General features: G+C 38.1%; 5 protein-coding genes and 1 long non-coding RNA gene across 9 annotated transcripts; 2 read left to right on the forward strand and 4 right to left on the reverse strand.

The window, feature by feature from the left end:
• The first annotated feature begins 3970 nt into the window (after nucleotides 1-3970).
• On the forward strand, nucleotides 3971-4750 carry LOC149084280 (uncharacterized). The gene has a single exon (XM_089235292.1). The coding sequence runs from the start codon at nucleotides 3971-3973 to the stop codon at nucleotides 4748-4750; it is 780 nt and encodes a 259-aa protein (XP_089091418.1).
• Nucleotides 4751-19361: 14611 nt separating this feature from the next.
• On the reverse strand, nucleotides 19362-109011 carry LOC149084281 (dolichyl-diphosphooligosaccharide--protein glycosyltransferase subunit 4). Its single transcript, XM_089234655.1, has 3 exons — nucleotides 109004-109011; nucleotides 57745-57880; nucleotides 19362-19480 (listed from the first exon to the last, which is right to left on the reverse strand). Exon 2 carries the CDS (start codon nucleotides 57867-57869, stop codon nucleotides 57756-57758), a length of 114 nt encoding a protein of 37 aa, XP_089090781.1. The 5' UTR covers nucleotides 57870-57880; nucleotides 109004-109011; the 3' UTR covers nucleotides 19362-19480; nucleotides 57745-57755.
• On the reverse strand, nucleotides 22491-27313 carry LOC149084282 (uncharacterized). The gene is made up of 10 exons (XM_089235293.1): nucleotides 27249-27313; nucleotides 26938-27147; nucleotides 25168-25501; nucleotides 24740-25074; nucleotides 24321-24639; nucleotides 24113-24236; nucleotides 23582-24021; nucleotides 23377-23479; nucleotides 22917-23013; nucleotides 22491-22768 (listed from the first exon to the last, which is right to left on the reverse strand). Exons 8-10 carry the CDS (start codon nucleotides 23398-23400, stop codon nucleotides 22491-22493), a joined length of 399 nt encoding a protein of 132 aa, XP_089091419.1. The 5' UTR covers nucleotides 23401-23479; nucleotides 23582-24021; nucleotides 24113-24236; nucleotides 24321-24639; nucleotides 24740-25074; nucleotides 25168-25501; nucleotides 26938-27147; nucleotides 27249-27313.
• On the reverse strand, nucleotides 25517-26516 carry LOC149084283 (uncharacterized). The gene is made up of 2 exons (XM_089234654.1): nucleotides 26352-26516; nucleotides 25517-26251 (listed from the first exon to the last, which is right to left on the reverse strand). The coding sequence occupies exons 1-2, from the start codon at nucleotides 26475-26477 to the stop codon at nucleotides 25955-25957; spliced, it is 423 nt and encodes a 140-aa protein (XP_089090780.1). The 5' UTR covers nucleotides 26478-26516; the 3' UTR covers nucleotides 25517-25954.
• On the forward strand, nucleotides 30330-33136 carry LOC149084284 (uncharacterized). 4 transcript variants are annotated; one of them, XM_089234653.1, is made up of 7 exons: nucleotides 30330-30756; nucleotides 30857-31175; nucleotides 31260-31383; nucleotides 31475-31914; nucleotides 32016-32383; nucleotides 32482-32578; nucleotides 32729-33136. In XM_089234653.1, the coding sequence occupies exons 2-4, from the start codon at nucleotides 31006-31008 to the stop codon at nucleotides 31511-31513; spliced, it is 333 nt and encodes a 110-aa protein (XP_089090779.1). In that variant the 5' UTR covers nucleotides 30330-30756; nucleotides 30857-31005; the 3' UTR covers nucleotides 31514-31914; nucleotides 32016-32383; nucleotides 32482-32578; nucleotides 32729-33136. The 4 variants fall into 4 exon arrangements, with proteins under 4 accessions (XP_089090779.1, XP_089090778.1, XP_089090777.1 ...); XM_089234652.1 differs by having other exon boundaries at nucleotides 32016-32352; XM_089234651.1 differs by having other exon boundaries at nucleotides 32016-32118.
• Nucleotides 109012-127377: 18366 nt separating the features above from the next.
• On the reverse strand, nucleotides 127378-130201 carry LOC149084285 (uncharacterized). The gene is made up of 3 exons (XR_016193031.1): nucleotides 129563-130201; nucleotides 127595-127714; nucleotides 127378-127495 (listed from the first exon to the last, which is right to left on the reverse strand). It is a non-coding gene; the product is annotated as an uncharacterized LOC149084285 (long non-coding RNA).
• Between the last annotated feature and the right edge of the window lie 13978 nt (nucleotides 130202-144179).

Raw genomic sequence — 144179 nt, forward strand, 5'->3', positions numbered from 1 at the left:
AAGTGGTTCATAAACCAGGGAAGGATAATGTGGTCGCGGATTGTCTTAGCCAACAGATAAGCTCAATAGATATAGAAACCAATGATCTTGAAGAATCCATGAGAGAATTTCAAAGGAAAGATCCACAGTTACAGCCTATAATTGATCTATTAACTCTAGATCAACCAGAACCAACTAGGAAGGTAGCAGATGCGTATTTTATGAAAAATGAGTTATTATGCCACTACGCTTCCAAGGGATCCTCTAGGGATGATTACATTGAACAAGTGGTAGTACCATCAGTATTAAGAGGGAAAATTTTGGAATTAGTCTTTCGACGGAGCTCGAGAATTACATCGTATCCCGGCGTAACCATCTGTAAGCTGACGGTTCCGGGTGTGTCTTGAGTTGGGGTACATCGAAAGGACTCTTTAGAAGAACTTTGAAGCAAGCGTCTACGGCGTCGAGATGAAAATTTATCTTGACTTTCACCGCGCCGAGTGAATTGAGGATCGGTCGGCCATTGTCTACAGCGTTAGCCCTCCCGTTGGACTTCAAATTCATCAAATGTTGGCTGATTGGATAATTTTTTGTGTACTTTATGTGTGCCATAAATGTTCGGTTCAAATTTATCATCGATAATCGTTTTTAATTAAAGTTTGATCGATTTCAAAGTAAATTCAATGAAACCCGCCATCTTAATACAAGCCCATAGATTTGTCATTATTGTAGAGCCTGTATTATTCTTCTATGGCTCCATAACATGTGTGTAACAAGGCCAATCTTATTATTTGTTACATAAAGGAGTTCTTATTTTTGAATTCTATGTTCGACTGGCCTCGAGAGCAGATTACTTTAAGATGCACTACTGTTCCTTCAAACGCCGAGCATAATTATTATAAGCAAAGTTGCCTAGTATGAGGTATAATAAATAAAATTACCTCATTGATTATAAATCCTCTTGTGATTATAAATAATCACAAACAACAGCAAAGATTCAACAACAAAGTCACATTACTGAACAAAAATCTTTGATCAACATGAAATTTGAAAAATTGCGACACCACTTGGCCATGAATAACACCACGTCATCGGAGGACCATATTGATGTCACCAGTGTCCACAGCTCGCAACTTTTGAATGCTTTGGACTTCATACGCAACATGACGCTGCCAATGTTCAATGAAGGCTGCTACTACTGTTCCTTCAAACGCCGAGCATAATTATTATAAGCAAAGTTGTCACAAAAATCAGAAACTTTGCCTGCTTTTAATTTATACAAAAAATGCCACGTTTTCAAGACAAATAAATTCAATTGGTCGAATGGTTGACGCGTTTCGGCTCTTCAATGGAGAGCCGTCATCAGGACCTGGAGGCCAGAATTCACACGAATGAGTCGTGGAGGGGTGATGTTTACGTCTGGTCGTCCGAAGAGGTCGCCTTTATATTTGCTGCGTCCGAGTGGTCTTTGGATGCGAATTGGGGAGCCATCTGTTGCAAAGTGTTGAAAGTTTTGTCGCGACTGAGATTAATAAAGCCTCGAGAAAATTCAATTCAGAATTGTGTTTCTTTTTTATAAACAAATTCTTTATCAAAATCAAAATAATGTGCACGTTGCCAACAGTGTTTTGCAATAGCCGAATTATCCGTCCGTCCCTTCTCAACATGCTTTCGGTGTTCGAGAACAAGACCCAAAAAACATTGAGCCAACTTCTGTGGTAAAAGTGATCTTAGGTGACCAAATACTGGTGCTCCTATGCGTATGATGCTGCGTGGAACATCTGGACACTTTTAACTGATCCCCGAAGAGATTCGTTGGGCAGATCCCATCACCGCCTGCATGTCAATGATCATTGAAGTCTACAGTGCCTGCTAAAAGGCACCATAGATGCAATTAAATCGACTTGGAATCTTGTTCGAGACACCCGAAAACTCTCCTCGGGAAAGGTGCGGCGCAAGGTGTCATTGAATGATCAAAACACTGTTCGCCGTCTATTAGTCGACCTGGTCATGGAGATAGTTGGGCAGTCAGAAACTCAACCCTCGCCTACGAAGAATTCTAATGTCAAAAGTAGATCAAACAAAGTGACCACCCCTGGATTACGGAGCAAAAAGTCGGCGATCGTGTAACGGGCCAAACTAGCACACACGACGTTCTCCGGTTGTATCATATACGAACGGTCTTCGATCGGATTCTGTTCTAACGGTCGCTTCGTGTTACGAAAGTAAGTAGTCAGTAGTCAAGAGAGTGAATCTCAGCGAGAACATAACATATTTATTAGTAGAGACACTCAAACTGATAATCTGTCAGTGTGTCGGAGTGAAACTGGTCCACTTATTGGCAAAGAAACTCAGACGATCGTGTATCATGCTCCGGACGTGGACTCACCAGATCGGGAAGATTGTCTCACCGACGAGCGGCAACAGAACTTTCAATTTGTAGTAGTTTCCCAAAGTGATACAGAATATAATGGTACGGGACCAGACGTCCTACGAGAGAGGAACGCCTGTGTTAGCCCAACGACGGCAGTATCCTCTCAACTCCCAACCTCGATATTTTACGTTGAGGATAGCTGGAACAACGAAACCACTTTATCTTGGGAACCTCCCAAACCTCAGAGACAACATAAATTAAAATTGACAGGTCTAGGCAGACGAACAGTCCTTCGATGCTATTTGAAAAGGTGGACAAATGGTCACACCTGCATTCGAATGAGCAACTGAAGAATGGCACTGCGTTTCCGGCTGAGAAAGTGTTGTCACCTTCCTCCCTTGGATCAAAGAGAACGTGGGCAGAAGTTGCAAAAATGGGGGACAGTGGCCAAAAGTGGTCTAAATATCAAATATTATCGGGCAGGTGGCTTGCATCTGAAAGAACTAAGGAAGTGGACATCTCCTCGCTGCACTTTTCAAACCCAGTGGAATCAGATGTACAAGCTGAGGTTATTTCATCGCATGACGTGAACGAAAGAAGACAATTCAACCCACTGTCCTGGGCTGAACGATGTGAAGACTATGACCGGACTATGAAAGGGACTGATACTGTAACAACAACACATGGCCATAAGCAACTGAGAGAAGAACTTCAGGGCTGTAAAAATAGTCGGCATGGCAAAAACACTAACGCAACAGAGACCCCCCCCCCCAGGCTCGTCACCAGCGGATGAGCTACCTATCCAACGCTAGCAGCGGTGCGGCGAAATTAGACTCTTTCAAGGTATATACACGTAGTCAGGTACAGAAGAACAGTTGGCTCAGCCGTAGGGTAGGAAGGCCACAAACCCTCCCAATTTTTATGCTCAAAGAAATGTCAGGAGGTCGGATTATGATCCTCATGGGCGTGACTGTTATCCACCATACCGATGAAAACACATTATGTCTGACCATTATACTTCCGACTATAGGAAAAGTACACTGGGTACAGCGAGGGAACACTTTCGATAAGACCAACGAAGAAGAAAATACCATCTCTCACAAGGAGTAGTACGTGAGGAAAGGCGGGTATATGTCGACACACGTAAACTCGGACGCCATCGCCATCGGAACTGGCAAAATATACGAGGCGTATCGACGAGACGAATGCGACGAGACGACCGGGTATAGTCAACCGGTCAACACTCATATGGACAGAACGGGCAGATGTGTTGACTGTGGGCTCATGAACATGGCGCAAGACCTCCGCTTTAGCACGGACCACAGGTCAAGGAGCAGAGAATGTCCCAGTTTTCTCCTCACAATAGGTCTGCGGTCGACTCACCAGTTATTGAATCAGCGACGCAGAAATTGGTAATGCGTGACGCTCGAAGAGAAAGGTGTAACAGTAAGTTACTAACTATCGGCCTCAATTTGGGCAATAAATGAACACGAAACTGATGACGTCACATTCGGCAAAAAACAGCCAAGTAAGGCACGGACTTCGTCTCCCCCAATTAAACGCAGACAAAGCTAAGATCTGTATCGAACATATGGAGGCTTTCGTAAGAGTCCGTAGATGTGGTTCTACTTCAAGAAGCATGGCAAAATAGAGGTCTTTTACGTGGTATTGCAGTCGTGGACGGCGCAACTATGCAAAAGTGCTATATTAGTCCCATCGACTCATATTAGACCGGCTACGTACAAGATCGGCCGCCACCTGGTAGCTGTTCAGATAAGTCTGCAGGGACGTGAACTTATTATTGCAAGTGTCTACATTTTTTCGTACGAAGAAGTAGACGAAGCCATAGAGGAGATGGATGATCTTTGCGAGTCAGCACCAGGTATCGACATTATCTTCTGTGCGGACGCAAATTGTCATTCTTCGTGGTGCGGCTATCGAGAGACGGATCCAAGAGGGCGCGCGATGCAGGAATTTCTCACCAGCAGGAACTTGTTCCTGTTTAATTCTGGACGGACAAGACCTACCTACGAATTTTATGACGCAAAAGGATGCCCAGATCTTACTTTTACTACGTCAGAAAATATTTACAGGCGTTCCGATTGGTCAGTAGGTACGGAAGATTCGTATAGTGCGCACAAGTATATCCATCTACAACTGAATATTACGCCTAGATATCAAAAACCCACGCAGTATAGAACTACCGCAAGACGATTAGCAAAGATCAGGCCTGCTACAGAGCAGATCTTCATGGACCTCCGAGAACAACTTCACATGGTTTTGGACGAGGATCAGGTTAATGCATGCTTTGATGCCTCAATGCAGCGGCTGAAAGAACGATGTATCCAGGTGTTGGGCTATGCACAACCGCGTATTGATACTTCTTTGAAATGGTAGACTGATGAGTTAGCAGCTTCACGCAGGCAACTTCGCAAACTAGAGCGGCGTTCTATTAAGAGCAAGGGTGATGATAGAGTACAGGCGAGGAAGGAGTTAAGAAAATTCAGAACAGGACATATTAAGGCCGTAAACAAGGCAAAAACGACTAGTTGGATTGCCTTCTGCACAGAGGAAAGCCACCCATTTGGACAAGCATACAAGGATCTATGTTCAAAACGAAGCCTCTACCACCCACACAGGTAATGATGTCCAACGGTCCACATACTAGTGCGAAGATGCTGGAAGCGGCCCAAGCACAATTGGAGGAGATTTTTCCGAACCTCCCGGATAATATAAATTTGACTCCATACACGCCATCTATAATTATGACGGATCCACCATTCACCTATACGGAGATCAATCAAATAGTCAGAAGACTGAACAATAAACGAGCTCAGGGTATTGATAACACATAAATATTCCTCTTTTGAAAACCCTAGTCGCAGCCCATGGTCATGTTATCACAGATATCTTCAATAGTTTAGTCAAGTTGTCGGTGTTCCCAACGTGTTTCAAACGTGGTCTTGCTTTTCCTGAAGAAAGATAGGGATCCAGGGGTGCTGCAGTCGTATCGCCCCATCTGTTTACTCTCTACAATGGGTAAAGTCCTAGAAAAATTGGTGGTGCAATAGATCACCTACTATCTAGAGAAGGCAGACTGGCTTAGCCCAAGGCAGTTCGGATTTCGTACAGGTGGCTCGGCAGAAAAAGCAGTAGCATCACTGATGTAGGAGATCACGACTAGACATCGACGAGGTCAAGTAACGGTCATAGTTTCCATAGACATTCGCGGTGCTTTTGATTCGGTCCGCCACGAGATAATAATATACTATACGAAAATTACCGATTCCTCACAATCTCATTTGTATAGTGGAGAACATGCTAAAAGATCGAACGGCTGTGATGCCAACTGATGGAGGAAACGCGGAAAAGCATCACGCCATGGGCTGTCCTCAAGGCTCATGCAGCGGTCCACTACTATGGTCTATCGTGCTCGACTCACTGTTGAAAAAAGAATTGGGGGCCGGATGTTTATGTCCAAGCTTTCGCCGATGATCTGGTCTTTGTGATCTCGGCGAGAACCCCCAACGACATTGGCAGCACTGCGGATGCCGCGTTTGACGAACTGTCGAAATGTATAGAAGATCATCGTCTCAGCATGGAGGTGAGTAAACTAAATTACTAAGGCTACACCCCAAGAAAAAGCGTCTCTGCATAAGAATCAATGGTGTTCGACTGCAAATATCTAAATGCATGAAATATCTTGGAGTGCATCAGTTCAAATTCACGACGCATGTGGCGAAACAAACTGATAAGGTTCAAGACACCATGCAAAAATTGAGACGCATTGCAGGTCCAAAGTGGGGTATACGCCAAAAATTTAGGAACGTTATGTACAGATCGGTTGTACAACGGCAAATTTCATACGCAAGAGCCATCTGGTATAAAAACCCAACACAGAGACTCCGTAAATTACTAGATGTTGCCCAACGTCCGTTCTTATTGTATATATAACTGGTGCATACAGAACTACGGCCAATGATGTTCTCTATACTGCTACGGGAAACCCTCCGCTCAGCCTATGTGTTGAATGTGACGCTCGTCGATCTACGATCCTGCATTTGGGTAAGGAGGTTTGGATGGACGGAATTCTTATAACACCTGATGCCTACGAAGGGAACAATAGGAGTTGGCTTCATCATCCCGGCGTAGACTTGTTCCAGAATCAAGTTCCGCTGCCTGGTGCTGAACAATGCTCATCGGATGAAGTGGATAATATATTCACGGAGAGCTCAAAAACAGAGACATCCACGGCCTATGCATACGTAGTTATGAATGCGGAAGGATCTGTCGAAGAGGCTTGGAGTCGACGGTTACGTCAATGGAACAGCATCTTTCAGGCGGAGGTTCTGGCCATATTAGCTGCAGTAGAATGGGCGATTAAGCAAAATCAGCAGACGACGATATATACTGACAGCGCGTCTACTATAAATGCGATTCGTGAACACCGCACTCCACATGAAAATACTCGGCGAATACGCAAGCATTTATACAACCATCCGTCTATCAGTATCAAATGGGTCAAAGGCCATGCAGGAATAGCGGGGAATGACATTGCGGACAGATTGGCCAAAGATGCTCTTAATCTCTCGACGGAAGAACAACTTTTGCTACCACGCAGTCACATCAAACAAGTGCTAAAAAGTGACCTGTTACAAAAGTGGCAACTGCTGTGGGACAAGAATGCACATGGAGATGCCAAATGTAATGATAACAAATTTTACTATCGTACTCCGATATATTGATACAATACATGTATGAATTATTATGTATATCATATGGTATGTTTTATCATGTTTTATAGCATGGTTATTATGCATAATAGCCAATAAAAGCTACAATTTTTTATTAGTTATTAAATTAACCAATGATGCTTGGGTACTATGCATAGGGTCATATACTGAAGCTAATAAACCAAATCTTTTCTGATTACATTTCTTGTTAAGCTGAAATGTTTCACAATGTTTTACAAAATTGTGAACGTCAATAATGATGTTAGGCCAGTAGTAGATGGGGCTGATTAAATTTAACATTTTCTGAACGTCTGGATGGCCGAATCATTCATGCGCATTTTCGAGAAGTGTTTTTCTTAATGAAAAGGGGACTATATACAATTTTATTGAAAACCTTCCTCTTATAAATTATCACATCATTGATGTTATGATATTTTTTATTATCGATATTATCCAGCTTCTGTGGGTCTTGATGACTTCCAAATCCAGAAGGTGAGTGGCCTCTTTTACGACATGACAAATTGCATTACGAGATAACATGTCAGCTTCGATGTTGGTGGTGGTGCCTGGTTTATATTTAATGGTACAATCATACAAGGGCGTTGTGGGGGGGGGGGGGGACTTGGGGTCTGGTCCCCCCCCCCGAAATGTGAGAAAATGACCGAAAAAAGGGAAAAAGATGGCCAAATCCATTGTTCTGTCACTTTGGTCCCCCCCCCCCCGAAATGAAAGTGGTCCCCCCTCGAACGAAATTTCTGGCTACGCCCCTGCAATCATACATACTGCCGCTGTGGTGGTCGAGTGGTCATAGTGACGGACTCGCATCGCGGGGACCCGGGTTCGAGCCCCACCGTCGCCACAGTGGTGGTCGGCTGAAGTTGGTTTTCTGTGGTTCCCAACTTCGAGGCGCAAATGCGAGCCGATCTCCCCGTTCAAAAGTCTCGCCACAGAGAGCAACAGTCCTACAAACAGTACAAATATTCAGTCACTACGCATCACTCACTTCACTTCTGAGATATAGATGGCAGCACTGAAAAAACATACACAACACTTGATACGCACTCAGACTGTTAGGTACACACAATTACACTTCCGGCACAACTCACTAGGTAGAAAATTGCCTATGGCGATAGACCTGAGTTGTGCTCGGTTAAAAAAAAAAAAAAAAATCATACATACTTAATTTCAAGGCAGCATGATCAGTATGTGTTGTGAAATTTTTGCCATGTAAATAGTGATGGAATTTATCTAAAGCGTCAACAATAGCCAAACATTCCAATTCCATGATGGCATAGTTTCTTTCATTGTCTAGAATGTTCTAGAATGAAATGCAATTGGATGCAGATTGCCATCAGGTGTTTCTTGCTTTAGTAGCGCACCAACAGCATCTTGAGAAGCGTCAACAATTAAATGGCATGAATATACAGTAGTATCCTAAAAAGTCAATATTGGCCTGTGCAAAAATACATTTTGATTTTTTTAATTTTAATTGTTCCTCCTCACAAATTTTGAACAGAATTTTAAGGTGGCTGAAATGTTCTTCTACTGAGGAAGAAAATATGATTATGTCATCAAAGTAATTTATGGCAAAATTAATTTTATGTTTAGCCAAAATTCTTCGAATGGTGCGTTGGAAAATGCTTGGTGCATTCTTCCATCCAAAAGGTAATCTACACCACTCATATAGACCTGAATTTGTAGTGAATGCCAATTTTTCAGTATCATCAGGTTGTATTGGAATGTGCCAGTAACCCGATGCTAAATCAAAAGTGAAGAATATCTTTGCACAGCTCAATTTGTCAAGCAAGGAATAAATTCGAGGCAAAGGTTCAGCATCTGATTTTCTTATTGCGTTTAACTTTCTGAAGTCGACACAAAAACGCGTTTTACCTTCCCCACGTTTGTGTGCTAATGTGACAGGTGCAGAATATGGACTACAGCTTCCTTTTATAATATTGTGTTTAAGAAGTTCACTTATCTCAGAACTGATCTCTTGCTCATCTATTATAGACACTTTATATGGTCGTAGTGAGACTGGAATGCCAGAGGTCAAGAACACTCGCTGGGGTTTCATTCTCACTCACCGAATGCATTTTCGTGGACTGTATGTTTGTTTTCAATAGCTAACTAGTTCTCACCAGAGACAGAGGATCGAGTCATATAAGTTCGCACCACTATGGAGTAACAGTAATACCTATTTAATTCCTTAAAAACAGCTTAGAAACAATCAATAAGATGGGCGAACGTAGGCCCCGTAAAGTACGTGCGTGTCTCTCAAGGAGAGAACCCAAACTTGACTTGTTGAGGAGCGAGCTGTAGAGAAAGTGGAAAAGACCGACCCCCCCCCCCCCGCTGGAGAGGTCGATCCCCCCTACTCTCTCCCAAAGCGCCTCCCTGCGGCGAATCACAAATGCATGGATGCTTATACGCACGGGCTTTAACATCTCGCCCGGCCTTGAAAAATTCCATTATTTCAACATATTAATCAAATTACGTATCACATTGCTCTTGCTAATGCTAAGTGGTGACGGTAGCGCATCTAACTCCGTATGAATGAGACGTAGTTGTAGATACGATATCTTTAATTATGATGCTATATAGAAGATATTATTTACATAGTACATATATTAAGAGAGATAAAGACGACGTTGGTGCATCTCGTGTGAGAGCTGGAGCTGAACTGATGTTCACACACACATGGCCCTTCGGACCCTCCGAAGGGGCATCCGGTCACGTGATCATCTCGTGTTTCAGTACAGAATGTTCTGAGATTCTTTCACGTGACCAGAGCGTGCTTGTTAAGAGAGAGCCAATGTACAAAGTAAAGTAATAATAATAATACATATAAGAATATATGTTGAGGCTCTACACCCTAAATAGCGTTCGAACGGCAACTGTAGCATGAAAATCACCGGCGGTAGATAGGCTAAAAGTGAGGACAATCAATAAGGACAGAGAAGCAGCATAAAATAAAGCATTTTATTGTGTTTCACAAATTTTCCACATGACCTTGTGGAGGACTAATCAGGCTGGGATCTCAGCCGAAGAAACGGTGTGACGAATGAAACGAACATTAATGCTCTGGTGCACGGCAAGGTCCTTTTTACTTTTTTCTTGCCTAGCTCCGGGGATTTTCGTGCTACAGGTGCCATTTCAACGCTATTTAGTGTTTTTCAGTATGGAGATCGCATTCCAATACAAAAAACTTGATGTTGCCATTTGATATTTTCGAAATTTTCTCACTGTAAACGTAACTGTTAGAGTGACACTGTTGTTTTCCATATCATTCTTGAGCGCATACCTCAAAATACCTTATGCCAAAATTTCATTCAGTTTCTGTGAATGGTATGATAGTTAGGGGCCCATATGTCGGGATAGTTTTTTTATAATTACCCCGTACATACATTGAGTTCATGTTCTTTGCCTTTCTCTCTCCACTGGAAAACGTTGAAATCACGTTCCCGGAAAAATCGCTACAAGTTTGTTGAAATTCTAAGAACATGTTTAGAGTATTGAGTAGGAAATTAGTGTCGACCAGCAATTCTCAACCTTTTCTGATTCATGGAGAACTTTTTAGTATATAATTTCTACAACGGAGTCCCGTACGCTGTTTTTTTTTTTTCATTTGGTCAAAAAATTTACTGATTCACTTTACTTTAATCGAGTGAACGTGGAGCTCCCTCACCCAGTGCACCTGGAGCACTGGTTGAGAACCGCTGGTATAGACAGTACATAGATGAAGTTTTTTTTCTAAAAGATTTTTGATGTGTTTGTGGGGAAGACAGGATTTTTCTGCCCCAGCGACTGCATAATGATTTATAGTAGTATATAACTTATGATTTTATAGTGGTTTTCCAGTTTCCGACAGAAATTTGTTACCCTTTACATTTTGCAGTCCAGGGCAAAGGCGTGGGCATGAAAAAACATTGAGAGAGCTGAAAGTTGCCAGTCGTCCCTCGACGACTCGAACCCGTATGCAGAAGGATGCAGTGCCCCGCATTATTTATTAATTCTTGTCATGGCTAGACACGTTTTTTTGGAGCTACGTAGGCCTACTTCGCGGGTAAATGTTGTGCGCTTATTTCCTTCTGATGTTCATCACACGTATGTGCAGTGTAATGAGCGTTTATTATTTCATTTGAAGCTGATTGTTTTCGGCAGGGATGCACTTGGGATGGATATGGTTGGATATAACAAATTGTTAACTTACGAACTGCTGGTCACGGAACATCTGACTCGTTGTGTTTCAGGGATGAATTCACGTAAAGGCCCCAATATATGCCAGGGGCAGGTGATAATGCTGAGTGCAAGAAACGCGTCACACTCGTGGATATTTAAACTATTGCTACTCTTAGCAGGTGTTGAGTCGAACCCAGGTCCTCGTCCGCATACGGCGCAACAAACTAAAAAAGGCAAGAACGAAACAGAAAATGGAGATGAAGCAACGCTGGCCAATATTTTCAAGCCTCGCAAAAACTTGGTCAGATCACCGTCCGAATCTGATATGCAGAGTAAGCGACTAAAGGCGATTTCTCTAACCCGGCCGAGTTCTGAGGGTGCAAGTTACCGATTTGATGATGCAGCTAAAACATCAGAACTGCTGCTTGAAGTAAAATCACTTATTATGCAAAACGGATCCGCAATTCATGAGCTCAGCTGCAAGGTTGATAAATTCGAATCCCGGTTAATAGAATTGGATGAAAAAATGACTGTCGCTACGCAAGACAGAAAAACTCTGAAAGCGGAAAACGCCGCCTTGAAATCACAGATCAACTCTCTTAGTAGCCGCCTTGATGTTGCCGAAAACTATTCTCGCAAAAACAATCTAATTGTAGACGGGCTGAAAATATACTCAAATAGCCCCACTGATGCATGCATCTCGGTTTTTAGGGAATACATCGATAAAAGCCTAAACATAAACAACGCCGATTCCATTCCAATTGACACTGCCCACCCACTTCAAAGAAGCAACCAAAACAGTGGGCCACTGATCGTAAAGCTGGTATGTCGTGAGGATAGAAACCGTATCTTACGAGCTTTTCGCGATCTAAGAAAAAATGAAGCATCGGCAGGTAGAGATGACAACAAACAAAAAATATCAATCACAGAGGACTATTGCTTCAACACAAGAATAATCCGTCGGCAGCTCATCCAAGCCATGAGGACGGCGATCCAGGAGGGCAAGCAGGTGCAACTGAAGACGAATACGCTCCGAATCGAAAACACTTGGTTCACGTACATGATCTCGTGTCGTCTTGTGGAACTCAAAAGTGTAACTAATCAAACCCGGAACGCAGAGCGAAGAACAGTGGGTCCGAACTCGATTCCGTCATCTTGTGACAGTGTTACACCGGAATCACCTCATCGTCCGCCACACGAACTCACACCTGGACTTCTCGATACAAATTATAAAAATTTTTTGTTTTGGAATATATGTGGTCTTGACTCTAAACTATCTAACATGGAATTTGTCAACCGTCTTACCAGGTACAATTTTTTTGCATTATGTGAAACATGGGTGTATAGAGAATTCTCCCCCCCCCCCGGATTATGGACAAAATTCAATTTAATCACTGTTAAAGCTAAAAAGTCGAAACACGGCCGCCTCTACGGAGGTCTACTGATGGCTCTTAATAAGAGTCTGGGGTCCCCAGAGATTTTATTCAAAAATGATTTTTCAATTTTTGTTAAATTAAGTAACAATAATCTTCTACATAAAACTTTAATAATTGGTTTAGTATATATTTCACCGTATAGCAATAATGACAACCACTTTTCAGATATACTGGTTTTTTGTGAGGATATATCTTTATCAGAAGCTGATCTTTTGGTGGGGGGGAGACCTAAATGCAAGATGCGGATCTCAGATATCTTGGTCTACTACCGTGAGACAACCAGGTATCAGGAGGTGCCAAGATGAAAAAATTAATAAGCGAGGTAGAATACTAATTAATAGTTGCTTACGAAACAACTGGATACTGTGTAACGGAAATTTTCATGGGGATAGGGAAGGAAGTGTGACATATTCGTCTGGGAACGGATATAGCGTTATCGACTTCGTATTCGCACGTGAAGAATTTGCCCGTAACGAAATTGCCGACTTCGAAGTACTAGACTGGATAGAATCGGATCACTTTCCTCTACAGCTCAGTATGCTAAAAGGCGATAGTATAAAGACGACATGTAACACAAATGGAGTTAAGAAATTCCGTTGGATCCCGACGAAGGCCCTACAATTCAAATTGAAACTAAATAATGACAATTATACTACTAATACGACTCCGTCGACATTCTAAACGAAAACATAACACAAACATTTGGTTGTTGTGCCGCGGAATGTGGCCTGATAGTTAGGAAAAAACCTCGCTCGTAGTTACGGGCTAAATTGTTCGATATCGATTGCATTATGGCTAGACGAGCCCTCCATAGAGAAATCCGCCATTTTAGAAAAAACCACAATTATACAGCGCTACAAGAGACCAACAATCAATTTAAAAATATTTGTAGATCCAAAAAAATAGCCTTCTATCGAAATCTACGAGAAAAATTATCCTTCACCAAAGGCAAAGAATTCTGGACGTTGATCAATAGTTTCCGAAAATTTAAAAATATAAGAGCGAATATAACCACGGATCAATGGTACAATCATTTCAAGGCAATTTTCTCGCGTGAAAAAGTTGAAACTATTTCACATACACTAACCGTTTACCAATATGACCCTTCCCTAGACGCGAATATATCTAACATAGAACTGAAGAATGCTATCCGTAACTTAAAACCAAATAAATCACCGGGCAGTGATGGGTTACTGAATGAATTTCTGATCAATTCCTCTGATATAATCTTGGAAAAAATTCTGCTGCTCTTTAACAATGTGATCTCATCTGGTGCGTGTCCAGCCGTATGAAGCGAAGTGATCGTCGCACCTATTTTCAAGATAGGGGATAGGGACCTCCCTGCTAATTACAGACCTGTATCACTTTTAAATCTAATGGAACGGATCTTTTCTTCAGTTTTTGCCAAGAGATTGGAACAATGGGCTGACCGGAGAGAAATATTACCAGAAAACCAAAATGCTTTCAGGAAAGGAAGGAGATGTCTCGATCACATCTTCACCTTAAACGCTCTTATACAATTACACAATCGCCGCAAAAAAGGAAAACTATATACATGTTTTATTGATCTGTCCCAGGCATTCGATTCTGTAGACCGCTCTCTGCTATGGAGCAAACTCCATGAACTGGGATTAAGTACCAAAATTCTGACAATTTTCCGCAATCTCTTTGGCAATGCCAAAGCCAGGATAAGAACAACAGAAGGACTAACAAATCACATTAGTATAACTAACGGAGTGTTACAGGGAGATCCATGTTCCCCATTTATTTTCGCCTTATTCCTAGCAGACCTCTGGATGACACCTTCAACTCTGAATTTACTGGTGTTTCCATTGATCACACAAATCAATTGCATAGCCTCATTTACGAGGATGATATAGTACTTTTTTCAGAACATTCAATATCTCTTCAGAAAAAAATCGATAGACTCGCGACATATTTCGATAAACATAAGCTACTTGTAAATCTCAATAAAACAAAAATTCAGATCTTTAGAAAGGGCGGAAAAATAGCTAATGGCGATCGCTTCACATGGAAGGGACAGAATATAGAAATTGTAAACGAATACAACTATCTGGGTACAATTTTTTCCACCACCGGAACATTTCGGAAAAACAGTAATCGCACTATAGCTAAGGCCAAAACTGGTACCGGAAAAGTTATCCAAATCTTGAGCAAATCCGGTAATGCATCTATACCCACAGCCTTCAAACTCTTTGATTCCATAGTGAGCTCCGTCATGACTTACGCCTTTCCAATCTGGGCCCTAGATTACTTTCTAGATATTGAACAGGCGCAGAATAATTTTTTGCGCAAAAAAAAAATTTTGCGCAACTTCCAGATATTGCCCCGGATACATATTAAAACTAGAATCGGCCAGACGCCCGATATCGATAGCAATCCTTAAACACACCCTGTTTTTTTGACATAAGTTACTACTCATGCCCAATAATCGTCTTCCTAAAATCTGTTATAACGCTCTAATTCGACGCCCCCCTATAAACAATAGCCGCAATTGGGCCTACAGAATTCTAAAATTTCTTCAAACACTCGGACTTTCATATATTTGGGACCTCCAAATTGCACCAGACTCACTTAAGAAACATTTCTCACTGGTTGTCTCGAGATATGTAGACATTACTATCCAAGACGATCTATTTTCAGTTTATCGTTCAACAAATTATTCGTACTACAATCAACTCTTCCGGAATCTGACGATGGAAAACTATCTTTGCTGTAATGCTCTATTTTCATGGAAACGATTGATTTTCCAACTGCGGTCTGGGGGAAAATTCCTGCGCACCTCTAACGGATATGTGATACTTGATCCGGAAAAAAAACTTCCCTAATTGTAGCAATGCGTCAAATCAAATTTTAGATTTATTCCATATGCTTATGGAATGTCCGTTATTCAGTTTACAACGTGCTGCATATTTAAATTCCTGTTTTAAACCCAACACTAACCGACAAAATCTTCTATCCTCTATAACAAAGTTCTCCGAGCTTCAAATCCGAAATCTGTACTTTTTTTGCAATGACACGATAAAATTACTAAACCTTTTAAATTGAACTGTTCTGTATTGCTGATACGATGTTGACCTATGTTTTGTATTCGTGCCAACCATTCGCACGGGTTTGGCCCCATAAGCGAAATTAAATGATTGATTATTAATTAATTAGGGAAGGGGGTTCTCAGCCCCCCAACACAAAATTTATTCGGGGAGGGGGGGGGGTGTTGAAATAGCCCCCCGCCATGTTCTGGTGCCTATATCCCATGGCACCCATGGCAGTACGTTTCTTATTAAAAGCTATTCAGGGACAATTAAAAAGATGAAATTTAAAGGGTGAAATTTGTGCCCCTTCTGATACTACGCCCGGGAAACCGGACCCCCGCTCCCCTCCTAGTTGCAGCACTGTTCGTTCGTCAGAAAGAAGTTCTCTTGCACATAGTGTAGTTTTCCATGCAAAAAGCGCAATGGGATGGGCGGAAATTTGCCAAATATCTCGTAGTCCCAGTAAAATTTTGAAAAATTAAAAAATGACGGGGGAATTAATCCGTAAAATGCTACCACAACAATCGTCAAACTTTTAAATTAGGATAGACTGGGTTAAGCACAATGGGAATCGAAAAGAAGAGAAAACGCCAAAAGTGGAAAAAAAATCCTAAGCACTCCCTCCAAACCAAATGAGTGATGATAATGAACCCTCAGAAGTTTTTTTTCCCGAAGAGAGCGAGGAGGAAAAAAAATTAACCAATCTCTCCCCAAATAGCGTTTGATTTTACCTCGCGGTAAAAACAAACCGGATTGAAAGAGTCGCGTACCTCGTGGAGTTGCCTCTTTCTCCTCGTTGTCTCGCTGCCCCCATTAGCTGCAGAACACAGTACATTTGTTTTCGACGCTCGCTCGTTCCTCTTCGCTCACATCCCCAGTATGCGTGCGGCCCGAGTGGCGCAGTGGTAAAGATGCTCGTCTTCCACTATGAAGGTTACCATCAAGGTCCATGGGTTCGAATCCGGACATAGAACATCAGACGCAAGTTCTACCTATCGAGACTAGGGCGACCACCGATTAATAGAGCTTTCATTTCCCACCCAATTCCACTGGTTGCAAATTGCCATATGGCGATATATGACCGGAGTTGGTGTGCGGTGAAGTAGTAGTATGTGTTCGGCCGTAGAATTGAGTTAAGTTTAGAAAGTAGCTCAACTTTTGCTGCTTTACTCCTTTTTATTGCTCTTAACCCATTAGCTGCCACGATCCCCATTTGGGGATTTACGTTTGCAACTTTTTGTGCATATATATATTTTATCCGGCCAAAATTTGAAAAAAAAAATAAAAATTGGCAGTTAATGGGTTAATATCGTCAATAAGCTAAGCAATCTTCGTTGTCTATGGTCTCTTCCCTAATTTCCTCAGGGTTTGTCTGTGACGCTGTCTCAGACATTGCACCTCCAAATAGCCTTTTCAATCACTATAAATACAATATGGAAGGCGCTTTTGTTTACTAGTGTCCTGTTATCCCCCTCTCCGTATTTTATATGGTCAAAGCAATGTCCCGCACGTTTTTGTCACGTTCTGGTCAGCGGTACTTTTCAAACTTATTGGCCTATTTCTGATCGACCAAACACTTGTCCCGCAAAATGCATCAAAAATAAGGTAAATACCTTCAAGTTGGTTGCACATAATCAGTTCAACAAATGGCCTACCCCTTTCTCTTTCTTTACTGTTTAAATTACCATCAACGTCACTAAACGCCCAGCAACCACTTCTCTCCAGTGGCAATCCGCCACCTACAACAGCAGCGAAATATAGTTCCACCACCCAGACGAGAAAAATGACGATTTCTCAAAATTTTACACTCACATACCCGATTTCTGTTGACAGACATTCAATTCAATACTTTACACGTAAAGAAATCACAGAATTAGCACTAATAACCTACAAAATTTCAAAAAAGTAAATTTTTTACGAGCTACGAAAAAACGTGGCTGTAAACATAGTGATCCGCGGATAGATGACTCCGCTAAAAAACTTAGGCCAACCACCACTATACCAACAGGGTTCAAACCTGGGGCTGTACTATCTCTTCATGCTTATCAGGAATCCGATCCGTATCCCCGCCGATTATGACAATATAAGCATGAAAGGGAAATTTCCGTACTAGCGGCATTCTCCCTCCGAAAACAAGCATCGTATTTCTCCGAATATTCGGATGACGATAAGGATAAGGGAGACCCACTTCTTAAGCATCGGATGATCGTATTCTCTACTCGCCATCGCAAGTGGAAAATACGAAAAATGAAAAATTTATTTCTTGGATTCGGAAATTTATTACGATGACTTAAGTGGTGTTTTTCCTTGAAAGAAAATTGCAATTTCATCGGATTTTTACAATTGATTGGACGGATTCAATTGGAAATCCAAGTGTAGTATACAGTGAAACCTCGCTACAACGATACTCGATATAACGATAATTCCCTCTAAAGCTATATTTTTTCGAGATATTTTTTCACGGTATATTTCTCGATGATATAATTATATTATTCTAAAATTATATATATATATATAAAATAAATGAAGCAAAGTAATAATCACCCACGTCCATCAAAATAGGCAATGGAGGACAATACATTATTATTCCAATGCGATTTTGGTAGTTCCTTATGAAGTACGGCTTAAAAAGAACTTCAGTAAATTAATAAGAATGCTGAAATATCCTTCTGAATAATATTTACACGCTGAAAAATATATTTTAATTATAGAAATAACTCTTCATATACTCTTATTTCCCATCCTCCCCATTAAAAAAAATAAAAAAAAGTATCTAGCCGATACCCCGCTAACACCTTCCATTTTTGACATTAAAGATTGTGGAAAGAAAACAACAAAAGGTTCTGCACGTGCATTAAAAATGAATTGCGTTGCCACCGTCGCTGAACAAAAAATTCAGTAAATGTATAGTAGTAGTTGTATACCCCAAGCTTAATTTTGATTGGTCAGTGGTCGATCGGCCAAAGGAAAAAATCGTTTTTCCCTGTGTAGAAAGCGATTTCTTTGATTTTCCCTCTTTCATGTCACGTGACGTTAAGGAGTGACCCTACGAATAATTTCTTGGTATCGTTTTTCGGATTATTCTTAACGTCATGCTTATGAACGGATGCTTATAATTCGGATCGGATGAGAATAAGCATGAGCAGGTAGTACAGTTCCTGGATTCTCATGATGAGAGTCCAGCACAGTGGCACTTTGAACTCACGGTCAGACATCCCGACTGAATTTAAGAGAATATGTACAAATATTCATGACGAGGGGTTTTCAAACTTTTTGCTGGCTAATTGAGCTTCCAAAATTTCCATGTGCCTCCTTATGGCACATTTTTTTATCAACTTAGTGCTCAAAGAATGAGTCTCATTATTGGGTAACATTAGAAATTATGAAGAAATTCTCACTTCCCCCCATTCCAAATAAAAAAATTCATGTAAAACGCAAACAATCGAAAAACATTTATCTTTCCAATTATTGGAAAGAAATTTTTAATCCTATTTTTTTTATGAATTCCAATTAATAATTTCTTTTAATGTACATAACCTTTATTTGGAAAAATGAAGATTTTATTGTGGAAGTGATGGAAAAAAAATTAATTCAAGAGATCACCAAGTCACATTCAAAGCAACATTGCCTATTTATTATGAGTAAATGCAATGAATCATGAAGATAAATCCCAAGTATCAATATAATTTACATAGCAAATCCTTCCTTTGATGGAAATCTCACTCCCTAGAAAAGAAATAAACATACATGAGTTCTCACAGAATAGAAAAAAAAATTAAACACATACTTGCACACCAATCAAATAACTGATAAACAAGGCATGAATAAAACCTTGGGGAACTGAATTATTTTTCCATACATGCAGTGTCAAAGTTCTATGCTTATTAGAATGGCATTGGATAAAGTAATTAAGGCATTGATTACTAATTTCTATTTTATATGTCTTTAACAGTAGAAAGATGAACACGAGGGAAAAAATTCAACTTTGTGTGACCAATTACAAACTTTCGATACAATAAAAAATAGAAAAAACAAATTAAGATTGCAAAAGAGAGTGAAACTTCTCAAATTTAAATACCAAAAATTAAGAAAAATGGTGAAATAAATGAAATCTTGGACGGAGAAAATGGAAACCTATATAATTAATGTGCTTTTTCATTATTTTTGTCAGTAGTTGGGTAATAACAGTGTAACATGATGATTTATGTGTTATTGAATATTATCAATATGTATAACCGAATATTATCAATATGTATAACTAAATATTATCAATATGTATAACTGAATATTATAAATATGTATAACTGAATATTATCAATATGTATAACTGAATATTATCAATATGTATAACTGAATATTATCAATATGTATAACTGAATATTATTTGCTCGATTTGTTGAAAGCTGTTTAACCATTAGTTTAATCCGTTAGTAAGTTTAGGCCGAACTATGAACAAAGTCACTTTTTTTGAGAGAGAGAGAGAGTAAAGGTTCATTTGTATGAATAAACTACATAACAAAAAACAACACAACACATGAACTACACACAAACTGTATACAAGGGTGTGATCTCCCAAGCAGTGCCGTCTTAACGCATGGGCCCACCCGGGCACGGCCCGGGGGCCTCACAAAAATGAGATTCGGTTGAAATTTTCTAGAATTTAAAAGGTAGGGCCTCAGAAAAACCACTTGGCCCGGGGACCCACGATACTCTTAAGACGGCCCTGCTCCCAAGGGATCCATGGTCCCCAAGAGTCCGTCCAGGGCAGATCCATGAAAAGAACACCAAAATTGTTTTCTCGTGGCAAACACATCGATTAATATATACACATATACATATTGCCCCATGGTTTTTATGTATGTGTTTATTGGTCTGTCTTAAAACTTTATATACTATTTATGATATTGGTATTTTCCACATATGTTTTAATCAGTTTTATATTTTCTTATGCATTTTTCATTTTTTATGTGTAAATCCAAGGTATTATAAATTTTTGGTCCAAATAGATAAATTGTTTTTTATTATAGTTTTACGAGGAAGAATTATTTGAAATTGGGTCCCGTTATTTCTGATATTTCTTTGAATTTGTCTTATTTTGAACCAATCTGTATTTCTGAAAAGAAAGAGTAATAGTCTATAAACATAGGTTTTACAACCATTTGATCTGTAGTCGTTTATTTGGATATTTGGCCTGATTATATTTAAGCTTTTGTTTATTTTTTTGTTGAGTAATTGGATATTACAGTCATAATCACCTCCCCATACACAAATTCCATAATAAATGGTGGACAGGATCCAAGCATTGTAAATAGTTGTGAAAAAGTTTTCTGATATATTTCGGAGATTATACATTCTTATATTATAATATTTTATTCTATTGTTGATAATTTTTATATGATTTTTCCATTTCAAATCTTATTGTTTTGAAATTTGGAATCCGAGGTCCATTTACATGTCTGTACATATATAGATCAACTTTTAAATTTCAAGAATTTCTTTGCTTTTCATGATGTTCCATAAACGGATCATTCGCACTTGGAGAGAGTTGAACGCGGAAACTGGTATCACCTATATTCTGATGATTATTTATTTCTGGAGTACAGTTACCGTACAAAATTTTCTACTATAAATTCGAATTCACAATACATATGGGTTTTTTCAACACAAAATGTGTGCAGAAAAACCAACTCTTTTTTCCTAATATCTGTGATAAAGAAAAAAAACGTTGTAGATGGACCCGTTGTTACAGTGGTAGTATTTATACAGCGTCTTTTTTTGGTAAATCACTCACCATCCTTGCATCGCGCACACAATGTAATGGTCATCAGATGATCTGGCATCTTTTTTCAGTTGACGACCTGGCCCTGGATGAAATGTTAACCCTTGCTCCATTCGTAGAAGGTTCATTGTCACTTCTCTTTGGAATTCCAAATGTAAAATACGATCCACTTCTACAACTCTGAATTATCCAACATGCTATAATGGTCATATGGCAAATCTATTTCCAATCCACAGCTATGGTTTTGATCAGGTTCTTGAGAGTTTTTTCATCTCATGCAGTAGTTTTTTTTTTTTTTTTAGTTTTATTTTACGGATCTCAAAATCTTGCCTTTTCTTGAAATTTTCACATAATTGTTGAACTTACGTTTTGCTCCTGTTTTCTGCCTTACATCTTCTGAAGAACACATCCTTGTTGCTGCAAAATATATCTTCTTCCATTCCACATCCATCAGCTGGAACTGTTGTTACTAGATCATTTTTAACAATAACCTTTTCATCCGTGATGTTCCCATTAACAGGTATGTCCTCTAATTCGGGAAATTCGAAAGTTTCTATATATATCCTACAGCTTCTCATAATGTCAGATATCTTTTGACATGGTTATACGCAGCTGAATATAACAAGACTATGCTGAAGAAATTATGCTGCTTCCCTCTGGGCTTTCTATTTCTATGAGAGCTCAGATAAGAGCCGTTTATAAACTAATATTTACAAGTTATTTAAGAAATGATCCAAAACCCGTCACTTCCAGGATCCTTCCGTCTCAGTGCAATGGCGTTATTTTTTTCCCTGTTCCGATGCCGAATGTAGGCGATTTAAGTACCAAAAATAAGAGAATACACACAAGAAAAAAACACGTATACAAGGTTTCATTATCACAGTTTTTTTTTATTGTTTCAGATAACAATATATATATATATATATATATATATATATATATATATATATATATATATTAGTAGCCGTAGGGTTGCGTCGAGAAATCAGGCAGAAGAACCCTCTTGTCGTATACAAGGCTGTACTTTTTCTCCTCCACCCGTTTTCTTTTCACCTCTTTCGCGATTTTATATTCGTCTCGAACGATAACCTTCGTAGTGAAATCCATGAACTGGACTAGAACTTTCATTGAGTCGTAGTTGAGGACTTCTGAATACTTCAAGTTGAGCGTGAACCCCCGAATTTTACAGAATGTCTTTCCATCCGACCTCCTATAGGCGTAGTGTTTGGCTCCACCTGTTGCAATAAAATTAATGAGACTCCACTTGAATTTGAAAAAAATAAAAAAATATTTTTGACTGAAAAAAAATACTTTTGTTGATAAATAATAATTAATAAATTCACAAATAATAAGAATAAATTGAAAGAAAAAAAAAAGTATTACCTGATGCAAATTCGGTAATCGTATGACCATCAAGTTTGTCCGTAAATTGACCCAAGAAATCTCCCAACGGTAGATCAATGGTCCCGTTTAGATGATTCTGAAATTAAAGAAAAAAAATCATAAAAAACTATAACCAAAAATTAAAAAATATATATGTGTGTATCATCATATTTTTGCAACATGATAGAAATTTACGTGTCCGTGTCAAAATAGAGCAAGGCATTGCCTAGTTTTCCCATCTCGGAATGCAGTTTTAAGCGAGCCCATGTTGTCGTGAAGGCAGCCAGAAAAACGTTGGTCCGATCAGTCTGTTGTATGAAATCCGTTTTGTAGGGCCATTTTATTGCAGCTATGTTGTCACTTGGCAGATACAAATAATAATTTGTTTTTTAAGTTTGATGAAATCAAATGTATGTTAAAAATTTTTATTTTATGAAGAATAGTATCACATAACATTTACCTCTATTGCAGTATCGTTCATCATCTTGTAGAAATCGGAGGATTTCTACAGCACGTATGACAGTTGTGTTTTGTTCTCTTGCATACCCCAGCGACCCCAGAAGCTGAAAATAGTGATCATTGAGTATATATGAACGTTTAGTATATACGACCATTAAAAATAATGGATAAATCATTATAGATGGTTTTGAAATTTTTTTTTTTACCTATTCAGACAGTTTCGCCACTTGATTTCGACTTGGATTGATTTGGATATTTCCAGGCTCCAATTGTACGCCTTCAACCTGTTCATACTGCTTCACGTACGAGTCCTCATTTGTGACGCAGTTTGATGGCTATCTAGAGGACTCTTGCTTGATGTTGAGGAAAGCATTGATGTACGGAGCAAAAAGACCCTCTCGAGATTGTTTTTTATAGATCATTTCGACCAATCCTGATTAGAAAACAAAAATAATCGTGGAAAACATTAAAAATAATTATGGATTAGAAAAAAAAATACCTCGTATCTTTTTCGCCACGTAACCTTTCTCAACAGCTTTCTCCAGTAACCCATGCCCCTATAATGCACCTTTTCTCGTCACTATGGTGGCATTGTCTCGAGCGTGTTTCAACACACGAACGACACAGGGTCAATTTTCCACCGGATCTATAAAAATGAAATGTATTAGTATCTATTGTATTGATGGAAAAACGAATAATAAGAAAAAAATTTTATGAAAAAAAGATGTATGTTATACCTGTATTGGAGAACGGGTAGATATAAGCCCCCTTGGTGGTAGAACTTTGTACTTGATAAAGCCAAAATAGGATTTCAGCTCTCCAAAGTTTTCGGTGATGACTTTGGGATATCCAACCGGATATCTGGAATGAAAAAATATAATCAATGATAAACATTTCGTACGCAATACATTAACATTTTTAAATAAATAATTTTAAAGTACTCACTTGCAGTATTTGTTGACCCACGGGTACAAAGACGTGAAGTCAATGTATTTTGCGGTGCTTTGATAGAAGAGCTTGATTGCATTGGTTCTTCCACCATAGAATGCGTCTCTAGGTTCTAGCCTGTTGACATAGTGGAAATTCACCAAGAAATTTCTTAGACCCACGTCCATTTTCTTCAGTGCGTTGAAGTCATGCTCTCACATGACTGTAAGCCTGTAATCGCCTTGACGGATCTTGCTCTAAGGTGGTCTTGTGGAGTTCCCACATGTAACCCTGAGAAAGATATGGTGAACCCCAACACCCAAAGCACTGCGGAATCCTGAAAAACCCATGAAAATAAATTTGCGAAAATTTTTTGAAATACGGAGCATAAAAGTAATAAAATTAATTTTAAAAAAATAATAATCGATGACATTTACCATGAAACAGAAACACGGTGTTTGTGTCCTCACAAAACCCGTCCACGCTGAGTCCGAGAATGCGCTTCTCGCCCGTTCCGTTTCTGGAATGGTGGATGTTGTTTTTCAGTCCTAGGTATGACAGCCATTCATTACTTAGGCGGCTGCTATTGGTATTGTTGACGTAACCGTTAATGTGCACCATCCCAATTGACCCTTCGTCAATGTATTTCGACCTATACGTTGCCATACAGGCTGAGGCTATGGTGAGGTATTGGAATGGGTCGACACCCGTTAATTCCAGGAACTCCTTACGAAACTGCAAGCAGCATCGTCGAAGAATATCAACGTCCGACCTAAAAATTAAGAGAATACATTATAGCGTAGGGGGGAAAATAACAAAACAATAAGTGAAATGTCATGGCTGAAAAAAAAAAAAAAAAACTTACCTGCAGTATTCATACATTTCGTGTTCCGCTCTTTCTTTGTTCGTACCAGCTGTCGAATTTCATTTTCATGTCAAAAGTGAAAGTTTCTGGATTGTAGAACGTTTTATCTGGAAGGGGTCCATTGTAATCCTGGTTTTCCGGTCGGTTGAAGAAATGGGAAAAGAACCCTTTCTTCAGCTCTTCCAAACCGAAAGTCTTTGGTAGTTTGGATAAAGCCATCGGCAGGAAGTTAAGAATGTCGATAATTTGAATGTTGAGAGTGTCCAGCCGCAAAGCTATTATTTTCGATCCGCACGGCACAACAGAAGGTTTCACTCCTTGCTCCAGGAGGTATCTATAAAGTAAAATATTTTTTATTAACGCATATGATATTTATGTATGAATAAAAATTTTCAAAATGTTGAAAAAAAAAAACAAACTTAAGCAAAAATTGACCATTGAACCCATTCATGTTGTGTGCGATGATAGTGAATCCCTTATGTTCCTTTCGAAAGAGCCAGGCGCAGAATTCATTGATGGCATTATAGCCTCGAAAGACGAACTCTGCTTCGTCCGAGTATTGTGCCATGGCATAGTTGACAATGTGCTCCCCCGTTGACTGATCCGTGTCGAAATCGAAGAAGATAAGCTTTTCCGATGGAGACTTTGGATTCTTCTTCTTTAGGAAGCACATATGATGTTTGCCGAGATGGAAAACTTGACAATTATTACAATACTTTTCGCCACAAACATGCTTACCTCGAGGTCGCTCTTTAGATACAAGAAATTTTTTGCATGTCGGGCACTCTTAGAATTGCTGACAGTAGCTATTATTTTTGCCTCCAAGGCAAAAGCAGTCAGCAGATCTGCATTTTCTATTACAGTCATCACAGAAATGTGGATTAGTGGCGATGCAATACTCATTGAAACAAGTGTTACAGTGTACTGAACACTTATGATTCTGAATGTTGTTGTAGGCCTTGTCGCAGTCCGGACAATAGAAACTTGATCCACGGAATCCTTTAGTTGGTGTCATGAGATCGTAGTGGTCATTGTGAAAAAGTAAAAATATCTTCTTGTCCTTCCTAGTGGTCTTGAATACAAGCTGTAAAATATATAAATGTGGTAGATTTATTAGCACTATATGTGTACTTTTAGCGTAAACATTAGTAAAATCTATAGTCATTCAGTAGTAAAATCAATACCTTATAAAACTCTTCTGATGACTTGACAAATATTTGTGCTTCTAGAACTTCTGCAAATCTAGAGATAGCATCAAAACCACAAGGACCTAAAGGAATTTTGACTTTTTGATATAGATCCAAAGCCATCTTCTTCTGTAGGTTTATCCTTGAGTCTCTTATACTCGAAAGTTTAGTATGTTTCTCAAGGAATGCATTTCCTACGACGATCGCTCGAGTGCAACACAGCCCAACCTCAGGTATACATACATATGACTGATTTCTTTGCCAATCTATCGGTTACGATGTTGGCAATCTTACACCTGCCACCCCCGCTCCACTCTTGGTAGTTTGACGGTGATGACATCAAATCGCAGAGAAGAATCGTTCAGTGGTATAGAATTTTTGCTCTGCAGCACTTTCATTATAACAGCTAATAGCGATTCTATTGTGAGCGAGGCCACAGGAACAAGTGATGTAGAGGTAGGTCGATCTAAGTTGTCAGATGTCATGACGATTTTGAAAAAAAAAGTGATAATAATAAAAGTTTCTTAAATAATTGCTCATATGTATAGTTATACGTGTATTTTTATATCTAGTAAATATTTACTCAATTCTGTCATCTGCGTGTAGTCCTCGTGTTGTCTCGTCTATTAGCTGCATTAACAAGCCTCTCAAAAAAACCACGGCTGATATTAATGAAACTGATGAATATGACAAGTGTTCTGTCTTTATTCGGGCAGTATACGTACCCTGGTTCGCATTGAATCGGAGGTTTTTCTTGCGGGACAGTTCACGCAATTCATATGGTTTTTTTGTCCTAGAGAACAAAGCGAAAATGTGGTATCACAGCAGATAGCACTAAATCATAATACATAAAGAGAAATACAATAATTCAAAAAAAAAAAAAAAAAAACTTACGGAATCATCTATCGACGTCCCCTCTCCCGATTCTGCTTCAGAGCTTCCTATAACACAGATATAAATAATAATTAAATGAATTAGATAATATTATTTTTTTGGAAAAAAAATTAAAATACATTGGATCCTAAAATATTTTCGTAATACCTTTTCCCCCCTCCTCCCAATCGATATGATCAGACAATCGATTGTTATCAAAATCTCAGATTCCACGTCAAAACTATCCTGTAGGCAAAAAAAAAAAAAATTAATCTAATTTTCATACTCCTAAGATAAAACACACAGAAAAAAATTTCGTCGTTAGATTAGCTAAAATCATAAGTAATAACGCACATGTTGCTCTTCCATCTTGGTCGGTGTCTCACTTAGGCGCTGTAGGATTAAGAGAAGATGCTAGTTCGGATGTGATAAAGCGAATGGGATCCTTTGATGATGCAAATAGTATCGCGTTACTGACGTTCGGCAAAAATCGTGCATTCAAACAACTGTTATTGGTTGAAAACTTAGCCCCCGCCAACCACAGGTGAGGAAAGAGTGACAAAAATAAACATCTTGTCTATCTAAACATCTTGTGCGATACTATTTGCATCATCAAAGGGTCTCATTCGCTTTATCACATCCGAACTAGCATCCTCTCTTAATCCTACAGCGCCTAAGCGAGACACCGGCCAAGACGGAAGAGCAACATGTGCGTTATTACTTATGATTTTAGCTAATCTAACGACGAAATTTTTTTCTGTGTGTTTTATCTTAGGGGTATGAAAATTAGATTAGATTTTTTTTTTTTTGCCTACAGGATAGTTTTGACGTGGAATCTGAGATTTTGATAACAATCCATTTTCTGATCATATCGATTGGGAGGAGGGGGAAAAGGTATTACGAAAATATTTTAGGATCCAATGTATTTTAATTTTTTTTCCAAAAAAATAATATTATCTAATTCATTTAATTATTATTTATATCTGTGTTATAGGAAGCTCTGAAGCAGAATCGGGAGAGGGGACGTCGATAGATGATTCCGTAAGTTTTTTTTTTTTTTTTTTTTGAATTATTGTATTTCTCTTTATGTATTATGATTTAGTGCTATCTGCTGTGATACCACATTTTCGCTTTGTTCTCTAGGACAAAAAAACCATATGAATTGCGTGAACTGTCCCGCAAGAAAAACCTCCGATTCAATGCGAACCAGGGTACGTATACTTCCCGAATAAAGACAGAACACTTGTCATATTCATCAGTTTCATTAATATCAGCCGTGGTTTTTTTGAGAGGCTTGTTAATGCAGCTAATAGACGAGACAACACGAGGACTACACGCAGATGACAGAATTGAGTAAATATTTACTAGATATAAAAATACACGTATAACTATACATATGAGCAATTATTTAAGAAACTTTTATTATTATCACTTTTTTTTTCAAAATCGTCATGACATCTGACAACTTAGATCGACCTACCTCTACATCACTTGTTCCTGTGGCCTCGCTCACAATAGAATCGCTATTAGCTGTTATAATGAAAGTGCTGCAGAGCAAAAATTCTATACAACTGAACGATTCTTCTCTGCGATTTGATGTCATCACCGTCAAACTACCAAGAGGGGGGCGGGGGTGGCAGGTGTAAGATAGCCAACATCGCAACTGATAGATTGGCAAAGAAATCAGTCATATGTATACCTGAGGACGGGCTGTGTTGCGCTCGAGCGATCGTCGTAGGAAATGCATTCCTTGAGAAACATACTAAACTTTCGAGTATAAGAGACTCAAGGATAAACCTACAGAAGAAGATGGCTTTGGATCTATATCAAAAAGTCAAAATTCCTTTAGGTCCTTGTGGTTTTGATTCTGAAAATCCTGTGAAGTATCACCCCATTTATGGAGATTCGGGGGAGACGTCTACGAGTGAATGTGTAGTCACCGATATCTCCCCTCCATTTGCTATCTCTAGATTTGCAGAAGTTCTAGAAGCACAAATATTTGTCAAGTCATCAGAAGAGTTTTATAAGGTATTGATTTTACTACTAAATGACTATAGATTTTACTAATGTTTACGCTAAAAGTACACATATAGTGCTAATAAATCTACCACATTTATATATTTTACAGCTTGTATTCAAGACCACTAGGAAGGACAAGAAGATATTTTTACTTTTTCACAATGACCACTACGATCTCATGACACCAACTAAAGGATTCCGTGGATCAAGTTTCTATTGTCCGGACTGCGACAAGGCCTACAACAACATTCAGAACCATAAGTGTTCAGTACACTGTAACACTTGTTTGCAAAAAATTTCTTGCATCTAAAGAGCGACCTCGAGGTAAGCATGTTTGTGGCGAAAAGTATTGTAAGTATTGTAATAATTGTCAAGTTTTCCATCTCGGCAAACATCATATGTGCTTCCTAAAGAAGAAGAATCCGAAGTCTCCATCGGAAAAGCTTATCTTCTTCGATTTCGACACGGATCAGTCAACGGGGGAGCACATTGTCAACTATGCCATGGCACAATACTCGGACGAAGCAGAGTTCGTCTTTCGAGGCTATAATGCCATCAATGAATTCTGCGCCTGGCTCTTTCGAAAGGAACATAAGGGATTCACTATCATCGCACACAACATGAATGGGTTCAATGGTCAATTTTTGCTTAAGTTTGTTTTTTTTTTTTCAACATCTTGAAAATTTTTATTCATACATAAATATCATATGCGTTAATAAAAAATATTTTACTTTATAGATACCTCCTGGAGCAAGGAGTGAAACCTTCTGTTGTGCCGTGCGGATCGAAAATAATAGCTTTGCGGCTGGACACTCTCAACATTCAAATTATCGACATTCTTAACTTCCTGCCGATGGCTTTACCCAAACTGCCAAAGACTTTCGGTTTGGAAGAGCTGAAGAAAGGGTTCTTTTCCCATTTCTTCAACCGACCGGAAAACCAGGATGACAATGGACCCCTTCCAGATAAAACGTTCTACAATCCAGAAACTTTCACTTTTGACATGAAAATGAAATTCGACAGCTGGTACGAACAAAGAAAGAGTGGAAAACGAAATGTATGAACACTGCAGGTAAGTTTTTTTTTTTTTTTTTTTTTTTTTTTCAGCCATGACATTTCACTTATTGTTTTGTTATTTTCCCCCCTACGCTATAATGTATTCTCTTAATTTTTAGGTCGGACGTTGATATTCTTCGACGATGCTGCTTGCAGTTTCGTAAGGAGTTCCTGGAATTAACGGGTGTCGACCCATTCCAATACCTCACCATAGCCTCAGCCTGTATGGCAACGTATAGGTCGAAATACATTGACGAAGGGTCAATTGGGATGGTGCACATTAACGGTTACGTCAACAATACCAATAGCAGCCGCCTAAGTAATGAATGGCTGTCATACCTAGGACTGAAAAACAACATCCACCATTCCAGAAACGGAACGGGCGAGAAGCGCATTCTCGGACTCAGCGTGGACGGGTTTTGTGAGGACACAAACACCGTGTTTCTGTTTCATGGTAAATGTCATCGATTATTATTTTTTTAAAATTAATTTTATTACTTTTATGCTCCGTATTTCAAAAAATTTTCGCAAATTTATTTTCATGGGTTTTTCAGGATTCCGCAGTGCTTTGGGTGTTGGGGTTCACCATATCTTTCTCAGGGTTACATGTGGGAACTCCACAAGACCACCTTAGAGCAAGATCCGTCAAGGCGATTACAGGCTTACAGTCATGTGAGAGCATGACTTCAACGCACTGAAGAAAATGGACGTGGGTCTAAGAAATTTCTTGGTGAATTTCCACTATGTCAACAGGCTAGAACCTAGAGACGCATTCTATGGTGGAAGAACCAATGCAATCAAGCTCTTCTATCAAAGCACCGCAAAATACATTGACTTCACGTCTTTGTACCCGTGGGTCAACAAATACTGCAAGTGAGTACTTTAAAATTATTTATTTAAAAATGTTAATGTATTGCGTACGAAATGTTTATCATTGATTATATTTTTTCATTCCAGATATCCGGTTGGATATCCCAAAGTCATCACCGAAAACTTTGGAGAGCTGAAATCCTATTTTGGCTTTATCAAGTACAAAGTTCTACCACCAAGGGGGCTTATATCTACCCGTTCTCCAATACAGGTATAACATACATCTTTTTTTCATAAAATTTTTTTCTTATTATTCGTTTTTCCATCAATACAATAGATACTAATACATTTCATTTTTATAGATCCGGTGGAAAATTGACCCTGTGTCGTTCGTGTGTTGAAACACGCTCGAGACAATGCCACCATAGTGACGAGAAAAGGTGCATTATAGGGGCATGGGTTACTGGAGAAAGCTGTTGAGAAAGGTTACGTGGCGAAAAAGATACGAGGTATTTTTTTTTCTAATCCATAATTATTTTTAATGTTTTCCACGATTATTTTTGTTTTCTAATCAGGATTGGTCGAAATGATCTATAAAAAACAATCTCGAGAGGGTCTTTTTGCTCCGTACATCAATGCTTTCCTCAACATCAAGCAAGAGTCCTCTAGATAGCCATCAAACTGCGTCACAAATGAGGACTCGTACGTGAAGCAGTATGAACAGGTTGAAGGCGTACAATTGGAGCCTGGAAATATCCAAATCAATCCAAGTCGAAATCAAGTGGCGAAACTGTCTGAATAGGTAAAAAAAAAATTTCAAAACCATCTATAATGATTTATCCATTATTTTTAATGGTCGTATATACTAAACGTTCATATATACTCAATGATCACTATTTTCAGCTTCTGGGGTCGCTGGGGTATGCAAGAGAACAAAACACAACTGTCATACGTGCTGTAGAAATCCTCCGATTTCTACAAGATGATGAACGATACTGCAATAGAGGTAAATGTTATGTGATACTATTCTTCATAAAATAAAAATTTTTAACATACATTTGATTTCATCAAACTTAAAAAACAAATTATTATTTGTATCTGCCAAGTGACAACATAGCTGCAATAAAATGGCCCTACAAAACGGATTTCATACAACAGACTGATCGGACCAACGTTTTTCTGGCTGCCTTCACGACAACATGGGCTCGCTTAAAACTGCATTCCGAGATGGGAAAACTAGGCAATGCCTTGCTCTATTTTGACACGGACACGTAAATTTCTATCATGTTGCAAAAATATGATGATACACACATATATATTTTTTAATTTTTGGTTATAGTTTTTTATGATTTTTTTTCTTTAATTTCAGAATCATCTAAACGGGACCATTGATCTACCGTTGGGAGATTTCTTGGGTCAATTTACGGACAAACTTGATGGTCATACGATTACCGAATTTGCATCAGGTAATACTTTTTTTTTTCTTTCAATTTATTCTTATTATTTGTCAATTCATTAATTATTATTTATCAACAAAAGTATTTTTTTTCAGTCAAAAATCTTTTTTTTTTTTTTTTTCAAATTCAAGTGAAGTCTCATTAATTTTATTACAACAGGTGGAGCCAAACACTACGCCTATAGGAGGTAGGATGGAAAGACATTCTGTAAAATTCGGGGGTTCACGCTCAACTTGAAGTATTCAGAAGTCCTCAACTACGACTCAATGAAAGTTCTAGTCCAGGCCATGGATTTCACTACGAAGGTTATCGTTCGAGACGAATATAAAATCACGAAAGAGGTGAAAAAGAAAACGGGTGGAGGAGAAAAAGTACGGCCTTGTATACGACAAGAGGGTTCTTCTGCCTGATTTCTCGACGCAACCCTACAGCTACTAATATATATATATATATTGTTATCTGAAACAATAAAAAAAAACTGTGATAATGAAACCTTGTATACGTGTTTTTTTCTTGTGTGTATTCTCTTATTTTTGGTACTTAAATCACCTACATTCGGCATCAGAACAGGGAAAAAAATAACGCCATCGCACTGAGACGGAAGGATCCTGGAAGTGACGGGTTTTGGATCATTTCATAGATAACTTGTAAATATTAGTAAAAAAAGGCTCTTATCTGAGCTCTCATAGAAAGCCCAGAGCGAAGCAGCATAATTTGTACACTAATGGTTAATTAGCATCATCAATGGAAGTAAAATAAAGAGTATTATCATCACAAAGAAAATTCCCCCCAGGAAGAGGAGGGAGGGGGCAAGACTGATAGGGGACGGAAGGGCCATCACTAGCGAGCGTACCGAAAAATTACGCCAAAGCGCCTAAAATTGGCATAATTTTGGGGTAGTTACGCCAAAACTTTTCCATGGAACATTTGCCTTTAAATGGTTAAGCAGAGTGTATCCTTCAAAAATAAATGGCTGATAGATGAAACAATCAGCAGGGAATTAGTTTAAAATTCACAGCGAAACAAATTAATTTAATTTTCAGTACATTGGATTACAGCATTTTAATATATTTTCTTAATATATAATTCGAACAATCACAAAATTACAAAGACAAAAGACTAAAAAAAAAAATCGATATTTAAGAAGATCCATTCAAGGCCTACATTCACTATGAGATTTACAGGGATTTTTAATCCTTCGAACAGGTGATAAAGTTTTTCTGTAACTCAATGTGTGTGTATATATACACAGGGTTGTACCTATCAACCACCCAATAATTACATACGTAATTCCTTGTGAATAACTAATATGTAAAAGTGTTTTCCGTTTTTTGATCTGACCCATAATTAATGAGTTATAACGCTTTAAAAACTGATGACGTGACTTGAAAATCCAGGCCAAAACTTGAAAATCCAGTACACGAAATTTATAACTTGACGTTTTAGACAATGCTAAAAATGTATTAACCCTGTTATACAGAAAACGAAAGAGATATAAAAACCAGTTTTTTTCCCCTGGCACTTCTCAGGAAAGAGAGAAAACTTTTTTTACAAGGCTTCCGAAGATAACATGTTGTCGTTGTTTGAATCGGATCCAACGACCAGCAGTCGAGCGATTGCACGAGAATTAAATTCAAGTCACGTAACGATCTTAAACGTTTTGCACGATGAGTTTTTGCATCCGTATCATTACACATCGGTGCAAGCACTTTCATCAGAAAATTATCCGCGAAGGAAAGAATTCTGTCAATGGCTGCTTCAACAGCATTCCAATGACAGCATTTTCCTAAATAGGATTCTATAACGATCTTAAACGTTTTGCACGATGAGTTTTTGCATCCGTATCATTACACATCGGTGCAAGCACTTTCATCAGAAAATTATCCGCGAAGGAAAGAATTCTGTCAATGGCTGCTTCAACAGCATTCCAATGACAGCATTTTCCTAAATAGGATTCTATGGACTGCTAAAAAGCAACATTTACTCGCGAAGCCGTCTTTAACAGCCATAACAGCAATATCTGGGATTTTTCAAATCCCTAAGCAACACGTCCAAATGCTCATCAGGTTCGTTGGGGAATTAATGTTTGGTGCGGCATTATAAACAATCTTCTAGGACCATATCTGCTTCCACAACGTCTGATTGCTGAAAACTACCTCGTTTTCTTGAGAGATTGCCTCTCAGACTTCTTTGACGACCTTCCCTTGGCTACCTTGCGAAATCTTTGGCTGCAGCATGATGGGGCACTGGCCCATCAAGAATACCCAAATCAGTGGACTGGCCGCGGTGGCCCAACACAGTGGCCTGCTAGATCCCCCTGACCTAAACCCTTTAGATTTTTTTTTTTATGGCGCCATCTTAAAGCGCATGTGAATAGGCATACGCTTGACTCGCAAGAAGACCTCGTAGCTCAGCGACACCGTCCATGCTTTAGCGCGTTCAGCTCTTCATCCCACGCCTGGCTTCTTCATGTATCTCAATGGACGGAGCACATTTTGAGCACTTACTAATGTAAGATGCAATCTTCCTTTTAGCCACTGTGGTGGTTAAGTGATCATAGTGACGGACTCGCATCACGAGGTCCCGGGTTCAAACCCCACCGTCGCCACAGTGGTGGTCGGCTGCAGTTAGTTTTCTGTGGTTCCCAACTTCGAGGTGCGAATTCGCGCCGATCCTCCATTAAAAAGTCTCGTAAAAGATAGCAACAGATCTAAAACGGTACAAATATTCAATCATTATACTTCACTCGCAATTTTAAATATAGATGACAGCATCAAAACGTCAGACACAACGCCAGATACTCAATCAGACTGTCAGGCACACACACATTCCCGGCAGAACTAACTCGGTAGTAAATTTGCCATAGCGATACATCTAAGCTTTTTTCGGTTTGAGAGAAAGAAACTTCCTCTTACCAAACTGACCTTAAAAGATTTTGAAAGTGATGAAATTATTCTTCAAAGTTGTTTTTTAATACTGGCACTAATAACTACCATAAAACTAAACGTTTGGGAATTAAACATTCTGATTAAAATATCAAAATTTTAGGCCTGAAAATAAAACATTTTCATGTTTCCAAGAGAATTTTAATGGTTTTAGGGTATATTAGGGCGGCTGATTTCAAAATTGCTGATGGTTTCGGTACAGTATCAATATTTCAATGTAGTCTGCAGCCACTAATTTTTACGTAAAAATTTTTATTCACTATCCTATTCTATTCACCACATTATCACATTTATATCATTACCAGACATCAGTGATCTTTATGTATTGATAATTTTAGTGGGCGGGGTAGCCCAGCTCGATAAGATACTCGCCTAAAAGTACCAAAGGATGTTTAGAGGTGTCGCGAGTTCGATACCATGTTCGTTCTCGTCAGAAACTTTCCTGACGCAGGGGTACAACAGAAACGGTGACATGACCACAGACAAAAGATTGCTACCGCAGGGAGTCCCTCATCAAGGGGTTAGCACACTAACCTCTCGGTGAGTATAAAAAAAAGCTGCCGTCGGAATCGCCAATAAATTGCCTGGTCTAATTAGCCCTCGTATGCAAAAAATTACCATGGTGCGACAAAAATGATCAAATGATGATTAAGTTTATAAATGATTCACAAACACATATAGTACAGTTTCAATGTGATTTGCATGCTGGCTTATGGCCTGAGCGGATCGAGAGCTCGCTGTTGGGAGAGGAGGATTTAAAAATAAGATTTTTTTATGATATAAAAAATTAAAAATAAATAAAATCAACTAGTCACTGTAAATAGGGTGACCACATACCTCCTTCATTTTGTCTCGTATTTTCCGGATTAGTCTCGTTATTTCTGTTTTTTCTCCGTCCCAAATTTTTTTTTTTTTAAATGTAGTGGTTTTTCCTATTTTGTTATTTTATCTTGAATTTGTTATTTAATCAAAAACGTTGATACAGGTAATTTTCAACGGATTGATTGAATGCAATATTATCATATAGAAGTTCCGAAAATTTTATGGATTATCGCATTTTGCTTCGCCCATTCCCCCCTCCCAATAGATATGCGTTTCGCTTATGGTATTACCACCGAAATTCAACTTTCATTCACTCAAAAACAAGAGTTGATCTGATAAAACCAATGTCAGATTCAGAATCAGTGCTCCAAAAACACCCTAAAATTAATGAAATATCCTTGAAAAAAAGAGTTGAATAGTGTGAATCAACAGAAAAACTCGAAACCAAAAATTATTTTGAATGCGTCAATTCGTAACGTAATAAGTTTGATTAAAAATTTCTGATTGAATCGTTGTTATTATTTTACTTTTTCCACTAAGTCACACCTTCGTCAAGTCAAGCTACCATTTTTACATCCCTCGTTGAAGCTTTTTACAAGTAACAGTTTCGATGAAAGTTCAAAAAAACGAAAAAAAATACTGCCATTTTATTGATCAACATTGTAATCTGATTAAAACAACAACGTAAAATAATGATCTCGCGGTAAACACGTACGCACTGTATGCACCTTCCCTCAGGAAATTAGACTTAATAGTGAAGGCAAAACATTGCACATTTTGGCAAAAAAAGTTGATTTGGCTGAAAAAATTTTCAAACAGATCTCATTTGGCTTAAATGGTACAAATTTTGCGATAAATTTGCCAACATAGAATTCGAAGCTAACACGTAAGCGATGCATACTAGCAAGGTTATAGTATCACACTGCATGGCGGAGAAAGAGCGCCAATCGTGAAGGGAGAAGACCGAACTTGACTTCTAATGGGATGGAATATTTCAGTTCATTTTTAAGAAGTGACAACCCGCCGCTGGCGGAGAAATGCATTTTGGTTCGGTGTTTGGCATATAGCTGACCGTTAGAAAAATGACACGTCAAAAAATTTTAAAAACTTATAACTTAAATAATTCCCGGAAAATTCGGGAGACTTGGCAGCTATGCCTTTATATGCGATATGCATATGAAGGCGTTTTAGGTGAAATGGGCGACTTCGGTGACGTCACGAACTTTGCATAGAGGCTTTCTGCCACTGAAGGTGTTGGTAGAGCGGCAGGTTTAGACGCGGCTTTACAGATTGCCTTCCGCGCACAGACAAAATAGATCGGCTCAGAGTTTGTCTTCTCTCGAACTCACATGCGTATATGAATTCATCGTTACGGTAGAGAATAATAACAATAAGTAAAACACCACAAGAAACTCAAAGATACGATTTTTTTAAAACCGATTTCCGTAGTATTGACAGCGTCTCCCGTAGCTCCGTGGTTGATTGCGGCCATCCATGGCAGTTGGTAACTGAGAAATTTCACATTAAATTATTAAGAATACTTATACAAATACATTATTGGGTGTGAGTTCAAAAATCTAAAGATTTCATTTGGAAGTGTGTCAGTTGTCTTCAGGGCCTACTAGGAGTTCAAAAATTAAGAATTCAAAGTTCTAAGGAGGATATATGAAATTCAAATAGATTGTATAATGATTTTGTGGTGGCGCTGCTGACACGTACAGCAAGACGGAATCCACATTTCCAGAGCAACTGCCAGAGCGTAGGGGGTGACTGAAATGTCCGCGCTCAAAGTGTCATCACGTGATTGTTCAAGTTATCATCCAGATCCTTTCTTGTAATGTATAAAATATGTTGAGTTGTAAATAATGTCTGTCCCTTGGTATAAAATAAATGTATGTCTAACTTTGATTGAAACTCCATGCAACCGTCAATACTCCAAAACTGACCCTGGAATGCTTTGCGTCATTTTATCTAAGAAGAAACAGTGGGTGCATCGCAACGGGAACAACATGTGCAGTTGAACATCGTTGCCCACACAAAAGCAAAACCGTGGCAGACGTTGCAGCGGTAAAGACACCACCTTACAACTTCATTGATCCTACTTTATGGTCCCTGATGTGGTAATCTACATTAACTGGGGATTCCAAAACCGGTAACAGACAGCAGCACAAAATTAAATCAACATAACATTTCTAACAGATAAAATCTAGTTTACATATGCTTACGTAATATAACAATATTAGATGATCATGACAATCGGAATATAGCATTAATACAAATGTAAACATTGACGACCTGACCAGGGTCAACAACATTAGGCCTATTACAGATTGAATTGATTCATAAAGTTATTTACAATACGCAGTCCTCGACCAGCCAGGGGGGGGCATCTCCCCTGGCTATCGAAAATACACTAAAAATGATATATATACACACACACACACACACACACACATACATTGAGTACATGTGCTTTGCCCCCCTCCCCCTGGAAAAAGTTGAAATGACGGCCCTGGTTGGAACTATCTTCAGCATTTACCGACAGAGCTCAGCAGAGTAGAGACGACTTGCTCTTTGCCACCCTTACGTCACATAGCCTGTTTGTGAAGGATACAAAATTGAACATATCTTTTCTCATTGATATAGCAGTGATGTTTTGGTTTTGAATGCAAGCATTTCTCAGAGCAAGCAACAGCCTGTTTAAGCATTCGCAGGTGCAAATTCATCATTCATCTATTCTAAATGTACGACCTACGTATTCTTTCCTTGAATTTCAGGTTGAAACAAAATTTTTCTTGGCTGTTTTACAGTTGCCAATGTGCCACCGCCTATGCTGAGACCAAATTTTCTCCATTATTTTGAATTGATACCTGATATGAAGCATAAATGTCTTAGGGACTTGAAAACCAAGTCAAAAACCTTAAGTCAAGTAAAACACACTGGTATCCATCCGGTGAAAACTATATCTAATGATACTGTGGCGCTGCACGATTGTTAAGAGAAAGCGCGCGTTTCCGGGGAGGAAGGAAAGAATTCATTGGTCTTGCTTCCCACGCTCGACAAGGTTGTATACCAATTTCGTATAAATAAATTTCTTATCTATTTTGTTGTTTTGTGAAGCAACAGTTTGTGACCCGGCATCTAACGATGTCCAATCCACCAGAGCAACCACCTGCAATGCTCCGGGTCACTGTCAAAGCCCCACCGGTTTGGGCCAAACAATCCCATCTATGGTTCAAACAATTGGATTCTCAGCTCCTGGCGAGTGGAATTACCTCTGATGCCACTAAATACTACGCAGCCGTTGTAGCCATGGATACGAGTGTTTTGGCACATGTGAGTGACCTCATCATGAATCCACCTTGCATACTTACTAACCGAAACGGCGACCCAGTCCATATTTCGAAGAATTTCTAACCGATAGGTCACCGCCAGGGGAAAATGAGTATGATAGGGGCAGGAAGAGTCAAGGTGGTGTGAAAAATCAAAGTATCGTATCGGAAAATACACGCGTACAGTTAAAAGCAAGGGCTGCTGAGAAGAAATGTACATTGCTTACAAAATTGAGTATGCATGAAATTACACCTGGCACTACCGGAAAGAGGGAAAAAGTGTGTGGCATACTGTACAAAAAAAAAACTACACCGAGATGCAACCTGCGGAAGGAACAGAAAATCAGCGGCCACACATGGGAAGAACCCACACGCAGGTCCGCCGCACCTCAAATATCCAAATATCTCGTAGGCCTATATAAGAATGTGACTCTCTTGTGGTCGCAAGATCCATAGATACATAGTTACAAGGGAGTATACAAAGTATATATATGCAGGTAATGTTTCAAAACTACACAAAGTAAGAAAAGTGAGAAGTAGGTTTCAGTTAACGATGTGAATACATCGAGAATATTCTGAGGGAGTTTTGGAGAAAAATACAATGTATCTTTAAATGTGATAGGACCAAAGTATCGAAAAAAAATCTACATTGAGAAAAGATGCCGTTGTGTATCTATAGATGGGATACAAAATGAGTTACAAGGTGATGAATACATATGCCAGTCTGTTGCTTTCCAAATATCATAGAATACACCATTTTTACATGAAAATAGATAGAAAAACAATCCAGTTACAAATTGTACGAAATACAAAATTATAGAGGTTAAAGTAGGGTGTGACTATTGTGGCCACATGATATGCAGTTACAGCACAAGTAAGAAAAGTGAGTAATGGGTTTCAGTTAAAAATGTGAATACATCGAAAAAAAATACTAAGGGCATTTCGGAGAAAAATACAATATATATATATATATATATATATATATATATATATATATTTTTTTTTTTTTTTTTAATATCTGGTCTGTACAATATTAAACAATCATTGTTGTTGATTTTGGCTCTTACTGCGAGTTATTGGTGGGGTCTATTTCCGAGGAAGATGTGGAGTCGTCGGTTGTAGATGGGTTTATTATGCCAGAATTGTAAGTTTTGTTCGAGAAGCCTGATGAGGATCGACAGAACTTGCGATCGGATGATTCGTTTCTTCCAAACGTTTTTTAGTTTGAGATCAATCACTGGGAAGTGATGCGAATTTGTGTACTGACAGCTGGTAAAGTAGTGAAGGTGATCCCTTATCTCTCCACAGTTGCATTACTTATTTCCGGTGATATGGAATCTCTTAAGGTAGGTTGGTAGTGGGCCATGCTCTGTGATGAAGATAATTTTCTCTCTGGGCCACACTAGGTTTGTAAGATTTGCCTCAGGTATAACTTCTGTGACGTTCGTAGAGATGTTGGTCCGAGACCATTCCTGCTACCAAGAGTTCTTGAGAACGGATTGAAGTATTGTTTTTGCATATAATGTTGGTAGAGGGTAATCAATAAGCTCTTCGAGCTGTGTTGCTGTTTTGGCAGCTTGATCTGCAGCTTCATTTCCGAAGGTTCCTTGGTGGGCTTTCACCCATGAGAGCGTGAGATTCGCATTCGTGATGAGTAGAGTTCTAATGAATCTCACAAGAGGATGTTTGGATTTGACATCATAAATTGCTTTTAAACTGGCCAAACTATCGGTGTAAATTGTAATCTTCGTTGAAGTGTTTTTGCTGAAGTTCAATGCATACAGTATTGCTACCAGCTCAGTTTGAAATACTGAATTGTTGTCGTTTAGGCGTGTAGCTACCGCCACTTGAACTTTTACCGATTGCGAAAAAATGATGACGTCGCGCCTCGCAATTTTCTGGTGCGAATGATTGCTACCTAGCAACGCATTTGCGATAAAAATTGAATGTTTTTCTTCGCAGTCGGCAAGCAACCATTGTTATGTGATGTCCTATGTTTTTATGTGTCCGTACCAAATTAAACATGTATTTATTTAAAACCTTCTGATTGTTATTATCATTGACAATGGAGCTCAACAACCGGTCCAACAGATAGGCGTCTACATACCGGTGGCTAAAGGCATAATCTCCATGTATGAATAATTGATATGTTGATGATCTTCACATACGCAGCTGCTGTTCCGGTTTCCATTTTGGAACCATCGGTAAATATTGCTTCCTTGTTATCTTCGACAGGAAGACCAGAGAGAGATATTTGGTATGGACGAACCTGTACTGCTGGGTGGTGTTGCCAGCCTTGAGAGGGTTTCTCAAATGTTTCATATGTAAGTTTTTGTTCGTTATAGGTCACATTTTGTTGGAGTCTCAGCAGGCAGGCTATTGGTCTTTCGTAGTAGATAGAAGGGGGGGGAATTCTCAGTTGCCACTGGTAATACTGTCGAAGCTGTGGTTCTATAGGCACCCGTTATATACAGAAGGTTGTTGGATGCTACGCAATTTCCTTTGCAACCTGGCAGATGGTTGTTCGTACAAACGGAAGAGCAATTCGAAAAAATTTTAGTGAAGATTGTCCTGTACAGCATGTTTCTGAATGTCCGACATACGCCCCATTTTGGGCCAGCAAGACGATGTAAATTATTCAGACGGCTGTCGGATTTACGTGAGAGCTCAGAAGCATGTTTGACGAAATTCAATTTCTCGTCAAGGTATACCCCAAGAATTTAAAGTGTCGTGACGTGCTTGATTCTTTCATTATTCATGATTAGTTTGGGCAGTTTTCTTTTCTTGTTCGGCCAGAGGTAAGATGTTTTTGACCATTCAATCTTTAATTGATGTGTGGAAAGCCAGTAATATACACGGTTGAGTGATAGAGTGATACTTTTGCTTGGTCATTGATGCTTTTCAAATCGGAATCTGCAATGACAATTACCAAATCGTCTGCATATGCTTGGATATGCGTATTGTCATCTGACAATGATAATAGTGGATTTAGTGCCAATCTCCATTAGAGAGGCCCTCCCCGCATGATCCTTGTGAGCAACCTCTAGAGAGATTGTGGATGACAGATCAGCCATCAAATTCTAAACTGATGGTGCGACCTGTAAAGAAGTTTTCGATGATATTCTCTAAATTTTTATGTAATGCAAGGGAAGAAAGTGAATTTTGACTAGATTATGGGATATAGTATCGAAGGCTTTGGCTATGTCTAGAGTAATCACTGCAACAAGGTGTCCTTGACATCTGAAGTTCTCAAGTGTTTGCATTAGATGATGAAGGGCTACTTCACAAGAATTGCCAGTTCTTAAACCATATTGTCTTGGGTTGAGTCAACCATTGGATTCTACGTGATAAGTCAAACGCTGGATCAGTACTTTTTCGAACAATTTTCCGAATGTTGGGAGCAGCATGATCGGTCGATATGATGACAAGAGTTTTGGGTTTTTGTTCTTTTTCAGGAAAAGGATAAGTTTTCCTTGTTTGAACCTAGATGGGGAGAGTTGTAACTGAAGACATCTGTTAAAAAGGGCACAGAAGAATTCTGGATTAGCGAAATATATATACGTATGGTGGATTGGTGATCAAGTCTTTACCGGAGGCTTTCTTGGGGTTTAACTCTTTAACGCCCAGATAGAAAACCTGGGAGGGTCGTGAAAATACCAAGTTTTTTTTTGTTCGAAGTGGACTCGTCCAAATTTCGGCCACTTTCCCTCTCCCCACCCTTTTTCCGTGAGTTTCTATTTATGCCACCCTTTTCATTGACGTTCACCCTTTCATTTCAATGGATTTTCGGGAGATAATTTGTCTATATATACAGAAAACACCCCTTTCCTCACAGTATTATCTCTTTGTAAAATGCATTGAGTACCCTTAGTCCATTCTCAAGGAACATTCTAGTACATCATATTTTAAAATCCCATTGATAGAGCGTTGCAGTTGTCTTTTCCGTTCCCGCCTCTGACAAGAGCTTTCATCTTCTTTCCCGTTGGTGACAAAAGCCCACCAAAACATACCCCCCTAGCTGGGCCGACTTGAGGCGGTTATGGGCATTAACCTACTCAGCCGATTTCGGGCGATCTGGGCATTATAGAGTTAAATTGTGAAGTATCCTCTCGATTTCATGTTTCGTATATCTGCCTGTGTGTCATCCAGATATCGTGATTTGAGTATCGGTGGTATAGTGTCCTTTGTGTTTGGAAACAATGATTCCAATTGCAATTTCGTTGCTTGCTCCAAAGAGGTATTGGGTTCTGTGATGTGATGCATCAATAACTGCATCGAGAATTTTCTCTTCTTGAACACTGTGTTATAGACTTTGCCGAAGACTTCAGTTTCGTTGGAACAAATTTGCGTCCAAGATTTCATTTTAGTTGTCTTAATCAGTTTAAAATATTCTGCTTCATTGTTATTATAGAGAAACCTGAAATGAGACACATTATTGTTATTACGAATGGCTCGTTTAAGCCTCTTTTCGTGAGCTCTCAATTGTTTCTTTTTAGTGCGTAATTCGTTGTTCCACCACGATAATTGGTGCGTTGGCGATTTATTTTTGAAACCCAGAAATGTTTGACAAAAACGGGAAACTCATCAAATAACATATCAATGAAGTTATCGAGTTCTGGTGGAGAAATTATTGTGTTAATAAGGTCTTGGTGTTTACTTAGAAGTGGTTTGATTTTCTGCTGAAGGTGCTCGAGTCCTCTTTGTGTGGTTTTATAATAACTTCCTTGTTGGATCGGAACGTCCTGGATATATATATATTTATCTGACGATGCGATCCAGTGTTACCTTCCTCTTTAATTTGCCTATTGGTCTTATTGAAGAGATCTATTGAATTAGTGTAGGTCATATCGGGCCAACCCTTGGCGTCTTTCCTTTTGAATGTTGGTGGGTCGTTGTTAGAATTGAAAAGTATCAGTTTGTTGGCTTTGAAGTGGTCGTTTAGAAGATTGCCACGTCCATCAATGTTCCGGTAACCCCAGTTGTGATGATGAGCATTGAAATCGACCGAGATGAGAACAGCAGTGATGCCGGCTTTATGTAAGACAAGTTCAATTTCTTGAATCATGGCGTCTAAATTGGCTGAGGGTGACGAGTATGTGCTAAGCAAAATTACTTCCTCCTCTTGTAGCCTAATCTGTATGGCGATAGCGTGAGTTCCCATGTAAAATATGACTGGTTGTAAGGATGTGGAAGTTTGAACTATGATGGCCTTGTTATCACTGGAGTGCCACAATGGAGAGTGTGGTAGAATGCCGCGTATTCGTTTCTTATTTACCAACGGCTCCTGGATGAGTCGAAAGTCTATTTCTTGTTCAAGCGCATAGTTCACAAGGTCAGACGTAACTGCTTCTGCCCTGTCGACATTTAATTGCGTTATTTTCAGCGTCCTTTGTAAATTGTGATATTTTCCTTCACTAATATTTGTATTCGTTGCAAAAAAGGTGGTGTTTATTTATTATGTCTCGCGTGACAGTCTTGGATCTATCCACATTAAGTTGTATGAGTTTAAGTATTTTATTTGACATTATACCAAGTCGATGAACAGGATTGAAATGATCTTTATGTGGTTATTGATAATCAACGATAGAGAGATGAAGCTTGAGTTTAAAATTTCTGGAAATGTCTTTGGTCAAAAATTGGTGTCTAGACGTAGAATTACAGATGATCGAGATTCCGAGGTTATCTCTAAAAATTTGTTCGATGAAGCTCGTTAATCTGGCATATTCAAGTTGTTGCACCAGATTTTCCTCTGTGAATTTCGGATCTTGATAGCTGACAAAAAGTGCTCTAATGTTGTTCGTGTGACTTGATTCCAATGTGTCCAAAGTATTTCTATTTTTTTGGTGACAGTTACAGAGCGGGTCCAAGTTGGCTCGTCAAGACTAGACGAATGTTTCACAGATGATCATAGGTTGAGAAAAGGGTATATGATCGTTATAATTCAACCGGATATTTATCTGCCAAGAGTTATCTCGTTGAGTAAGATCCCCATCGTATGTGTTAGAAGATCTGACTACCATATCTCGGTAGCTGGAATATGTAAGAGAACGGGGATCTTTGAGGTTCCATTTCGCTCGCTCGATATACGATCGACGATAATGCATAGTTGAATTATTCTGCCGGATCTCTTCTGCTTGTCTATGTGAGACACTTCGGTTCCCTGAATCTCTCGTTCTTACTCTGGTTGGACGTGTTCGATTGAAATATGAATGATAGTCCGGTGTGTGTGTGGGCAATAAGTTCTTATTCCCTGAACTTGAGTATGGAGCAGCTACATATTGATTTCTGGAATAGTTCGATGATATGTTAAAATTCCTTGTCAAGTTCCGTGGTTTGGCATTTATTTGTGTTGGGAAAACCGATTTTTCAGTTCGATATGGAGGAACAGTCTGTTCTTGTACAGTTCGACCATTCCATTTCCTTCTGGTGGGTCAGATGACATAAAATTGTTGTCCACCAAGTTGATTTTGCACCATGAAATTGAAAATGTCTTGTCTAGCTTTCGTTTCAATACAATCGATAGCGATGCCCCTATGAATATTCCGTATCAAATGTATTTGTTATTGGAAATTATCTAAAAATCTCAGTCTTTGATCATCTCTATCTAGAGCTGCTGAAATCTTACTCCGTACATTGTAGATCAAAAGTGTAGATTTTTTTTTTATCAAAGGACTGATCAGTCGCATTTTCATTACATGTAATGACATTAGATTTATTACTATTTTTTAATCTTTCTATTTTTTCGTGAAACCAACATAAACTGGTCTTCATTTTGTTTATTTTTGCTCGCAATGTTCACTTCGTTTGGATATATTTCCTCTGTAATCCATCGGAAACAAACGTGTACGACGCACTAAAAAGACGCCTCCAAGCTGAATTTGCTGAACCAGATGAGCAGCGCTCACAACGTTTGATGTATGAAGTCGATCTGGACAATCGTCTACCTTCGGCGTTACTCCGAGAAATGAGGGATCTATCCAGTGGCCGTCTCAGCAATGAAATACTTCGAAGTCTATGGATACAACCCTTACCATAGCAAGTTCAAGCAATCCTCTCCATAAGTTCAGAATTTATCATGTAATTGGTATAAAAAGAGTCTTCTTAACCCTTTACCAATTTTTTTAAAGAATACTGGAGTGTCCATGAAAATAAACTATTTTTCCTTTTTGAAATGGACTTGTCCTAACTTTTACTGCTCACTTAACCCCCGTCCTTTCTTACCACTCAGTTGATACTATGCTGGTATAAACAAACATGGGTTTTATCGTAAAGCTTGCGTGAAGCTTTTGAAATCAAATTGATGGGGCATCTATGCTTGTCTTTCTTGTTCCCACCCCTGGCAAGAGTTGTCAATAATCCCTCCCTGCTTTTTCTCAATCTCTTATATACCCACACACCCCATCTCAGTCATTTTCAGCTGTTTGCTTGTAGAGCCGTCTAAGGCCGTTATGGTCGGTAAACAGTTAAGCAATTTCCTTCTATCATGAAATTACCTATCTAAACCAACTGAAGGATAACCCTCTTGTCATGCCACACGATATGAATATAGTTTTAGTTTGTGCTCCACCCCTCAGTCACATAGTGTAGAAAAACATGCTCCCCTAAGTGCTTCAGTTCCAAGAATACCTAAATGGGACTGAGCTATTTTTAGATGGAAGCCTTTCAACTACTGGCAAAACAATTTTATTCTGTCCAATTAGCAACGCATTTCTCATTATATTTTACAAAATATTCTCACAATGAGATGAGACAGTCTGTAACCAGAAAGAATGTACGACTACGCTCTACGAGAATCGGCAAAATATCGCTACACATACACGCCAACACCATGAGGTAAACTGGTTCTCTCCAGATCGATGTTCAACTTGCCTTGTCTACGGGCGCGAAGTAGCAATACACCGTCTGAAAATCGTCAAAAGAAAAACGCGTCGACATTGTATTTTTCCGTGGCAACCAAGCCGATGTAGCTTCCGGCGGGAGCGATCCGCTTGGGGCCTCGTCCTCTTTGGGCAAGATTCATTATCAGTCATTGTTTTATCTAAAATACTGTATTTAATCTTTCAAAAAGGGGGGGAGGTGAATCGTTAATTGCAAAATTTCATCAATAAATAAATGTACGATTTGATCATAAACTATAATTATTATTTACATACAGTTACAGACATTATCCTTCTACCATCTTTCGTCCACCGCGTCGTCATCCATTCTTTGCACATGCGCGCCCACACAAACTTGCCAACTCGATACAGCATGTGATGCCATCTTTCTCACATCAGCCATCCTGCAAATCTTCCGTCCCGGAGGATCTGTTTTTCCGAAACATCCACTTCATCATGCACTCAGCACAGCTGAAGGTCTTAGATGATACGTCATAATCACCGATCTCGTCGTATGCGTCTTTCACCTTGATTTTCATCAGTCTGTCGAGGTTTTGACACTCTGACTGCCTCTTCAAGTCGTCAAACCGAAGCCACTTGATCACGGTCCAATTAGCAACACATTTCTCTGCAATCTTCCGTCTTGAATTGAACGTCTTCCTGTTTAGATCTATCACTTCATTTATCTGTTTCTTACATGCCCTCTGATGTTCCTTTATTCCCGCATCCTGAGGTATCAAAGCCTCACTCAAGAGTTTCACCTCTCATTTGCATTTCATCCATGCACCTTGATACAGTTCTGTCAATGGCATGATGTAACGAATCTTTCAATGCCTTCATCTCTTTCTCCTTTCGTAGGAAATTCTTCTGCTCTGTCAGCAGAGCCTGTTTCTCTCGTTCGAATTCAGCTTTCAGTTTCCCATCTCCTTTTCATTCAATCTCAACATCAGCTCCATTTGGTTTCTTTTTGTCATCTCAGATAGTTCTTGTTTCAGGTGTTCAATGACACTCTTGTCTTCTAGGTCAATATGTTTACTTCTCTCCTCTAAATTTTCTTTACGGTACTTGTTGTCACTATGTCCCACGTAGGCTTCGTTTTCACTCACCGCAGCTGTCAGAGCACAATTTGTTGATGCTGATGATTCCACTTGTCTTATCGCCGTCTGTTAAGCGAGCTTTTTTTCTCTCACTCACTGGCATTGGTTGGTCGTCTTGTAAACACACGATTCAATCATAGTTTACTGAAATCTCGGCATCATCGCGTAAACCAAACTTTGATGCCTCTCTCAGTGAAGTAAAAAAACTACGGGGGAGAATCCGGCTATACTTATCAATGTTACACCATCAAAACACATGCTGGGTGATCCTAATTCATCGTGAAAAGGTTGATTAATCATGGTTACGACATTTCCCGTATCAAGTAATGCATCTACTTCTTTATCCATGATCTTCACGATTTTTCGACAATTAATTCTTTTACATTTACCTGCGACACTGACTGTTTTATTCACATCTTTTTGTGAGCAATCCCACCTGCCATTTGTGGCCGAACTTATTACACCGGAAGCATTTAACGCCACGCGACTTATTTCTAGTCTTTTGAGAGATGATTTCTCTGTCCACAGTTGTAACATCTGATGCTAGCCTTTTTAACCACATCTGGTTGTAAGAAGTTCTTGGCTTGTTTCCTCCCTCACGTTGACACTCGGTCGAAGGTGTTGGGTGGCGGTGCCCTCGACTATTGCTAGTTTTCAAGTCAGCATACACCACCAACTTCGCCTTGAACTCTCACTGATGTCACACCGTATAGCAAGATTTTGTGTGTGTCATCTGGAATACCGTCTAGGACATACTCGATAATTGCAGCGTACTCGATATTGCCTCTGCTAGCAATTTCTTTCATATGCAAGAAATATTCACGAGCTATCTCGTTTTTCAGTTTCCTTTCAGACATCTTGTGTATTTAAGCACTGTTCAATTTTGAACCAAACTCAGCCAGGAGCGCATCATTCAAGATCGCCCACGAGTTGATACCTTGCTCACCTTGGATGAACAACTTTGCGATACCTCTGAGTCATTTTTTCGCAAACACAAATGCAACTCCGGCCAGCTGAAAATCTGAGCCATGTGTTCCAGCACCTCGACAAATTTCTCGACTGGATAGGTGCTTGTGCCATCAAACGGCTGTATCGAGTCCTCGACATCTTTCAGATTCATGGCAAAGTTCATCGTGAAGCACTTGGAATCAGCAGAACAAGGTCTTGGAACTATCGACTCGTTGTCGTCATTTACCAGAAGCAGTCTCTGACATCAACAGATGTAACGCTGAGGTCAGTTCGCGAGTCCGAGTCGTCATGCATCGTTGACCGTCTGGCTTTTCTTCGTCATTGGAAATGGAAACAATACGATGGTCGTCTTCTTCATCGTCAGATTTTTCGTCATCAAGTTTCGGACACTTGAAGTTTCTGATTCAAGCCATTCAAGTCCATTAGAGTTGATAAAATATTTTTTGGCAGTTGATCCCGTTTTACATCAATTGTAAAAACCGTGTCGCTAAGTTTTATTGCACCAAATTTCTTCGAGAAAAATACCAGAACTCTGGATTTCAAATACGGGTAAAATACGGGACATCGCCATAAATGACGCTAAATGTAAGCAAAGTTGCCAACTTTTGCAGAAATCACTAAAAACCCCAATGGCGGGAAACGAATCATTACTCTGAATTGCTGTGGATAAAAATAGATTCCACGAAGTAAAACATTTAACATAATGAAATAAAACGTTTGAAGGGGCAAACGATTAAATAAACGTTTAATATTTGCAGTCTTTGCAGTGGGGTAGTTTGGGAGCTAGCCTTTTACTGTGGAAGTGTTGGTTCAAACCCCGATTCGGGCATGGATGTTTATTAACATTAACAAATTCCCTGGACAGATCATACAGGATCACTTTATCAAAAAAGTAAAAAAAAACATGACATATGTGAGGTGAATATTCTTATTCATAGTTGTAATTATAGCGATATAATTTATGAGTTGAAAAATAATTTCAATAGTGGATTTTAATAAAGTATAAACTAAGCATCTAAATAGGCTTTGTAGATTCTACAATGTAGAACATTCGCGACAAGCCGCGACATTCTTGCAAAAAAGTCGGGACAGCAAAAATAAAGTGAGAATACGGAATTTTGTGGTCATCACAAAACGTTTGCTAAGTACTTTTTCTACTCATCTTTTATTTTCACTGTCCCAAATTTTGTTTTTCCAAATGTCCCGTATTTTCGACTAAACTCGCTCAATCTTGACTGAAAACGTGAAGATAATTTTAATTTCTTACAAATCACGGTACGATTAATTATGATTGTAAACATAAACGTTGATGTCACATATTTGTGACGTGTTTTTTTTAAATAACAAAAACAAGACTTTTTTTTAAATAACATTTATTTCGCGAAATACATGTTTATTTACTGCAATTTATTGTAGTCCTTCGTACGTACCCATCGGCATTTCTTTCCCATCAATTTTCACCAGAATTAGCAATTTTTTCAACATTTGACAATTTTTTACGAAATAGAATAGCAATAAGAAGGGTGACCATACATCCCGTATTTCTCGGGACAGTCCCGGTTTTTTGTTTTTTGTGGTCCCGACTTTTTTGCAAAAATGTCCCGGTTTTCAAATATTTTCAAGGAAGCCAACTTGACTTTTTATTCGTCAAATCAACGATTAAAATTATCTTTCCGACTTAGAAATTACATCACGATAATGAGGCTTTTGGAATAGACGTCATAATCATCATCTGTATCACTTGGAGGGACAGGCACAGGATGTTCCCTCATAGAAATCAATGTTAAAATTGCCGAATTCACCGTAAATGTGGAAATTTAGTAGGATTTTCCGCCTCATAAATAATTTTAAAAATTGAACTGAATTCTCGATTTTTGAAATATTGAGGTCGCTTAGAAATATGAAGCCCAGAAAATTAAATATAAAATAATTAGCCGGACCTACTTTTGAGTTAAGATATTCATACAATAACATTGATTTCAACTTTTTAATTGTATCTTCTCAAAAACGAAAATGAAAATTAATATATGTCTTTGTATTATCTTAAAATAGTCAACTGCTATAGTTTAGGATGTTTTGAAATTAATTATGGGCCTATAAATTACATTGAAGAAATTCTGCAGCTATAATCAAGCATTTTTTGAAGCAAAAGCAGCCAAATCGATAACTTCTGAAGGAAGTTATCAGTTTCAGGAAAAAACTGATTCTAAGGACAACGGGATTGTTCACCCCCAGATATCTGTAAGTTAATTTTAGGGAGCATTGTGGAGTGAAAGAAGATGTAGTGTCGAGGATTGAGAAAAGTATGTTGAGATGGTTTGGATATATAGAGAGGATGGACGAAAGGAGATAGGCGAAACAAGTATACAAGACAAGTGCGGATGGGAGAGTTGGAAGGGGTCAACCTCAACGAACGTACCTCAATCAGATCGAGGACGTTTTTAGCAAAGGCCAGCTTAGGAGTACCTTAATTAAGTTAACACAAATACAACGCACCAACAGGCAAAATGTCCAACGAGGTCGCTGAGAAAAAGATGCCCATAACAAAAATGGATGTCATATGTTTCAAAAATACAGCAACCCAATTAAAAACACAATCAAAAAATTATAAACAATATATACACATGAACACAAAGTTTGTAATAACATAACATCTATATAGTTTAAGTTTGAAAATTTTGGCTCTCAAAATAAATTCCAATCGTTGTACTGTTGACATTTGGCTCTGTTGACTAATGAGTTTGCCGACCACTGACCTAAACCAACGTATTTCCCACCACAAAATAGAGGAACACCGGATGTAATTGACTTTGGACTAGCTATGAATTTCCTCTGTGATATACAAATGCACACACATTCAAAAGAGATTAAATTCACCACATAACCCTCTATTTTCTAATAATGACTTTCTTGTCCCTAGAACAAAAATTATGATCAAACAAATTGATTGGGCTGCTTACACAAACTTGCAGAAATAATACCCACTATTGCGGAAAATCCTAGCTTAGAGGACATTGACATTCTATAATTTCTATGAGTCAAAAAGGGTCGAGAACCACCGCTATAGGTCAATCCCTGACCCAATCTCTCACTCTCTAGACAGAGCCGGGTTCATGGTTATAAAATTTTGCCGCCATTCTCACATGATGCACTTATTTTCTTAGCCACTCATTCCTAAAATTTGCCGCCCTCTGAACTTGCCGCTGTGGGCAATAGCTCACTAAGCCCCCGTAAATACACCAATGCCTGTGAGTAATACAAGCCATGCTAGTGGTTGCTTTTGAAGCCACTTTGTGAAATCCCAAATAAGCAGTCAATGGGAGAAAATACCTTTTTATCATTTAAATATGTTTCAAGAAGATTTTTAAAAAAGTCTAAAACCTACGGTCGGCCTTCTTTGGGAAATATGAAAGAAAACTTCCAAAAATGTTACAAAAAAAATCCAACAGATATTATCAAAGACTTTGAAAGCAGAAAAAAAGGGGAGAAGAGATTTTTAATGTCCGTGCTTAAAAATATTCAAATCACAATTCTGTCTTAGAATAGTTACTTCTGAAATATAAAATGTCATGTACTCTTTTTTTCATTTACAGATTCAACATCGAGTAAAATATACTTTTAGGGACCGGGGGCACCAAAACCATTCAAGTGCTTAGAGCCCTCAAACACTTTAATCCGGCCCTGAATGCAGCAGCATGGTTTAAGAGTGTCATCGCCATGGATAGCTGGTCCCCTGCTGGTTCATATCAGAGGCACTATGATAGCATAACTGTATGCGAGTGAAGTGCATGGCAATCATTAGCAGACAAGTGCTGCAAGGTAGCCAGATGCTTAGTTGGCCAGTATAATGTCTCAAGATCTCTCACCCATCAAGTGCGTATAGAACGTGATTAGCCATCGTTTGATCTGCCTCAGCCACAAATTGGAGGATGAATTGTGAGTGTGGTTGAAAGCATATAGTCGTCAATCCCTCAGAACAACATCGGCAGGTTTACTTCATCTGTACCTTGAAAGGTTGCTGCTTGTATCCCTATTACTTAACCTCCAGACCAACCATGGCCCCCGCTCTGTCCCCCTAGGGGATATAAGCTGGTTCGTCTCAGGAGACGTGGGCCATGGTGGAAAATCCGACATCCAAGACTATTCTATGACTTAACCGTACATGCACCTCGTACGCATTCCTTCACGTAACCCCCAACAAATCGGCACACACCGGAATGAGTGTCCTGAGCGTATGTGCGGCCCCAACGCATTCACTTCGTCGAGCTGCGCTTGTTTCATGTAATATTGCCATATTACATGAAACGGGTGCCAGGTGGCCCACGAAGTAGGACCACCTCTTGTATCACAAGAAGTGTGATACTTCAATACTTCCTATTGACTAACCTTTAAATTCGATCCCTGTATTACATTTTTGTTTGAAATTAAAATCACTTATTTCTATGTATACATTCTCCATCTGTCTGCCAATTTTCATCATGTTTTACTCATTTTTTCATGGTGTTGTATTTTCTGTCAGGCAGCACATATAAATTTTTATCACAAAAATGAGAAACTTTGCCTGGTTTTAATTTATACAAAAATTGCCACGTTTTCAAGACAAATAAATTCAATTGGTCGAATGGTCGACCCATTTCGGCTCTTCAATGGAGAGCCGTCATCAGGACCTCGTGGTCAAAATTCACATGAATGAGCCGTGGAGGGGTGATGTTTATGTCTGGTCGTCCGAAGAGTTCGCCTTTGTATTTGCTGCGTCCGAGTGGTCTTTGGATGCGAATTGGGGAGCCATCTGTTGCAAAGTGCTGAAAGTTTTTTCACGACTGAGGTTAATAAAGCCTGTCCAAGCTGACGAAATGGGTGGCGTGTTTCTTCCATCATTAACGAGGAAATTCTGGCATGTTCTGATGAAGTATCCCTCGAGAAAATTCAATTCAGAATTGTGTGTTGCTTTTTTAAAAAACAAACAGACTTTTTATCAAAATCAAAATAATGTGAATGTTGCCAACAGTGTTGGGCAATAGCCGAATTATCCGTCCATCCCTTCTCTTCTGTTTTTAAAAAAGCAGAATTGTGAAGAATATAGAAGAAGTTATAAAGAAGAAGAATATAGTATGAAGAAATACAGAATTGTGTGTTGCTTTTTTAAAAAACAGACTCTTTATCAAAATCAAAATAATGTGAATGTGGCCAACAGTGTTGGGCAATAGCCGAATTATCCGTCCATCCCTTCTCTTCTTAAAAAAGCAACACACAATTCTGAATTGAATTTTCTCGAGGGATACTTCATCAGAACATGTCAGAATTTCCTCGTTAATGATGGAAGAAACACGCCACCCATTTCGTCAGCTTGGACAGGCTTTATTAACCTCAGTCGTGAAAAAACTTTCAGCACTTTGCAACAGATGGCTCCCCAATTTGCATCCAAAGACCACTCGGACGCAGCAAATACAAAGGCGAACTCTTCGGATGACCACACGTAAACATCACCCCTCCACGGCTCATTCATGTGAATTCTGACCATGAGGTCCTGGTGACGGCTCTCCATTGAAGAGCCGAAATGTGTCGACCATTCGATAAATTGAATTTATTTGTCTTGAAAACGTGGCAATTTTTGTATAAATATAAATTTTTCATGGCCTCATATAAACACAAGTGTAGTGTCTTCCCAGCATTTACAAAAAAATGCCGTACAAAAATCCAATGTCAAGGCCGTCTGGCCAGAGAGCTTTTGTTGTTCATATATTTTCCGGTCGCGTCTTTGTGTATGTCCCTACTCTCGTCCGAATCCCGTATTATTTTACCTTCGTTTATATTTGTAAATAAATAATTGTTTTATTGTTTAATCTACTGTTCAAATAATATAGTTATGTCTCAAAGCCAGCTCACATAACTATATATTGGTGACCCCTGTTTTCCCCGATATGTCAACCGATTCTACTGATGAATCCACTACGCAAGGCCTGCAAACATACAGGCAATCAAGCCACACCCTTTCTGGTGTGAGACGCCAGCATTGTGGTTCGTGCACTTGGAGGCCAAGTTCAAAACGGCAAGAGTGACCAGTGAAGAAACTAAGTACAACATCGTGGTCGGCGGCATGGACCAACGACTGCTCAACGTGGTCAGTGACATCGTCATGTCTCCGCCTAATGATCGTCCATGTGCTGCGCTGAAAGAGGCTCTCATATCAAGAATGTCCGAATCAGAGAGCACCCAAATCAAGAAATCACTCTCTGGTTTAGATTTGGGCGATCGTCGACCATCACAATTGCTCAGGGAGATGAGAAACCTTGCAGCAAACAAGGTAAGCGACAACATTCTCAAATCTCTATGGCTGAAGCTCTTGCCACAGCATGCGCAAGCAATCTTGTCGGTGAGCTGTCGGTCAAAATTAGCCGACATGGCCGATAAAATTCTCGAAACTTCTGATTACGCAAATCCGAATATTATGGCTATCGCGAAACCAGAAACTGATGCGTCTCAGTCATCACATGAAATATGCCTCCCCTCTCTTTCGTCTCAAATTGAAAAATTAACTAATGAGATGCAAGAACTAAAACGAGCTAGATGTCAACAACGCTCAACCAGTCGATCGCGATTTCAATGGAGCAGTAGCAGAGATGTGACCCATTGTGGAAAGAACATTTGCTGGTACCATAGGCGCTACGGAGATGACGCCCGGAGATGTACAAAGCCCTGTGCATATGTCAGCTCATCTAATCAGGGAAACGACCCAGGCATCATTAATGACGATGTGTGATGCCAGCCAAGTCTCCAGTCTGTAACAATAGTTGGGAACCTTTGGGGAATTTGCCAAACCTGCCTCTATCTCTTATTTTTGAAACATGTTTATACAGTTGCAATTGTATAATCTTTAATAGAATTTGTTATGTTATCTTACCTTTTATAACCGTGCACGGTTGATTCAGTTAGTCTGTGATATTTTCATTGCTCATAGTCCGGTAAAATATGCGATCTTGATCACATCACCATGCCATTCTTGTTGCCATTATTGTTTGCCTGTTTCATTACTGTTGCCATTCTTATTTTTGTAAAAGTTCCTATAAAAAATCTATTGCCATTTATTTATGTAAATTAGATGTTGTATTTTCCTATTGGCTGTGCTCTGATGTGTATTTTTCTGAGATGGTCGGTCCCAGGAGTTGGATCGTTCCGTATTTCCTTTTATAGGCATAAATACCCGGAGCCACTTCTCGTTAACTCGTATTTGTTCTCGCCTTTCAACTCAAAATACATCACTTTAGGTGAAGGTGGTCGCCTTTGGGTGAGTCATCTGAAGAATGAAATAGTTCGTCTCACTGGTGCTTATACATCGCCGGCTGGTTCCGGACCCATCATGCCACATCTCTAGTCAATCGTTGTCGTCCCGGTTCCTGTCATCGTTGTCGTCCCGGTTCCTGTCATCGTTCATCCGTCCGTCATATGGTTCCGCATCGATCATTGCTTCCGATCGTCATCTCGGCCGCTCATTGCTCTTCATACGAAGAAAAAGGTTCATTTTAACACGACAGTAAAGACTTTGGGAGAGACTTATGAATCAGAACCGCAACGACAGACTCATTCTGGAAGACCCATCAAACCACCTTCTCGTTACGTATCGCTCTCTTCTGTTCACTAGAGGGGGAGTAATGTAGTGCCTTCCCAGTATTTACAAAAATTGATTTTCGTCTTTGTGGCAACACCACAAAAATCCAATGTCAAGGTCGTCTGGCCAGAGAGCTTTTGTTGTTTATATATTTTCCGGTCGCATCTTTGTGTATGTCCCTGCTCTTGTCGGAATCCTGTATTATTTTACCTTTGTTTATATTTGTAAATAAATAATTGTTTTATTGTTTAATCTACTGTTCGAATAATATAGTTATGTCTCAAAGCCAGCTCACATAACTATACAGGTATCATTTGCAGTAATCCTTTAATACCCAGTAGCCTACTAACAAACTGTGGGGCTGAAGGAGGAAGCCGAGCTCTTTGAGAAATATCTAAAGCAAGAAAACACAACCTCCTCCTCTGTCCATAAAGGATCTGAAAAGATTTTGTATATAACACAATTTTGAGCTTATTTTCAAAATTAGAAACAAAGATATGAAATAGTTAAAATGATGAACAACTTACTTTTTAAGTATTTAATCCATCCTCTTTGGGTTGCAAACAGCCACATAATGATAAAGAACAACAAGAAGAAAAAGTGTAACTCCCAAAACATTAGCAAATATTGCTAACTGTATATCAGTGATCATGTTGATGAATGCTAAATAAAAATAAAATTTATCAAATAACCGTAATAATTTCTAATGTAAAATCTCTCTACAGCTTTTTTCTACAAGGTTGTAATAAAAATAAATATTTCAAAGATTATTGGCAAAAACTATTTAGGTTAAGATAACAACAGATCAATGCAAATAAAAAAAATCCCAATTTGAACATATATTTCTCTTCAAGAAACCATTATATAAATGGACTATTTAATATTTGTATACACATGGAACTAAATTATAAGCATATTTACAGTACGCCTATGACATTTTGCTCAGGGTAGTGAAATTTAGGCATGGTGAAAATGCGTCGAAGTGATGAATAAGAACTGGATTCGGTTGTAAGGCCAAGGAGCTACGATAAGGGTTGTTGACTGTTGAGCGAGAGAGAGAAAGCATATTAGAACGCTCTAGTTTAGGCATGTATGTAAATCAAGGGTTTATAAATTATTCTCATTGGATATTTCATTGACATTCCAAGTGGCGAGTCCTGAACCGTTTTCATCTGCAACACTATCCAAACGGCCAAAATGGAAGAAACACCTTGAAAACTTTTGCTACGAGTCACGGCTAACAAAAAAGGGCAAGAAAGACCAGGCCAACAGGCTTCTCTACCTGTTAGGTGATCAAGCGAAGGGCATTTTCACCTCATTTCACTTCCAACTATGGACCTAGAAAAGTATGATCTAGTTATAGCTGCATGACTGACATTTCGTGCAGAAGAGAAATATCATACATCAACCAAGATCAACAACTGTTCTCAACACTCTGGAGAACCACTGGAGAAGTTCATCTCTCTATTCTCCATGTGCTAGTTGAAAAATGCAAGTATCAACAAGCTCTTAGAAAAGAGCTGATTTGCGATCGCATCATTGTGGATGTCAGCAAATGAGGAAAAGCTTCAACTGAAGCAAGGTCTGACATGTTAGCGAAAGGCTATGACTATACAGGGTTCATACAAAATTTCCTAAATAAAAATTAAGGAGTTAAAAAAAAGTATAAAAATTAAGGCACTTTTTAAGGAGTGATGGCAACAAGGCTAGCAGGTTTTTGATGTATGGCAGTTTTCGATGGTTTAAACCAGTGTTTCCCAAAGTGGGCAATGGGACTATTCAAGGGGGCGATACCAGCTACAGACGCGATTGGGGGGCTACGAATGGGCATAAGAGGGCGATGGGAGGACGAGAGGAAAAAATAGGTTATCGAAAACTGAAACCCTTTTCCAAAAAAATCAAGAATATTTGTGCACACAGTAGTTGTACTTGTTTCATCTGTTCAGAAGGAAGCAGAGCTAGTGTTTTCCCCTCCTTGAATATGCACTGTACATTCCAGTTGTATTGTAACTGTAATTGATCGATAAAAGCTTCTGTTGCAGATTTCAACACCATCTGGGAATGACTGGTTTTGCTAATGACTATTCATTATTGGAGCTATCGTCCACCAAAAAAGTGCAGCTGGTTTCAGGGCCCCAAGACGATTCTCGTCATTTCTTTTTTCACCTCATAAATTCAATACAGATTGTGGCCCGAAAAGAGCCTAGCCTCGGGACCGTGAGGCAGGATGCGGGTGGGGGCATGATTTTAACATCACTGTTCATTCACCTACGGCTATGGTCTTTTTGTGTATGCTGGTTTTTTTTTTTTTGAAAGACCCGCTTAGAAACAGACGCAAACATCAATGGTCAACAGCTCGTCACGACACAACTAGGAACCCCGACGCTCACTTTGAGGAACTGCCATAATAGAAAAATTTTTGTAATGTATTCGTTCAAGTTTGTGAATTACTTAAACCCAAAAATAACATGTGTGGAAATACCAAAATATGAATTACAGACGAGCAGTCTTGAATTTTCGTGCAAAAATAGTCACATATCTAAAGTGTTTGTTACACAACGGATGGACCTCCATTTCAAGGTTCAAACATGCATATCAGCTTCAGCCACCTCTTTGGGCGATTTGCCTTTTGGGGCCTTCGTGTTTGTATTTGTAATTTAGATGGTGTCCAAAAAGAAATGAATGTAACGCGGAAGATGATGTTTGTGTTGAATCCACACCGTAAGTACAATAATGTATTTTTTTTCATCAAAATTTTGATGTTACTAAATCCTCTTATGTTGACCGATTTTCATGACTTGAGTAAGGCACTTGGGCAGTACTATCTATCAGAGGCACCGACATGACAAAAATATTGGAGGGGGGAAGGCATAAAGTTGCTTGTCGTCCTGTATACACGAGACTCAAACGTGTACGCAGGACAGAGAGAACGTGCATTGCATTTTATTTTTAGAAATTTATTGCGGGCGGAGGGGGATGGGGCCTCAGCCCCCCCCCTTAAAAATTTTATTGGGGAAAAGGGGCTCAAAGGGCCTCAACTCTTAGGTTTCGGTGCCTATGCTATATATTAATGCTTAGCAAGAGCGCTATCCATAACCGTACTGATTATGACAATAAGGATAAAAGAGAAATTTTGATACTATCTCCGAAAACAATCATCGTTTCTCCTTCGAATATTGCAAAAAATATACGGATGGGGCGATACACGCTCCTTCAGCATCGGATCATAGAAATGTCTTCTCACGATGGTGTCGGTTTAGCAGAAAATTTATTGAAATTTATTTTTTAACTTGAAATTTTTTTTACGGTGACTTATGTAGTGTTTTTCTTTAAAAGAAAACGATGCATTTTTACACGACCTTTCAAGAGTGATTCTACTCAATTCGAAATCAACTTATTCTTAAGCATCATAGTATATTAATAGTACGATGGAATTACCTTTTTAGCAATGTAGAATGCAAAAAACCAACGTTATTCGTTACACAGAAATAATACACAGAAATAAACACCAATAAATTTCCGGGTATTTTTAGTGGACATAATTGGTTTTTTGCGCTCTATATTAATAGTATTACTCAATGATATAATTATATCAATCATATCTTTCTGAAAGTATTTTTTTATTGTATTTTTACGTTTAATTAACGTGGTTTCATCCAAATTTTTTTCCTTTTAATATATTTGAGCTGAAAGGGTTGAAATTCATCGCAATCTTAATGAGATTTCAGATATGTTCATAAAACAATGGTAAATATTTAGAATAATTATGTCATTCAGAATTATATGTAGAAGAAAACAAAGAGAGAGAGAGAGTGAATTGCAATCCCCACCCCCCCCCCCCCCGATGCTTGCCAGTTTTAATCAAGAAAGTAGTAAGAGACCTTCGCTTGTGAAATAATGTAAAATTACATTTTCTTAAAATATGGACCTATATAATATCGCAGTAACTCTGGCGATTTTAAAAATAAATGGCAACTAGGCGGAGTCCGACTTGGACACGAAGAGGTCCTGAGCAAGGCAAGAATTGGGGCCTCTGTGACTTGAGTCCAAATATTTTGTTTACTCAGCGAATATAATGCCGGGATGATGTTTTGTATAGGAAATTATCTAAATAAAATATCAGATGTCTTCTTTTTTTTATCCATTCATTATCTTCCTTGGTGACAAGCTCCATTTTCTCCCATGGAACCGTTCACACCGGAAATAACATGACCGAAAATAAGGTAATATAACAAAAAATACTTGCATTCAGGTTCGTTTCAGAAATTACTTGTTTAACAAACCAAAAACGCCAACTAATGTCTCACGAGCTCCCAAGATCGATAATTTCAAATTGAATTTGTTTTAACGATTAACTTTTGAAACTTTGAAGGGGAAAAGTCATAAAGCAGTAGATTGCCAGGTAAATTTGGTATCCGACCCATGCTTCAGAGAGTGTGAATACGATTGCGTACTTAGTGCGTTACAACAACACTAATTCTAATAAGATAGCCATGTGCGCATATTTCTAAGACGGTCACTATAAAATCGAAACAATATATATATATATGCGGAGCTTCTGGCCATACACACAAACACAAATCTGACATAGCTCCAATATTCAGGTGTGAGAATATGTGGCAGGTAAATAGCGACAGATCAGAGTGGTGGACTATCGGGGAGGAAAAATAAAATAATTCAATCAGGAAATTGCTTCTCAAGGATTTATATGAAATCCTTGCTCCTATGAATAAGGAATCGGAAGATAAGTGTCAGAGAGAGGAAGAGAGAATCTCATTTGCTTTAAATTTAAATCAGAAGATATCGAAAGAGCTAAGATTTTTTTTAAAGAAATGAAAAATCAATCAGAAGATAGGTTTTAACAAGAATTTATAGATTGATTTATTAGTAAATATATAAATGTGTGCCTGTAACTTTTAATTACAGTAGATCCTGCTTATAACGTTTTTCAAAAGTTTCATAAAAAAACATTGTAAGCAGGAAAACACTTCAAACAGGAAATCTTAATAAGCATTACTTAAAGTTGGGACCATGAAAATCAGTTGTACTAAGTCGAAAAACGTTCTAAATGGGAAGGTTATAAGCGGGATCAACTGTATATTTGGTTTATATTTGTTGTATGTGCTACATTCCATGTTAAATTCTCAGTGTTAATGGGCTTCTTTGCAAGCTTTTCTTACTACTAGACAATGAAAGTAAATTAACCTTTGGATAGAACATGTGTTTTTATAAATCAATTATTCATTTGATTCACAGGAGATGCCTCCTCTTCCTCCTACCCAGAACATGGCCCACCACTTTGTCTCAAGGAATTAGTTTAGGAAGGATATAAGCAGGTGATCAAGGACCTGGGGCATGCTACCTGTGTTAGCATTTGTGAATTTGATCTTTTCAATGTCCAGCTTATGTGTTCCATTTGCCTCCATCACCACATCTTCAGTGCTTTGTATCTCTCTTGTTTATGGTCCATGTCTCCGATCCATATAGTGCAGTGGACCACACATATGCCTTAATCAGGCATTTTCATAGTTTAATCTTTGAGTTTTCATTCGTTAACAATTCTTGTTTAGCACGGGCGATTCTAGATCTTATGTCATTTCTGCAGTAGCCATCTTCCATGATCAAACTTCCCAAGAATTTAAATGATGTTACTTGCTGTAGTTGTTGACCTTTGATTTTTTTCCACATTGGCATAGTTTTAATTTTGCTTATATTTATTTTCATCCCATACTTCTGGATTTTGTGGTTAATCCTCGAAAAAAATCTCGTCGATGTTGCCGGGCATCCTGTCAATAGAGCAAGGTTATCTGCAAACTTTATCATTTTCACTACCCGGCCCCCTATTCGGATACCAGCATCGTATGCATCAAAAATTAATTCTAAAAAAACATTGAATAACCCTGGTGGTAGTAGGCATCCTTGTTAGACGCTGCAACAGACGCCGCGGGATGTTAATTTTGGCGCCTATATCACAGAGTTCCCACTGTAATAGATTGGGATGAAATCCTTCTCCATTACTTAGTTTTGTTACATAGGAGATAATCACATGTTTAGACCTCAGGGACCGCTCAGCTATGGTCCCACTGGCGTACCATCACAATCCAGAAATCTGGCTTAGTTTTACAACCATAAGGTGAGGTCTGTCACCAATGACACAAAGGGTATGGTGGACACCCTTGACCAGCTATGTGGCACATTGAACGTTACCAAGCCCATGGAAGTCAGTTCAGTCCAGCTGTGTCCAATCGATACCAGATTAGATGAGATCTGCACTCGCCTGTCTAGATTAGAAACTAGACCTCATGGGCAGCGTTTTCGTTATCGTTCGCGATCTAGGTCTCGCCAATCTCTCTCAGCGGGACAAACATCTCAAATAGGCTGGTACCACAGGAAATTCAGAGAAAAAGCGCACAAGTGCACAGCGCCCTGCTCTTACAAGCACTCAAAAAACGAGTAGAGCATTCGTTGGGGGCGCACAGCAAAAATGCTAATATTGCAAGTCGCCTATTTGTGTATGATCGTAAAAACGGATTGCACTTCCTTGTTGATACTGGAGCATCAGTATCTTTGTTACCCGCTGCAAAATCTGAATTGTCCACTAAAACCAATTCCTTTCAGTTAACTGCTGCTAATGGCACTCAAATTCCTACATTTGGTAGTAAGATACTGAACTTGGACTTTGGTGTGCATAAGAATTTCGTTTGGAAATTTGTTGTGGCCTCAATCAATAAGCCAATCCTAGGCGCTGATTTTCTTAGTCGATACAGCTTTTTGGTTGACATGAACAAATGTCGATTAGTTTCACAAGATTCAAAATTGTCCATATCCGGATCCAGGGCAGAAGTACCCTCCACTGGTGTGGCATTTGCTATGCATGATACTACTGATTATCATAAGCTGTTATCCAAATTTCCCGAACTGACTAAGGTAAATTTCTTGACAAAGTCCATCAAACATAACGTTACTCATTTTATCGAGACGATAGGCCCACCTGTGTTTGCCAAGGCCAGACGTTTGGCGCAAGACAAACTTACTATCGCTAAACGCGAATTTGCTTACATGGAAAGTCAAGGTTGGTCCAAAAGCAATTGGGCCAGCCCTTTGCATATGGTTGCGAAAGCAGATGGAGGATGGCGTTGTTGCGGGGATTATTACATGTTAAATGCCAGAACGAAACCCGACCGCTACCCAATTCCGCACGTGCATGACTTTGCTAATTTTCTCGCTGGAAAAATGATATTTAGTACCCTTGACTTGGTTAAAGCCTACTACCAGATTCCTGTACAGCCAGCACACATTGAGAAGACGGCAGTCATCACTCCATTCGGACTGTACGAGTTTCTTTACATGCCTTTCGGTTTGTGCAATGCCGGTCAAACACTACAAAGATTCATGAACTCTGTACTTCAGGAATTTGACTTTTGTTTTCCTTACTTGGATGATGTACTCATTGCTTCGACGTCTCCAGAGGAACATCTCGTTCACTTAAGATGCATTTTCGAGAAATTCTCCGAATTCGGAATTGTCTTGAATATTGATAAGTGCATTTTCGGAAAATCTGAAGTAGCATTTTTAGGACATACTGTGAGTGAGCACGGTATCAAACCATTGGAAAAGAAAGTTGAAGCTATCCTGAACTATCCACAACCGCAGACCATTCAAGAGCTGCGCCGATTTCTCGGAATGCTTAATTTTTATATACGCTTCATCCCAAATGCCGCAAAAAAACAAATTTTGCTCAACGCGTATCTTAAAGATAGCAAAAGGCACGATAAACGTCTCATCCAATGGACTGAAGAATCCAAAATCGCCTTTGAAAATTGCAAGACTGATTTGGCTAATATAACCCTTTTGTCATATCCACAGCAAAATTCTGCGTTGGCACTGATGGTCAATGGATCAGACTATGCGATTGGAGGTGCCCTATAACAACAAGTTGGAAATGACTGGCAACCCATCACATTTTTCTCTCGTAAATTGTCAAAATCTGAGCAGAACTACAGTGCTTTCGACAGAGAACTATTAGCCATATACGCTGCTATAAAGCATTTTTTATACCTATTAGAAGGACGGCACTTTATAATTTTTAGTGACCATAAACCATTGTCCTATGCCTTCAATGACATCAGTAAGAACAACTCAGCCAGGCAGATAAGGTATCTGGACTTTATATCGCAATACTCCACCGATATTCATCATATATCTGGTGTTGAAAATGTTGTTGCTGACGCTTTTTCCTGTATCAGTTCGATCGAATTTCCTTCTCCTCTCGATTATAAAGAAATTGCCAAAGCTCAACGGGAAGATGAAGAGTTGAAACAACTTCGCACTTCTACTAGCTTAGAGTTCAAACCTATGCTGATCAACAGCGAAATTGAAATTTTATGCGACGTTTCAACTGGAAAGGTTAGACCTTACATTCCTGAACCATTCAGACTTCAAGCATTCAGCACTGTTCACAACTTGAATCATCCTGGTGAACGAGCTACTGAAAACTTGCTCTGCAGTCGTTTCGTTTGGAAAGATATGAAGAAAGACTGCGCAGATTGGTGCAAGTCTTGTCTCGCATGCCAAAAATCTGAAATAAGCAAACACACCAAAGCGCCACTTGGAAAATTCCCGTTGTGTGATAAACGTTTTGGACATGTGCACATAGACATTGTGGAACCACTCCTACCCTCCCGTGGATTCCGGTACTGCCTAACAATAGTGGATCGTTTCACTCGATGGCCGGAAGTTATTCCCATGGAGGACATGACAGCAGAAACTGTTGCAAGGTGTTTCTTTTCAGGTTGGATCAGCCGTTTTGGTATTCCTGAAACCATCACCAGTGATCAAGGTCGACAGTTTGAAAGTTCCTTGTTTCGAGCCCTTGCTACAATTCTCGGTATTAAAAGAATTCGTACCACACCATATCATCCGGCCGCAAATGCTTGTGTTGAACGTTTTCATCGTGACCTGAAGACAGCGTTACGCTGCCTCGAAACTGACCACTGGACCAACATGCTTCCTAGCGTTCTTCTAGGTATCCGCTCGTGTGCAAAGGAGGACATCGGAGCTTCATCAGCAGAACTCGTCTATGGGACGCCACTTCGCTTACCTGGGGAGTTTTTCCAGCTCTCCAACGATGTTCCGCCCGATGAATTTGTGGAAACACTCCGCAACACTATGTCGCAAATTTGTCCAATTCCTACAACCACACATGGCTCGCACAAAATCTTCTGGCATCCAGCTCTAGATGACTGTTCTCACGTTTTTGTACGATGTGATGCAGTTAAGCCCACTTTGCGGCCGCCTTATGATGGCCTTTACGCAGTCATCAGCAGAGGTGATAGACATTTCACATTGCAGTTCCCGGACCGTGTCACTACTATAAGTGTGGACAGACTGAAACCTGCCTTCTTAATGAAGCCAAAGTACATAATTTCGATCCCACCGAAGACTGTACCCTCAGGCCAAAAAGAAATAGAAGAAAATGCGTTTCAACTTATAATTCGTCGAGAGCCTATGATCCTCTCGACTGGGAGGGGGTCATGTAGCGACCCTTTTTCAACTGTTTATTATCATTCTTTTTATTATTATTATTTATGTCAGTGTGGCAACATGTGTATTTTTATGCAGTCAAAGCCGACTATATTTATTGTTTGTTTTGCATTCGGCTTCTCTGTACGTCTGCCACACGCTCCTGCTATTAAAGTTATAATGGTTGTATAAATTGTAAATAAAACATGTTAATAATTAACAATCGCTATATTCTACTTGTGAGCGAGCCTACCGAACGACAAAGCGCCTCCAACAGCGTAACACTCATGTATATACACATGCACGTGTATGTAACTTATATTACAATTAAATGTAAATATTTGTTTATTTGTTTTTTATTTTTTGTTTGTTATTGAAGGCGTATACATTAGGGTGGAACAAAATTTTTTTTTTTTCAAAATTACCATTGTAATAGAATTTAAAATATGCCTTTATGTGAAGAAATGCCATTCCTATTTTTTTTCCCAAAATTCAAACTTCTTGAGGTTTCTCATCGCCCCTAAAGTTTTATGCACGTGTGGAATTTGGTAACATGACAAAGAGGAGGAGGCTTTCCTATTCCCCTGAACACTCGATTCGTTCAATGACCCCGATGTTATTCCCTTTTTTTCAGTATTCGTTTGCAATGTTACCCCTTAATTGAAAGGGTGTATAGAAATCAAAATGACTACCAGAAGCTTTTATCGTTGTGACATTTTAGGAAATCATAAAGAGTTGGATTCTTGAGTCTTGCTCATCTATGGCGATGTTATGCTTTGTTATTTGCTGACTCAATGCAATATGAAAACAACAATCAAGAAAAGATCCATCTATTGCAGACGTTTTTGAAATTATCGTGCCAAATATACAAAATATTTGGTAAACTGCTTCAATTCCTACACTTTCTTACCAACGGATACGTAAAATTTTTAAAAACTTTTACTGTAAATACAAGAATCTTCAGAAAAATATGAAAGCAAGGAAAGATTCTCAAACTTTCAAATCAAACTTGAAAGCTTTTCAGTGTGAAGCATGGAAATTGTTCGAAATTGCATCATGCAAATGCGATTTTGAAGACTGTAAGTGTGATAAGTTGAGAAAGGTCCAAAATTTAGAGCGAGATTTCTTGCAAGATCAAAGAAGTACATTGGTCATATACAGGGGCGGTCTTAGGGCAGTGGGACCGGTGCAATTGCACCGGGTGCCAAATGAGAAGGGGCGCCAAAACACATTAGATATACATTACTGAAAAAATATTTTTAGATACCTATTTAAAAAAATAACTATAAAATATGCACGAAAAATAATCGAGGTGAGAAAAAGAATTGGAGGTTTAAGTGTATATAATATCACGGTTATTTTTTAAAAAGGAAAGAATCGATGGGCAGTGCACCTATATAAGTACTGTCGTAGAAGGAATAAGGCGGTTGACGACAACACTTCCTTCTATGATTCAAAGATATTAAACATTTATTAAACAATTAAATATAAATAAACAGAACCTACAAGAACAAGTGTACCGCGTGACTGTCTTGTTTGAGCGGCAAAACCCAAGTTCAGTTCCAACATCGGAGAGCCGTCACTATATTTTCCTTGCGTGTAGCGACTGGAATGTCTCTCAGAAGAATTGCTGTCCTCTTGGTCGTGGGAGGCCGTGCCGTCATGACTTCGCAGAGGTTTCTGTCTGTGGACAATTCCACCTTGAATGATTGTGAGTTTTTTATGTTTCTGAAATCCACTGCAATTCCTTTCTGTATCGACCGGATCCCGGCCTGTGATTCACCTATTCCCCTTGCTCCTCAGGTGCCGAGTGATGACGGGTGCCAAAAGACCAAGATCTTCCGGGTACTTTGGGTATACCAGTATTGTATTTATTTTCTCCCCGTTGGATATGACCCCGGCGTATGTTCTTCCGTGTTGTGTGACATCGGAGATGCCAGCCATTACCCTGAGTCTTTCGTTGATGTTGGGTACTTTCTCGTTGGCTGTGCCCTCAAGAATCCTCGTTCCAACCCGTGGGCTCCAAGTGATTCTCTTCATACTTACAGGGTCCCATCGATGGGGCAGGGCTCCACTGGCGGTGTTCCTCCCGCCAGGGTCCTCCTGTAGAGTATGTCGATGTGTATGTCGAGATGAAGATTGGAGATTGCGGTTGGGATGATCAAGAGCTTGCTTTGGACCCGTAGGAAGGGCATGTATAGGAGATAGAACGAATCAAACTCTGCGGGAAGATATTTCCTTCTTCTTTTTGGCTTTTCGCCTGGTAACTGTGATGAAGTCGGAGTCAGAGTCCAGCGTCGCTTCATCAACTGTTTCGTAGGCAGACATGTCGGACAGAGGACTGTCAAGGGAGGAAGATATTTCCGTGAAGATATTTTCTGGGAAAATATTTCTGCGGGAAGATATTTCCTTCTTTTTGGCTTTTCGCCTGGTGACTGTGAAGAAGTCAGAGTCCAGCATCACCTCAGCAACTGTTTCGTAGGCAGACATGTCGGACGGAGGGCTGTCAAGCGAGGAAGAACCATGGCCTTCCTCCGTTGATTTAGGGGATGAAGGACAATCTTGAAGTAGCGGCTTTGTCTCTTCTATAAGTGAGTCTGTTGTTGCGTAGCAAAAGATGTTGTAGAAGAGCTGAGAGATAAAGCCGCTGAAGATGTAGAATTATTGGCAGTAGTAGTAGCAGGAAGGATAGATGACGATTCATCAGAAGAAGAAGTCGATCGTGTGCGATTTTCCCGTTGAGGTTTACCCACATATTGTCCTATGCCGCTGGTTTGCGTATGTGAATCTGTCTGTTGGACAAGTCCTTCAATCCAATTAAGGATTATGTCTAGAAGTTTGTTGGCTCTTTTCCTGGATTTAAGAGGTATGTTGTATTCGAATGATGGGGTTCCTCTAACACCAGTAAAAGAGTTAAGAAGTTCTTTTATGTCAGCAGCCATGTGTATGATGTTCAAGTATTTTCGGTTGCGTTCGAAAATATGGAAGGTGAAGATCTGTTCACTATTGTCATTATCCGAGGAATAGATTTCAGGGCTAAGTAAGGAGGAAGGGAGGGCTTTCGTAGGAGACAAGGTTGGCGAATTAGTGGCGGGCGATAAAGCTGGAACATGATGAGAGCATTTCTGTAGAAGTTTTGAAGCCGATCTTGTAATTCTTTTTCCAGAGAGGGAACTTCTTTGGTTCATATAAACCTGTGGTGTCGGTGTAGCTGGCTGGGTGAGAGGAGCGACTACGTTGGTGACTGCAGACGATTCGTTGGGGCAATTAATGGCATATTTTAGGCCCGGACATTCATTTAAACTATCTTCATAGTAGGTCGGTCATGAATAGTCCGTTGAAGAATCAGCTGTTGGACCTCCGCATCGTCAGTATGTTAGGGGACATCGATGCCGATCTCGATGTATTTTCTCTTTTGAAATCGCTCTCTTTGTTTGACTCCCCAGTATGTGTTCGGCCTAAGAACGAATGAGACTGACGTGTTGTCAGTCTCATCAAGTTGCGTCCCGGAATGAGAGCAGCTATTATACCGAATTTCCCAATTTCTGAGGGTTTTCCTCCTGCGGGTTATATATCGGAAATTACGGTACATTCGCGGCTACCTACCCACGTCAGAGACAGCGTATTTACCGCGTAAATTTCGCTTCGTTTTCACGAGATTGCAAATGCGATTTTTTGAAGAATCGCCCTTTCAAATCGTAATACAATTTTCCGAGATCGTTGGAGAAAAAGAAAACGAAGTCAGTAAAAACTCGATCATAAACATCCAGTCATCAAGCCACTATACGGTCGTGAGTTTCACGTCACGAAAATCCGGGTTTCGGACCCGCAAGACCGCTAATGCGCAGACTAAATACGATTTTCTGAAGTTTTCCAACTTTCAGTTGGCTATCACTTTAAACAAATTCTGTTGCCACGATGCAGAAGCGGCTCTTCGTATACGTGACTCACACGGGGTGCTGCTCCGGGAGGGCGCCAAATACAAGATTAATGCGCAAAAGATTATTTTTTAGGAATTCAAGGCCAATATAAATCTAACATCTCCCATATTCCAATGTGAAATATTTGGACGTTAAATGGTGGTAGCCCACAGTAGTGGGGGGGGGGGGGGGGAAGAAAATAATTCCAGCTGGGAAATGCTCAAAAAGGATTTATATGAATCAGATCATCAGAATTATTTGCTTTAAATTTATTATTGAAGCTAAGGTTTTTCTGAAATGAAAAATCAATCCGAGAAATTATGGACTGGTTTATTAATAAATACCTTATATAATGTGTGTAACTTAATTATATTCGTTTTAAATTTGTTTCACATGCCAATTCCTCAGTGTCGATGGGTTTATTTGCAGCTCTTTTCTGTACCAATGGAATACCTAGCAATGAACGTAAAAAAAACTAGACCTAGTTATACTACTAAACTAAACTTTTTCTGCTAGTAAGAGAAAGTGCCCAAATACCATCCCCCTAAACAAAATTTTTAATTCTGAAAATTTATTTAGAGTTAAAAATAATTTTTAAACTGATTTAAGTAACTCAACTCCATATTTAATCGAGCTGCAAGTGTGATTGTACGGAATAAATTTTTCCTAACCAAAAAAATAATCAAAACAATGCAAATTTTGGATTTTCATCAAAGGTATCCTAATTCCTCTCTTCCCCCTCCAGTTATGTACACATTTATTTTAGTCGCTTATATTTATTAGTTATATTATGTTTAATATAACTAATTATATTATACTAGACACCTGGCAGTCAGCTAGCTTCTGACTGTGCAGGCTGGGTTCAAATCCCGGGTCGTGCATGGATAACACACTAACAAATTCCCTGAACAGATATATAAATATCTCTTGAGAATACGTGATCACATTTAAAAAATAATAATAATTAGTTAATATATACTGTATATATATAACTAGTTATGTTTATATTGTTTGAATATTATGTGTGTTAATGCAGTGGTTCTCAACTTTTTTTTGTCCATGGCCCCCTTTCAACCATTTCTCATTCCTGTGGCCCCCTTGCGAACATGAATAATTTTCTACTTCTCCCCCCCCCCCGTTTTCCCATTGGGAGATAATTATTCAAAAATTCTCTGAAGTATAAATATCTTTGAATTTAATTTGATTAATTTTTAATTTATGAAAATAACGAAAAAGCAAAATAAACATAATAGAATACAGTAAAAATAGAATAACGTATATACTCGTGTATAAGCCGACTCGTATATAAGCCGACCCCCCTACTTCAGGACCACCAAAACCGCAATAAATTGAAAACCCGTGTATAAGCCGATCCCCAAAAAATCCGTGAGTTGACATTGTAACACGACAGTAGTATAAAAAGGACAGTTCAAACACAGGGGGAGGCGCGGAGGCACGCGCCTCACATCCGGCTCCCTCACACACCTCACATCCGCCCCCTCACGCACCTCACATCCGGCCCCTCACGCGCCTAACATCCGCTCCCTCACACACCTCACATCCGCCCCCTCACGCACCTCACATCCGCCCCCTCACGCGCCTCACATCCGCTCCCTCAATCCTCTTATCACCCTAGCCAATGCACCGCTCCCAACAACGTAGACTTTGATTTTTGAGAAACAATTTCATGCAAGCGGTAAACGCCAACTTGGTGTAACTCGTCACATATTTATTTAAACGCGCCGCTGTTGCACTGCAACCACTTCATTTTACTCAACGTTTCGCCTGTTTGAATACTCTCAGTCTCTACACTCCACAGCTAGCATTACCTGTAAGTAAAGTATTTTCCTTTTTGAATCGTCATGTCTTGTGTGTTAGATATCGAAGGTTTTAGATTGAATTCACGTGAATTCATCGTGAAGGAATTAAGTTTTTCCAATTTGGAATCAAGTGAAACTTATCACACCGTTTATAAACCATAATAACAGAATTGATTTTTTTAGAATGAACGGAAGAAAAAATTCTAGAATTGATGAAAATTCGGAATTAATGCAAGAAATAATTTAAGAATTGATGGAAGCCTCCAATAAGTTACCGTGAGTGCGGGGCCCGATGCAACCGCACACCTCTAAGGGCGGCTCTAGACTTACAGAACCATGAATTCCGTTTGGGACGCATTATAGCCAGATTGCTTTTCAGGCAGAAATTTCGAGTGCTTTGACACGTAGACTGCTCAACACTACTTTTATTGAAAAAAACTTTTTAGTGATTTCAGGGTAATTTTGAGTGCTGATTCTGTGTGTGAATCTGGCATTATTTTTTTTTCAAACGCTGTAATTTTTAACATAAAGTGAAAACTAAATTTCAGTAGTACTGCATAAGCAGCACACAAATCGCATTTAAATCTGCGAGCGGAGTTTACGTCACTAGAAAGCTTGAATCAATGGAATGAATCAATTTAATCATGAAAAGTAATCAATACATAAATTGCAAGATAAGTCAATACTGATGATTGATACTTAGGGCCGGACTTGAGCAAGTGTGAAGGTTGGCCGCAACCGGGGCGTTAAATGTTAGGGGCCGCAAAAACGTGATGAAAGAAAATACTTTGATTGCATTTTAATTTAAAAACTTCGTTTTCAACAAAGCGAATGCATTTAAACCTCACTACAACGATACTCAATATAACGGTAAATTACTCTACAACGATATTTTTTCAAGCCTTGTTTGAAAATGCCTATACTCTAATGTTAAACTGTTACCTCTCGACATAACGATATATAATCCGTACATAATCTACAACGACATTTTTTCTTGGTCTGCAGAGTCGTTTTATCGAGGTTTCGCTGTAGCTTAAAATTTTGTCTAAAACCTTTAAAATTCAGACATCGAACCCTATTCCTCTTGCCTAGGGTTTTCACAGAACCCCTTCCTCCAAATCAAGTAAAGGATGGAGGTGGATCTAGTGCTCCGGATGATGGGTTGCTAAATTCTTCTTTTAAAATTTAAAAAATTACACAAGGCATACATAATGCATACTTGCCCGGCCGAAAGGTATGAAGTTGAGGTCCTGGGTAGGTAATCGGTTCAATTTCCCTGACAGCTCTCCAACCTTTAAATGTCTGGAAGCAGCAGGCAATATCGTTTAAATTTATTGTCGAATAATGTTTTTTCTCTGTGACCATGAAATAGTAGTTTGATGTTCATTCTGCCTATGTAAACCTGGCGTGCTCCTGGGTGTTCATGGTTACTCAGGGATTAGGAAACTCCGTTTTCGAGGGCCACAAAATGTTTAAGCCCGTCCTTGATAATAAAATAATGCGTATTTGTAAATCAATAAATGCACATCTTTAAAAACACTCCACTCAATTATCAGATTTCAATATGCAGGCAATGCACGTCATATGAAATTTGTGGTACATTTATGTTCAGAATAAAAGTAAAACAATCATGTATACATTTATATATCGTATAATATATGGAATGAAAATAAGGGAATATATTTAGGATATCAGAATAGATCAATGCAGTAATGATATGCTCTATAATGTTGCATTTTGTCCACTAAAATGAACACAAAATGATATTAAATTAATTCAAGGAGAAGCACTTGCATGATTTTCTGTTATGGGTTTTGAATGTCTTTCATAGGAGGCTTCGGTAGAGTAATCAGCCATCATACGCGAGGCTCGAGCTTGCCTTGATACTTCTGTTCCATTACTTTCATAGCTTGATGAAACCGCCTCTCTCGTCATTAAAATGACTCAGATTGTCTGTGAAATTGGACCAAGTAACTAAGAAGAAAATGCGCCTTTGTGCTCATATATTAACAGTCTATTTTTCAAACGTTTGAAAACTTTTAAATTCAAATTACAAATTAATCGTATTTTATTGCAATTCTTCATCGTTCTCTGCTTTGCAATCATTCAAAAAATTCTCAACAACCGATACGAAACATGATCAAACTGAAGATTGACCGGATTGAACGGATATTGATTAATATCCGTCAAAAATGCTGAAAATTTCGTATCTTTAAGAAATTTATGAATTTGAGAACCATCAAAAATCCTTGCTCACAGCTTTTCATTGTTCAGTCCAGGAAACGTTTTACAAATTCATTGGAAGCACTCGCCACTTTATTTATTGAGCACCTTTATCAAATTGCTTCACTATAAGCCGAGTTTTATATGAAGTGTTGGGGAGGGGGGGATGTATTTTGTCTATGAACCGCTGGCTCTCTGATGATATTTTCTTTGTTGTCCCAGTAAGAGGTTCATCAGCTCAAGATCATGACAAATAACGGATGTCTGATGATGAGAGATACGTAAATTTTGCGCATAAAATTTCGAAATTTCGCAAAAATAAAATTTTCTAAATCAGAGATTTTGCATTTATTCGCAAAAATGAACAAAACTAACGATACATTATTACTTCGCTTCAAAATGAAACCTGAAGGAAAAAAGTACTTAATTAAAAGCTAATATTTCAGTAATTCTTCAATAGTACTTCCCTCTGTGACTAGTAACGGCGTTGTAGGTACATAATACAGTCGACTCTCGGTTTACGGAGTTAATTCGTTCCTGAGGTAGGTTGGCAAACCGAAACACATTTAGGAATTAATGTAAAAATAGATTCATTCGTTTCTAAGACCCCGAAGATTCCTACAGTGTCAATTTTTACTTTTTCACGCTCAAGTGAATAACTCGAAACCTATTGAAATAATCATACTGACACTAAAAACACTTTTTTCCAGAGAAAATCCAGACTTTACGAGAAAACGGGCATATATGCTATACATGGGCAGAGCTGTCTACCCATGTCTAGTCTGATTAATTTCATCTATTAATGTCAATGTCAAAGCTCTCGAAATTTCTGCCTGCAAAGCAATCTGGCTACAATGCGTTCCAAACCGAATTCATGGTTTTATAAGTCACTTGCTGCCAAACTTCATCAATAAGTTCTATGAGCAATGTGGGCATTAAAATGATGTTTCTAGAAATCAGATAGTAGTAATTACATATGTATCAGAGGTTATTGCAAAACGTGTTTCAAAAATTTCTTTGATGAAAACCGTCCCAAAATTTTAAATGACAACCTGATCTATGAGCTGGGTAAAAGGTGTCGAATTCGGAGGAATGCATTTGAAAAAATCGAAATGCGGCCGTAGATACTTCAATTTCTCCATTATCATTTCGAATTTAGTCAAATATTTTCCTGCTTGCGTGTTCGTAAACCGAGACGTTCGTAAACCGAAGGTTGACTGTGTCAGCATTCTTGCTATTAGCGGGACTACGAAGACTTTGAATTACTGTCTTTGCATAGTAGGTAATAGAATTTCATTATATTTAACATGCGCATGGCCATCAACAGAAGTATTTTAGATGACTACTGAAAGTAGTATGATTGTATTTATCAATGACTTCATACCATGTCATAACGTTGCAAAAAATATTATCTTGGAGAAGCTTTCCAAAGTACAAAATTTGGGTGCAAAGTTGATGTAAGTGTTGTCACGGCTTCAGATAGGTCCAGCATAAAACCACTGTATATGCTGCAGAGTTTAATTTGTCGCGTCGAATATCGTGTAAAATAAATGTATTTAAACTCTTCTGCTGCTGTCAAACTTTTTTCTGTCTTTTCGAAAAAAATGGCTCTGACTTTTGCGTTCATGAGAAAATTAACTTGATGCGCAAAACGTGAGCGAATGGATATATAGTTTGGTCCTTCTATAAATAGTCAATAACATCCATAATTTTCGGACAGAACTCAGAAACGGAAGGCAACTGAACTCTTAATTCACGAGTTAGAATTCAAAAGCATTTTGCTCAGCAAAATCACGACCTATTTTCGCTTAAAATTGTAAATCTTCGAAATTTTGAGGAAAAGTTATAAAAATCAAAATTTTCGTATTTATTCATCTACATCGGCTAATTTCACTTTTATCGCATTTATTCCGTAAATATGAAAATTACGCTTCCTTAATGATGCTATGAATGCAATAATATTGAGAATAAGTTACGAAAATAAATGAAAAAACACAAAAGTAAAAATCTGCCGCAAAAAATAGTGATTACAGACTGCATTGGAATGTTGAGAATATGTACTATCTCAAAACTAGAGTCATTTCGTCAAAACCAACACCAGTTTTGGAATCAGCAGACCACTAAAACCTAAAACCTTTACAATAAAACCGTTGAAGTTTCTTTGGTAAACCGATTTTTTTTTTTTTGTCTTGAGTAGTGTAATAGAGGATATTTTAACACTTCTAACGAAATTAGACATTCCCTGTCTCTGCCCCAGTCTGACTTTTTCTCTCTCTCTCTGAGGGAATTCGTTTTTAGTTTATTCAAAGTTCTTTATGACTTTTTTTCAAAAACGTTATAAGCGGGATCCGAATTGGACAAAAACCGAGACTCATGTAAAACCAACAGATCTATCCACCCTATTTTGTAGGTTAACTATCATTCTCCTTCGACAAAGAAAAAGTTTACCCCCCCCCCCCCCGCACTCATGAGAAAATCTTCCGTACACTACTGAATGTAATTCGCTGCACACACAATGTACTTAGAGTTCCCGTTTGAACTAGACTGGGACAGAAGGAGTCTTCTCCTGAACTGGGGTCTTCCGTGTACCTATAATAATTAGCTAAAATTTTTCGCAAGCATCTTTATAGTTAATTTATTGTGCCATCAAACAAAAAATATAGCGAGATATACATGGCTTCTTTCTCAGCCAGAGATATCAAGGAAACAGTTATTTTCCGGATATTATGCTGAGGTGAGCTCGGAAAGAAAAGTCATCACGTCTCCGGGACTCGAACGGTTCGAGTCCCGGAGACGTGATGACTTTTCTTTCCGAGCTCACCTCAGCATAATATCCGGAAAATAACTGTTTCCTTGATATCTCTGGCTGAGAAAGAAGCCATGTATATCTCGCTATATTTTTTGTTTGATGGCACAATAAATTAACTATAAAGATGCTTGCGAAAAATTTTAGCTAATTATTATAGGTACACGGAAGACCCCAGTTCAGGAGAAGACTCCTTCTGTCCCAGTCTAGTTCAAACGGGAACTCTAAGTACATTGTGTGTGCAGCGAATTACATTCAGTAGTGTACGGAAGATTTTCTCATGAGTGCGGGGGGGGGGGGGTAAACTTTTTCTTTGTCGAAGGAGAATGATAGTTAACCTACAAAATAGGGTGGATAGATCTGTTGGTTTTACATGAGTCTCGGTTTTTGTCCAATTCGGATCCCGCTTATAACGTTTTTGAAAAAAAGTCATAAAGAACTTTGAATAAACTAAAAACGAATTCCCTCAGAGAGAGAGAGAAAAAGTCAGACTGGGGCAGAGACAGGGAATGTCTAATTTCGTTAGAAGTGTTAAAATATCCTCTATTACACTACTCAAGACAAAAAAAAAAAAATCGGTTTACCAAAGAAACTTCAACGGTTTTATTGTAAAGGTTTTAGGTTTTAGTGGTCTGCTGATTCCAAAACTGGTGTTGGTTTTGACGAAATGACTCTAGTTTTGAGATAGTACATATTCTCAACATTCCAATGCAGTCTGTAATCACTATTTTTTGCGGCAGATTTTTACTTTTGTGTTTTTTCATTTATTTTCGTAACTTATTCTCAATATTATTGCATTCATAGCATCATTAAGGAAGCGTAATTTTCATATTTACGGAATAAATGCGATAAAAGTGAAATTAGCCGATGTAGATGAATAAATACGAAAATTTTGATTTTTATAACTTTTCCTCAAAATTTCGAAGATTTACAATTTTAAGCGAAAATAGGTCGTGATTTTGCTGAGCAAAATGCTTTTGAATTCTAACTCGTGAATTAAGAGTTCAGTTGCCTTCCGTTTCTGAGTTCTGTCCGAAAATTATGGATGTTATTGACTATTTATAGAAGGACCAAACTATATATCCATTCGCTCACGTTTTGCGCATCAAGTTAATTTTCTCATGAACGCAAAAGTCAGAGCCATTTTTTTCGAAAAGACAGAAAAAAGTTTGACAGCAGCAGAAGAGTTTAAATACATTTATTTTACACGATATTCGACGCGACAAATTAAACTCTGCAGCATATACAGTGGTTTTATGCTGGACCTATCTGAAGCCGTGACAACACTTACATCAACTTTGCACCCAAATTTTGTACTTTGGAAAGCTTCTCCAAGATAATATTTTTTGCAACGTTATGACATGGTATGAAGTCATTGATAAATACAATCATACTACTTTCAGTAGTCATCTAAAATACTTCTGTTGATGGCCATGCGCATGTTAAATATAATGAAATTCTATTACCTACTATGCAAAGACAGTAATTCAAAGTCTTCGTAGTCCCGCTAATAGCAAGAATGCTGACACAGTCAACCTTCGGTTTACGAACGTCTCGGTTTACGAACACGCAAGCAGGAAAATATTTGACTAAATTCGAAATGATAATGGAGAAATTGAAGTATCTACGGCCGCATTTCGATTTTTTCAAATGCATTCCTCCGAATTCGACACCTTTTACCCAGCTCATAGATCAGGTTGTCATTTAAAATTTTGGGACGGTTTTCATCAAAGAAATTTTTGAAACACGTTTTGCAATAACCTCTGATACATATGTAATTATTACTATCTGATTTCTAGAAACATCATTTTAATGCCCACATTGCTCATAGAACTTATTGATGAAGTTTGGCAGCAAGTGACTTATAAAACCATGAATTCGGTTTGGAACGCATTGTAGCCAGATTGCTTTGCAGGCAGAAATTTCGAGAGCTTTGACATTGACATTAATAGATGAAATTAATCAGACTAGACATGGGTAGACAGCTCTGCCCATGTATAGCATATATGCCCGTTTTCTCGTAAAGTCTGGATTTTCTCTGGAAAAAAGTGTTTTTAGTGTCAGTATGATTATTTCAATAGGTTTCGAGTTATTCACTTGAGCGTGAAAAAGTAAAAATTGACACTGTAGGAATCTTCGGGGTCTTAGAAACGAATGAATCTATTTTTACATTAATTCCTAAATGTGTTTCGGTTTGCCAACCTACCTCAGGAACGAATTAACTCCGTAAACCGAGAGTCGACTGTATTATGTACCTACAACGCCGTTACTAGTCACAGAGGGAAGTACTATTGAAGAATTACTGAAATATTAGCTTTTAATTAAGTACTTTTTTCCTTCAGGTTTCATTTTGAAGCGAAGTAATAATGTATCGTTAGTTTTGTTCATTTTTGCGAATAAATGCAAAATCTCTGATTTAGAAAATTTTATTTTTGCGAAATTTCGAAATTTTATGCGCAAAATTTACGTATCTCTCATCATCAGACATCCGTTATTTGTCATGATCTTGAGCTGATGAACCTCTTACTGGGACAACAAAGAAAATATCATCAGAGAGCCAGCGGTTCATAGACAAAATACATCCCCCCCTCCCCAACACTTCATATAAAACTCGGCTTATAGTGAAGCAATTTGATAAAGGTGCTCAATAAATAAAGTGGCGAGTGCTTCCAATGAATTTGTAAAACGTTTCCTGGACTGAACAATGAAAAGCTGTGAGCAAGGATTTTTGATGGTTCTCAAATTCATAAATTTCTTAAAGATACGAAATTTTCAGCATTTTTGACGGATATTAATCAATATCCGTTCAATCCGGTCAATCTTCAGTTTGATCATGTTTCGTATCGGTTGTTGAGAATTTTTTGAATGATTGCAAAGCAGAGAACGATGAAGAATTGCAATAAAATACGATTAATTTGTAATTTGAATTTAAAAGTTTTCAAACGTTTGAAAAATAGACTGTTAATATATGAGCACAAAGGCGCATTTTCTTCTTAGTTACTTGGTCCAATTTCACAGACAATCTGAGTCATTTTAATGACGAGAGAGGCGGTTTCATCAAGCTATGAAAGTAATGGAACAGAAGTATCAAGGCAAGCTCGAGCCTCGCGTATGATGGCTGATTACTCTACCGAAGCCTCCTATGAAAGACATTCAAAACCCATAACAGAAAATCATGCAAGTGCTTCTCCTTGAATTAATTTAATATCATTTTGTGTTCATTTTAGTGGACAAAATGCAACATTATAGAGCATATCATTACTGCATTGATCTATTCTGATATCCTAAATATATTCCCTTATTTTCATTCCATATATTATACGATATATAAATGTATACATGATTGTTTTACTTTTATTCTGAACATAAATGTACCACAAATTTCATATGACGTGCATTGCCTGCATATTGAAATCTGATAATTGAGTGGAGTGTTTTTAAAGATGTGCATTTATTGATTTACAAATACGCATTATTTTATTATCAAGGACGGGCTTAAACATTTTGTGGCCCTCGAAAACGGAGTTTCCTAATCCCTGAGTAACCATGAACACCCAGGAGCACGCCAGGTTTACATAGGCAGAATGAACATCAAACTACTATTTCATGGTCACAGAGAAAAAACATTATTCGACAATAAATTTAAACGATATTGCCTGCTGCTTCCAGACATTTAAAGGTTGGAGAGCTGTCAGGGAAATTGAACCGATTACCTACCCAGGACCTCAACTTCATACCTTTCGGCCGGGCAAGTATGCATTATGTATGCCTTGTGTAATTTTTTAAATTTTAAAAGAAGAATTTAGCAACCCATCATCCGGAGCACTAGATCCACCTCCATCCTTTACTTGATTTGGAGGAAGGGGTTCTGTGAAAACCCTAGGCAAGAGGAATAGGGTTCGATGTCTGAATTTTAAAGGTTTTAGACAAAATTTTAAGCTACAGCGAAACCTCGATAAAACGACTCTGCAGACCAAGAAAAAATGTCGTTGTAGATTATGTACGGATTATATATCGTTATGTCGAGAGGTAACAGTTTAACATTAGAGTATAGGCATTTTCAAACAAGGCTTGAAAAAATATCGTTGTAGAGTAATTTACCGTTATATTGAGTATCGTTGTAGTGAGGTTTAAATGCATTCGCTTTGTTGAAAACGAAGTTTTTAAATTAAAATGCAATCAAAGTATTTTCTTTCATCACGTTTTTGCGGCCCCTAACATTTAACGCCCCGGTTGCGGCCAACCTTCACACTTGCTCAAGTCCGGCCCTAAGTATCAATCATCAGTATTGACTTATCTTGCAATTTATGTATTGATTACTTTTCATGATTAAATTGATTCATTCCATTGATTCAAGCTTTCTAGTGACGTAAACTCCGCTCGCAGATTTAAATGCGATTTGTGTGCTGCTTATGCAGTACTACTGAAATTTAGTTTTCACTTTATGTTAAAAATTACAGCGTTTGAAAAAAAAATAATGCCAGATTCACACACAGAATCAGCACTCAAAATTACCCTGAAATCACTAAAAAGTTTTTTTCAATAAAAGTAGTGTTGAGCAGTCTACGTGTCAAAGCACTCGAAATTTCTGCCTGAAAAGCAATCTGGCTATAATGCGTCCCAAACGGAATTCATGGTTCTGTAAGTCTAGAGCCGCCCTTAGAGGTGTGCGGTTGCATCGGGCCCCGCACTCACGGTAACTTATTGGAGGCTTCCATCAATTCTTAAATTATTTCTTGCATTAATTCCGAATTTTCATCAATTCTAGAATTTTTTCTTCCGTTCATTCTAAAAAAATCAATTCTGTTATTATGGTTTATAAACGGTGTGATAAGTTTCACTTGATTCCAAATTGGAAAAACTTAATTCCTTCACGATGAATTCACGTGAATTCAATCTAAAACCTTCGATATCTAACACACAAGACATGACGATCCAAAAAGGAAAATACTTTACTTACAGGTAATGCTAGCTGTGGAGTGTAGAGACTGAGAGTATTCAAACAGGCGAAACGTTGAGTAAAATGAAGTGGTTGCAGTGCAACAGCGGCGCGTTTAAATAAATATGTGACGAGTTACACCAAGTTGGCGTTTACCGCTTGCATGAAATTGTTTCTCAAAAATCAAAGTCTACGTTGTTGGGAGCGGTGCATTGGCTAGGGTGATAAGAGGATTGAGGGAGCGGATGTGAGGCGCGTGAGGGGGCGGATGTGAGGTGCGTGAGGGGGCGGATGTTAGGCGCGTGAGGGGCCGGATGTGAGGTGCGTGAGGGGGCGGATGTGAGGTGTGTGAGGGAGCCGGATGTGAGGCGCGCGCCTCCGCGCCTCCCCCTGTGTTTGAACTGTCCTTTTTATACTACTGTCGTGTTACAATGTCAAGTTACTGTACTGGATAAAATTTTTATTATTTCCAAATTAATTATTTTTTGTGTGTAAAGGATTATGGTTTCATTGAGAAATGTTAGTTGTAGCTTCCAAAATACGCATTCTTATAATGATAAAAATCGCAAAAAATGGTAGCAAGCTGTTTTATTAATTTTAATCTCTTCATGTGGATAAAAGTAGCAATGAGGGAGAAGCCACACAAATGAATCCCAATTGAAAAGTTCAACCTTCCACATCGTTTTCAACAATAATACATGTATCAAGTGTTGGCTCCTAAGGAAAATGGCCGCGGCTTCAATTCAAGTATTCCGGGATTTTACTAACGTTTTCAAAGAACCAGACTTTATTCGAATTCAGAACATTAACAAGCGTAGCCTAAATACGACTACTGTCCTCTACCATCCCTTAATTCAATCTCTGCCATACTACTTCTCATACTTTCTTTTTTAAAGCTTGACGTTCTTACAAATTGCTCGTTCGCTCGAGCACAAAGTCACGTTACATTTCTTCCTTTTCAGCGGCTGCTCAACAGCTTCCTACACTCGGTCATCCTGACCTGCAATCGTCCCGATTGCCCCACAGTACTGGTCTTTACGTGTCGACCTCTTCGGATTACGTCTTGGTAACACTGGCTCATCTTTTTCTTGCACTGAAATGTCTTCATCATCGGACTCAGACTCACACCTCCAAGCTTTTAGTTGGCTCACGTGCGCTGTTGTCGTGTACAGATGACCTTTCACTGTTGATTCCAATTCAGTCACCCGATACGTGTCATTCGGTAATACAGCCGTGACAGTCATCGGTCCTCTATACTTCGGTTGAGTCTTCGTCGGTTGCCCCATGGCTCTCGGACTTTTCTTCATAACAACAACCTCGCCTGGTTCGAACACTATTGTAGCACATCTGCGCTTATCGAAGGTGCTCTTCATTTTTCTTTGATTCTCCACGATTATATCTCGAGCTTCTTTTCTTACTTCCTCTGGATCCATCCACGAGTTATTCTCCTCATCTGCTAACCGTCTCAACATTCCATCATTGAATCTTGGAGAATATCCATGCAACATCTCAAATGGTGTCTTACCAGATGACTTGTTCACAAAGTTGTTCAGATTTCGTTCTACCAACTTGATTTTCACGTCCCAGTCCTTATGGTCTCTGCTCTCCGCTCTCCATACCTGTAGTTATCGACGACAATATAGTCCTATTTGCTCTTTCGACCATCCCATTTGCTCTAGGGTGTTTCGTTGAATTGAGCGTATGGTGAATTCCGTTATCCTTGCAGTACTTTTCAAACTGCTGTGACGTAAAACAAGAACCACGATCGCTTATAATTCGGTCCGGTAGTCCAAAGTCATTCACAAAGATGTCGACCGATTTCATTACACAAGTAGTTGAAGTATTTCTAACTGGAAATAATCGTACGAATCTGGTAAGGTTGTCAATGATCACTAGTAGCTCCTGATTTCCCTTCGAACTTTTGACAAAAGGTCCCAGATGATCCATATGTATCACTGCAAACGGTCTTTTTCCGGGTTCGATTGCGTGCAGCAATCCCTGTTGCTTACCTGCCGGTAACTTATTGACCAAACATTCCAGACACATAGCTATATGACGTTTTACATAGCGTTTCATGTATGGGAACCAGTACATTTCCTTGATCTTCCCAACTGTTCTGTCTGTGGCGAAATGCTCCATAAGATCATGAAATTTGATTACAGTACCTTTCCGCATGCACTTCGGAATTACATACAGTAGTTTCAATTTTCCTTTATCGTCCACCTTCCTGAAGAGTCGGTTATTCTTCAGCTCGTACCCAAGAACTAATTGTTTTTCCTCCTTGTTCCGGTCCGTATCGTTTTTCTGTAATATTTCTATCTTTTTCTTCAGTTCTTCATCTGTATGCTGGATCATTAGGATTTGATCTTCCTCAGTGAGAGTTAAGCATATCTCCAATTTCTGATCGATAAATGAGTCTAGAGTATCTTTTGACTCTGCAATAGGTGCTCTACTAAGTGCGTCTATATGTGCCATTTTTGATCCTGATCGATGTTTCACCTCGAAGTCATATTCCTGAATTAGATCAAACCATCTGGTTATCTGTGGATTCATGCATTTCTTTGTATTCATGTAGACCAAAGCTTGACAATCAGTGACGATATTGAACTTGATCCCAATTAAGAATTGTCGCAATCTGTCCAACGTCCAAACAATCGCCATCAATTCCAATTTACTCGAGTGATATTTACTCTCAGTTTCAGTGGTCTTCTTGCTCACACAATATACTAGATGCCACTTGCCGTTCGTCCCTTTCTGCAACAACATTCCTGCTAACCCAATTGAGCTCGCGTCACAATGGACTTCGGTTTCCGCTCTCGCATCATAGTGTGATAGTATGGGTTGGCACATCAACGCATACTTCAGTTCTTCAAAAGCCCTTGTCTGTTCCTCTTTCCAAGTAAACTCTTCGTTCTTTCGAGTCAATCGTGTCAATGGATCAGCTTTCTGTGCATAGTTTTTTATGAATCTTCTAAAATAACTAGTCAATCCTAGAAATCTACGTAGTTCATGAACGTTACCGGGAATCGGAAAGTCTTTGACAGCTTTCAACTTCCTCGAACCTGGCTGAATGCCTTCTGCATTGACAACGAATCCTAAGAACTCCAGTTCTCTTTTCCCGAATTCACATTTTGTCAACTTCAGCGTTAGTCCGGCTGTTCTCAGTCTTTCGAACACTTCTCTAATTCGCTCCATCATATCTGTCCAATCCTTCGCTGGTATCAAGATATCATCGAGATAGCATAAGACCTTAGTGTTCATGAGTGGACCCAACATTTGACACATCAGTCTTTGAAACTCTGCTGGTGCATTCGCTAACCCGAATATCATACGTTCAAACTGTCCTGTTTCATCTGGAGTGATGAATGCCGTTTTCAACTTCGCTTCCTCCGTTAGCGGTATCTGCAAGTATCCATGAGCTAGATCCAACGTCGTAAACACTTTACACCCAGCCAAATTTTCCAGTAAATCATCGATTCGTGGCAATGGGAATTTGTCTTTCACTGTCTGATTATTCAATCGACGGTAGTCCACAACTAATCGGTTTTCACCTGTCTTTTTCTTCACCAATAATACTGGACTAGCATACGGTGACCTAGTTTCTGTAACTATACCATTATCTTTCCATTCTTTCACGATGTCGCTGATTGCCGTCCTCTCAGACAAACTTGTTCTATACGGCGGTGCACAAATAGGTTTGCTGCCTTCCACTTCCTTAATGTCCATCTTAGTCAACGATGTACACCCAAGTTCCTCAATGGACAATGCAAAAACATCTCTATACTCATTCACCAATGACCAAACTTCACGCTTTTCTTCTTTCTCAGTTGAATCGTCGAACTTTATCTCATCTAAACGAATTCCTCTTCTCTTACGTCCTCGTCCCTCACACGTAGTACCCACATTAGCAAATTTCTTATCGCGAGACTGTAATTCATCACACAGTTCATCCTTCAAGGCCACACTTGAAATGATATCATCCTCACAGATTACTTCAATGTCCCTCGATCCTATGACGACCTCACTCACGCAGCAATCAGTCGAAGGACTCACTTCTTCATCCACCAGAACATCCAAGTTTTCACGTAGCTCATCACACACAAAAGAGTTTCTGACTTCGGGGTTTCCTACAGCTTCATCAGATTCTTCTAATTCCTTCATGCTCAGTTTATCAACAACGATTGACGCACGACCGATACACTGTCCTTCACCAAACTTCACAACATGTTTCCCTAAATTCAAAATAGGAACCTTCGTTTTCCCCTTCACGACTTCTAGCAAGACATCAGTATTTCCTTGGCTTCCTTTCATCAGCACCAGTCCGTCCTCCACATCTTCTGTTCTGGCATCGATGACCTCCATCGTTGCACCGTCAACTTCTTCTGGATTCATGGTCATCAGCTCTATACTTTTCTCCTCGACTCCGACATCTCGAACACATGGCAACTCACTTGCGTGCCACACGCGCAGTCTTCCTCCACTCCCGGCAAACTCAATTTCCGGCGACATCAGATAGTTCCGTCCAACTATCAAATCATACGACTGTGCATTATCATCGACGACCAACACATCCACAGCTGACTTTGCACCATCCACTTCCAAATCCACGTTAAGTTTCCCAAGTGCAACTGCTGATGGCTTCACCAGATCTCCATAACCGAATAATTCTTCTGATTTCGGCACATACTTGAGCTTCATATCCTCCGCTACGGACTTCTTCAACAATGTCACACTACTTCCAGTGTCGATCAAACATGAGATGAGACGCCCATCATTGATCCTAGCATTTTTGATGCAGTTTCCTTCGTAACAATCAGCACAACCATTTGCTGCCAAGTTGACTTTCTTCGTTGTAGTCTGATCACAGTGCTTTTGAATATGACCGGCCACACCACACAGCCGGCATGTTAAATTCTTCTTTCTTGGACAATCACGCGACACATGACCCAGGTATCCACACGAAAAACATCTGGGCTCCCAGTCTTGCCGCTTATTGTCTCTCGGAACCGTTGGCCTGACACGTTGTCCCTCGCCGTCACGAACTTCACTCATACGAGGTCGATTGTTCCGGTTCAAAGTCGTTCCCATCATCATGTCTCTCCTTGGATCCACGTGCACAATTCGATCCTGAGCAACGGTTCTTCGGTGAGCATCTACCCTTTGGTCATCCCAAAATCCGGATCTTCGTTCATCAGTCCCGGTGAACTTGTGACTTTTTACATCCTCGATCTCGGATCTCACGACTTCGTATTCATCGAGCTTCTTCGCTAATTCATCAGGGTTCACAAAACTAGACCACTGATCGATGAAATGTTCACGAATTTTCGTCGGTACCCGCGATTTCATCTGTTCTGTGACGATCAGTTTCTTCAATGATTCAAACTCGGTAACATTCAGAAGAGATAGCCACTCGGAGAAGAAGACATTCAATTCATATCCAAAGTCCTTCCAAGTCGACTTCAGACGTCGGGAGTGCTGGATAAACTTTTGCCGTATCTTCTCTGTCGTCAGCTTGAATCGATTCAGCAACAGTCCCTTGACGAAACCATAGTCGTTAATCCTCTCCTTGGGTTCACGGATCACGATTTCGGACACTTCGTAAGGCAGTAACACTAATAAGCTAGTAACCCATTGTTCCTCTGGTACTCTCGCAAGTTCGGCCTGGCATTCGAAGTACTGTAAATACAGACTCAAATCCCCGTTATCCGCGTCGAACTTCTGTATCTTCTTGGTCAAATCACACGGTACGATGCGATGACTTTCGGTGTCATCATCGATATTTCGCGACGCCGCACATGTTATCCGAAGACGCTCCAGTTCGAACTGCCGCTCGGCCTCTCGTTCCTGTCGCTGAGCTTCATCTTCTTTCTTCTGTCGCAGAGCTTCTTCTTTCCGTCGCAGAGCTTCGGCTTCTTCTTTCTGTCGCAGAGCTTCGGCTTCTTCTTTCCGTCGCAGAGCTTCGGCTTCTTCTTGACGGGTTTCGATGATCTGTTCGAGGAGTCCTCTAACAAAGTCCTCTTCATAGTTCTTGGACATGACGATGAGATTCTTCAGATCGGCGACTCTGTCATCTGAAGACGGCTTCTCTCCCAACTCCAATGCCAGCATCTCCAAGTCTTTCTTTCGTCCTCTCACGAGAAATGACATTTTCTTCTATTGCAGTCCGGTTTCGAATCCCACTTCTGATAAATCTGTTGGCTCCTAAGGAAAATGGCCGCGGCTTCAATTCAAGTATTCCGGGATTTTACTAACGTTTTCAAAGAACCAGACTTTATTCGAATTCAGAACATTAACAAGCGTAGCCTAAATACGACTACTGTCCTCTACCATCCCTTAATTCAATCTCTGCCATACTACTTCTCATACTTTCTTTTTTAAAGCTTGACGTTCTTACAAATTGCTCGTTCGCTCGAGCACAAAGTCACGTTACATTTCTTCCTTTTCAGCGGCTGCTCAACAGCTTCCTACACAAGGATATAGGTTCATGTTGTAGCCCTACTATGAATTTAAAAAAATGAACTAAAATACTTGTGAAAAATTTTTAAATATTTGTTTGAACCGTTCATTCCAGAGAAATCATGTATGCAGTGACAAAACTGTTCGTGTGAACATAATAATGATTCATTAACAGGATTTCAAGCCCATCGGAAAATATAAATAATCAGATTTTCAAATAAGAAAATTATCAGTTTGTTGACTTCAATTTCGATACGGTCAAAATCTGATATTTCGTTGAATGACAAGCTACCTTCAAGTGGCTTTTTGGTTCATAATGTTACCGCTCTCTCGCAGGCGAACGAAGCAACGTGCGAGTTGGCTTAAACACAACACAATATTCCACATAACAGTCCGTACTGTATTTCATATACAGGGCGCATAGGTAACGGGGCATATGGCATTTTACTGGCGAACCATTATGGCATATGGCATTTTACTGGCGAACCATTATGGCATATGGCATTTATTGGCGGTCCTAGAGGCATACTTCCAGTTGGGAAAAGTACCCGAATAATGTGTATTACTCAGATATTTGATTCATGTTGCCAGGGGTTACATAGTTATTAAAATAAAAATGTTAACTTTTTATGCGGACACCCTGTGCCCCAAAACCCAATTGGAAAGTTTTGTTTCCTGGTCTCCGACAAAAAAATTCAACCTGTCTAAGTTCAAATTTTCACTGAGATATTTGAAGAAAGTTGGACAGAAACAGCATTGAATGAGGGGAAACCATTTTACCCGCATTTAATGCTGTTTTTCCCAAATTTCCTCAATTTTTCGAATTTGCATATCTCAGTGAATATTGCACTCAGAAACGTGAAATTACTTTAGTTGGCATCGGGAAAGACAGAGCAACAACTTCTTAATTGGGTTCTTTGGCACACGGGAACGGTATAAAAAGTTGTTTTTTTATTTTATAGCTATACAACCCCTTACAAAATGAATGACATAGCTGAGTTGGACACGTGATTTGGATACTTTTTCTACTTGGGTATGTCTCTAAGACTAACCAGCCGCCAGTAAAGTGTCATACGCCGTGTTACCCATGCAGCCTGCATATACACGTAAAAAAATAACTTGAGACGAAATACAGTCAGTGTAACAAATACCATTACAACGGGAAAAATATCGTTTTAACGAAAACTTTTCTAATCCCTCGGATATGTTTACATAGAAACAATATAAAAATCTGAAATTCCTTTCTAACGAAATTTCGTTATTACAAAGTGATTTCTCGGGTCTCTTGGAGTTCCGGTCTAATGGGGTTTGACCAAAGCGTAGTAATAAAGGGTCTTTAATACACTTTGGGTTTCACTGTATTTCCCCCAAAAAAATCTGACAGTAAAAATCTTTGCAGTGAAGTAATTGAGCTTCCGCAATTTGATCTGAAAACAGTCCTTTTAATAATGATCATGTCCTTTTTACTTTTATAAATTTAGGAAGGAAACAAAAGGAAGAAAGGGTGAGGAGAAAAAGAAAAATGGCCAAGACGGGCTTGGTTGTGCGTAAATGCCTCGAAATTCCACTTGTGTGCAAGGGGATTCGTGCCTCACTCTCAGTTTTATGACAAAATTTCACATTTATGAGACGTTTGACTACGGGCACGATTAATCTCTATATATATATAGCTTTCAATATTAAAATATTTCATTTATACGAAGCACAATTTCACTTATTTGACACATTTTCATTTTGATTCGAACTCCAAATCTTTGGCATTTAGACATCATTTCCAACTATCAAATCCAAACAGTTTTTGGAGATTGTGAAAACGCGTCGCTGCATTGGTTTTGCATGCGTATTATCAACACTAAAAACCATAAATTTTAAGTTGACAGATACAACGAGACGAATTGAGCGGGTTACGGACATTTCAAAGTGAAGACTTACGTGTGAATTTATTGCACTTTTTTTAGAAATCAGCAGATGCAGTGAGTCTCTAATAAACGGATTTAAATTGCTTTAAATGTAGTCATACGCCTTTTTAGAATTTTTTTCTAATGTCCACAACATTGTTCTTGTAGGATAGGAAAATTGCATTGAAATTATTTAGGATGTGCTTCAGGCCAGTAGTAGGCAGTTAAAAGGACGCATTACAGTATCGATTAAAAAAAACTTTTAAAGATGTGGTGCCAATCTTAGAGGAAGTCCCAATACGGGGCGGTTCGAGCTTACCTGCCGCCCGGGTGCGAAGCCTCATGTGCCGTCCCTACTGGCGACCCTGCCAGGGATGATAGGGCTTCGGTGAAGGGCACCTGGAGATAAACCTGATTTTTTTTTTTTCCAGAAGAAAGCCGCACATCATTGTTTATCGTGCAAAATGATGTGCGTGATCATACGTCCCGCTTTTGAAGTAGAAATTTTTTTTGTCTTTGGTTTTTGTTCTAGAATTATTTTACCATTCTTAATAAATGCCAGATAACTTAATCCTTGAAAGAGCACTCATTTTTGTGAGCCATCATCACTTATCCTGTAAAGATGATATTTAACGGGGTAATTTTTATTAAGAAAATTTATTCAAAGGCGCTTCCGGTATTCCAGGGGCCGGAAAAGTGAAAAACCGAATTTATCCTTTGCCTTCATTTGACTATTGTAGATCAAATTCTGAGTGAGGCTATGGGGCCCCTAAGTTGGGATCTTTTGCAGACCTCCTCCCAGTCCGATTTCTCACGGCCCCTTCTATAGTTAATTTATAGCCTGAAAAAGTCAAAAAATTATGAGAATTATCCCGGGCTCTTGTGGGAGCCATAGGTGAGGGAACCAAAATGCACAAATGGCCCTTGTAATAGAGTACAGGGGTGGCACTTGGCCATGCGACCCATTGCGGCCACACGGGACACCGCTTAAGAGGATGCTAAATCCGGGGTGAATGGGTATAAAAAATTCCATTGCCCAAAAAAAACCGAACTGTCGGCTCTGGGGGGGGGGGGGGGGAGGAGAGGTGCAGAATCCAAAATGAAGGGCCGAAAAAAATGTTTTGTTAGGAGTTGTTTGGATAAATTGTGAGGGAGGGACATGACCTTCTAAGGGTAGGGCTGACACGGCTACAGCTTGAGGCACGGGACTAAATCCTTATAACTTTTCTTTTTTCACTCTATAAATTATAAATTAATTGTAGAAGGGGCCCCGTGGAAAACCACGAAAGATTCCCTGACGTAGGAGGTAGGGGCTATGAAGAGAGCAATAGGTAGGAGGCGCAAAAAATAAGTCCCACACGGGTACAGATTTTGTTCCCGTTGTCGAGGTATAGTATGACTCAAAAGCGTGATGTCGTGAATTTTTACTGTGTTAAATTTTGTCTTAAGTCTAAGCTGCCTCCCCTTACAACCTGCCGCGCCGCACCCCTTGCACCCTCGCTTAAGACGCCCCTGTTCCAATACATTATCACAGCAATGTAGTTTTAAAAAATTTTAAATTTCGCGGGTATTTTTCCCCATGTATGATTTGATCTCTTGGAGTTCGAATTCGACTTCATTTCTTTTCAGCAGAGGCAATGGATTGGTACCCCCTTTAAAAATTCATAAAAAATACCCCAGAGCAATCATTCTCTATTCGATTTTTATAAATATATTCCCCATCAGACTACTCAGTGCCGGCTGAAGATAGCTTTGTGCTAAACTAAATGGCTATCCGTCTGTAATTGCATGAAAATGATGGGTTTTTTACAAGCTTTCATTTTCCACCCATCTACTTCTTGGATTACATTTACTACCAGCACTCAAAAAAATGTCAATGAATGGTCAACAAATCTTTGTTTTCTTTATGGCAGCCCTCTTTGAATGAAAAGTCTGAACACACACAATTTTGTCTTTACAGTTATTCCATTTTGCTTAAACCTCTTCTATAGTTTGTGTCAGGGCCTACTGTCACCCCTAAGTCGTAAAACCACCGAGATTACATGAACCACTTTTTTTATTTCCTTCCTCATGTTAATGTTACTTGAATAGGGGAAAAATTGCGAAAAATATATTCTATGCATTTTGTTTGAAATTAAATTTTTTTAGTTAGAGTGACTAAAAAAAGTTTAATGTCACAAATTTCTTCGTGGCCCCCGTATCAGTAGCCGTGGCTCCCCTTTTGCAAGATTTTCATTCATGGCCCCCCTGGAATATCCTAGGGCCCCTGGGGCCATATGGCCCCCGGTTGAGAACCACTGTGTTAATGGACAAACAATTTATTTATTTCTGTTTTTGGTATCTGGTAACATATTATTTTCCATGGACAGCTAAAAGGACTAACAAATCGGTTATCGAAGTAGTCAAGGTTGACTATTCTCTAGAAGCAAGTCATTAAACAGAAACTCTCTTACTTCGGACATGTAATGCACACAGAAGGCTCACTAGAAAAAATGGTAATGCTTGAAAAAATGGAGGGAACGAGAGGGAGAGGCAGACCAAGCACCAGATGGATAGAAGAGATGTTGCAAAGCACTGGAATGAAGCTAGCACAACTGAGACACGCTGTGAATAACAGACCAGCTTGGAGAGCCATGATCTATAAAGTCACCAAGAGTCGAAAGACTCGATGGTTCCTAACAACAAACACATTATTAGTCAAGTATTTATTTTCAGAGTTTTGGCAACAGTAAAGAAAACATGGCTGCTCAAATCTGAACCATGGAGGAAAGAATACAAGGTAACATGAGGCACGAAAATTGAAGCCGTTGTGGCAACCCTATGGGCTGACAAGTAAGCCCAAACAAACTGCTCTTTTTCCTATACTCAACATGTGTTTTGCCGGATCGAATTCTTTTAAAATATAATAAATAAATTTAAGCACCATGACTGTTTAATGAATCTTCAGGTAATCTACATGATTTAACAAAGAGGAAGGATAAAACTTTATTCTTGTATAAGAGAGCGGTTTTTATATTTTTAATTTATTTTTGAAAGGGGAAGATCATTTTTCACTCTCAACTCGTCATAAGTTTTTAGTTCAGTACCTTCAATTTATTTTGCAAATTTGATGCCCATTAATGTCTATGGGAATATAGTTAATTAAAATAATATGAAGCTCAATAAAATGCAATTTCCTTATTTTTTTCTTTCATTTGTTTATTTTGCCTTTTTATTTTCGTTCATCATTTACATGAGGAATTGATTTCTGAATCAATTCTGAGGTGCTCAAGCACCTTCTGACAGGGCCGTAGCTAGGATTTTTGACACCTGGGGAAAACATGATTCAGCCGCCCGGGGAAAACAGCATTTTCCCATCCCCGTGCCTTAAAGTACTGGAAGTGCTTGAGCGTCCTCCGCAGATTTTGCTGCCTGTAGGCTGTATAAATTTTGCCACCCTTCTTCCATTCCACTCTCATATTCTCAAACACGTATTACTGAAATATACGCTGCCCATCGGAATCCTCCGCGGTGTTGATGTAGTATTGAGAAAAAAGTATTGAAAATAAAAAACTTTTTTACGAGCATGGTAAGTCATCTCTCTGGCCTATAGTATTTAGGAAAATAATCACTTGGGCTGTTTTTTTTTTCTCTTCATTTTGTACCTATTCTTTTGCTTTTAAAGTGATGCACGAAAATTTGACAAAAAACAGTTTCAAATTGAATTTGAAATCTAAAATTATCCGTGTTTGAGTTTTTGTTCTACCTGGACTGGAAATATTTCTACAATATTTTAAAATAATCAGCTAAAAGGCATTATATATATGCTAATGTTTTGCGTATGTAATGTTTTTTTAAATGTTTTTAAAAAAAGTCAGATTTTTCAAACACCGCCTGTTCAAGTGTCTTTAAACATTCTCTCCCTCTCAGCACTGAGGTGTTGCATGCTTTGGCATAATTTTTTTTGTAATTAAAATGCTGAGAAGAAATTTTGTGGAACAAGATATGGGTAAATTTTGGTTATTTTTGCAAAAGGTTCCATGTTGTTGAAATTAATATTCAAAAACAAAAAACTAAAATTGTCAAAGCTCTTGTTCAATTGTATAAATATATATATACAGAATTTGAGAAAAAAAAATAGTTTCTGAAGTGAAAAAAATTGTTTTTAATGTTTTTTAAAAACGGGGCTGTTTCATAGGAAAGCATGGGAAGCCACGGTTTGTTTGGGCTTACTTGATCCCTTTAATAGCGCGATCACTGGTTTCATCTGGCAACCCTGATTCCCATACTTTCTCAATGGACGCGCTGGTCGCGCCACCTCCTGTTATTCTTTCCTCCATGAGTCTGAATAGCAACAGATGTTGTCTCTCACTTTAAGAGTTTAAATCTCTATTAAATATGTTGAATATTCTGGTTACAATTACTTATTCATACACATCATTAGTAATAAGGATATATCAACATTCAAAATAATAAGAGGTTATGGGTCTCTTCATGCTGACTCTGCCGTGTGTGTGAGTAAACAATGAGTTTCTAAGCCTAACTCCAGTCAAGAAGCCCACAAGTGATATTCATAAGGATAGAAGCTGGCAAGATTCGTCAAGCCATTGAGTGGCAAAGGAAACTGGACACTATGGAAATATAGGATGAAATTTACATTAAGTTTCTATGGTGAGGCCTTAGATATAGTGAATGGGAAAATGCAACTGCCAGAGAAGCCATTGGATGGATCATCAGAAACTATTGTAAGTCAATACAAGATTGTGAAGACAATAAATCAAATAACTGTGCTATGATGGTTCTAACCAATTCAATGACAGAGGACACATTACAGAAAGTAATGAGATTTGACTGTGCTAGGGATGTATGGCTAGAGCTACACAAGCTATTTGAAGCCACATCTGAAAATCAACTGTACAACATTTATTTAGAGTTCTTCCAGTTTAAGTGGTCATCAACTGAGAATATGGCAGCAAACTTATCCAAATTGAAGAATATGTGGAATGAGCTTAAAAAAAGGTTTAGAAAATAAACAAGAAACCAAGCTTCCACATATGCTGCTGATATGCAAGATACTAGATGCTCTTCCTCAAAGTTATCATGCCTTCAAATCAAGTTGGTTACTACTGAGTGAAGAAAAAAGAACTGTTGATGATTTAAAGACACAGCTATGTTCTCATGAGCGGGAATTAAGAACAGACATCAATGAAAGTGAATCAGGTCACAAAGCACTAGTTGCAAGTTTCAAACACAATACCCAGAATCATCAAAAAAGAGAAGAAAGCAGATCTTCAAGTAAGAAATATAGTACATGTAATTACAGTCATCTGAAAGTACATTGGGTCAAGAACTGCCATAAATGGATTGCTGATGGTAAACCACCGAAACCCAGTTCAAATTGTTCCGCAAGATATCAGAGTAAAGGTGGTTGGTGGTGGTACTGCTGCTGTCACTCTCTTGGCTGTAGATGATGTTTTCGCTGCAGAAGTGAATCATGATGATTGGTATATAGATAATGGTGCATCTAAACATATTACCAAGAGTAGTAATTTCTTTGCAGACTTTGAAAAATTCGAATATCTGCATGGTTTTACTGTAGCAAATGGAAAAGTACTACCAGCCGTAGGGAAAGGTGCAATAAAAATAATGGCCATAGTAAATGGTAGAAAACAATTTTAAAATTTACAAGATGTCTGGTACGTTCCTGATATTAGCAAGAAACTGTTTTTAGTATTAGCTATGCAAGACAGAAACCAGAACAGTGTATTTGAATCAACATCTAGAAAATGTTATCTGAAAATTAATGGCAAAGCAGTCCTTAGTAGATCACAAGATATCAGTGATGGTCTTTTCAAAGCTGAAATTAAAGTGCTGATACCAGAAACCTCAGTCAAAGTAAATATGGCAAGCAAGTATGATTCTCTTCTTCAGCTTTTACCATGAAAGATGGGGACATCAAGATAAACAGCATGTGAAGTCATTAATGGAAAAAGATCAATATTGATAAACAGTTATGTGAAGCCTGTATTTATAGCAAGGCTCATCGTTTGCAGTTCGGCACTAGAGAGAAAGCCACAAAACCAGGAGAACTTATCTCTACAGATATATGTGGACCATTTCATGTATAGTGTAGAAAATATCGATACTTTGCTGTTTTCAAGGACCAGTATACCAAGTTCTGCTGTGTTTCCTTCTTAAAGAATAAATTAGAGGCTACAAGTGCACTAGAAGACTTTTTAGCTCATGCTAAAAACTTGGAGCATAAAGTTGAACAAGTATTGAGTGACAATGGTGGAGAGTTCGACAACGAAGCAGTCCAAAGAATTCTCAAGAATGGAATTATTCAAAGATTGACTGCCCCATATACTCCTGAACAAAATGGAAGTAGTGAACGTGAGGACAGAACTCTTGTAGAGATGACACCACCAGACCAACCGTGAACCCGCTCTGTCCCACTAGGGGATATAAGCTGGTCCGTCTCAGGAGACATGGGCCACGGTGGAAAAATCTAATGACATCCAAGACCAGCAAACCACCCACACCAGTGGCTTGGTGCTACCATACTCTCCGCTACCATACGAAGGTTTTTAACAACTGGCTGTTGCGAAAATATATTTTGAATATAGATGGCAAGAACTCTCAAGTACTCCAACAAAGAAATGAGCTTCCCGGCTTTCCTATGGGTAGAGTTTATCAATACTTCAGCTTATATTCTGAACAGGACTGGAAAATCTTCGGTTCACAATGAAAGTCTGTTTGAGCTATGGATGAAAAAGAAGCCTCGAATAAGGCATATGCATATTCATTGGGTCAGTCTGCTCATATCAAAAATAAAAAAGGAAGATGATGAATATGAAAGCAACAAAGGGTTGTCTTATCGGATAAGGTGGAGATGAAAGGTATTGCATCTATATCGAAGACAGACAGTAATTTATACAAAGATGATGTCACTCTCCGCTACCATACGGAGGTTTTTAACAACTGGCTGTTGCGAAGATATATTTTGGAAAGAGAAAAAATTCAACTGCCCCTGCGGAGAATCAAACCCACGTCCTTTCACTTTCCGGGTGAACGCCCTAGACCACTAGACTACAGAGACACAGAATCTGTCAATCTTTCCTTGGAGCTCGTGTACACTGAAAGGGACCGTACATGGACGGCCGGAGCAGTTGTGAGTTTGGCCGAGTTCTGTAGTCTAGTGCGTTCACCCGGAAAGTGAAAGGACGTGGGTCCGATTACCCGCAGAGGCAGTTGAATTTTTTTCTTTCCAAAATATATCTTCGCAACAGCCAGTTGCTAAAAACCTTCAGACAGTAATTTGCTGTCGTGATGTGGTATTTCAAGAGAAGCCCTTACAGATTGAAAATACAGCAATGTATTTTCTTGACATTTCCAATTGAAAGAAATTATCTACATGAAGAACTTTCAAATGGAAAGTATACCCATGATGAAGAATCAGAGAAAGATAGCTGTAGCTCAGAAAATGAAGATGAAGAGGCTGGAACAAGCATCAGACAGCTCAGGAACAGAAATGAGTTGAAAAAGCCTGAAAGGTTTGAAGACTACATTATGTTGGCAGATGTCTTCATGGCTGATGCAAATGAACCAGAAACTTATCAAGATGCAGTCAATTGTACAGACAGTACATTTTGGAAGAAAGCCATGGACTCTGAAATGAATTCCTTAAGAGAAAATTGTACATGGATTCTACAGCCATTACCTAACAGATTGAAAGCTATACCATGTAAGTGGGTGTATCCTATCAAGAAGAATCCAGATGGTAGTACTGACAAGTATAAAGCGAGACTTGTAATCAAAGGATCCAGACAACATCATGGTACTGATTACAATCAAACCTTCAGTCTGGTAACCAAGTTAGGAACAATACGCTCAATAATCAGTATTGCAGCAAGTGAGAAATTGCATTTGACTCAATTTGATGTCTCTACAGCATTTTTATATGGTGATCTAGAAGAAACCATCCATATGCAACAAGCTAAAGGTTATAGGCTAATGAAGGGACAAGTAATGTGTGTAGACTCAAGTGCAGTCTTTATGGTCTTAAGCAAGCTCCTTGCTGCTGGAACAAGTGTTTTGGAGATTTTTTGTTGAAACTAGGATTCAAAGCAAAAAATCTGTAGGGACTATCCTGTAAATATTTTAGAGAAGTCAAAGCCGTCCGGATGTAATATTTTTCCAAGTTGTTTTAGAGGGAAGTCAAAGCTGTGGTGATGTGACGCTTGTTTTTCTGTTGTGGTTTTGGCACGTTGTTGCTCGCGTGTTATGTCCGTGCCATGCATTTGTAGTGATTTTGTGATTTGTTTTTGTTAATTAAAGTAAATTGAATAGATTATTCCATTGTCAATCACTACAACTGGTGACCTATATTGTGAAGAGAACAGGCAATGAAAAAATTCAAGCAGATAAAAATGACAGATCAAAACGCAACTGGTTCGGCAGAAATCTCCCATGTTTCTGTAAAAGCTCCAGCGTTTTGGTGAGCAAATCCAGAGATCTGGTTTAGGCAGATGGAAAGTCAGTTTCTTCTGGCAGGAGTGACAGCCGAGGTGACAAAGTACCATCACATCGTATCTGCCTTGCAACCCGAGGAGCTCTCTGTTGTCGGGGACATTATCACCAGCCCGCCCACTGCAACATCTTACGCTACACTAAAACACTGTTTGTGCACGCAGTATGCGGACTCGAAGGAACAGCGGTTGCGCGACCTAATTTCTGTATTGCAACTGGGTGATCGGAAACCATCACGCCTTCTCCTGGAAATGTGAAGTAAAGCTGGGCAACGGGTGAGTGATGATATTTTGAGGTCTCTTTTCCTCCAGTGGCTGCCTACAAATGTTCAGCAAATATTAGCAATATCCAATGATAGCCAGGATAAATTGGCAGAAATGGCCGATGCCATACTTGCCGCCGCGGAAAGCTCCACTGCAGTTCATGCCGTGTCAACTGAAGCTTCACAAATGCAGACCATTCTAATGGATATTTCTTCCCGTTTGGAGCATCTTGAAACGTGTGCTCGATCCCAATCAAGAAATCGCAGCGGATCTCGTCAGCGTTCCAGAAGCCGTGACAGAAACTACCAGCACTGTTGGTACCACTACCGTTTCAAAGAAAAAGCAACTAAATGTGTCCAGCCTTGTAGTTTCAACCTGCAGGGAAACTAGCTGGGCCATCACTCAATGCTCAGAGTGACGGCAAACTCGAGTGCTTCTGTCTATATCTTTCTGACCAATCATCTTCCGTGAAGTTCCTCATTGATACAGGCGCGGATGTCTCTGTAATTTCTGCCACAACTGCAGAATCAAGTCGTCAGCCTGGAAAATTACAGCTTTTTGCAGCAAATGGAACTGCCATTAGAACCTTTGGCCAACGCCTGCTTAAGTTGAGCCTAGGACTACGAAGGACATTTCACTGGCCATTTATTGTTGCAGCAATTTCACAACCCATCATTGGGGCAGATTTCCTACGTCACTTTGGCCTGTTAGTTGATGTTTGACAAGGATGTCTGGTTGATCCTTTAACATAACTTCGATCAAAAGGTCAAATCTCAACTGCACCACAAATTCAAGTGAAGTCCATGGATGGAAACTCAATCTTTCACCGCCTGCTAGCAGAATTCCCAACACTAACAGAAGCTTCCGTGGGTCCCCGACAAGTTCAACACGATGTGCTACACTTCATCGAGACGAAGGGGCCACCGGTCTATGCGAAGCCAAGGCGATTACCTGCAGACAAGCTGAAGGCTGCTAAACAAGAATTTGAATATCTCATGGCTCTTGGAATATGCAGACCATCAAAAAGCAGTTGGGCCTCACCACTTCACATGGTGAAGAAAAGCAATGGTGACTGGCGCCCATGTGGCGATTATCGAAAGCTCAATAGTGTAACGGTGCCGGACAGGTATCCAGCCCCACACATTCAAGACTGTGTACAAATGTTGGAAGGCAAACAGATATTCTCCACGCTTGACTTAGCCAAGGCATTCCACCAAATTCCAGTAAAAGAGCAAGATATCCCAAAGACTGCTGTGACAACACCATTTGGACTTTTTGAGTTGGTATTCATGCCTTTCAGTCTATCCAACGCGGCTGCAACCTTTCAACGGTTTATACATTATGTTCTCAGAGGATTGAACTTTTGTATACCATATTTTGATGATGTCTTAGTGGCCTCAGAAAGTGAAAGTCAGCATGTTGACCATCTGAAACAAGTTTTCCAGAGGTTTCAAGAATTTGGTGTTCTCGTCAACGCTTCCAAGTGCGTTCTTGGTCAAGGCTCTGAAATTCCTGGGTCACACTGTAGATGAAAAAGGCATTTTACCTCTTCCTGACAAAGTCTCAGCAATCATAAACTTTCCTAAACCAGATACCTTGAAGAAACTGCGTCGATTTCTGGCCATCAATAATTTCTACAGCCGTTTCATTCCTCATGCTGCACAATCTCAAGCAGTGCTGAATAATTACCTAAAGGGTGCCGAAAAGAATGATAAAAGGCCTATCGAGTGGTCAGACGAGTCCACCAAAGCATTCCAAAAGTGTAAGGATGACCTAGCTGAAGCAATCACATTATACCATCAGTCACCTACAGCTGCCTTAGCTATTGTGGTTGATGCATCTGACACCGCTGTGGGAGCTGTGCTTCGGCAACAGGTAGGAAAAGATTGGCAACCATTGGCATTTTACTCCAAGACTTTATCTCCAGCCCAGCAGAAGTACAGTGCATATGATAGAGAGCTGTTGGCAGCGTACATGGCAATCAAATATTTCCGCCATATGGTGGAAGGCCGCGGTTTCGTGCTTTTTTCTGATCACCGCCACTTTCCTATGCATTTACACAAAGACATTTTTCAAAAGGCATTTACACAAAAAGACAAGTGCTCTCCACGCCAACTGAGACACTTGGACTACATTAGCCAATTTACTACAGACATCAGATATCTCAAGGGCACAGACAATGTAGTGGCTGATGCACTATCAAGAGTGCAAATATCAGATTAATACACCATCAATGTTCGACTTCAAGGAAATGGCACAACAACAAGCAGAAGATGAGGAACTCCAACAGTTGATATCTGGCGTCATTCCATCCTCTTTGACATTTCAGGCCATCCCAGTGGGCGACCCTCCATTGGATTTTTTTTGCGACACATCTACCGGCCATATCTGTCTAGTCGTCCCACGCAACTTTCATCGACCAATATTTGAAAAGCTCCACGGTCTCTCATCCTGGTGTTGAAGCCTCAATCAAGCTGGTACAACAATGGTATGTGTGGCCCTCGTTAAGAAGTGATATTTCTTCTTGGGCTCGCAATTGCATCAATTGCCAGAGGTCAAAAGTCTCCACACACACCAAGAGCAAGCCAGGCATTTTTCAGCCATGTAGTTCCAGGTTTCAGCATGTTCATATTGACCTGGTAGGACCGCTTCCTCCCTCCGAAGGGTCCCGGTACTGTCTCATTATGATCAACTGTTTTTCTAAATGGCCAGAAGCTGTACCTCTGGTGGACAGTTCCGCCAACACAGTGGCAGAAGTTTTTTATGCCAGCTGGGTTGCTCGTTTTGGCCCTCCTCTTCGGTTAACATCAGACCAAGGTGTCCAGTTCGAATCATCGCTCTTCTCTGCTCTGGTCCCCTGGCTTGGTATTATCCGTCATCGCACGTCTCATCCGCCTGCTAATGGGCAGGTGGAAAGATTTCACAGGCAACTAAAATCTGCAATCATGGCCCATGCTACAAGCAGCTAGAGTAAAATTCTCCCTTCCATTCTGCTAGGCTGCCGTGCTGCTTGGAAAGAAGATATCCAGGCTACAGCAGCAGAAATGCTATATGGGGTTCCGATTCGCCTGCCTGGAGAATTTTTGACGCCTCTCAGTGACAGTCCAGATCAAGCGACTTTCATTGGCAGGTTGCGATAAACTGTGCAGAACTTGTGTACTACTTCAAATCAGGCGCATGGATCAACAACAATCTTCGTCAGCAAAGACCTAAAGACATGCTCACATGTCTTCTTGCGGACTGATGCTCTTCGTCGAAGCCTTCAGCCTCCATATACTGGTCCACATCAAGTTGTCTCTCATGGGGATAAAGTTTTCAAAATTATTGTACAAGGTCGTATGGTGACAGTGAATATTGATCGTGTCAAGCCTGCATATGTGATGAAAGACACTGATCTGCCAACCGCTACCTCATCTCGAACAACTACCTCATCTCCAACAGCTGACTGTACTCATGCCAAGGACTTGTCAAGTGATTCCAATGTGAAATCTCAGGTGGTGACTAGATGTGGGCGCAAAGTAAAATTTAACTTGAAGTATCAACATTTATACACTTTGTGTAGCAATCATCTCGCTGCGCTGGCGGGGGGCTACTGTAGGGACTATCCCGTAAATATTTTAGACAAGTGAAAGCCGTCCGGATGTAATATTTTTCCTCGTTGTTTTGAAGAGAAGTCAAAGCCGTGGTGATGTGACGCTTGTTTTTCTGTTGTGGTTTTGGCACGTTGTTGCTCGCGTGTGTTATATCCGTGCCATGCATTTGTAGCGATTTTGTGATTTGTTTTTGTTAATTAAAGTAAATTGAATAGATTATTCCATTGTCAATCACTACAAATCTCCAAAACACTTGTTCCAGCAGCGAGGAGCTTGCTTAAGACCATAAAGACTGCAGTACATTTCAGTACATTTCAGCAGTTTCTGTTATGATCTCTGATCATAACAGAAAATTACTTGCAGCTTTATATGTTGACTAGCTATAATACCCGGCGCTGCCCGGGGTTTCTTCAATGAGGCTTTTTTGGATCACGTGATATCTCCCTCTCTTTTTCTTGAGGGACATACAAACCGTGTCCAAGTTAACCAATATGGCGACCTGCGCGATTCATGAAATAAACAAATATAGATTTACACAGAAACGTAGAAATTAATATAATTTTTTTTTTTTAAGGGGCGCTAGCTATTTCGATTCCCCCCCCCCTGAACTTCAAGTTATCCATCTCTGCCTGTTCCAGTTCCAAAAATCAAAAATCCTTAGTTAAAGCTGTGGAATTTTTTCAATGCACTTTTCACGGACTCATAACTAATTTTAAAATATCCTAACCCATATGAATTTATGCAAATAAATATAAAAAGAGACAATATGGAGACATTAATTTTCATACTTGAGAAGATATAAATGAAATCAATGATATTGCTCGAATATCCAACTCAAAAGTATAGGTTTGGCTAATTACTTCATATTTAATCTCCTGGGCTTCGTATATTTCTAAGCGAACTGAATATTTCAAAAATCGAGAATTCAATACAATTTTTAAAATTATTGATGGGGCGGAAAATCCCACTAATTTCCGCATTTCTACAGTAAAATCGACAATTTTAGCACTGATTTCTATGAGGATCACCCTTTTCCTGACTCTCAAAGCGATGCTGATGATGATTATGACGTCTATTCAAAAAGCCTCATTACTGAGAGTATATTGAAAATGTGGCAAACCATTATAAAGGCATAAACTATTATACATATACTAACAGGATTAAAGAAGTGACAAACCGTTGTAAAGGCATATACACGTCTGAAACGCATTGCTAGGGAACCACGGTAACCAAAGTAAACGTTCGGAAAGTGATTGTTGAGGCCCAAAAACCATTGTTGCCGGACAGTTTTTTGCCCGTTTAGGGCATTTGCCCTGGTCTGGCGAAATTTTAAAGTAGCCAATCGTTCAAGTCTGGTCCCATTTGGTATATATGCAAAATTTGGCGACGATCGATCTAAAATTGTAGATTTGTATAGAGAACATACACACACACACACACACAGAAAATTCAATTTATATATATAGATAATGGCCTAGTCGCAGCCACTGATCAGCAAGAAGCTGAAAATTTCATTAAACAGTTGAAAATGAAATTTAAAAAGTTGCCAGTAAACCAGCTAATCAAACCAATCCTACTTCTTAGGATTGGAAATTGAAAAGTTTTCTAATGGAAACAAAAGGTAGCCAACAAGCATATGCAAAGAAAATGCTGAAGAAATTTGGTATGGAAAATTATAGACTGGTTCATACACCTATTTTGAAAGTGTCGTCAGAGGAAAATGACCTTGAATCACAAGCGAATGAATCATTTCCTTACAGAGAAGTAGTCAGAGCTATCATGAATCTTATGGTAGGCGGCACCAGACCCAACCTAGCATACAATGTTGGAGTTTTATCGTGCAAGCTAGAGAATCAAAAGATTGGGTGAAAGCCAAACGTGTTCTCAGATACATTGCAAGTTCCACAAGTAAAGGCATTATCTACAGATATAACTGCAATCCCAGAGTGATGGATTGGAATGTTATAGTGATGCTGACTTTGCAGGATGTGAAAAGACTGGTCGCTCAACTACAGGAGTGGTGATCTTGTATGCTGGTGGAGCTGTCTCATGGCTCAGTCAACAATCTAAGGTAGCAACATCAACCACTAAAGCAGAAATTGTTGCAGCAAATGAATGCTGTAAAGAAGCAATTTGGTTGCAAAGGATGTACAAAGCAGTTGTTCAACTTGAAGTTCCAGTGATCCAAATTTATAATAACACAGCTATAAGACTCACACAAAATCCAAAATTCCATCGCCGCACAAAGCACATTAGCATTAAACATTTCTTCATTCGTGAAAAAGTGATAGGAGAGATTGTAGTACAAAAGGTCTCTACAGAGTATCAGTTGGCCGATATGATGACAAAGCCATTGCACAAGCCAAGATTAGTGACACTGTCCGCTAAAATAGGACTTGTATTGTAACGGAATTGTTTGTTTTATTAACAAGGGAAAGTGTTAGAATATTATGTTATGGACAAACAATTTATTTATTTCTGTTTTTGGTATCTGGCAACACATTAATAAAGTATTTAGTTTCAGAGTTTTGGCAACAGTACAGAAAACATGGCTGCTCAAGTCTGAACAGCAACAGATGTTGTCTCTCACTTTTAGTGTTTAAATCTATTAAATATGTGTCTGTCTTCAATTGAATATTCTGGTTATAATTACTTACACTCACACACATCATTAGTAATAAGGATATATCAACAGATCCAAAATAATAAGATATATTTCTCTTACTTTATTATATTTATATAATCAGCTTTTCTTCATGAATAAAACAGAAGTGTTAACCACAGTATAAAAATGTCGACAAGTGATCATACATCAATCAAAACGAATCTTAAGTAGTCAGGAAAAAAGTTTTCAGGAATTCAGCTATAGCAAAACTTGTGACTGTTCCTGACTATAGGCCTAGCGATCTATAAGTATCAATCTCATTAATTCATGAAACAAAAAACTTTCCGTAAGGCATAAATATAACTGCAAAGTTGATTTCGCACTGTAACAAGTTATAACAAAAGCTATTTTTGAAAAATTAGAGTTAATGAAGAGAGCAAAGCAACTGCATAACTGCAAGTAGTCAACAGAATGGGTCTGAAGTGTTTTATGGCACTTTCGCAAGATAGCACGCAGATTAGAGAGGTGAACGGACAAATTTACGGCAGGGGATGGATTTCGGGCACTTTCTCCCTAAATCTTTGGATTGAACTTGTTTTTAGGAATCAGTTATTTGTTTGATTCACAGGGGTGCCTGTAAATGATGGGGGGGACCAACTTTCACTCAAAAAGGACCCAGATTTTGCCAACAGCCTGGGTCTCAGGAAGAGTGGAGTGGCATCTCTGCCTCAGAATCAAACAGAATTTGTTCAGTTAGAATGTAAAAAATATAAATAACAGTATTTCTGTTCCTGTAAATGGTCCCAACAGGCAACAATCAAATTTTGAAAATGCTTTTGAATTGTGGACATAAAAATCTCTGCAAATTCTTGGGAACAGATGGTCCGCCACAACTTTGGCGACTTTTTCCTCGCGATAAGTCGCCAAGACCGTCATAATGGGGCTCTGGGTTGCCATATTTTTTAACATCTTTTCAGTTTTTGCTGAGTGATACCAGATGGCGCTGGCTTCTCCGAACAGGATTTTTCTTTTGTTCACCACATTTTTTCAAAAATTAAAAACAACCGTTGTTCCATTTCCAGCGCGTTCCTTGGATAATTATTCCTCCCTTCTGTAGCTCATGTCATTTGGATTATTATCTGGTCAGGTTGTAACATACCATTTTATTATTTCGTTCTATTTATTATTTATTCATCCATTGCCATGCCTTCTGTCTTATTGGTTTATTATTTAAAATGAACTTCAGTTTTTCACGCCCAGATCCATTTATTATTAAAAAAAGGTTAGTTTAGTTTTAATGCATAGAATATTTATTTATTCAACATGCCCGGATCCATTTATTATTTAAAAAAGGGTCCAGGTTTTAGTTTTAATGCATGGATCTGTTTATTATTAAAAAAATGGTCCAGATGTGATTTTTTTAAACTGATATTTTTTTCTATATTCATGCTTGGTGATTTCTATTATGTTTTGCACGCTGATGATTTTTTTTTCGGCATCCGTAGTGTTTGACGGCCTTGGCGACTCATCGTCGGGCCATCAAACATGTTTCGCGCCAAAAAATCGCCAAGTGGCGGACCATACGACAGCTGTTCCAATTCTTGAGAACTAAAATATTTTTTGTACTGTAATTTACATTTTATATTAAACAATTTTTATTTATACATGATTTGCATTTTAATTTATATTTTCATCTTGAACTTGATATCAATTGTTTTGGAATCCGCATTTTATGACATGTCAATTTGGCTGAGGTTCTCTCTCATTTGGCTACAACTTTTTCCATCTGATTAGCCAAATTGCTACAATTGATAAAAAGTCAGGGTGAACTCTGGGCAGCACTGAAAACTGCTTTTCCATACATACAACAAGTTTAAGTTGCGCTATCAACGTTATACTTCTTAACCTCTCTGCGCAGATCTCAGTGTATGGTACGGCTAAATTTTTTTACTGCCCGACTATTTTTTGAAATGATTATAGAAAACTTTATTACACATAGTAAACCTATAACAAAACTTTATTTTACAATTTTAGAATTAAAAATTGAAAAATACATAAATTATTTTCAGCAGATCTGCAAAATGTTATCAATTATTGCAAACTACCATAGTTAATTAGGTAACAAAAATTAGACTTACTCGGTTCTGTCACAGCAGTGACATCACGCATTACTTCAGCCGGTGCCGTCTCACGGGCATATGAGACAGCCCTTATTATATGACCCTGGGTTTTAATACCTCATCTCCTCTCAGCACCACGCCAACTGCTCATATTATTTTGTAACAAAATTTTTTTTATGCTATACCTCTGGCTGCATGAACATAGATCTTGTGGAAACAAATCATACAAGACCTTATGCATGTGAAGATTCAAGCATCTGAGCTCTTCCTCAGGTTTAATTAACAAACTAAACATGTGGCATTGAACCGCAACAAGGTCTAAAAGACATATCCATAATTAAACTCATGGTTGCGCCATGGTACCACCTCCAGAAGCAGATCCAATATATGACAAGTGGGGCAAATTGTGTAAATTTGTTTGGCCATCTCGATTTTACAAGACCGACAACTTTGCCCATATTATTCTGCTATTGGAAGGGACGGTTGTTCCCATCACTTCCAATTTCTATTCATGCCTGAGAGAAGGCAGACATCATCAGCTGCAAATGGAATGGAGTCAAGCATCTTCAGCTGCAAATGGAGTGGAGGCAGGCCGGATCCAGGGCGATATGTTAGGGGAACGCCCAATTGCGTAAGTGCATCGGATCCTCTTGTATTTTACGAGACAGACAAATTTTCCCAAAATTATTGGGTTCTTGGTAGGGGCGATCACCCCCCCCCCCCCCGAATCCGGATCCGCGATTGACAGTTTCTACCAATCTTTTAACGCTGTTTTTTAGAAATTTCTTCTAAAAACAGGCCATTTCAGTTAGTATTTTAGTAGATAAAATTTCATCTGTCTGTGTCGTTCTTTTTGATAATTAAACGACTACTACGATATATCTAAAATGTAAATTAATATTCGTAATTAAGAAAACAACAAGTATTAGTTGCTGCTGATTGCGAGAAGAAAAAAAATAAAAATAAAATCTTATACTGAAGCCTGATTAAGCCCGAGCTCGATCGATTGTGGGGTCTCAAATACTTAAACATTCGTGTTTTCAAACATTTCCCGGTCTTATCTTTCCCACGGGTATGACTGGAAACAGCAGAAAACAAAAATTAAATACTCACCGCAGAAAACACTGACGAATCGTCTGTAATGTCTTTCTTTGCAGAAAGTGGTTGCTAATTCGAAAGAAAAAATGAATATTTAATTTCTTAGTTATCAACAAACAACACTGATCCTTCTCGGATAAAAACTGAGCTAGAAGTAAAGATTATTAGGAGCTCAGTGTTCTCGGGTTGCCGATTTACACGTTGCGAAAAATACAATACAATAATAATTATACAGGGTTTTTGGCTACTATGACCATCACCTAATCATTAAAGAAAAAAGGGATTGACAGAAAAAGGGAGATGCCAAGGTCATGACGAAAGCAAAAACATCAAGGAAATTAGAATAAGGCCCTCCGCACACGGAGCGATTACTGGGCGAGCGAGTCAAGCGACGAGTCATGAGCGATCGCGGCGAATTTTCAACGATACGGGCGATTATACGATTCGTACGATTGGTATCCGCTAATGGGCCGATTTTTTGCGCTAGCGAACTGGACGATTTTTCGCCTTTGCACCCGTGCTCTTCCTACTTTCCCGCCAGTTCTTCCACCTGTTCTCTGCCTTGTAATTTTCTTCACAACAAAAAAATTATCACGAGCCGCATAATAAATAAGCAGAACCTAATTCAAACCTAATTCATTTATTAAATCATCGAAAAGCAAATCACATTATTGTCTTAAGTTTTTAACATAAAGTTTACGATAACATTGCATACCCAGCTGAAAGCACGTGAGATATAACGTTCTTTCGCACCCCCCCCCACAGGCCGGAATTTTTCACGGATCCCCATTAAAAGCAAATCCTACTATATTAAGCCAAAAAAAAAAAAAATTCATCCCGTACCGGCTGAATGCCATGAAAATATGTCCAGTTTTCATCACGTTCATGTATGTAAACAATGAAAAAATAGCTACACTGCGATGAATTAGTATTGTTTATTATATGAAAAAAAAAGCTACATACGTAGACTGACCATATTTCCTCGAGAGAAATACGGGACATTGGGATTCCAAATACGGGAAAATACGGGACATCGCCAATTATCGCCAAAAACGACGCCAAAACCACACTAAGTTGCCAAATATTGTTTGAATCCGTAAGAAATTACGGATAAATCACAATGGCGGGAAATGATGCATTACTGCAAATTGCAGTGGATTAAAATGTATTCCACGAAAAAAAAAAGTTCACCAAGGCAAATGTGGGAGATTAGTATTCTCATATATAGATGTAATTATCATAAAATAATTTATGAGTTGAAAGATAACGTCAATCTTTGACTTCAATAAAGAATAAAAATTCAACTAGGCTTCGTGTAAAATACGGGAAAAACCGGGACACTTTTGCCGAAAAGTCGGGACGGCCAAAAAAACAGAAAATACCGGGACTGTCCCGGGAAATACGGGACGTATGGTCACCCTATACATACGTGATAAATTTACTTCCCTATTTCACTTAGCATCCTACCTGGAGTAACTGGCCCTCGTGTAGTCGAACAATTCCGGATATCTCTCAACGAAACTGACAAATTTTAGATTGAAGGCCTCCATTTTTACCTGACGATTTGGACGATTCGATTAGAATCGCACCTCTTTTCAGATCGCTCGAAACACCAATCACTCGCTCGGCAATCGCGATGCGTAAAAATCGCTAAGCAATCGCGCCGTTAGCGGTCTCCAACTCATTTAGTTGAGAAGTGAGGGAGAGGGAAAAAAGAATCGTAGTTCGCTCGCCCAGTAATCGCTCCGTGTGCGGAGGGCCTTAAAGATAGAAGCCAATATGCATAGCAACAGGGACGCTGGAACATATTTGTTTGTGTTGCTAAAGCAATACCAATCATACCAATCACCATTTGAACATAGCTCAAATATTGCACTGAAAGCGCTTTTTTTTAATTAAAATTTTTGAAGACATATCTGTGGGACCCTTTCCTTGTAAGGAGTTGCGTAGCTGTAGCTATTTTTGTTTGCAAGTCATTTCAGGTCCAAGGGGTCTTTCCCATACACCCTATAATTAAGCATTAAGTCCATTAAGCATGAGAATAAAATGAGCATCATAGAATCTCAATACTAAACAGTAGTCACAGCAACAGACTTGAGACAGTACATTTTATTGCTGATTTCAGACGGATCTCAACCCTTTGAGTGGCATTAACAAGATATCTCGCCTCCTTATTTTAGCATTGGCAATCCCAAATATTTTGTAAAGTTAATCCCTCTACCAGTGGAACACTTTTCCCTATATCAATGGTTCACAAACTTTTGTCAACCATTGCTCCCTTGCCTAATTCATGATTCGTCAGCGGGTCTTCAGGATAGATTAATAGATATTTTCCCGTATAAAAGAACTTCAAAGCATAAATAGGTGCACAGATCAAAATCTCAAGCTCACCACGCATAGGCGGAGAGAGACTTGGAAGTTTGGGGGCGGGGGGGCAGGCACGATGATGATGATGTCAATTCATATATACATTTATACATTAGATCAGTCGACTCCACCTTTGACGCGGGGAGAGCAATGCCCCCCCCCTGCCCCTCCGTATCTTCGCCCATGTCGCCACGACACCCCACATAAAGGTTGGCGATGCCCCTAGAAACAGCGACGCACACTGAAAAAACTGCTCTATACCCATTACTTATTCATTACTTTATATATACTCATTTACTGCTGAAAATCATAAGGATGCTTATTGCTATTCTGCCGTGTAAAAGATTAAAAGGCATCAGTCAATAGTCTCATCGATGTAGTTGATAAATATACACAACGTTACCGGTACCGCGCCGTGACATCAATCGTACCTGGACGCGGGAATATATTCATTACCCTTTGATTTTTCAAGCATTTCCACGAATAACTAATTGGTTTGTTTCACTATCATGAAACATATTATTCTAATTTTTCAGCCTAAAAATCATACAAGAGGAAAGATGAAAAACCCTCCTAGAGTTCCAGAACAAAGGCTTCCAGCCGCAATTGTAAATTATAAGAATTTGGAGGATCCCTCTCTTCCCCTTATCGCACTGAAAATCCTTCGTTTTGTTGCAAGGCCCAAAGGAAGGGAAACATGTCTCTGGTCCTCCCCTCCCCCTCGAAACTATAGTTCGTTTCAGGTTAACTTTGCAGTGAAGAGGAAGCTACGAGGGAACCGCATCACTCGTTGCTATGACAACGAAAGACGTGCGTCTGCAGCCTGCGGTAGACCCAAAACCAGCAACCAATCAAAAAACATCATTTTGACGTCACCAAAAAGGGAGATTCCCCTCCCTTCCTCGCTTAGCGGTGACTTGTCCTGCTTGGCGACTTGTATCAAGGTTTCTAGAATATATAAAGGACTTGTATGTCATGTTGGCGAGAGAAATTTGTGGCGTCTGTAAAAAAGGATTTCAAAAGTAAATCCCCCCCCCCCCCTTATTAAGGAAACACGCGAGAAATGTCCACAAAATTTTATGTGAAGGTTCCATTTCTTGCTTTGAAGAGAACCGTTCTGCAAAGTTTAGAACATTTTGTGATTACAGAGAACATTTGAAAGAAGTGCATTCTGTTACGAGGATATAATACATCAAGAACAAATGAGTTTTCCTTCAAAAAAATTATAAACATGGATTTTTTTATAATTAAAAAAAAATCTATGCAACAAAAAAATAAATTTTATGTCATTTCATACTCGCTATTCATGCGAAATCTGCGTTAAAACCCTTACTTTTTTAGTTTATTAATCACCTTTGCAATTTAAATATTGAAACAATTAAGTTTTATGTTTTTTCTATTTGTATTTTTTCTGCTTTTACGGGGGTTTGATCCTTAAAATTTCTTGGGCTGTGTACTATTGACAATAACTTAATATGATTTTTTAAAAAAACAAGTAAGATTCATCCTGTTTTGATTCTATCATGTCAGACATAATATAAATAGAACATTTATTTATAAAAGCATGCTTATTTTGATTGGATACTGGAGATATGAATGAATCACATTTAATCATACATTAAAAAAACGAAGATAGTAATGAGAAAAACAAAAAAGCCTCAGTCGAGTTAGTGGGATTCGAATCCACAACCTTCGCAATGCGTATCTTAGGCCGGTATTACACTATGAAAGTTCTTTGTCAAAGATCATTTATAAAATACGTTTGACAAAAAATTTCATAGTGTAATGGGCAACTTCGATAAAAGTCGCTCTTTATCAAGTTTTATTTTATCAAACTTAGCCTCCTCTTACCTATATTTGAAAAAAGATTTATGCTGATGCTTTCTGTACTGCAGTTTCAATTGCTGAAGTTTACGTATAGGCTATACTTTATGATTTCATAAAGAAATTAGAAAATGAGTTGTAAGGTAGTCAGTGGGAGCTACAAATATCTTAATGCCGTATACGTGAACATCAGCCTACAAAAACAGAAACAAACAGTTGGATGCTTATCGGTTATAACGAATTCAATTCCGTCCTAGTGAACCTGCAATGCAATACTAAAATAATGTTGAATATATCGTTATAACGAATGGTCATATTTATATATATGGGATACAAGGGGTCTCATATTTTCAAGTAATACGTCACCACTCGTGGTGGGGGGGGGGGGGGGTGTTCGCGTTTGCTGACTTTAATGACAAGGTGGGGGGGGAGGAGTTCGAGTGATGATTGTTTGAGAAATAGAGGGGTACGAAAATATGAAATTGGGTTATGGAATTTGGTTGGTATATATGAAATGGTATATTATTTCCGAAAGTAAAGTATTTATGTAAATTAGGCCCTATACTTCTGGTACTTGCAATCAGGTAGTGGGAGCCCTATAACATCACTCGGTCTGGGGCCGTGGCCCCCACAAGGGGTGGACTAACAAGGCTCCAGCCCTGGGGCCTGGGATGATTTTCATCATTTTTTTGTTTTTTCAACTATAAATTCATCATAAAAGGGAACGTGAAAGATCCCAGCCTAGGGGCCCTGCTTCAGGATGTGGGGGGCCATGCCCGGGGCCTTATGATGCTCTTAAGTTTTACAGACATGGGTTATAGCAAGATTGGGGTTGGATGGGTCAATGAAGGTTACATGTCGTGGGTGACAATCTACGAGTCCGCAAATTTTAGGGGGCGGGGTTGTTTCCAAGTTTTTCTTTGGGGAGCCACACTGGTGGATCGATTTTTTTTCAATGGATTAAGTTCCATAAAATCGAAAGTTGTATTTCAAGAAAAAAGCCCGAATATCTCTCTGAAGCACTACCGTACTATTGCGGGAATCGACGTCGGGTGTATTTTGTCTACGCGATAGCTAGATGGCGATCTCTAGCTTTAGATAACGCTCTGATTCTGTTCATTCTCATATAACCACTCAAAGAAGGATCGACGTAACTACAGATTTGTGTCAGAGTTCCCCACTCTTAGTAAGCCAATGTGCCACAGCGTTGGTTGATTTTCAACTTTGAGCCCTGAAGGCTAGTCGATCTCACATTAAAAAATCGCGCCACTGAGAGCAACAGTCCTACAACAGTACAAATATTCAATCATTACGCTTCACTCACAATTTAAAATATCGATGGCAGCACTGGAAAATCAGACAACACTAGATAGGCACTCAGACTGTTAGGTACACTCCCACATTTCCGGCACAACTCATTCGGTAGTAACTTGCGCATGACGATAGACCGGAGTTTTGCTAGGTTTGAAAGAAAGTCTTCGTAAACGTTAGAACCATTGAAATATTGATAACAATTGAATGGACCACTTACAGCCATGATTCCATGGCTCCCTTGTCTCAGTCAACGGTTTACCCGTAATACTTACCTCTTAATACTTGAAGTACTACTTCAAATCACTGAACAGTTACACATCAATATAGATAGCTTGGCTCTGATGAAGGCTGGTGACTCACCCATAGAAGCTGCGACTCACACTTTGAGAACAACTGACTTGCAATACACGGGTATTAATATTTTATTCAAAAGCTACGTGAACATCGTTAATGTTCTGTTAAGTCTGTTCGAGGACCACCTCTTCCATTATCGCGAATAGGTTGAGGACTCAGTTTTCTTCATTAAACTCGAATATTTACGTTGTATCGGTTTTCACGAACATCGGATCTGTCGAATTTTTTTCACGTGCCACTTCGCTATATCCGGGCTCGACTGACACATCACTGCATTTGTTGGTTCATATAGATGATACATTTATTTCATTATCATCTGAGATAGTTGACAGTAAACCAATATCAGGTGGGAAATCTTTTATCAAATATTGCCTCCTCATCAATGTTTGATAAAAGAGTTATGCTGATGCACTTCCTATCCCGCACTGTGACGTATTAACTCTTCAAAAACCTGTTATTTCTACGCAGGGCCGCAACTAGATATTTTGTCACCCGGGGCAAGTCGGCATTTTGGCGCCCCTTGTAATGTAGAAGCAGTTAAAGGGTGAATTCGGCACCCCCTTCTGGTTCAGCGCCCGGGGCACCAGACCCGCCTGCTCCCCCCTATTTGCGGCCCTGTTGCTACGTTACCTTCTCCTCTCACTTGCCACTCCCTTCTCTGGGGAGAAAAAAAGATTCTTTTCCGTGTGTTCTTCTTGGATTAAAAAAAAACACCTTGATTTTCTATCATATTTATTGTTGAAAAAAAACACGCAAGAATCTATAACTAAGCTGAGGCAATCGGGGCACTGTCCCAGAGCTCCGAGCCGAATGTGGCGCACAAAAATTTACACTTACTAGGGGTCTGTCCATCCAAAATTTGGGTCCGCTTTCCGGACCCTTCACAAAATTCCGTATCCGAAAAACGAACCCTTCACGAAATAAAAAAATAATGAATCCATAAATTTGAAATTTCATTTCTTTTGCTATAGATCAACTAGATTATTTCGCTTCCCACAAAATTACTCATTTCATCCAGGTTTAGGTTCACTTGTATTCAAGGCCATTAGTTAGGGTCCCGACATTTCCAGAGGGGTGCGGGGTCATCATGCGCTCAATGCGTGGAGAGGCGGATCAGTGGGCAAAGCGCACTCGGCATCATAGGCGGAGATAGACTTGGAAATCTGGGGGCACGATGATGATGATGTGTCAATTCATCTATACATATATGGATTAGATCAGTCGACTTCATCTTTGATGCTGGGGGGCAATGCCCCCCATGCCCCCCCCCGTATCTCCACCCATGCTCGGCACCCCCGCGCGCCATCTCATGACGAAATAAGTTTTACTTAAATACTTATTACTATTAATTCATCAATAAGTATCATTCACACTAGTAATTATAATTATTAAACAATTATTAATTAATCAAGATGGTTGGGGGAACGATTGAGTTAATGATGTTAAATTAATTAAAACGGGCTTTTACTGGTAGGAGTAAATTAATTATGAGCATCAATTACTTAAATAGCATCCAAAACTCATCATGGTGGTTATTTCGTTTGTTAATTCATTATTAGTTTATAATTAATGAATTATTATTCATAAACTAATCATCATCAGGAACTAATAAGTTCGTGGTGATCAACTGATTCATTTAAAACGGACTTTGACTTGGTAAAAATCCGAAATGAAAACGTTTACAAGCGTTTTTTGGAATTTCACCAACTTGCTTTGGTAAAACCCGAGTCTTTGGGATTTTACCGTTACATATAAGACGAAATATGATGAAACTATTAATATGATGAAATTATTAATATGATGAAACACGGGCAATTTAGTCGCTAAACTTTTACTCTGAGCGTTGTATTCCTCAACTTCTTCATAAACTGACATATTCATTATTCATTAAATTGCGTTCCTAGCTAAAGATGTAATGCATCAAAATAATTAGCTTCTTCCGCAAATTACTCCATCCAATACAATCATCCACATAAGTTTCATGTTTTTTAAAACCGAGGCCATTACAGAGGTTGCAAATGATAAATTTCCTATACCAAATGGTAAAAAAATTTCTTCATCCATAACTACTACCAGCAACAGCACAAGACTAAGGCCGGGATTACACTATAAAAGTTTGATAAAAGTTCGTTTATAAAACTTCAAAAATGCAACCAATAGGCGAATCAGTTAAATTCGCTCGAATGTAACAGATGTGTTTATTGGTTACATTTTTCAAGTTTTATGAAAGAATTTTTATCAAAGTTTTATAGTGTAATACCAGCCTCACGAAGACTGACAAACGGACGAAAACTTTTGCAAAAACAATTTCATATAAATCTTTTATGTAGTGTAATGTGGTCCATTTCCTTTATAAAATAATTAAAAAAAAAAAATTTAATACAAAATTTATAAAAGATCTTTGCCAAGTTTTATAAAAGAAAATTTTATCAAACTTTTATAGTGTTATAGTGCCTTACGCTCAAACCACTGTACTAATTGCGGTTATAAAACATTTGTAAAATTAAGCATATCTATCATTAAACGTCGCCAAGTATGTTGGCGTTAATCAACAATCGTGCCAAATAACCAAGATCATATCCTGCGATCAAGCTCTAGTGAAGATGAGAGGAAAAAACCTTCTCCACTCCCTATTTACTGACGTCATAAAATGCTGCTTTTTGATTGGTTGCTGGTTTTGGGTCTACCGCAGGCTCTAGACGCACGTCAACGAAAGCCTCTTAACCTATGTATCGATGCGCGGCCTCGATAAGGTATGGCTGGTCTGACCATATTTCCTCGAGAGAAATACGGGACATCGGAATTCCAAATACGGGGAAATACAGCACATCGCCAATTATCGCCAAAAACTACGCCAAAACAAAGCAAAGTAGCCAAATATTGTTGAAATTGCGGAAAAATCACAATGGCGGGAAATGATGCATTACTGCAAATTGCAGTGGATTAAAATGCGTTCCACGAAAAAAAAAGTTTACCAAGGCAAATGTGGCAGATTAATATTCCCATATATAGTTGTAAGTATCATAAAATAATTTATGAGTTGAAAAATAATTTCAATCTTTGACTTCAATAAAGAATAAAAATTCAAGTGGGCTTCGTGTGAAATACGGGAAAAACCAGGACACTTTTGCCAAAAAGTCGGGACGGCCGAAAAAACAGAAAATACCGGGACTGTCCCGGGAAATACGGGACGTATGGTCATTCCAGGAGGTATGGCTGATTCTTTCCAATCTCACAGAAAAAAATATTTTTTACGTATAACGTAATGCTTGTAGAAAAAATTGCAGTCAGTTAAACTCTGTTCGCTCTAACTTGGGTCCTGGTGTAAACAAACCGCTGTACCAATTTTTGATATCACTCCGCATCCTTTATCTCTATTGGTTGTAATTTTACCCGCCCCTTCATTACGTGTTCCGAACACGTACAATTTTACTTCAGATGTGAAATAGGAAAGTTCTTTTATTACGAATTTCAGAAAATAAAATTTTCACTGTTTTTCGAATTTCGTTGAAATAAAAACAGTTGATAACACTAATTAAAATAGGGAGAGGTTTCTCAAAATACTTTTAGCCCTGGTTGTATTTGTATTTGTATTTGGTTTTATATATTCTGTGGGAGAAGGAAATCAACATTCAAATATTCATACATAATTACAAAATATACAGGAATGCTGCAAAATATCCACACACACACACACACACAAAAGACAAAATTTAATTAAAATTAAGAAAAAATCAATGAAAGAAATTGTCTAAAATTTAATGTAAATTCAGAATCGAATTGAAGGTAAAAAAAATAATTGACAGTAATAATTCGAGCAACCCCCCCCCCCACCCCCATGAAAATTCAGAATAAATTAAATAGTTCTAGCATTTATGAAAATTAAGACTCCATGACGTCATTATTACTATAAGTGCAGGGACAGTCCCTCAAAACATGGGGCCCGGTGCGACCGTACCTGTCATACATACCCTAATGGCGGCTCTGTTTTTATGGTAGATACTAAGAAATCCTTTACTTATATTCTATTCATTCCCCTCCCCCCCATTAAATTTTAAAAATTATGTTTTTGAACTAATTCACACACATGATTTTCTGGTCTGAATATTCTATCAAATACATTATGAAATAAAATTACGAATAACTTACCATTTTGTTGCCGTTCTTCATTACTTACTCATGGGTCTATATTTGTTTTACTGCATTTCAATATTTTACTGGTTGGAGATCATTATATGGATACTGGTAGGAGTGAAATTCCTTCCATTTCGCTTTCACTGGATGTTGATGAACTCTGTGATGGATTGATGATTAGCTCTTCAACCGTCAGATTGACCTTAAAATCCAGTTACCACAGCTTCTTCTCCTCCTCGATGATATGAGAAATCGCATTTCGCCAATTGTCCACTGTCACACCATCCAAAGCAGTTGCTAATAATTCACGGACTTCTGGAACTTTGAAAGTTTTGTTGTTTCGACCAACAAATCCCTTAACTTGACTCCAAATTAATTCTATCGGATTCAGCATCATATGGAGGTAACCGGAGGACTTTGTAACAGGGGCGTAGTCAGAAATTTCGTTAGGGGGGGACCACTTTCATTCTGGGGGGGGGGGGACCAAAGTGACAGAACAATGGATTTGGCCATCTTTTTCCCTTTTTTTCGGTAATTTTCTCACATTTCGGGGGGGGGGCCAGACCCCCAAGTCCCCCCCCCCCTCGCTACGCCCTTGCTTTGTGACCTACATGTTTTGGTACTTCATCTACGACGTACTTATCACATTCACTTTTGTATTCTTCCACAACCTGTAGAAGTTCCACTTTGATGAGGGAGTCGTCCAGTATTTCGTTTTTTTGCTTCAACCAGTTGATGATATTCTGTTTCTTCCAAGACGAATTAGGTTTTTTTTCCACGTGAACGCTGTGGTATGGAGCGTTGTCTATCACGATGACACTATCTGGATGAAGTTTGGGCAGTATGCTCTCAAACCAGGTCTTGAAAACGCGCCATTCATATCCTCGTGATAATCTCCGGACTTTTTGGACTCGGATAACAGTAGGCCGCATAGGCGTAAAGTTATTCAAAATGTTGGGGGGGGGGTGCTCAGTATCAATGTAACGAAACCTCGTTTATACGACGCAAACGAGGTCTATACGCTCGTACTGGCCAAGGCGTCGTATAAATGCAAAAGTCGTTTTAATGAAATTTTTTGAAAATGACCCCTCTCCTTCTCCAGCCATAGCCCTTTTTTAAAGAATTTAATTGTTTTAATTCAAAATATCTTTGGTTTTTATTTCTGTGGAAAAAAATTGTGGTAGGCTGCGTGTCGTGGATAAAGCCGTAAGTTTCGATATGACACTTTCTTTGTGCCTTGAATCTCGTTGTCGGTACTTTCTCTTTGAAAAGCAACACGCGAACCAGGCTCTATCGGATTTAGCCAATTTTAGCCATTGCCCCTGCGAAGGGGCGGGACCGTGTCGGAGAAAACTTTTACAAACAATACACAGTGTTATCGCTACTGACATAATGATATTGGTATCATCAGATTTGTCTTTGAAATTGCTAATAGACGACACCATTATCGTCTATTTACGTTGCAAACTTTTCGAGATAAAGCGCAAAATAATTTCGCTATGAAAGCGGGACGCAAGCCTGGTGTCCAGACCGGGAAAGCTATTTAAACCAGAGTAGAGTACCCAGGGCAGCAAATAGACGACGCTTGGTCAGCCGGGAAAAGAACGCTCCCCGGATATTTTGACGCTCCTTTATAATGCTGAAGAAGAGGCTAGATGGTAAAATTTGTGCCCTCTCTCCCCTGACACACCAGACCAGCCCAGCCTGCTCTCCCTAGTTGTGGCCTAGGTAGTACCATTTTTTAGATTTGTCTTAAAAATGCCTATCATTGGCTTATATTTGCATTGCGAAGCCGGGCCTTCCACTTACACAATAGAGATTTACCAGGCCACGGGCTTCCAAATGTTTAGAACGGCTGACCTATACTACGAACGCCGCAACTAAATGGATACTTGGTCAGCACGGGGCAAGCGCGCATTTTGGCGCCTCCTCATAATGTGGAAGGAGAGGTTAAAGCGTGGAATTTGCACCCCCCTCTAGTCCGGCGCCAGGGGCACCAGATCCACCTACACCCCCCCCCCCCCCCAGTTGCGGTCCGGCCTCCAAAGATCCCTAATTAAGAACAGTTGATTTTAAACCTTCTGTTCAGGTGTTTAGACGTATTGCTTGTTAGTTCCACTTTTTATCCATATCTCTGGCAGGGCCGTCTTAAGAGCATCGTGAGCGCCCGGGCCAAGTGATTTTTTTGAGGCCCTACCTGGCAAATTCCGAAAATATCAAACAGTTGTCATTTTTGTGATCTGTGGTCAATCATCATTTTAAATCAGCGAAAAAATTTAAAAGTTGGTGACTCACAAGCTGGGATTTTTGGTGGGTTTCTAGATTAAAAATTTTCCTGCCCCCCCTTTCAATAAATTTATGATGTAAAAAATAAAACACAATAATAGAATTCGTACCCCCTCCACCCTTCTTAGCTCTCTAAATAGTGGGCCACGCATCGAGTAATTGTTATTGCCTCGAGCTGGAGCCCTGTCAACACCACCATTGGGGGAAGAGGGCGCGCATGGCATCCATCCCAAGAAAGTAGTGAGAGATGAGCAGGCCTAGACATGATATGAGTTCTCAAAAATCCTCCTAAAACAATGGTTCTAAACCTTTTTCAAACTGTGATCCCGATGAATCTAATTTCTATGAGTCTACGGCCCGGTCTGCAATAATTTACTCGTTCATAAGGTAATAAATAATTAATAAATAACCAATTACTTTTTAATTCAGTGCGAATTAATTAATTAATTAAAAGCATTCACACAAACAAATTGATTAATTAATTTAAACACTTTTAAGAGATTAATTAATTTAAACACTTTTAAGAGATTAATTAATTTAAACACTTTTAAGAGATTAATTAATTTAAACACTTTTAAGAGATTAATTAATTTAAACACTTTTAAGAGATTAATTAATTTAAACACTTTTAAGAGATTAATTAATTTAAACACTTTTAAGAGATAATTAATTTAAAACCCTTTTAATGAACTTATGAGTTGAATTCATTATTATCTTACGGTTTTAACGAACTGTTATAACGTTTTTCCTTTTTGGTCCTGTATTAATAACGCACAGAAGTCAAAATAGGTACGTATGAACGAAGCGCGTTTCATCAGCAACTGCAAACATCATCATTGGGAAATATAATTGATCACAAAATTAATCGAAAATTCTTAATATTGAATTTCATAGAATAATTTTGAATAGTTTTCATTCACAGTTGGGAAATGAAAATCTTGCCATAGTCAGCTGACGTAACACGTATTTATTAGCACGTTTTGTTAATACTTTAGTGTAAATTATATTTTATGACCGAATTTTTTATTTTGTTAGCCAGAAAAAAAGTAACGATATAAAAAAATTCTACTTTGTAACTCACCATAAAAGTCAGCTGAAGAGCAGGAGATTGTTCAATTATGGGAGAAACACTCGTTTAGGTGTATTCACGATAGATGCTCGTATAAATTGTGTAACTTTATAAATTTCAAGCGATTTTTCTACTCTAAAATTTGAAAACCTTTCTCTAAATTCGTAAAAAAAATTTATATTTGTGAACCTATCATTTGAATAAATGAACAATACTACACTGGGGAAAAAAGCACAACGGAAACTCGCAACGTAATTCACTGCATGCAAAGAAAACTGTACGGTACATCACCACTCATGTGCACCTTAACAACACCTTCTAGAGCAAGAAGCCTTCGCCCGCGATTTTTCGGTGCTGTGACGTCATCACACTCCGGCTCAAAACTCCGGCCTGTTTTTTCCCCGTCTATAGCTTTTCGTCCCTGATCGCCATATTGACAAGTGACAACAGTAAGCACTCACGTGCGCGCAATTTTTTAGTTTTAAATTTCTATTTTAAACATTTATTTTATTAATTTATGAGCAAGATAATAAATAATATTGTTGCACAAGTCCTTTAAAAAAAATAAGTTGAAGAAAACAACAGCTAATCCGGCCACCAGTGAGCTTCGTGGAAGGAAGTATAGGCCTATCTGTACAGCTGCATATAAAATCACACAGGTTAGTTCATTTTTTACTATTACATGAAATGCATTGATGAATATTCTGTAATATTATTATTGCAAACATTGTTAATTTCATGATCCCAATTTTCATTAACTCAGTGCTATACATAGGGTTAGGGCTTTATTAAGTCAATTGATAATATTGGCACTGTGCTATTTGAATCTTTTTTTTTTTTAATGTTATCCTGCAACGTAAGAAGTTTTTAAAGAATAAACAGTTGGAGGGAATTTAAAATAATTACAGAAAATATATTTCATGGGCCGCCACCTCCTCCCATCCAGGAGCCGGGCTTCTATAAAATTTTTAGTGGATCCCACTCTAATATTTCTCATTGGAGCCTTTGATGGAACTTCAAATAATTACGTGAAAGGAAATATTTTATTTCATGCCCCCTCCTGAAACTGGGTCACTTGGTAAGACCTGCTAGGGTCAAAGCAATGGAAATTCTAAATTTTTTTAATGTTATAATTTCAACTAAATACATTCACAAATTTTGAAAAAAATTCAAACGTCTAATGATGCTTTTATTTCATGTCAATAGGTGTGTATGACTTGGACAGTATCATGGGATCAGACCAGAATCATGTGAATTTGCTGATCGCCCAAGAAGAGTGAGAACTGGATAGAACCACCAGACCAGAATCAAAGTTTTCCTCCATGCCCAGCTTTGTGGGACTACAGACAGGCCCAGATAGGCCTATGAAGAAGGGGAGATATGTGTTTGTGTTTTGTGCAAGTGTATGGATGTGTATGAAAGATTCGCCTATTCGCCAGGGTGATTTTTTTTTTTTTAATTTTTGATATAAATATGATTAATGCACACATCTATATTGGGATTACAATGTAATGTAGAACTAAAATAATTTCAAATGTAAGTGTAAAATATGTGTCTCAAGTTTTATATCAAGGAATATTCAAGTAGTGATATACAGTTTTTAAAATTTCATGAATCTTCTCTTAAAATTAAATGTGTGGAAATATTTATAGAATAACTAATAAGACAAAGTGTTTCATTATAAATGTATGAATTTATGTAATGAAGCCACTCTGAAACACTATTCCAACTATATTACCTGTTATAATGCCAAAATTCTTTGGGACGGGTGGTGGCATTATATCTGGGCTAGACTATTAGGTTAAAAAAATGTCAATTTATTTTTCCATATAAATTAACAAATTTCTCAACCCGCAAAACAACATAAAATATTCAAGTGATGATTATATTGATACCAACGTGGGAGTGGTGTATAATCATAGAATATAAGCTCTAGGACGGACCAAATGGGTCCCTAAGAGCTGCATAGTGTATGTTTTGTCTTTTGTTCTGTTGTCTTTATTTTATTTTGTATATTTGTGTCCATATATTTATGTGTGCTGTTTTGAATTATTAAAAGAAAAAAAATATTAACTAGAATTTTCCCCATGTCTATATAAGTTTGGTCAAATACATAGTTCACCTGTCGAACATATATGGCTCGTTGCTTCATAATGTAATTCTCAAAATTGTGTGATCCACTTTGGATGTTATTAGTTTTATTGTTGTAGCCATCGCAACTGATAATTAATTTCATTAATAACAAAATAGTGGGTTTGTCTATTAGTCCCCATATAAATTTCCATGTTCATCCTCGCTCTTCAACATACAGGGCCAGACGATTTTTTCCCTGATAGTGTATCTGATTAAAATTATCAGAAAAGCTGGCTGTATTAAAAAATTGTTGTTGTTTTTTTCAAATAGAATTTCGCCCCACCTATAAATTTCGTGAGGTTCATGTTTTGCCCTTCTTGAACATAGATCACATGTTGCTTCATAATATAATTCTTAAAATTAATCTACGTTTGCCAGTGATTGGTACAGAAGTTGCAGTTTCGAAATAGATTCGCAATGCGTTATGATAAACAACTTTGGGTTCTTTAGAAATTACAAAATACTGTGTTGATGAATTGGGTTTTCCATGTTTTAACTGGAAAATATATACAAATACTTATTCAAAAGCCAGGTTTGGGAAATATAGACAGGTACTAACAATATTTCTTTGAGGTAAGTTTCAGTATGTGGGAGGGGGTAATTTTCTGTGGAGTTTTTTCTGACGTATTTCTAAAGAACCTTCAAATAAAAATGCACTTTTAAAGGAAAATTATAGTCAATAAATTTTATGCAAAAAGGAAAGTTGTGACATTTTCAAAAAAACACTATTTTTGATTTTTACTACTTGAATCTAGAGATATGAGGTGATAATATTCTCGGAGAATGAGATTATTATCCTGGATGTAAAAATTGGAGAATAATCGAGAATATTCATTTTTCTTATTTTAAATTTAATTTTTTTTACTGATTTTGTTCATATTGTGAAATATAAATCAGTTTTCTTTGCCCGAAACATTTACAACAAAACAATTTTTGGTATAATCACCCCCAATCACAACTTTTAGTTCTAGAATATTCTCAGACCATGATGAGAGGTTTCAAAAGTTTTGTTATATAAAGATTTTAGAAACCTTAAAAAATTATTTTAGAATCAGATATATTTTCAAAAATAAGTTCACAACAAAAGAAATTAAATCAAAGTTGATTAATAAAGGAAGCTATTCTTACACAACCACTTTCATTCTAAGAAGATACAGAACTGTTGTTTTCTTCAATGCACATACACTTAAATTCTGTATCACTCAGTTCTTTTAAAAGTTGTGCAATTCAGCTCTGTTGGTTTAATTTTCTTGCTTTCAATTTTTCATTTGTGGTCTACAAACTTCAACATTCCCATCTTGACGGGAAGAGAGACGGGGACAGAAAATATTCTCTCAAAGGACTACTATTATAAATTACTAGAGAATATTCTTATCGAAAATTATTCTCAAGTTATTCATCAAGATTATTATAATACATGTTATTACATATATTCTTGATACTCTCTGGAAAGATTTTTGGTAACTGAAGAATATTCTCTCTGGAAAGATTTTTGGTAACTGAAGAATATTCTCTCTGCAAGAACTATTATTAATAACTTCAGAATAATTATTTTCTACATGAATATTCCCCAGTAATTTATGAAAGTGGTCCTTGCAGAGAATGTTCTCAAGGATATTATATGTAGCTATATTATAAATAACGAGAATATTCTCATCAAGAACTTATAAGTCTCAAGTTATTTATTATATTTATTTCATGAAAAGTTCCTTTTACATATTTATTTTTTTTATAAATGACAAAATATATAGTGTATGTGTTGAAAAATAAAGGATATTATATAGTTGAATTGGTCTCAATTTTCTTTTGGTATTCAATGGATATTTTTTTGGTTAAAATCAACAGAAATGAAGTTCCGAAATATTGATGCTCTTGGGGAAGTTTTGAGGTCAAAAGGTAATTTTTTTCAAATATTAAGTTTTTATCAAAACTGGCCCTAATTGATACTTGGAAATAATGAATTATAAGTATAAACTTGTCTATTCGATTGCTCAAGTCTCTACTAATTCGGCCTCTTTTTTATATAACATTGAGAAAAAATATAGCAACGTGGGTCGATTCTGTAATAATATTCGATGTGTTATAACACATCGGTGTGGTGCTGGAAAACGATCTTACAGGGAAGATGGGGTTTCGTAGGGCGGAATTTGATGACGTCACGAATCTCGGGGTCAGGCCTTCTGCTTTAGAAGGTATTGACCTTGATGACCGATTCAAAACAATATATTCAGCTGGCATTTCACTGATTAGTCGCTCTTTTCCAGGTCTATGAATTTAACGCTCATGTTTTAATGCTATAACGATTCTCACTTAGGAAAATGTATTGAGATTTCTTATTCTTCCATCAAGTCTTGACATGTTGGAACTGTAGCTATTTGCCTCATATACATGTTCGGCAAATATTATCTGATACTATATATTTTGATATTACTAGAACCATGTCATTCACCATATCTCGCAATAAAATTTTAATTTCTTTCCAATCGTTTCATTAAATTTTTTATCAACTGCAGTGAATCCCGCTTGTTTTTCAAGAAACACTCATGAGAAACTAAGCAGGGAAACGCTTTGGACAGAAAATTTTGATGAGTCGACAAAAATAAGTCATTCTAAATGGGAAGGTTATTCGTTTTGTGATTTCAGCTGCATTTAATCAAAAATAAATTATATAACTCTGGTTCAGATAAATCAAAATCAACACTTCATTCCACTGAGCTGTTTAAATCTTTGCATAGAAAACTGTTTTCTATGCAACTAATTCTCAAATTTATTGTAGTACCAAAATGTAACATTCATAAACATTCTTTCTGATTATAATCACAAAGAAAACAAACTCATTTTTTGCTTATGATCATGGATAAATTTATTAGATAAATGTGTGAAGTGTGTATTTCATACACATGTATGATTGCGGCTGTGTATGAATATACATATAGGTGCTGGTTAAATGAATTGCTTCAAAAACAAAAATTTCTAGTTTTACACTCGTAAGCCATAACTTATGTCATTGCATTCAACATTTTTACCTGAAATGAAAAGGGTAAATTGTATGATAGTTTTGAGTATTGAACTTTGTGCACACCATAAAAAATTCCAAAGATAAAAATGAAAAAGATTCAACTTACCTGCAGTATCTATGGTTTAATCCATCAGTACATAAGTACACTTCATGAGCACCGATTTGTCTTCAACAGGCATGTAATGTCTTCATTTTGCGACTCCCGTTTCAGCAAATGGTCAAGAACCTGATAAACATTTCAAATAGTATATAACGAAGTAACAATATATAAATAATAGTATCAAATAGTACCATATTTCAATGTATCAGCGGTGTGATGGAAGAAAATATGTTAGTTGTCAACTAAAACAATTTCCCAACAAACTGCTAGTACTACTAAACCACACATACAAGTAATATAGTTCTGAGGAATTTCTAATTGACATGCCTTGGAAAGTGTTATGTGTATACATAAGTTTTTGTGTCCTTAGCAAATTAATTGCAATATATAAGGTATGCATGTTTCATACTCGACTTACTACCATCTATTTTCGATACTGAAAGCGATGACATGTGTTTGAATTTTTGTGCTCTAAGTACTGTATTAAGGGTCAATCTGTTCTGTGGACAGATATATATATATATATACACATTTCAGCCACCACGTTAGGCAATTTGTCTGTTGTAGTCTGTTTTATGCATATATATTTGTTAAACAGGAGAAAAAATACACCTAGGAGCAATTACTAATGAATAACCTACCCTCAAGTGTCAATTGTACAATTCGAACAACTACATTGAACACTTGTAACAGTAACTTAACTTGTAACCTACTTAATAAGTATGACACAGTAGTACAGACAATTATTTTCTGAAATTTCTCTACAGACACATTAATATCAAGAATTCGTTCTTTATAATTTATTATGTTTTATGCTTATATCTCATGGGGGAAATCATCTGAAGAACCCCAAACTTTAAATCCTTCTCCACCAGTGATTTGAACAAGTTCATAAAACAAAATTGCACAAGCCAATTTTAAATACATTGTTTAATGCAAATGACATATATTATATTGTATTCATAGGTGCCGGAACCTAGGGGCTGAGGCCATTGGAGCCCCCCCCCCCTTCCCAATAAATTTTGAAAGAGGACTGAGCCCCCCAAATAATTTCTGAAAAAACAATGCACTATACCTTCCCCCCTCCTGCATACGTGCTCGAGTCACATATATACGGGACAACCAGCAAGTTTCAGCCCCCTCAATGTTTTCATGTCTGCACCTCTGATTGTACTGTACAGTATATCGAAAGATTTAATACATAACTGATAATATTGAAAATTTTTCATTCTGTGTCTGCACCCAACCTATCACTAAGAGTGCTGCAGTAATTTAATGATTACAAGTTCTGCAGAGAATGTGGACATGGTGCATGTGTGGTTTTGGTAATGCAAATGAGGATTTGCGTGCAATTTTTGACAGAAGTATGTAATTGGTCAGGTATTTCTAATTCTGGAGGGGGGGGGGGCTCAGAAAAATTACTCGGCCCGGGGGTCTATGTAGCACTTCCTAGAGATAGTTGGTGCTGGTCTACGACACTCTTTAGATGGCACGAAAATATGTGCTAACACAGAAATATAAAATGCGACCTTATCGATATAGTCCAAACATAATTCATTATCATGATACATGTTTCCCATGTTTATATATATATGAACGAATTAACATTTGTGAATATAGCTTGCATACATGATCATCTCCCTATCCATCTCCATAGAGCCGGAACTGGGGGGGGGGGGACAATCGCCTCGGGCAGCAAAATTTAGGGGGGCGACAATTTTAGGTGGGAACAAAAAGCACCGTTGCAAAATTGTCCAATTTTAAAGTTGCAGATTCGGAAAAATTATGTTTGCCCCGGGGAGCAAAAATCCTAGTTACGACCCCCTGTGAGTACATATTATACGAGGTCGGTCGGTAGGATTTTTTCTCCCAAAGCCTCGAGTATGTATAAAACATCAATAATCATTTAAAATGAGTGAAATGTCATGTTAAGAAAAATAAAAAAAAATGATTTCATATCATAAGTTAGCCTACGTTTCCACTCAACAGCAACTCTTGTCTTCGTCTTTGGCTCAAGCTCCTCGCATAGCTGGCTGTATTTTTCGTTTAGCCTAAATATATATTTTTTACATTAAATGCGTGTATCAAGCATTATTAGCACGGAAAAATACGAGGAGAATTGTTTGAATCGAACATATATCTTCCATCCAAGCACACATCGCGCCGCCATTACAGAGAAAAAGTTGTCGTTACGAGCTAATGAGAGGGGCTTCTTTGTCGTTATCGTTATGCAAGGAAAAAATAATTTCCTTATTTAGGGAAAGGCGAGCGGGGAGTGCGGAAATTTTCCCTTTTTCGTCAAATAACGACAAACAGCGCGCGTAAGGAAAAAACTGGTTCTAAGAACAAAGGGATTGTTCACCCCCAGTAATTAAGAGGTACTATGTACTACCAGTCCTTAAGGTCACGTGACGTGAAACAATAGTTAGAGGGGGAGAAAATTTTTGGTTTCGAGAGTAACAGATCTCTAACCAATCGGGATGCCGTTTGAAGCCTACAACTACTACTAATTATTTAACAATCGTTTTTCCGCAGTGGGTTGTGGCAGCGATTTCATGTTTACAAACAAACATGTTGTAAACAAACTTTTTTTTCCGAGGGACTCGCCATACATTTTTTTGTCACCCGTGTTTTGCAATTTTTTTACTCTAATATCGCTGGCTAGTTTAATTATTTTGTAAACGTATGAGGACGTTGCATTTTTCATCTTAAAACAAAAAAAAAAAATTCTTACAACAAAATCGGCACCAGTTGAGCCTATGGCCGTAATGTGCCTTTTCGGGGCAGACTTTCCCTTTTTTTTGGGGGGGAGGCCCTCTTCTTGAAAGGGTTATTATGCAAAATAATTATAGATTTTTGGGCCCCCTATTCACCTCTTGAGCCCTACTTAAGGCCCCATCTAAATACTATTTTTAATATTGAGTGCAATTTTTTTTTAAAAGACCAATTTGTTAAATGATTTTTTATTATACATTTTTATTCCTTTTAAACTCATTGAAACAACGAATTGCAAATTATTTTTGGAGCAACTAAAATAATAATTCTTTTAATTATAAATTATCAATAATTTAACTGCCTTGCTGCGTATTGTAGTTCTGTATTTTAAACTATGGGTTTCTCCTCAGTATTAAAAAATATTACCAGAACATGATTTTGTATGAATGAGCACTTACCTGTTAATGCAAGTGAATACTTCAATATTTAAAAGATATATAATTCTATATTAAAGATCTTTCATCAATTTATCTGTTTAATATTTAGCTTCCAACAAATAACTTCACCTGATAACTTTCATTTGATCATATATTTCATTTCAGTTGATTAGAAGATGAATGATTGATTGAAGTTGTTAATAGAAACAACTTGCACACATGATTTGTCATACAAAAAACATTTTATTTCAAACATATGTTCATAGAGAGTTATCATAATCACAATTTATTTGTTGTACTTTTCTTAGAAATCGCACCTTTCAAGAATATAATTTTTTGAGATTCATTAATTTTCATCTGCATCTTCAAATGTTGATTTACCTGAAATTAGAAAGAGGAAGAAAAAAACACTTATTATGCTTATCAATCTTTAAATGTACTGTATATTTGATTTCAAATTATAACAGTCTTTAGTTGCATAAGTAGAAATAATTCGTGCACAATGGCACTTTGTCGACTCGCCACCATTTTATCACAGTAGGATCCAAAATGCATCAACTGTGTTTTACAAGGGAAGCCTGGCATTGCACACAGATGCACTTGTTTATGTCTATAAGTCTGTTTCAGGTTAACTTTGCAGTGAAGAGAAAGGTAGAGAGTGTATTCCTTCGCCGCAAAATATAGTTCTCATATATCGGAGGTTTAAGATGAACCTTTATATAGAATATTTCAATTTTTTTCTATGATTTTGAAAAAAATACTGAAAAAATATCGTTTTGAACCGATGTTTACTTGTTTAAAATTTTTAAATTATAAAAAATATTGGTCACCATTATCAAAAATCCATAGCAACGACACTCTGGCGCGATATCCTAGAAATTTTCCCCGCCAATATCACTGTCGTGTTTTTTCCGTTACACAATTGTATACTGTATATATATTTTTTTTTCGTCATTTAGTTGAATTTTCCATAACGATACAATTTTTCATTGTTTTACATGCAGTTATAGGCTTACATAAATACGAATATTCAATCAGTTTTATTTTCTCCCAAAAATAGGCTTCAGTGAGTTCAGATATTCACTCATAGATTACAAGAAGTGTTTCTCTTCTACGAGAGCACCGATATTGTTATGAGAGGCCCTCTATGGGTGCAGAAGTTTTGGTTTTAGGTCCTCCTTTTTTTTTAATTATTTATTTTTTGCAAAGTTTATGGGATAGTTTTAGTTTCCGATCACGGAGAGTGTTGACAGAGTCGCGACATCCACTCACACGAATGGACGCCATCTTCCACCTACCTGTTTCTCCAGATGCCCCTTGCCTTTAGTGTCTCTTCAGATAAAACAAATGAGAGAGGGGGGGGGGGGTCCACAGTGGTTTGAGCTTTCATCTTTTATGTGACAGTTGCGTCTTTATTTTCACCATAGATAGCCACGCTAAAGTTCTCTGCTCTCCCATTCCTGAATACTATATTTTTGGTTTTAGAATACTCACTGTAAACAAAACTCGATAAGAATTATCCATAATAACCATGAGCAGCACATTAACCGTAACAAAAGACTAAAGCTGTCGTGAAAACAAGTGGTATCGACGTATACCGTTCGGGGAAGAGGGGGGGGGGGGGAGGTCGAGCGACGAAAATTTCGGCAAGAAAAGTGAGTAGAAGCTTAGCCGCTGTGGTGGTCGAGTGGTTATAATGCCGGACTCGTGATGCGAGGATCCGGGTTCGAACCCCACAGTGGTGGTCGGCTGAAGTTGGTTTTCTGTGGTTCCCAACTTCAAGGCGCAAATGCGAGCCGATCTCCCCGTTAAAAAGTCTCGCCACAGAGAGCAACAGTCCTACAACGATAAATCATTCAATCATAACACTTCACTCATAGTTAGAAAAACTGGGGGCAGATGACAGCACTACACATAACAAGCATGACACAGAAACAAACTTTACGTCAGGTTGCACTACACGTACACGCACATTCCCGCATGTACCGATTCGTTGGGGGGTTCCGCGGGGGGGGGGGGGTGCATGTGTGGTGTAGCAGTAGTAGGTAGGGGCTCGGGGATCCATGATGTTCTTAAGTCAGCCACCTCGTTGGGCAATTTGCCTGTTGTGGCGTTGTATTTGTATTTGTATAAAAATTCTAAACTTTTCCGTATCATTATTATTATTTGGTGCTATTCCTGCATTTACACGTGGAAACCAAGTTTTAATCTGCTTCTTAATTTTTTTTGATTGGCTTCAAAAATTTTATTTAATATTAATTTTTTCCATATAAATTGAAGAAAAAATTAAAAATGCCCAAGTTTTTGAGGGCCATGGGTGATATACAGTATTTTAAAATTATACGTTGCTTTCATAATATTTTTCGTTTGGATTTTTTTTTGTGAATTAATTTCAGCTGAGGGCAGGGAAATATTGCAGAAAAATATGACTGTTTTTTGAAATCTTTAGTGTTACTTACGGCACATCAATGAAGAGTAAGTGACACGCTGACAGAAGATAATTATTTTTTCCAAATTTTAAGACACTCTCTAATCAAAAAACAAAACAAATGATTTCAAAAACCTCACTTTAATTTCTGAAAGTATTGGCAATGGTTTTCTTTTTAATTCTATAATTATTACTAATTTAACTGTGCCATTACGTTACACGTAAAAAATATTTTTCTCAGTGAGAATGGCGAGAATCGGCCATATCTTACCGAGGCTGCGCATCGATACATTGGTTAAGAGGCTTTCGTTCCCATAGCAACGAGTGATGCGGTTCCCTCGTAGCTTCCTCTTCACTGCAAAGTTAACCTGAAACGGACTATAGATGTATTTACCTAGGGCTTCACAGATCTTAGGAGCCAACATTGCAAAGAAGAAAATCATACTGACACCGAAAATTCTCTATGCAGATCACAAAATATTTGGAGTTTATGTCTGCATCTTCCAATATGTGAAGATCATCACTAAGTGCTGAAAAAGTTGAATATAATATTTTTTACTTTGGATTATTTCTCCTAAAAATATGCTTGGCTGCCAAGAAATTTGGCCGGCGCCTAAAATGTTTTTCAATTTTTCGAGCCATGTTTCTACCCTAAAATTTTGGTCAGACAGATGAAGTGAAAAAACCTATTGGCACGCAGCTTACTTAATATTTTCACTTTACTTTCAGCTTCGCTCTAAAACACATCCTTAGCAACCTCTTGTGGATCGGGGAACCCTATTTAAATTAACATAGAAATTTTGCAGTGTTGTATGGTCTCGCTAGTTAAAAAGTATGATATTATTTGTCGTCAATTATATTAATTGTTTTAATATTTCCATTCACAAAATTTGCTAATCAGTAAATATGATAATAACATTTTCAAAGAATTAATATTGCTTTTCAGTTGGCAAAGCTTCTAAAGGTTTTTTTTAATGTCCTCCCTCTCATTTATATAGCCAAGACAAGTTTTTCAACAGTATACATGTTTTTACTTGCACTGGTCAAATTTTGAGTGGTACAGGTAGCCATTAAGAAATCTATCTTAATTTGCTCAATTCAATTATGTCAAAAAGAGTTGTTCTTTCAATAGTATCAGAAAAAATTATGATTATAAAGAAAATTACTCATAGCAAGATATTTCTCGAGAAAAACCAATATGGTATGGACTAAAAACAATGCCACCTTTCCCCCCTGCCCCTTGCTTATTTTGTTTTTGCACATATAAAATGTGTTGCTGAAATTACAATAATTTCAGAGGGAAGTATGTTTCTGTTAAGTTTTATATTGAGAAATGTTCAAGTGATTTTACAGTTTACAATTTTTATGAATTTTCTCAACTTAAAATTGAGTGTGTATAAAATAGGTTATTTTATTCATCATGCAACATAAATGAGACACTGAAATACATTTCTTAATAAACGTGTAAATTTATGTAATACAGCCTCTCCGAAACGCTATTATGTCTGCGATCTGATATAACGCCAAAATTCTTTGGGTGGGATGGTGGCATTAAATCGGGGTTCGACTGTATTTGTTCCACTAGGGTTGTTGATACAAATGAAATCAGTGAAAATGATGCGACATAATGTTACGATTTATGTCATTAAATCAGGCATGGAAATATTTTATTTTACATGAAAATAATAATGGAAACTGTTGCTCAAAGTCAAATACAAAGAATTAAAATTAACTTTGTTTGCTCTGGTAGAATTGTTTGTTAACCTTGAAAACCTTCACATAACTTCGTAGCTACCTACAGCCAAGTTCCTGGGAAACAAAATTTTTCAAGAGTTAGAAAAGTCTCACAAATGTATATACAATATATATAATACAATATAATATACAATACAATATAAATACAATATATATACAGGGTGATTATAAAAAAACTATCCCGACATATGGGCCACCTAACTATCATACCATTCACAGAAACTGAATGAAATTTTGGTGTAATTTTGGTGTGAAATTTTTGATGTATGCGCTCAAGAATGATATGGAAAACAACAGTGTCACTCTAACAGTTACGGTTACAGTGAGAAAATTTCGAAAATATCAAATGGCAACACCAAGTTTTTTGTATTGGAATGTGATCTCCATTGTGAAAAACCCTAAATAGCGTTCGAACGGCAACTGTAGCATGAAAATCACCGGCGGTAGATAGGCTAAAAGTGAGGACAACCAATAAGGACAGAGAAGCAGCATAAAATAAAGCATTTTATTGTGTTTCACAAATTTGCCACATGACCTTGTGGAGAACTAAACAGGCTGGGATCTCAGCCGAAGAAACGGTGTGACGAAGGAAACGAACATTAATGCTCTGGTGCACGGCAAAGTCCTTTTTACTTTTTCCTTGCCTAGCTCCGGGCATTTTCGTGCTACAGGTGTCATTCCCATGCAATTTAGTGTTTTTGAGTATGGAGATCGCATTCCAATACAAAATACTTGGTGTTGCCATTTGATATTTTCGAAATTTTCTCACTGTAACCGTAACTGTTAGAGTGACACTGTTGTTTTCCATATCATTCTTGAGCGCATACCTCAAAATACCTTATGCCAAAATTTCATTCAGTTTCTGTGAATGGTATGATAGTTAGGTGCCCATATGTCGGGATAGTTTTTTTATAATCTGTTATATAGTTGGAAATATCACGGATGTGCCAATGTTATAATTAAGTTTTTACGGTTATGAATAATCACGGCGCCAATGTGACGGTGGTAATTGTTACGACACCAATGTGATGATGGTTGTTTTTCACGGTACCAATTATGTTGTGGTGCAAAGTTACTGGGTACAATTTAAGTTGAGTACCCCAAGAAAGAAAACTTTTGGCCTGGTGATCATATTAGTTGGGAGTACAATTTTGAGTTGTTACCGTGTTCGCAATAACCCTTTGTGTGTCGGTGAGTAATTCTCCTCAATAAATATGTACTAGAGCATTTTAACCCAAACAATTAAGTCACAAAGAAAAAGGAATATATCAACACACAGAGGTCTAAATGCACATTAGGTTCTTTAATTCTTAATTTATATAACCAAAAACAAAATACCAAAAAAAAAAAAAAAAAAAACAACGATGCTGAAATACCTTACTTTACTTATCAAAATTAAAAATTATTTGGGTGCAAAACAAAAAAAAAAACTAAATATCGCTGCAGTTTGGTTTTGCCCAACCACTCAACAAAATTTTTGACAACCGGATTTCGATAACAGTTCCCTTTAACTTGAACACTCAGTACGGACAGTTCGTTATTTCATGTCATCCTTAGACGGGCGAATTGGCTTGGCCAATTTGAACGATTAATGTCCTCTGTATCTGCTGAAGCGACGGTCCGTGCACATGCTTTACGATGTCGGAGCACCAAAAATTCTCCATCTGTACTACCACTCGGGGTAGTGTGGTCGAAGTACCATCCTTGGACTCATAGACTAAAGATATAAATAGACCGCGCACGCTATTCATAAAACTTGTCGAACGTGAAGAAAAGATGAGCAGTATTGTCGGGGGAAGAACAGGTTCTGCGCTATTACATTTGGCTCGTTTTCGCAGAACATAGTGATTTCGTGTTAATGCTAGGATGTTGTTGTAACGAAATTTGACTCGATCGAGTTGATGGAAACTTTCCTTCATTTCTTCAATGAATTTCATTCATTCTTTTGTAAAATATTTAGGGAATGAGGGATTCGAAAAAAAAATCAATTCTATGTAATATAAACAAATATTGAAAAACGAAATTTTTTTATTTTCCAAAAAAGGGATAATTCCTAATAATTTAAGAATTTTCAGTTTTTAAATATTATTATATATATAACTTATCTCTTATATATACAGCCTATTTCATTTATATTTTTAAATATTCTCTTCTCATTCACTTTGTCACTTTTAATTTCGAAAATTTATTTTAACTAGGGGTTATTAAAACAAAATTATCTTCCAAAAACATTAAAATTACTCTAATCATATATTTATTTTGAGTATATAATTATAATGCATCATATTATGTTATGTAATGTAACACATTCACACTCGTACCATATTCAGTCATGAAATATTTAAATAATAAGTAAAAGTTTCATTTCCAACATTCTTGAAAAACCTTTTATATATTGTAAAACCTTGTAATATTTCAGGAATAAAATGAATTTTTCAAGAAAATTGCAATACCTCATCGTCAGTACTTTTCTAAATTATAAGAAATTAAATTTCGTGTAGCGTATATATGTAATAATTTAGAGTACGTAAATGTATGTTACATGTGACATATGTGTAACCTCTTCGCTCCAGAAGTATACATATGTGAATCTTCATTTTTTTCAGGCATTAAGTAGTTTTTAGAATGATTCTTTCTTCAAGTTAACATCTGAGGTACACATAGTGACTTCAGATCTTAACTCAGACGGTCCTAATAAAGATATTGACTGAATATTAATTAATCAATTAATTAATTGATTTTTCTTGTTTGAGGGCAATTTCACACATACAACGCAAACACAAATTAATCAATAAAAAAATTTCTTTAGTGTAATAGTTTTATCTCAAGCGTGAAGAGAGGTAAAAATACTATTTTTAGAGGTAGTTATACATTTTTATGCAAAACTGTCATTGTCTAGAGGGTGAGTTTTCATTACATTCCATTTAAATAAAATATTTGCCGTAAATTCCTCATTCTGAAAAGCATATTTTCTTCAAGTTGAGCGAAACTCGAATAAACTCACTAGCTCGCCAAATCTTGCGGAGACGTATATTTCAGTTAAAAGTTAATAACTCATTACTTCAATCATTTATTACCAAGAATTCTATTAAAACATTTAATAATGGCTCATGACATTTGAATTTTACCAAAACTTGGAACTTTAATTGAATTAAATCCAAAATGGAATCGTTAAAAACTGAGACTACGTCAGAAATCCATTGAATCGTCAATTTAATATTCCAATTTTTAATTTATAAGAAGGGGAATAAGCAAAAAAGTATTCCCTTATTAAAGGATACTGGTCCCCCTTTCCTAAACCGTTCAGAACATCCGAAAGCTGCGCAAGTGTTGGCCATTCTAATCAAAAATAAGACAGCGCGTGTAGATCGTCATACGAATAGCCATAAGGAAAGCATTGAAAGCGAGATTCCCTGACCAGCCTTTTGACCGGAGTCACGTGACTTCGGATCTTTGCTTCACATTGTAACCCTTCGCGCGCGCTCTATATTATTCTTACTCTGTGCTTGGACTGGACTGCAAGAGTCTGCTGCTGGGCTTCATCTTATATGACTGCTAGTTGCTCCTGGGTTCCTTGCATTTGGTACGAAGGTGTAACAGCCGGTGAACCTTCCTCCTGGATCAGTTGGGAGCAACTGATATGACGAAATGACTCTTCATACTGTTTTTTACATTTTTTTATAGCTGTTTTTCTTGAACTTACATCCTCAAGTAAAATGTTACGACTTTTGGCAGTTAGAAATAAAATGGGGTTTGAGTGACTTGACTTGAGTTTCAGGGGATCTTCAAGTTACATGGAGGTGGGGGATTCTTCAACGGCGGGACCGCTCTTTCCCGTGCAACTGGTCCCGATCAAAGCGGTTCAAGATTAAGCGTGCCCACTTAATGTTAAATTTTGATGCAAAGTTGGCCACCTGGCGGTAAGCGTACGAAACTGGGGAGAGACTTGACCACGCCCTCATCTGTTTTGATTGACAGTTCACCCCCCCTTCCCTCCTCACTTTCTCCACCAGTTTGATATTGTGTATTAATATTTAAAACTCAACATGTTCGAAGAGAAATTACATTATTACTTGTTTTCCGAATAAAGAAATAATTTATTAATAATCCACCCCGGATGGCTCTTTAAATGTTAATCTCTTAATCTCTGAAGATGTTTGAAGAATGATTAGAAGAAAAACAAGCTTGCAACAGGTAGATTATTATTATACAGGAAGAATTATCTGGGCGGAAATGTGTAAAATTTTAAAAGAATATTTGAGGTGTGCAGTAAATTAAAATTGATGGTTGCGAGATTTACTAAATTATTTCGTACCCCAGAAATATATGTACATAATACTGATGGAAAAATTTAGAAACTAGCTTAAGGTATAATTACTCCTCACAATTTCAACTGGATGCCTACTAAATAGTAAAATTGATAAAATAAAAATTAGGAAAATGCATTAAATGCACAAACATTAATGTACTGAATATATTATGATGCATTGGCTATGACATCAATAAGCAGAGCTGTCCCAGTCTATTTCCAAAATGAAAAATGCTAATGATTTATTCAAAATTATATGGAATATTGAGGCCATTTTCTAATTAAAATATTTCATACAAAGTTTAACAATTTTAATTAACTTGTGATTTAGTAATCCATGTTACAATGCATAACTTCATACAATGATCAAATGATGTGTTTCATTTAAATTAATTTCATTGAACTCAGAACTCCACTCACATATACGTATAAAAATTTGCCATTGTCTGTTATTGTAAAAAAGAAAAACCAAGTTGTGAAATAAAAAAAATTCATTTATTTCATCAGCTAGAAACTTATGTATAACAAAAATGAGTTACAAATGTGACTTCTAATATAAAACAACCACAAGTAACATACCAGTGACAACACTTGTGCTTCAAACTGATAAAAATCTCTTAATGACATAAATAAATAGTTCTAAACTGGAGGTATAATAAATTATTTTTGGAGTGCAAAATGAAAAAAAAAACAAAATTAAAAAAAGTTGACTGATTACTCAGGAAAATCAAAATAAGAAAAATTGAATTTTTTAATTCTCAAGAAATTATGAATCATACTGTCATTTAGACATCTCATATTTCAGCTGTCACTTGCAAAAATGTTGAATGTAAGATTCATGTTGCAAACATTGCTTTTATGGTTTGTTTTACATTTCGATTTAGGAAAAAAAATGTCATTAATATCTAAAACATTAAATGGTTTACTTACATCCACATCAAACGTCCAGAACTTAAAACTGCCAAACAAACAGTTTCAAAGATTTGTTGTTGCGGCTCAAATTAATAAAATTAAAAAGTTATATAAAATAAACCAGTAATTAAAAGAAAAAAAGCATAACATACATCTTACCATACATTCTCTTACAAAAGAAAAAAATCTAAGGAATGTTGTCAGTGTCAGCACTTATTGTGAACCAAGTATGGTTTTAATGGCACTTCCTCACAATCACAAAAACCAGGGCAAACAATCGTTCTTGCTTGCCTTTCCCGGGAAATATAATTTCAATGCAGGGTACACATACATATGGAAGGGTGCCATATGTCCCGCTTGACATTGCAATGATGCTTGGGAATTTGGAATAGCGTTATGAACCAAACGATCTTTCTGGCTGATGTTCATGATACACCATTCCTGGAAATGATGGTTTCAAACATTGGCAATCATAGTCAACTTTGCCGCAAGAACCCCAACTAATATTGGATTTTTAGACACATCTTCCCGTGCTTGACGTCTGGAAAAAAATGAAAGAAAATATTAAATGCAAGGGAAAATGTTACTTATTTAAATTGATAACAAAACTACGACAAACAATATGTGCAACAACGAATGTTTTTTTTGCTGTACATAAAGCTGGGCATGACAAATCCCTAAAAAATTGAGGTGGCGGGAAGACTTTTAGGAGTCAAACATTTTTTGAGAAAAACAGGTTCAAAAATATTTATTTCAATTTTTCCAGGACATAGCAACTGCCAAAATGAACTTGATTCTGCAGCCAAATGAAAATGAATTTTTATAAATGAATTATTGAAAATTTGAAATTTTTCTGCGTGGATGAATAAATTATTTTTATTCATAACTTCCTCAATGAAATTGGATGACAAAATGTTTCTGGCAATGAAAAAATTGTATTTCATATTAATAACAAAAAATATTTTTTATTTATATTTTTTCCATTATTTAAAAGAATATTCTCAATTATTCTCCGAATTCACATTCATGAGAATATTCTACCCTCACGACTCTGCATAGTACCCACAAAGGGTGGGGTTGACAGAGCTCCAGCCCTGGGCCCCCAGGAGCGGACAATTCTCTTTTTTTTTCAGGCTATAAATTCACTGCAAAAGGGACCATGAAAAGCCTCTGCTGGAGGTTGTGGGGGGTAGCATGCAATAATTTCTGTCATAGGGAGGGAACAATTTCGGATAATTGACGCTCTTTTGGAATGAACTGCGAGGCGTAAGCCAACACTTACTAGAGAATTTTCAGTTTCTAGTGGGTGTTGCGTAAGCACGATCGAACTTCGGGAGGGAAGGGGGGCAAATCCTCCAGCGAAAAATTTTAAGTTAATAAATCATCACACAGGCATTTTGAATTTACAAAAATTCAGTTAGCCTACAATGTGAAATATTTTTCGATATTGTAATTTTTTTTTTACAATAATATTAGCTGAACTGTAAAATACATATTTTACTAACCCGCTGCCATTTTTCGGAAATCTATTTAGATGAGCTTCTTCGGACTTGGAATTTCTCTCGCCATCCTAGGAAGCCGCAATAATTCAACATTTACTATCATGATGAAATAGAGAAGAATGAACTCGAAGGAAAGGGTGTAGAGACACGAAAACAAATAAATTTAACCCAGAGAAGAACCTTTTGATAAATTAATTAAGAATTATTGATTAAGAATACCGATTTTAAAATGAAATGAGACGAGAAAAAAGAGCTACGTGACTGGGAAGAGCAATAAAAAAAAAATGGCGGCTGCCTCGCTGAAAAATTTGTTTACAACTGTAGTTCGTACGCTTACCGTTTCAATTTCTGTGGCGCGCAAGTTTGCATCAGGCCTCTCCATTGAAGTGACAACGCTTATCTTTAATACAGCTTTGGTCCCGATGAACTGCACGCCTCCAAAGTTTTTCAGTGATAATATGTAAATTGAGTGATGGGCGGCGCTTGAGAAAGCGCACCCTCTAATTCGTCGCGCAAACTGCGTCATCCAAAATTTTATCCAATTATATCACGAGGCGCGAACACAAACATGAAACCAAAAGAAAAACATCTCTCAATACGGGGTCGGTTTAAGAAAATGAACGGCTTTCAGCAAAGTTTATAATGACAACAATAATTTTCAATATAAGATTTCCCGATTAAATGCACAAATATTCATCAAAATCAAAAAACATTAACATCATTGTGTGGGGAAAAAAATTAGCTTTCCAACGATATGCGACATCATATATAAATATTCTTTTTTTTCGCGACATGCCGAAAAATTTAAATCCAAGACAAAGGAAATTCTTAGAAAAATTCTAATTCAACATTTTCTCGATGACAGAGAATAATTTCAAGCATATATAACATTATTTCAAAAGTTTCTCTCCCTCACAATATTTTACAACACAAGTTTTTTTTTTTCCAAAGCATCGGAAACAGTGGAGAGAAAAAGGGGAAAAAAAATTAAATTTTAAAATTGAAAAACTCACACGGTCTCAAAATTATTTAACTCTTGGTTAACAAAATGTTTGTTTCCCTTATATAAAAAAAACACATCGACTCAGAATATGCAAAAGACGAAAAATCGGCTTTTCAAGTATAAAAAAAAATATACAACAGATTACGAACAGAGAGAGAAAAAAAAAAGAAAAGGAATCTTATCTTCCTCTAACACGTACCGAACGCGTTCGTGTGGGAACAAGAAAAACTGACTCATCAAGATGGCGATAATATCTTTGATTATCAGTGGATCATCACAAAAGAAAGAATATATTATTCAAAAGAACACACATTTTCTCGTTCAATTTAACTCGGAATTTCCTAAAATTTTACAGGAAGAATCAGAAAAATTCAAGGAATTTGTTGTTCAGCTCAAAAGATTGAGATTTCAAAGCAAAGCATTTAATATTTAGGATTTTCCCGACAAACACATACAGTGTGATGCATAAAGAGTGTGTGTTCACTCTACACAAACGATCGGTGGTTCAGATCTCGGGCATTTTATGAATATCGGACGGAATGATAACACAAGAGGGAAGGAACTAGACAACTACAAGATTCGGCTCAGCCTTCCACAATAAAATAGAGATAGAAGCTCAAATATTACTCACACGACAAACACAATCATATTTACATTTAGAAAATTTCACTTATTTGAAATGACTATTCTAGGTTGAAAATATGTCAGGCTTATTTGTCAAAGGGGGGGGGGAAGTGTCATACTTTTCCCACCGTGACAAATCACCCCGTATATGTATATCAGCTGTTTGCTAACAAGATCGTTAAAAAATAAATGCTTGTTTAAATGTTAAAAGTTTCAGTTCCATAACATCTCAAAATGTTATATTTTAAAGTTCTTAAGTATTCGACATGGAAATTTTTTTTCTGTGTTTACCCATACACACAAAATCAAAAACAATTTTTGGCAAAAAATTAAATTTGAACACACACAGCAAGGCCATAACCCAAATACTGAAGTAGTAATATGTTTCAAACACTAATCTGCTTCCTTTCATTATAATGTATATACCTCAACACTAAAAACTGTGCCTGAAATTAAAACTTTGTTTTTTAGTCCCATTGTACGAATTTAATTTTTTATATCAACAAAGCAATATAATGATTCCTTATTAAATATTCTTCATCTCAGTGTGAGTTACAGAGTGCAATTTTTAAAGTAGTAGCACATGATTTTTTTCTGAAAATTTAACTTTCACTAAGTATTACAATATTGTTTATTTGAACAGTTCAAAATATCAAATCTATATTTTAATCCTTTACACTAAATTTAGTGCATGAGTTTTACAAAATTTAATATTTAACATTACTGCCAATTTTTACCATGCTTTATTTCAATTTCACCATTACTCATCACAAAAAAATAATTAAAATTTTTGTCATTTAGGTGCTATAATTTATTATCAATGAATTGTAACTTATTAGTTACTTTGTGCATTGAAGGGAGGTTGATCTAAAACACAAATTTTGAATTTCCTTATTTATAAGCGAT

This window comes from Pholcus phalangioides, unplaced genomic scaffold (genome assembly GCF_987345545.1).
Source record: "Pholcus phalangioides strain wild (caught in Gottingen) unplaced genomic scaffold, Ppha-v1.0 ptg000008l_1, whole genome shotgun sequence".
NCBI classification, from domain to species: domain Eukaryota; kingdom Metazoa; phylum Arthropoda; class Arachnida; order Araneae; family Pholcidae; genus Pholcus; species Pholcus phalangioides.

Coding starts and splice junctions, on each gene's coding strand:
- LOC149084281 (XM_089234655.1), bottom strand. CDS start 57,869: ATGATCACTGATATACAGTTAGCAATATTTGCTAATGTTTTGGGAGTT.
- LOC149084283 (XM_089234654.1), bottom strand. CDS start 26,477: ATGGCTTTGGATCTATATCAAAAAGTCAAAATTCCTTTAGGTCCTTGT. Junction 26,252..26,351: donor CATCAGAAGAGTTTTATAAG/GTATTGATTTTA, acceptor TATATTTTACAG/CTTGTATTCAAGACCACTAG.
- LOC149084280 (XM_089235292.1), top strand. CDS start 3,971: ATGTGGTTCTACTTCAAGAAGCATGGCAAAATAGAGGTCTTTTACGTG.
- LOC149084284 (XM_089234650.1), top strand. CDS start 31,006: ATGGACGTGGGTCTAAGAAATTTCTTGGTGAATTTCCACTATGTCAAC. Junction 31,176..31,259: donor TGGGTCAACAAATACTGCAA/GTGAGTACTTTA, acceptor TTTTCATTCCAG/ATATCCGGTTGGATATCCCA. Junction 31,384..31,474: donor CTACCCGTTCTCCAATACAG/GTATAACATACA, acceptor TCATTTTTATAG/ATCCGGTGGAAAATTGACCC.
- LOC149084282 (XM_089235293.1), bottom strand. CDS start 23,400: ATGATGAACGATACTGCAATAGAG. Junction 23,014..23,376: donor TGAACGATACTGCAATAGAG/GTAAATGTTATG, acceptor CTTTAATTTCAG/AATCATCTAAACGGGACCAT. Junction 22,769..22,916: donor GATTACCGAATTTGCATCAG/GTAATACTTTTT, acceptor TTATTGCAACAG/GTGGAGCCAAACACTACGCC.